Raw genomic sequence first — 144,179 nt, 5'->3', positions numbered from 1 at the left:
CAGTTCAGCTGGAATTTCCAGGCCACTTGATGTCAGTGTGGAAAGGAAAACTTCACAGTAAATAGTTGAGTGTTTGGCTGATATTTTTTAATCCTCCAAATCATGAAGTACACATGTATGTCTTACAAACCCATGAACTATAGTATGTCTTTTTTTATCCTTCAAAATCATGAAAAACAACATATTATAGTAAGTCTTCCGAAACTATATACAGTTTTTGGTAACTCATTTCAACTGCCGAAACACAGGATTGAACTAGGGACATTTAGATCTTCAGTCTAATGCTCTTCCAACTGAGCTATTTCGGCTTGTAAGTGACACATCCAGAATGTATTTTTCAATGCATTGTTAGTTCTTAAACATAAACAAATACAGTTCATCCCGCAGTGAGATCAGCTTGAGAGTCATACGGTTGTCTGTACCTGATTTCTACTGCCGACTCACCATCTCCCGATCATGTGGCAGCGTTCTAACACACTGAGCCACTGGCTCCAGACAATGCACACTGCTTTTTTGTTTGTTTTCTTCTTCTGAAATTCGTCTTGAAAATAAAGATTTATTTGGGGTTTGAACTCACCATCTCCCAAACATGTGGACAGTGTTCTAACACACTGAGCCACTGGCTCCAGACAATTCACACTGCTTTTTTGTTTGTTTGCTTGTAAGTGACACATCCAGAATGTATTTTTCAATGTATTGTTAGTTCTTAAACAAAAATCCATACAGTTCATCCCACAGTGAGATCAGCTTGAGAGTCATACAGTTGTCTGTACCTCATTTCAACTGCCGAATCACAGGTTTGAACCAGGAACCTTCAGATCTACAGTCTAACTCTCTCCCAACTGAGCTATTAAAGCTTGCAAGTAACACATCCAGTATTTATTTTTACATTGACTGTTACTTGTTACTTCTTAAACAAAAAAACTCATAAAGTTTTTCACCCAGTGAGATCAGCCTAAGAGTGGTAGGATTTTCTGTACCTCATTTCAACTGCCGAAAGCCTGGATTGAACCAGGGACCTTTAGATCTTCAGTCTAATGCTCTACCAAATGCGCTAATTTGGCTTGTAAGTGTCACATCCAGAATATATTTTTCAATTGATTGTTAGTTCTTAAACAAATAAACTCATACAGTTTTCCCCCAGTGAGATCAGCCTGGGAGTCATATGGTTTTCTGTACCTCATTTGACCTGCTGAAAACCGCTTCCATTTGTACACTGTCAAAGTAAATAACTTAATACTATCAACATCTATAGTCCCTCTACAACAGTGGTTCCCAAACCTTTTCTTGTCAAGGACCCCCACATTTACACTTTATTAACCTGTGGAACCGGAACCGGAACCGGAACCGGAACCTGAACCTGAACCTGAACCTGAACCTGAACCTAACCCTAACCCTAACCCTAACCCTAACCCTAACCCTAACCCTAACCCTAACCCCATAAGAGAAGATTGTTACAGATCTAGCAGTGATCTAGAATGATCAATTATATTAATAAAACGTCAAAAACTGTGAAAATGAAGAAAGTTAAGTTGAAGAATCACTATAAATCTAAAACAGGTCAGAGTATTTCATCCAGTTATAAACAAGGAAGTGGTCCGGGTCTGCGACCATTTGATTGGACGAGACAATGTAAGGAGCCCTAGGATTGGCTGAAGGCAGACCGATCTGATTGGCCAAGGAATCTGTCAATCAGAATGATTGGCACGTCAAAAACCAGCACCTTCCTACTGAGTGTGTTGGGTTTGAACTAGCACAATTATACAAGGTACTCTACAGATAACTTGTGATTTATCCGCTGGGCCACTTAGCGGCACACAGTTCAGCTGGAATTTCCAGGCCACTTGATGTCAGTGTGGAAAGGAAAACTTCACAGTAAATAGTTGAGTGTTTGGCTGATATTTTTTAATCCTCCAAATCATGAAGTACACATGTATGTCTTACAAACCCATGAACTATAGTATGTCTTTTTTTATCCTTCAAAATCATGAAAAACAACATATTATAGTAAGTCTTCCGAAACTATATACAGTTTTTGGTAACTCATTTCAACTGCCGAAACACAGGATTGAACTAGGGACATTTAGATCTTCAGTCTAATGCTCTTCCAACTGAGCTATTTCGGCTTGTAAGTGACACATCCAGAATGTATTTTTCAATGCATTGTTAGTTCTTAAACATAAACAAATACAGTTCATCCCGCAGTGAGATCAGCTTGAGAGTCATACGGTTGTCTGTACCTGATTTCTACTGCCGACTCACCATCTCCCGATCATGTGGCAGCGTTCTAACACACTGAGCCACTGGCTCCAGACAATGCACACTGCTTTTTTGTTTGTTTTCTTCTTCTGAAATTCGTCTTGAAAATAAAGATTTATTTGGGGTTTGAACTCACCATCTCCCAAACATGTGGACAGTGTTCTAACACACTGAGCCACTGGCTCCAGACAATTCACACTGCTTTTTTGTTTGTTTGCTTGTAAGTGACACATCCAGAATGTATTTTTCAATGTATTGTTAGTTCTTAAACAAAAATCCATACAGTTCATCCCACAGTGAGATCAGCTTGAGAGTCATACGGTTGTCTGTACCTCATTTCAACTGCCGAATCACAGGTTTGAACCAGGAACCTTCAGATCTACAGTCTAACTCTCTCCCAACTGAGCTATTAAAGCTTGCAAGTAACACATCCAGTATTTATTTTTACATTGACTGTTACTTGTTACTTCTTAAACAAAAAAACTCATAAAGTTTTTCACCCAGTGAGATCAGCCTAAGAGTGGTAGGATTTTCTGTACCTCATTTCAACTGCCGAAAGCCTGGATTGAACCAGGGACCTTTAGATCTTCAGTCTAATGCTCTACCAAATGCGCTAATTTGGCTTGTAAGTGTCACATCCAGAATATATTTTTCAATTGATTGTTAGTTCTTAAACAAATAAACTCATACAGTTTTCCCCCAGTGAGATCAGCCTGGGAGTCATATGGTTTTCTGTACCTCATTTGACCTGCTGAAAACCGCTTCCATTTGTACACTGTCAAAGTAACTAACTTAATACTATCAACATCTATAGTCCCTCTACAACAGTGGTTCCCAAACCTTTTCTTGTCAAGGACCCCCACATTTACACTTTATTAACCTGTGGAACCGGAACCTGAACCTGAACCTGAACCTGAACCTGAACCTAACCCTAACCCTAACCCTAACCCTAACCCTAACCCTAACCCTAACCCTAACCCTAACCCTAACCCTAACCCTAACCCTAACCCTAACCCCATAAGAGAAGATTGTTACAGATCTAGCAGTGATCTAGAATGATCAATTATATTAATAAAACGTCAAAAACTGTGAAAATGAAGAAAATGAAGTTGAAGAATCACTATAAATCTAAAACAGGTCAGAGTATTTCATCCAGTTATAAACAAGGAAGTGGTCCGGGTCTGCGACCATTTGATTGGAGGAGACAATGTAAGGAGCCCTAGGATTGGCTGAAGGCAGACCGATCTGATTGGCCAAGGAATCTGTCAATCAGAATGATTGGCACGTCAAAAACCAGCACCTTCCTACTGAGTGTGTTGGGTTTGAACTAGCACAATTCTACAAGGTACTCTACAGATAACTTGTGATTTATCCGCTGGGCCACTTAGCGGCACACAGTTCAGCTGGAATTTCCAGGCCACTTGATGTTAGTGTGGAAAGGAAAACTTCACAGTAAATAGTTGAGTGGGGTTTGAACCTTCAATCTCCAGACAATGACGATAGCACCCTAACTCAGTTACCTATTGCTATCTGCAACAACAGTCTTCCTTTGCCTGTGAGTTAGAGTTTGGAGTTGGATTGTGGCTGATATTTTTTGATCCTCCAAATCATGAAGTACACATGTATGTCTTCCAAACCTATGAACTATAGTATGTCTTTTTTTTTATCCTTCAAAATCATAAAAAACAACATATTATAGTAAGTCTTCCAAAACTATATACAGTTTTCTGTAACTCATTTCAACTGCAGAAACCCAGGATTGAACTAGGGACGTTTAGATCTTCAGTCTAATGCTCTTCATACTGAGCTATTTCGGCAGGCACACAAACATGGTGAATTTCTGGGCTGCTTTAAAGCTGTCCTTCTGGAAATCAGTGTGCAAAGAAAAGTGTCACAGTTATGACTAATGTGGGATTTGAACCTGGACCTGTGGCTCCCAAGGACAGCCTCTCATCACACTGAGCTAACTGCTGGATACTACTACACAGCTTTTTTGTGCTATTTGATGTAAGTGTGGAAAGCAAAGTGTCACAGTAAAGAAAGACCGCTGGGACACGCCTAGTCTAGGTGTTGGTGATTTGAACACCGCATGTCGTATGTCGGGTTTGAACCGGCACACTTCTACTAGGTATACTACGGATATCATCTGACTTATCCATTGGGCCACTGAGGTACACAAACATGGTGAATTTCTTGGCTGCTTTAAAGTTGTCCTTCTGGAAATCAGTGTGCAAAGCAAAGTGTGACAGTTATGACTAATGTGGGATTTGAACCCTGGACCTGTGGCTCCCAAGGACAGCGTCTCATCACACTGAGCTAACTGCTGGATACTGCTACAAAGCTTTTTTGTGCTATTTGATGTAAGTGTGGAAAGCAAAGTGTCACAGTAAAGAAAGACCGCTGGGACACGCCTAGTCTAGGTGTTGGTGATTTGACCACCGCATGTCGTATGTCGGTTTTGAACCGGCACACTTCTACTAGGTATACTAAGGATATCATCTGACTTATCCGTTGGGCCACTGAGGTACACAAACATGGTGAATTTCTGGGCTGCTTTAAAGTTGTCCTTCTGGAAATCAGTGTGCAAAGCAAAGTGTCACAGTTATGACTAATGTGGGATTTGAACCCTGGACCTGTGGCTCCCAAGGACAGCCTCTCATCACACTGAGCTAACTGCTGGATACTACTACACAGCTTTTTTGTGCTATTTGATGTAAGTGTGGAAAGCAAAGTGTCACAGTAAAGAAAGACCGCTGTGACACCCCTAGTCTAGGTGTTGGTGATTTGAACACTGCATGTCGTATGTCGGGTTTGAACCGGCACACTTCTACTAGGTATACTACGGATATCATCTGACTTATCCGTTGGGCCACTGAGGCACACAAACATGGTGAATTTCTGGGCTGCTTTAAAGTTGTCCTTCTGGAAATCAGTGTGCAAAGCAAAGTGTCACAGTTATGACTAATGTGGGATTTGAACCCTGGACCTGTGGCTCCCAATGACAGCCTCTCATCACACTGAGCTAACTGCTGGATACTACTACACAGCTTTTTTGTGCTATTTGATGTAAGTGTGGAAAGCAAAGTGCTTTTTTGTTTGCTTGTAAGTGACAAATCCAGAATGTATTTTTCAATGTATTGTTAGTTCTTAAACATAAACTCATACAGTTCATCCCACAGTGAGATCAGCTTGAGAGTCATACGGTTGTCTGTACCTCATTTCAACTGCCGAATCTCAGGTCTGAACCAGGAACCTTCAGATCTAGTGCCTAACGCTCTCCCAGCTGAGCTATTACGGCTTGCAAGTAACACATCCAGTATTTATTTTTACATTGACTGTTACTTGTTACTTCTTAAACAAAAAAACTCATAAAGTTTTTCACCCAGTGAGATCAGCCTAAGAGTCATAGGATTTTCTGTACCTCATTTCAACTGCCGAAAGCCTGGATTGAACCAGGGACCTTTAGATCTTCTGTCTAATGCTCTACCAACTGCGCTAATTCGGCTTGTAAGTGTCACATCCAGAATATATTTTTCAATTGATTGTTAGTTCTTAAACAAATAAACTCATACAGTTTTCCCCCAGTGAGATCAGCCTGGGAGTCATACGGTTTTCTGTACCTCATTTGACCTGCTGAAAACCGGTTCCATTTGTACACTGTCAAAGTAACTAACTTAATACTATCAACATCTATCTATTCTATAGTCCCTCTACAACAGTGGTTCCCAAACAGTTTCTTGTCAAGGACCCCCACATTTACACTTTATTAACCCGTGGACCCTGAACCTAACCCTAACCCTAACCCTAACCCTAACCCCATAAGAGAAGATTGTTGCAGATCTAGCAGTGATCTAGAATGATCAATTATATTAATAAAACGTCAAAAACTGTGAAAATGAAGAAAATGAAGTTGAAGAATCACTATAAATCTAAAACAGGTCAGAGTATTTCATCCAGTTATAAACAAGGAAGTGGTCCGGGTCTGCGACCATTTGATTGGAGGAGACAATGTAAGGAGCCCTAGGATTGGCTGAAGGCAGACCGATCTGATTGGCCAAGGAATCTGTCAATCAGAATGATTGGCACGTCAAAAAACAGCACCTTCCTACTGAGTGTGTTGGGTTTGAACTAGCACAATTCTACAAGGTACTCTACAGATAACTTGTGATTTATCCGCTGGGCCACTTAGCGGCACACAGTTCAGCTGGAATTTCCAGGCCACTTGATGTCAGTGTGGAAAGGAAAACTTCACATTAAATAGTTGAGTGGGGTTTGAACCTTCAATCTCCAGACAATGACGACAGCACCCTAACTCAGTTACCTATTGCTATCTGCAACAACAGTCTTCCTTTGCCTGTGAGTTAGAGTTTGGAGTTGGATTTTGGCTGATATGTTTTAATCCTCCAAATCATGAAGTACACATGTATGTCTTCCAAACCCATGAACTATATTATGTCTTTTTTTTATCCTTCAAAATCATGAAAAACAACATATTATAGTAAGTATTCCAACTGAGCTATTTCAGCTTGTAAGTGACACATCCAGAATGTATTTTTCAATGCATTGTTAGTTCTTAAACATATACAGTTCATCCCGCAGTGAGATCAGCTTGAGAGTCATACGGTTGTCTGTACCTCATTTCAACTGCCGAATCCCAGGTTTGAACAAGGAACCTTCAGATCTACAGTCTAACGCTCTCCCAACTGAGCTATTACGGCTTGCAAGTAACACATCCAGTATTTATTTTTACATTGACTGTTACTTGTTACTTCTTAAACAAAAAAACTCATAAAGTTTTTCACGCAGTGAGATCAGCCTAAGAGTCATAGGATTTTCTGTACCTCATTTCAACTGCCGAAAGCCTGGCTTGAACCAGGGACCTTTAGATCTTCAGTCTAATGCTCTACCAACTGCGCTAATTCGGCTTGCAAGTGTCACATCCAGAATATATTTTTCAATTGATTGTTAGTTCTTAAACAAATAAACTCATACAGTTTTCCCCCAGTGAGATCAGCCTGGGAGTCATACGGTTTTCTGTACCTCATTTGACCTGCTTAAAACCGGTTCCATTTGTACACTGTCAAAGTCACTAACTTATCATCTAGTATAGACCCTCTACAACAGTGGTTCCCAAACCTTTCCTTGTCAAGGACCCCCGAATTTATTTATTAGCCCGTGGAACCTAACCCTAACCCTAACCCGGCTATAATCCATGGTCAAAAACGATGAAAAACGAGGATTTGAAAAAAAGACAAAATCACTTCTAGACCATGGGCTATAGTCCATGGTGTCGGAGTGATTTTCGTCCTCAAAAATGATGAAAAACGGCATGCTACAGTTCCCTAACCCTAACCCTTGATCGTAGGAGATAGTAATGTAGGACTCTACAGATCGAGTGCTATCCAGTCATAAAGTTTGAACACTTGAAGAAACTACTACAGAAAACTGGAAACACTCCCAATGTGGCGCACTGCATCCTATCCGTAGGAATGAACAATCGACAGCAGGTGACAACAGAAACAGGACGGAAGACAATGAGGGCGGACACAATTGTGGCCTGTTAATTTGCCCAGCTGGTACCCACTTAAGGCCCAATCAGATCCCAGTTCAAACCCATATAGGCAAACACAGGTGGCACACATGGTTCTGAAATAAAATTGCCCATTTGGTTAGAAACCCACATAAGCCCATATGGGCTAACACGGGTGGGCCCTTTGTGAATACTGGGTGCACGGCCCACTTGGAACCCAAGCCCATAGCCCATGTCAAAACCCAATTGGGCCCAGGTGGACATGTTAGCTGGGTGCTATAGTATGCCGTACGATATGGGCTATAGCCCATGGTCCAAAATGATGAAAAACGAGGATTTTCTTTTTCAAAAATTCTAAAAACGATGGGCTATAACCCATCGTTTTTTCAAAATAAAAATTATGAAAAACGGCATGCTATAGTATGCCGTACGATATGGGCTATAGTCCATGGTCCAAAATGATGAAAAACGAGGATATATATATATTTTTTAATTTAAAAAACGATGGGCTATAACCCATCGTTTTTTTCATTTTTTCATTTTTTTCAAATCCTCAAAAATGATGAAAAACGGCATGCTATAGTATGCCGTACGATATGGGCTATAGCCCATGGTCCAAAATGATGAAAAACGAGGATAATTTAATTTTTCAAAAATTAAAAAAAACGATGGGCTATAACCCATCGTTTTTTTTCAATTTTTCATTTTTTTTAAATCCTCAAAAATGATGAAAAACGGCGTGCTATAGTATGCCGTACGATATGGGCTATAGCCCATGGTCAAAAATGACCATGAAAAAAAAAATATATATATATATTTTTAACGATGGGCTATAACCCATCGTTTTTTTTTTTTCAAAATCAAAAATGATGAAAAACGGCGTGCTATAGTAGGCTATGCCGTACGATATGGGCTACAAAATGATGAAAAACAAGGATTAAAAAAAAAAATCAAAAAACGATGGGCTATAACCCATCGTTTTTTTCATTTTTTATTTTTTTCAAATCCTCAAAGATGATGAAAAACAGCGTGCTATAGTATGCCGTACGATATGGGCTATAGCCCATGGTCCAAAATGATGAAAAACAAGGATAAAAAAATCGAAAACGATGGGCTATAACCCATCGTTTTTTTTTCTTCATTTTTTCATTTTTTTCAAATCCTCAAAAATGATGAAAAACGGCATGCTATAGTATGCCGTACGATATGGGCTATCCCATGGTCCAAAATGATGAAAAACGAGGATAACATTTTTTATTAATAAAAAAAACGATGGGCTATAACCCATCGTTTTTTTTATTTTAATTTTTTTTTCAAAATATAAAATTATGAAAAACGGCGTGCTATAGTATGCCGTACGATATGGGCTATAGTCCATGGTCCAAAATGATGAAAAACGAGGATATATATATATTTTTTAAATTTAAAAAACGATGGGCTATAACCCATCGTTTTTTTTCATTTTTTCATTTTTTTCAAATCCTCAAAAATGATGAAAAACGGCGTGCTATAGTATGCCGTACGATATGGGCTATAGCCCATGGTCCAAAATGATGAAAAACGAGGATAATTTTATTTTTCAAAAATTTTAAAAACGATGGGCTATAACCCATCGTTTTTTTCAATTTTTCATTTTTTTTAAATCCTCAAAAATGATGAAAAACGGCGTGCTATAGTAGGCTATGCCGTACGATATGGGCTACAAAATGATGAAAAACGAGGATTAAAAAAAAAATCAAAAATTCAAAAAACGATGGGCTATAACCCATCGTTTTTTAATTTTTTAATTTTTTAAAATCCTCAAAGATGATGAAAAACAGCGTGCTATAGTATGCCGTACGATATGGGCTATAGCTCATGGTCCAAAATGATGAAAAACAAGGATAAAAAAAATCGAAAAACGATGGGCTATAACCCATCGTTTTTTTTTTTCATTTTTTCATTTTTTTTAAATCCTCAAAAATGATGAAAAACGGCATGCTATAGTATGCCGTACGATATGGGCTATCCCATGGTCCAAAATGATGAAAAACGAGGATAACATTTTTTTTTTAATAAAAAAAACGATGGGCTATAACCCATCGTTTTTTTCAATTTTTCATTTTTTTTAAATCCTCAAAAATGATGAAAAACGGCGTGCTATAGTATGCCGTACGATATGGGCTATAGCCCATGGTCAAAAATGACCATGAAAAAATATATATATATATATATTTTTAACGATGGGCTATAACCCATCATTTTCTTTTTTTCAAAATCAAAAATGATGAAAAACGGCGTGCTATAGTAGGCTATGCCGTACGATATGGGCTACAAAATGATGAAAAACGAGGATTAAAAAAAAATTCAAAAATTCAAAAAACGATGGGCTATAACCCATCGTTTTTTTCATTTTTTCATTTTTTTCAAATCCTCAAAAATGATGAAAAACGGCGTGCTATAGTATGCCGTACGATATGGGCTATAGCCCATGGTCCAAAATGATGAAAAACGAGGATAATTTTTTTTTTAAACGATGGGCTATAACCCATCGTTTTTTTTTCTTCATTTTTTCATTTTTTTCAAATCCTCAAAAATGATGAAAAACGGCGTGCTATATAGTATGCCGTACGATATGGGCTATAGCCCATGGTCCAAAATGATCACGTTCTCTCTACCGCAACATAGGACTACTATAGCGGTGTATGAGAATGGGTGTTGCCCCAAATATTCCTCAACAGCCTTTTATAGCGCCACCATGAGGCCGATTTAGGCAAAACACAATTCTGTTGATCTCCATAGTCATGTGATCAACACGGAGTGGCACCATTTCCCATCTTCCATCCTGATTGGCTAAGATTGGCTTCCAAAGCTCACACGATTGGTCCGTTTCGAAGAAATGCCACAAATCACAAACACAGTGTGCAATTTCCGTGAAATTATACACACACATTTCCACTAGGCCGAGTACGACATGCCACAATTCTTTCCCCAAATCAGCCTCACGGTGGCGCTATAACAGGCCAATTCCTGTTTTTAGCTATAACTGCATCGATCTGTATACAACTTATGTATGCGCACTCCCTAGAGGCCATGGAAAAACATTGTCCCTGCATCCCTCCACATCTGCCAGTTATAGCGCCACCATGAGGCCGATTTCTGAAAAACAACTTTTTGGAACAAAATGCCTCAAAACATCCAATTGCCATCCAAGGCGTAAGAAGATATTATAGCGCCACCAGGAGGCCACGACCTGACCTGGTGGAGACCTGTGCCCCGAGGGCACTTTTTCTAGTTCTAATGTAAAATCCCCTGAGGTCATCTCCAGAGATGCATGGCTAGCAGCAGCATGGAAGCAGGAGTGGGAGTCAGCCGGGCCCTCCCGCATGCATCGGTTCATCTGGGATCCAGGAGATGGCGCCATAGGAGGAGATGATCTTACTCGCAAGCAATGGACCACACTGAACCGCCTAAGAAATGGGGTTGGGTGCTTCAATGCATCATTGCAGAAGTGGGGATTGGCAGACAGTGCGGCATGTGAGTGCGGTGCCCCTGAGCAGACCGCTGACCATATCATCATCACCTACCCCTTACACAGACCACCCTCAGAAGCCAGCCTCTTTGACCTGGGACCAGAGATGCGGGCGTGGCTCCGCGACACCGAGTTGGACCTCTAACGTTACACGAAAGAAGAAGGTGGTGGATGCTCGGTGGATGAGCTCTAACTGGGCGGTAAGAGACAATTATTTTTCTTTTTTACAACAATATAATACTGAGTTCAAACCAAAGAAGGATTCATGGTGAAATTACATTGAACAGTATTCATTCAGAATGTAGTTTTCAAACAGTACACCATAAAAAAAGTGACTCTCATAAAATAGTTCAAAGTTTTAAAGCATATGGTTGACAAAATGATATTGCCTTTCTAGATACTGTAGTATTTTAGTGATCTTTAATAATGATTCAATTATTAGACTGTATACAAATTGAAAAATGTGAGACTCAGGTCATAACTACTCTTTAGTAAACATAGTTTATTAGAAAAAGTTACAGGTCAATCTGGCTTGCTGTTACACGATGCAAGGGACAGGGGTTACATGGCAAATCTCTTTGTTCGACAACAGTACTCTACTTATACAGGTAGGTGGAATTAACATGAGTATTTATGTACAGTACTGTATGTGTGTTGGGCATGCACATAGTTAGGTGTGTGTGCTGCAGTATATCTCGAGTGGGCTTAATGAAATCCAGATGTGATCTGTGCGTGTGCGTGTGTGCGTGTATGTGTATACAGTATGTGGGACATCATCACACATGACCTTTCGTCTCCGTGACTGTTTGCGAGTGTCTGGACCTAAATATGTGTGTGTATGTGTGTGTGCAATAATATAATAATGTGTAATAAGATACAACACAATAAGTTTCCATTGCTTCACAGCTCAACTAATAGTAACCACAGTTCTGCAGTTCTCATTCTGCTGTTATACTGTACTGTTATCTAGCAGCTTTTATAGGTCCAGGTTGTTGGTGGCTGTCATCCTCATTGGAATCAACCATGTCACTATTGATTAAATTATGTAGTGTTCAGGTGGGAGTAGTCCCAGTCCTATCGAAGTGAGGATACCTCAGTCCCCAGAACAGCAGCAAGAGGAATGACAGGAGGAAGATTGGCAGCAGATAGGACTTCCAGGATACCATGGGGCTCTGTTGATCTGATAATTCCACCATACTGTGGGAGGAAACACAAGATGGCGAGAAGGCTGTACAAAATGTAAACCATAAGCACTTTTCACTTAGACCTTAAAAAAGGTTTTGTGTCATGCACTGTATCACCTTACATAAATAAACTTTAACCAAACTTTTTTTTTTTTTTTTTTGCAATCTATCCATCATTTTAATCTATGGCTTAAAATATATTTAAAAAAATAAGCCAGAGAGGGGTTGGGGGGGGGGGGGGGGGGTATTAAACAACAATAAATATTTAACATTATTTGAGAATAATATTTGCATATCATGAACATTTTTTGACATAAACCCTCAGGCCAAATTCCAATACCCCAAATCTCTGCCACTCTGACCTGCCGAAATATGTGACCATCTTGTGGACTTCACACAACTTACATGGAGGTCTTTAAATACGAGGCCTAAATACCATTAGGTTGAAATCTGCTAATAAACAAACGTAATGATGTAATGATTTACATTCGGACACTGACATTAATTATGTGATGGTCAACACGATTGTCACATATTTCAGCAGCTCAGCTCACCTCACCAATTTCACCGTAACACCACCATGCTGGAGTGACGAGTGTGAGTGAGCGAGTGGCCGAGATTTGGGGTATTGGAATTTGGCTTCAGTGAACATGGAGAGGACTCACTGTTCAGATATGATGGAGTCTGCTGTACTAAGTTCAGAGGGTGTTTCCATGGACTCCCCTGACTCTGGCCCCAAGTCTTCAGCTTTCTTTGAATTGTTGTCACCTTCCAAAATGGCTGACCGATGTCTGTGACGCAGTGACACCTGTTGAGGACTGGGACACACAAACACATTCAATACAAAGACACTGAGACACACTGTGCCACTCAGAGATGCTTACTGTACACCTGCCTGCATTTGACTGCTGTATAAACATGAAACCTGAGTAACAATGATGGACAAATGAGGTACAAAGAGACCTGTATTTTGAATGTAGGAGGGAGCTGCCACTGAAATAGCTCAATGAGTTTTACACTGTTTAACTGTTGTATACAAGCGTTTGAGAAACAAATGTATAGGAAAGGGAGTCGGCAAACATTTTGACATAAAGTGCTGTGTTTTTATATTCTTGTTAGTCAGTGTGCCATATGAACATGAAGAATTATGACACCACACACAAATAATATATTTCAGATTTTGATGTACATATATACATTTGCCTCAGCCAGCCTCCATCTGCCTTTGCAAAGCATATTGCGTGCAGCGCAGTGGAATATTACTATCGCAACGTGAGGCTACATATATACATAGCAACCTTTTCTTCTAATAAAATGACAAACTAAATCAACCTAATGAGATGCTTGTGAGAGCGTTTGTAACCTGGGAAAGCAGATGGCTTCACCCTCATCATTGTTGCTCTGGCAGCTCTGGGTGGAACTCTGTCTGAAGAGAAGGTTGAGGTCTGGGCTGCTCAGGTTCTGACCCTGAAACCTTTCACTGGAGCTCTGCCTTAGGAGCGAGCTGGCCACTGTCCCGCCTGCTAAGATGGGACAGGGGCTGACAGCAGGAGACACACAAGATCAGATCAAATGCAACCACTGAGTGGAAATGGAGTCATTAGGTCCATTGGAAGGAGAAAAGAATAAAGCAACAGAAAATGAGTACACAAGTTCTAAACAAAAATAAAAACAATATGTACAACTATAGCAAGTATGTGTTGTATTATGTCATGAACAAAGCAAACAAATACCCTGCCTAGAGGTGACCTTCATTGTGTAAATACTGTAAATGTAAATAGTTTCCTACACAGTATATGATATTGGTTACATAATGATTTAAGAATATTTCAATGCTCATTCCTATAAAGGCAAGTTAAACTGCAATTGTTGTATGATAAATATCATAGTGTAGTTCCCCAGACAAGACCCGGGCACAACAACTCTGCCAAATAATTTGCCTATTTAAATTTAGGATGTAATGAGTTTTATCCTTTTAGCATTGCATTTATATTAAACAGTACTCTTCTGTGCTTTCTTTGCAAACTGTTAATGAAGTATTCAATCAATCAATCAATCAATCAATCAATCAATAAAGATTTACAGTTTAAAGGACCACTTCACTACTTTTCAACCTATCTTCATATAACTAATAATCATGATAAAATGGCACGATTTTTTCCTACTCAGTCTCTCATAGGAGGGTTGTGGGCAGTTTAGAAACCTCATCATTAGGCAGATTATTTTTTAAACAAGATTATTTTACAAAAAAAAAATGATTTTCATTATCGTATTGCAACTTTTCAGGACTAGAAAGCCTGCAGTTTTTATTAGCTTGTATTCCCCATCGATGATGTCACTGGAAGACGGTTTCTGAACTGCCCAATGCTATCTCTCCTATGAGACACAGACCGAGTAGAAAAAGATTGCGCCATTTTTTCAAGATTATTAGTGAGGACCTATTAAATGAAGATAGGTTGAAAAGTGGTGAAGTGGTATTAGAGAAGAAACAGTGGGTATCACATGGAAAATGAAACCAAGGACACAAGGATTATGTGCAATCTCTGGTTTTACCTGGAGTCCTGTGAGAAACTGCCATCATCTGGTGCCTGGCTGGCAGACTCAGAGACAGAACTATCCTGAAACCCCTCTTGAAACCTGGCTTCCATGTCACTCATCTGTGTGAATTGTTAATGAGTGTTTGGAAACTATATATTTTCTTAGACCATTATGCATTAAAATTATTTATTTGACATTTTACATGATTTATTTCATTTTATCGTGACAATTTATTTTGTGTATTAAGAGCAGCTGACCTGTGCCTGTGAACTTGGGATCAGTGTGATGCTGACTCTTCTTCTTAGATGCTGAGATAAAAAAGGACAAATGGAATATTAGAGCCTATTTACAGTTACACTGGATAGATATGCTGTAGTTAGGAGATATACACAAGATGTGCAACAAAAGATACAGACAGCAAGAAGAGTCAACAATATTAAAAATCCTTATGCATTATTAATGCATAGGGAGGAATTAACATGCCCCACACACACACACACACACACACACACACACACACACACACACACACACACACACACACACACACACACACACACACACACACACACACACACACACACACACACACAAAAGTATTACAGTTCTAGGCAGCTCACCTGTTGAGATGCTTGTCTGAAAAACTGGTGTCTCAAGTCAATGTCTTCTGCAAAGACACATGCAAGAAATGTAAAAATGTATGATTTAAGTTTACTATCTTTTAGCTAATACAGTGGCGTAACAGGTCAACACTAAGCCCCAACACACGGTGGTCACCACAGGTCAACACTGAGCCCCAACACACGGTGGTCACCACAGGTCAACACTGAGCCCCAACACACAGTGGTCACCACAGGTCAACACTGAGCCCCAACACACGGTGGTCACTACAGGTCAACACTGAGCCCCAACACACGGTGGTCACCACAGGTCAACACTGAGCCCCAACACACGGTGGTCACCACAGGTCAACACTGAGCCCCAACACACAGTGGTCACCACAGGTCAACACTGAGCCCCAACACACGGTGGTCACCACAGGTCAACACTGAGCCCCAACGCACGGTGGTCACCACAGGTCAACACTGAGCCCCAACGCACAGTGGTCACCACAGGTCAACACTGAGCCCCAACGCACGGTGGTCACCACAGGTCAACACTGAGCCCCAACGCACGGTGGTCACCACAGGTCAACACTGAGCCCCAACGCGCGGTGGTCACTACAGGTCAACACTGAGCCCCAACGCGCGGTGGTCACCACAGGTCAACACTGAGCCCCAACGCACGGTGGTCACCACAGGTCAACACTGAGCCCCAACGCGCGGTGGTCACTACAGGTCAACACTGAGCCCCAACGCGCGGTGGTCACTACAGGTCAACACTGAGCCCCAACGCACAGTGGTCACCACAGGTCAACACTGAGCCCCAACGCACGGTGGTCACCACAGGTCAACACTGAGCCCCAACGCACGGTGGTCACCACAGGTCAACACTGAGCCCCAACGCGCGGTGGTCACTACAGGTCAACACTGAGCCCCAACGCACAGTGGTCACCACAGGTCAACACTGAGCCCCAACGCACGGTGGTCACCACAGGTCAACACTGAGCCCCAACACACGGTGGTCACCACAGGTCAACACTGAGCCCCAACGCACGGTGGTCACCACAGGTCAACACTGAGCCCCAACGCACGGTGGTCACCACAGGTCAACACTGAGCCCCAACGCGCGGTGGTCACTACAGGTCAACACTGAGCCCCAACGCACAGTGGTCACCACAGGTCAACACTGAGCCCCAACGCACGGTGGTCACTACAGGTCAACACTGAGCCCCAACGCGCGGTGGTCACTACAGGTCAACACTGAGCCCCAACGCGCGGTGGTCACTACAGGTCAACACTGAGCCCCAACGCACGGTGGTCACTACAGGTCAACACTGAGCCCCAACGCACGGTGGTCACCACAGGTCAACACTGAGCCCCAAAACGCGGGGTGGTCACCACAGGTCAACACTGAGCCCCAACGCGCGGTGGTCACCACAGGTCAACACTGAGCCCCAACGCGGGGTGGTCACCACAGGCCCTCCATGACAAACCTCCCCCTCTCTACGCCCTGAGCTAATAATATTCACACAAAGCCAGTGGAAAGGTTCTCGTGTTAAATGTGTTATAAGCAATAAAGGCAAGGCAAGTTTATTTGTATAGCACATTTCAACAACAAGACAATTCAAAGTGCTCTACTCAAAACATTAAGAGCATTGAAGGGCGTGAGGCCATGTCTGTTTGGAGGTTTTCCATTTATTTTGTTGCGCAAAATCATAACTTTTATTCATCCACTGTCTGCTTCTGCTTGCTTCTATGTTCTCAGGCTTGTAGAGTAGGCCCCTCTATGTGTTTTTGTAAGTTAGGCCCCTCCAACAAACCTTGAAGCCAATTATAGCAAATTGACCTATCGTACAAGAGTTGAAGAGAGCTGGTATACAGTAGCACCACCATGAGGCCGATTTGAAACATTTGAGTGTACTTCAACCATGCTCCTATTGATTCTCTCTCACGTACTGCACCCCTCTGATAGGGGGTGCTGTACTTGCCTGAGTAGGAGTCACTGTGTAGTCTACCTCTGTGTTGGTGGAGTAGCTTCCTAGTCTCCAGTAGCTCCGTGCTGTTTGTGGTGTGACGGTGCTTCAGGTGGTTCACATGGAGCTCCATCAGCTCTGCTGCGCAGATGACACGAGCCTCCTGCAAGAGAGGATCATCACAAACAATAATGGCCTATCATCAGTTGTTTGTCCACAGGCTGCCAGGCGGCCACATGGAAAGGACTGTGTGGGTGTGTGTGTGTGTGTGTGTGTGTGTGTGTGTGTGTGTGTGTGTGTGTGTGTGTGTGTGTGTGTGTGTGAGAGTGTGCGTGCGTGCGTGCGTGCGTGCGTGCGTGCGTGCGTGCGTGCGTGCGTGCGTATGACAACCCTGTATGCAAACATTATTTGTATAGGACAGGGAAACTCTACTCTGTAGGACAGTATTATATGTAATTTATAGTTTAATATGACATGTCAAAGGAGAGCCTGTCTTCTCTGCCTCTGTGTTTTTATAGTGAGGGTTTTTTTACTGTTGAAAAAGTATGAATCTGGCTTGACCTGGTGTGCTGCTCCCAGCGCCTGGGCCTGTCTGGTGATGTCTTCCATACTGGCCAACACTGTCTCCAAACAGCCCTCCATCTGATGCAGCAAGGTTGACTGCTCACTGTCAGCAGAATACCTCCCTCTCAGAATCTGAGGACAGAATGAATAGCATTTTTAATGAATTGCATTTTTATAGCGCTTTTCCAAGTTCTCAAAGCGTTTTACAATGGTTCATTCATTCATACATTGGACAGGAAGGAGCATGTGGGTGTGTGTGTGTGTGTGTGTGTGTGTGTGTGTGTGTGTGTGTGTGTGTGTGTGTGTGTGTGTGTGTGTGTGTGTGTGTGTGTGTGTGTGTGTGTGTGTGTGTGTGTGTGTGTGTGTGTGTGCGTGTGTGTGCGTGCGTGTGTGTGTGTGTGTGTGTCTGGCCAAGCCAGAGACACTGTTTCTCGTAATTGAACCTGAATCTCTGTGTGCTGTGGATGAGTCTTTTATCACTATGCCATCACATGCATTTTCTTTTTCTATATTATTGCGACAGCAAGTCGCATTTACTATGGAATCGTGCATTTCCCGTCAGTGTGTTGTTTGGTTGGTTGGTCACCCCAGTATGACCATATATGGTCATGCCTTGTGACATCACATGACATCATCAGGGATGGAGATCCCTGATGTGTGGAGATCCCTGATGTCATCAATATAGAGCGTCGCAGTCCCTCCCCCTTTCAGAACGACGAGTGGCCCAGGAAATGAATCCCAATGCATTTTTCCCATAGGCTTTTCTTAAAGTATTTATTTAAAGACGGTTACGCCGCGGACAAAGCCAACTCGGATCGTGACAAATCATGACAATGATCAAATCATTAGAAAGAAGAAAATAAAGGCAGGAGACAACACTATTTGTTTTGTTTTTCTTCTTATAAATTATTTGATCGGCCCAAAACATAGTGTTCATTGTCATGATTTGTCACGATCCGAGTTGGCTTTGTCCGCGGCATAACCGTCTTTAAATAAATACTTTAAGAAAAGCCTATGGGCAAAATGCATTGGGATTCATTTCCTGGGCCACTCGTCGTTCTGAAAGGGGGTGGGACTGCGACGCTCTATTAAGCCCATATGGAGATCACTGATGTCACCAATATCGGCTATGTTGATCCTCCCCATCCATCCTTCCACTTTGGTGTCTGTGTTTTGACTGATACCTATTCATTTAAACTCTAGACGGGCCTTCCCCAAATTATTAGTGCACCGAAAACTAGAGGTCTTAAGGTCCCTACCTGGGCCCTCATCAACCCTGTACACTCAAGACACTGCCCCCGCTGCCACCCTTAGATCTCCATATATGGAGCTGACCTGTTCTGACATTCCATATGTTGATCTGACCTCATCAAACCCTGTACACTCAAGACACGCTCCATATATGACCAGTACAGAATTCATTCCATATGTTCATTCATTCATTCCATCTGACCCCCCATGCCAAAGTGCCAGCGCTCGCCCAGCAAGTCTGCTATCACCCAGGCGGACAAGGGGCGAGGTCGCTTCTCGCCCACAGGCGTCTGTACTAGTGCTCTTCTGTTTATGTAACTGCCTCTTTTTGTCCTATGTTGCCAGTTCAGTGTCCCACATGGTGATTAATAACGTGCATTCATTGTATTGTGTAGTACAGTCCCTCTAGTGCTCACCTGCAGTGTGTCTCGGGTGTGATCCACCTCTCGTTGCATGTTGTCCTGAGCCACTGTGAGCTCATGTTCTCCAGCCTGTTGTCTCTGACTCAGTGTGTACCGGTCACAACAAAAGGCTAATGCCAGCTGGGTGAATTTGTTCTGTGAGAGGCAGAGCAGAGAGTATTTTAGATTTAGAACACCTGCTAGTATATATTCCAGTTTTTCTTTTCTTTTTCAATGTGTTAATTCTGCTGCTGAATCTCTATTCCTTCTGTTATTAGTTTGATACTGACTGCTCACGCAATTTTGGGTCATGAAACTTATATTATCACAAGTTTATCTCTATTTCATGCATTGACTTCATGAATTTCATGCATGGACTAATGGGACTCCTTGACTACATTACAGAAAATATTAACATAATGAAATAACGTATATAAAAATCAGACCTGTACTGTACTGTACTGTACTGTACTGTACTGTACTGTACTGTACTGTACTGTACTGTACTGTACTGTACTGTACTGTACTGTACTGTACTGTACTGTACTGTACTGTACTGTACGTGTGTTAGGCTGCACTATTAGGCTAACACTATTTCTGTGCTCGGACGGACCCGGCTGCACCACTCAAAAAAGAATAAAATGAAGACCTCCCGACCCCATCAGTCATCATGAACCACGGACGGACATGTGTTTTCAATGAGTCTAACAGGGAGTTTATGGGGGTTATGGCGTGTCCAATCAAATTAATATCAAATTATTAATTAAATATATTTATTATATAATATCATGCCATTTAGTAACACACAAAAGCATGAGTAGGAGTGAAAATCATCCCATAATTGGCAAAGACCCAAAACAAAACAAGCCTGTTTGATATGTTTAGAAATAGTTTAGCTCACCTCCACTTCTTCCTCTGTCATCTCTGCACCACTGGCAGGAGGGAAGGACATGGAAATAAGCAATTTGATAAAATGCACACTGACTGACACACAGATAAGGCTAATTTACACTCTTTACAATGATTTTCAACTGAAAAAATGTTTCTCAGCTGAGAATCAGTTTTATTTGCTGATCCAGTGACATGGTCATTTGATGAAATATAAATTAGCTCATAGACAGACAGACAGACAGACAGACAGACAGACAGACAGACAGACAGACAGACAGACAGACAGACAGACAGACAGACAGACAGACAGACAGACAGAAACTTGCCTAGTGAGGCCGAGTCTTTCCAATATTGGAAGAGCTTCCCAGAACACTGGCTGCTCTGCACTGGGATCTTAATAGAGAGAATAAAGAAATACTAAAAGAAGAAATTATTCAGCGAAACCGTTTCTAAATATTTGGTATTCAGAGTCTGAAGAGGTGAGTCTTCAGATTACGGTACTATACTCTTATCAGGTGAGACACCGGGACATTCCAAAGTGAGGCTGTTTTAAATAGGAATGATTTTACTCTACCATGAACTATCTGAGATTTTGAAAACAAAATGTATCTCTTGTATTCTGTATTCGCTTAATGTTTATCCAGTCACTTCTTGCTGCACGTTATGTTGTGGTGTTAAAGTTACCTCCAATGACATGGTCTGTATTCAGGGACATGGTAATAGTAACAGTTACAGTACATTAATAACAGCAAGATAAGAAAGCAGTTATTTGCTGTGTAGTCCATCCTAATCACAATACATACCATCGTCACTGTCTTCGCTGTCCCCTAGTATGCCAGCATATTCACTGGAAGTCTGTACTGGTTCAGTGGGCTTAAGAGAACAAAAAGCAATAAGGCTAAGTGATATTCTTCCTAAAATTCAATCAGACTATTGGGAACTAAGCCATTTCATTACCTGTGTGGTCATGGTTGGTCTCCTCTCCAAACAAAGTTGACTGGAGATTAACAAAGGCCAGAGGTTCTTACATTGCAGCACGATTTTAGCTTCACCGTCATACTGCAGAATATAAATTAGGTATAATGCTGATGGTCCATGTGAGTGATATTGGAAAAACAAGACTTTTGAAGGCACCAACAGCTGTTGTTTTACATAGAGAAAATCTAGGGGAATATAAAATTCTTAGACAACATAAATATTATCATAAATATTTTTGCATCCATGTAAAGCATAAAGCAGACAGACAGACAGACAGACAGACAGACAGACAGACAGACAGACAGACAGACAGACAGACAGACAGACAGGGCCACTTTGCAATGGCTCAAATAACTATCCTAAAACTAGAAATCATAAACAAACACAACTATGCTCTCGATGCACATTTAGTTGATGTTTATAATAGGCCTATTATAAACTTTATTTGCTTTGTAATATTTACAAAGCAATATTGACAGAGAACATTGGGCAATGATGCATTTGCAGGAAGGCATCAGCCTGGCACACCACCAATGGCAACAGCTGAAAACAGGACATACAAGTTGTTTCCACATTCATGGAGTTGACCCAAGTAATATCACTTGTTGCAGCACAACCATGTCCTCATCAATGTTTCAGAGACAGTGAAGACTGAAGAGTGTTATGGCTGCTATTATGGAAGCCTTAAAACAAAACAGTAATATCACCATTTGGGGAAATTATACTTTAAGGAGGATACATCTGTCCTCTGCATTTGACCATCGTAACCATTACGCGGCACTGTGCCTCTCCCTGCAGGGACCAGCTCCACCTTTACGGTTGCTGCCTTGCTCAAGGCACTGCCAGGATTAAACACAACAATTTATGTAATAAACTAATTGCTCCAATAAAGGTGTCATGGTGATTTCTACACTACTCCATTACTTGATTTAATCTCCCTACTGATCGAATATTGAATACTTTATTAGTCAGGAATGTAAACAGCATGAGGTACAGTCAGACATTTAGGCTAAAAGGATAACACAACACTCAGAATCTCATGTTAACAGAGTCCATATAAACATATTATTGAATAATCAGTGCCAATACCAGTAACACTCCATGTTTAGCCATACAGTAGTTCACAGAATAGCCATATATATTATACTGTAGATTGGCAAACAGCTTGCAACTAATATATTAGTACAATAACATGAAACGTTATCGATAACTCTATATTCAGTAAAAATGAATCTAATGATATATGAGTACAGTAAAATCCTTGGTATTACATTTTTACAATACTGAGGATTTGACTGTGTATGGCTCACTGTGCAGTCTACATGGAGAAGAAAGAATAGCTTTAAATGTGTCATAATATAATGGTATGAATGTACAAAAACATAAAAATAAAGATGAATTCAAATAAATGACAATTTCTTACCTGAAATGGTAAAGAGAGTATTATTGCTACTGTATGGATTAGAGTGTATTTAAGTCTTCGTCAACCGGCAAGAGACAGCTGGCTGTGTTCCCACGCCACCTGGCAGCTTCACACACACACACACACACACACACACACACACACACACACACACACACACACACACACACACACACACACACACACACAGTGGTGGTGGTGGTGACTGGCAATTTATGGCTTTAAATCTATAAAAGATATGGAATTAAACTGACTATCATTTCATTGAAAACTAAAACATATGTTTTATTTCATGCTTTACAACAAACCTCAGTGCTGGGCCTTACCTGCTGTAGGCACCACCTGGGCATTCCTTCTCTCCACTCTCAATTACATCAAAGTGTTGTCTGTCTGACTGACTTTCTTTTCCTTCTCTGTCCCGGTATGGCTGCACCAAAGCACAAGAGTTAATCTAATTAAGTGTCATGGTTGCCTCCTATGGGACATGGCGAGAGGTCACCACAAGAGGACACACAAACCACAAGATCTAGAAGGTGTCATTTCTGTACATTACTTAATTCTAAATGCAAAAGTCTCTTATGCAGACGTCTCTTATGCAACATCAGAGGGTAAAAATACATCCACTTTGACCATTCTGTGTAGGCCTAATAATTACACACAATCATTTTCAGCCTAATAAAAGTATTACAGGTGGTGCTGGTGTGCATACACACAGCAGAGAGATGCAAAAGATGTTAGTTAGAATAAAAGTTATTGGATGAAATTACTTCAGTAGAGTGGAATTCCAAACTATTGAGAAATGAATCAGCTTCACCTGCATACTGGTAATAATGCTGTATGAAAGTGTATTAGGCCTATGGAGTATAGTAGCTAGTGGAATTTCTGGTGGGTAAGATTTACAGTCAGAACCCAATGTCCGGTTCAATATAATAAAAGTAGGCAACCACATCTGTTGTCATTTGTTTTTGTTATAGTGCCACATAACCGAGAAATAACACGTACTGTAGTGTTGAATGATAATTTACCTAAAAGTGATGCTTGTGCAACTTCAGTGTAATCGAGATCCAAGTTCGCAAAGATAATGCTCTTCCCATTTTCTTTTTCTAATATGATATATTTTTTAAATCAACAAATCAAAAACTAAACAAAGTTGTTGTTAATAATAAACGTGTTCGTCTCTAAAAGGATTAACTCCCCGCTGCACAGTGTGTAAACATAGTCGATGTTAGTCGATGAATAACAACATGAGTTTAGTTCTCAACAGTCTGCCTGGCACACAGAAAAAGATTCAGGAAAAAACTAGTGCATTCATGTCAGACAATTATTTCATAGCAATTAAAATCAATCTAGTGAGACATATGAATGACGTTGAATGATAAATGTAATTTAATTGATCAGTTCTCTTTAAAATATTCATTGCATGTACTGTACTGTAGCCCGGCCTAGATCAGGGGTTCTCAACCCGTGGGGCTCGACCCCTCGTGGGGGTCCCCAAATTATTTTGGAGGTGTCCCCAAATTATTATTATAATTTTTTAACTGAATGGCTGGAAAATGGAAATTAAGAGTTTACATAGCATGTGGTGCATGCATAAAGTTTCATTAATGATTATATCTGGTTTCAGTATTCATTTATGATATATTTTCTCTATTATCATGGTTATTTTTGCAGTCAGTTTGTATTGGTGGTGGGGAGGGGGGCGGGGCGGGGGTCGTGAGCATTTCCGGGGGTCCCCAGCCAAAAACATTGAGAACCCCTGGCCTAGATGGAATAGGACATTCATTGTTCATTCCTGGTGGGGTCAGACATGGCTTCCACCACCGCATAATGCGGTGTGCATTGCATTTGTGCACCGCATTGCACAAAAGCCGAGGTCATACTCCTACGTCAAAACACGCCTCTGTGAGTGAAATTCCCTTGTTGTGGCAAGATCAAATGTGACGGCCCAAAGAGCTTTCTGCACGATTAGACAAAATGGGGGGCCCTGGAATCATACTGTACCACTCTGGAATCCTTCCAGAAATACCATGGCTACTGTCATATGGACATCGGCACTACATAATCGAAACAAAACGGAGAAGATGAGAACTTCTGGGACAGTTCTAGCACGAGTTGTGGATGGACACTCATAGATTATTACCACCAGTTAGACAAGAACAGAGAGTAAATTACAAAATTAGTACAATTCCAACAGATTTTTCACATCCTGTTTTCACTTTCCATCTCCACCTTGTAGTAAATTCCCCAGACCTTCCCCGTCTCTTTCATCTTCTTGTCTTCACAATACAAAGCCACAGTGCTCTCCCTGGAGTATGAAGTGAAACCAACTACTTGCAGACAAAAAAAAACAACACCTGCTCATTTGTGCTGGCCAGGTCACACATGGATGCCTGTGGTTCACTTCTCCTATCCCGTAGTACGCAGTGCTTGGTAGCATCTCTTTTGAGATGACAGGAGAGGTGTCTGTGTGTCCATGTCTCTGGAAAAAATGTTTCTACTGGCCGAGCGAAAGTGTTTGTGTGTCCATCCATAGACCAGACAGTTAAGGAAGCCCTGGGAGCCGGAGGTGATGGCCTAACAAAAAGCAGACACAATCAGAATGTTATGATTGTATTCATAACATATCAAGTCACATACTGTACAGTAGAAGATAATGTAACCCTAACTATTAAATGTTCTATATGTGTGCATGTGTGTGTATATGTATATGTGTATATGTGTGTGTGTGTGTGTGTGTGTGTGTGTGTGTGTGTGTGTGTGTGTGTGTGTGTGTGTGTGTGTGTGTGTGTGTGTGTGTGTGTGTGTGTGTATTTGAGAATAAACACATTTCACATGGTGACCATTTTCTCTCACGTCCTAAGAGGCGGAGAGACTATCCTCATTACCTGGTCTATGTAAAGAATGACTGCAAACCTGAGTTATGTAGAGAATCGCTCCAGCCAGACCCTGTACAGCAGTAGGGTTGATCATCCTCCTGGCTGCTAGATAGGCAGCTATGGAGAACAAGTAGAAAGGCTGCAATTCAATGTCATACAGAATCTGCAAAGCAATTTGCACAGTAAAATCTTTAGGGTTCATTTAACTCTGAGGATGGAAGAATTTATTTAGTTAAATTAGCACATTACTGTGTGTCCCACAATCAACATTTTGCATTTTCTGTTATATAACAGCATATAACATTATGTAACATATATATTTATGTTATTCACTGACCACCATTTCTGTGACAAGCTGAAAATCAACAGTTTTCCAGAACCATTCCATCAAAGAAGTTATGGTGGGTACTGTAGGTAATTACATTATTTTGAGAGAAAAGATAAATAAAAATAAAATACCGACCTGGGCCCCAGCAGCAAATAAAGACAGAGGGATAGAGGAACATCTGTCTATCAACCACACGAAAGGAGGCCCGCTGCCGGTCACCTAGGTAACCACTTGAAATCACCACACGCCTGTGAATATGGCGGGCCTTTCCCATGAGCACCTGGTGCAGAGCAGACAATAGAAGACGTTCCATTAGGCTTTATGGTATAGGAGTGTTCTTTCTGTAATGTATAGTGTTTGTTTTTAATTGGCCACTGCGTCTACACAAATAAGAAGTGATTGCAATTGATTGATTACACACCACTATGCCTGTAAAAGTGAAGACGAATGTAGTGAGGAAGACAGCAACGCAATAGTAATGATTCAGACTGCAGCCCCAGTTCTCCTCCATGGCCTCTGATGTTTGGTAGAGGGCATCTGTGTGCATCAGAAGACACCTGGATAAAGTTCAGTAGAGCGCAGAGGTCATATTAAAATTAAACATTATAAAAGATTTGTCAATGAATATGATTATGGATTACTGTGATTATGGTAATCTCACACTTTTTTTCCAGTTGAATACCCCTGCGTTTGTCCGATTACATGGCCGGTTAAAACTCACCCGTGGCTTCCACATGCAAGACAGGGTTTGGGATATTGTTAGTATGGGGCTCTATGGTCGGAATATTGGGTAGTCGGATTTATGGATTAGATTATTGGGATATCGGAGCTCAGTGGTTGTGATCGTACAGGTTGGTTTACATATCAAATACAATCCTATGTGCTGAAAAAGAGCATGTGTCTTCAGGTACAATGGAGTGCAAGACTGAACATGTACAGTAACAATGTCTTTGGATGATTTCTACTTACTTGTAGGGTTGGCTGAAGTTAGCATAACAGTGGCCTATGTTCCCTTGTATAAATGCTGGCATCATCAGCAGCACTGGTAGAATACTGCAAGGAGAGGAAAATAAGATGAAGAGAGATTTTTCTTATCGTTTTAGGTGTTGTTGTAGCCTGGTAAACCATCCCGGTCAATTTTAAACATACTCAAATTCCATCCTAAACATTTAATCCTGAAGTAACTTTATAAACTATGCTTACCCTGAAACAAATGCTGTTATTTTGCTGGCAGTACTGACTGTGGTGGGGCACTTGAAAAAAATAAAAATAACAAAGGCAAAGGATACAAATGAGAAGCAACACAGGACACAGAACAAAGACAAAAATGTATAAAAGTGCTATAAAACTCGTTGCCATATAAAAGAGCAGTAAACATAAAAAAGGGATTTATCTGGTAGTAGTGTACTAACCTCTACTGTGTATTCATTCATATGGCAGTAGAACCTTCTCTTGATCCCTGTGTAGAGGGCCCACACATAGTTTAATGTGTAGAAAAAGGAAGCCATGTACAGAATCTGGTAGACAGGAAAGAAGAACATTTTAGTTTCATTTGGGTTTTGGTCAAGCTTCATTAGAATACAGAGTTCATGCGTAATCACTAAAAGTGGTGTGTGTCTACTACATGAACCACAACCACATCCACTGTACATCATATATTTCCATTAAGCTAATTTTCTTGAGCAAGGAAAAAAAAGGAAATTCCAACACCAGCACTTCTTGAAATAATAAAATAATTAAACTTGTTCTGTGTCCTCAGCCGTTGAACAAGAACAATGAAATGAGGTCAGAAACATTCAGTAGTATTTGTCCTGCATCAGTTCATGAAATATCTAGACCAGTCATTTTCTGCTAATCAACTCTTTTTTATATAGTTATAATATTTTATTTAAACTAAGTAGAACAAAAGCAGTAGAGAGTACAGCCTACACTAGCTGTACTTGGTTTAGTGCAGTGTCTGTGTTGTCATGACATGTGCCATACATGTATTGATGGCTTCCAGGCCCTCTCTTTCAGTTACCATCATGGTAGCAAACCAGGCAGAAGGGAATGCCATTAGTTGAAAGTTGAAACCCTCGGCTAGGCTGCACAAGTTGAGTGACCTGACCACAGCTTGATGTGTGATGGAAAGATAAAGCAACAAGTGTGGCCCAGATGTGTTTGAGTTACAGGGTGAGTCTCTTCAAATCACTTAGCAATATCTTTAGTTACGTCCTTGTTATTTGGATTATTTGTATACATTCAAGATAATATTCACACACCTCTGTGAAACAAATATGTACTTTCGACAGATACAGTATATAATCAGGATAAAAAGCGGAAACATGGGCATGTCTTCGGTCAGGATTATTATTGATATTATTGAATTATGTTCATTGTTAATGTCAAAAGGTGACAGTTCAGGGAGACTTGATGACGGTTATTGCTATGGATACCATACAATTGTCTAGTCAACACAACTTAGTATATCGATGAACAGAAATGTCACAGAGGCCCTAGCAGATTGATTACTTCCTCTTCTGTGTAAGAAAGCCCAGCATTGCTAAGGGAAGGCCCACTCTATACTTTTCCATCTCTATAGCCAAAAAGAAGGTGTAAAAAGCACTGACCACTTGACCAGGCATCTGCAGTGATACATAGTGTGGCCAAACTAACCTGAGATAAATGGAAGATGTCAGTCCTATCTGTTCGTATGTATATGTATGTATGTATATATGTAGATGGTAACAACAGTCTCCTACCTGTTCTAAAGTATGTAATAGATGGTAACAGTCTCCTACCTGTTCTACAGTGTGTAGATGGTAACAGTTAGTATAACTGTCACAATTTGCAGTGAAGAGAGCTGCTCCTATCAGCCAACTGAGGGCCAACAGTAGGTCAGTCAGACTGAGCAGAAACAGGGGCTGGAGCTGGAAAACAAATAGTTCTACTTGTCACCATGTTAAGACAAACGTACTACACTACAGGTGCATCTCAAAACATTTTAATATTGTGGAAAAGTTCATTTTCTTCCATAATATAATTCAAAAGGTGAAACCTTCATAATATACTGTATTGTAGATGCATTGCGCATAAAGTGAAATATTTAAAATATTTTGTTTTAATCTTGATGATTCTGGCATACAGAAAATATTAGAATATTTTATGAAACCACAAAAAAACCATATTTATAATACAAAAAAGGTTATATATTTCACTTTATGCGCAATGAATCTAGAATATAAGTTTTACTTTTTTAATTATAATACAGAAGAAAACGAACCTTTCCACGATATATATGCAACTGTATATCAAGGGTGGGGCAGGCAGAAACCTCTTATCTCCATATTTGAACGTAAATGAATGCCCTACTTTGACTTTGACTTTGTAATACTAGTCATTAAACTACTCATATAGACTGAAGTAATTTAAAGCGGGTCATGTTTGCATGTTTGGAATTGGAACAGATGAATACAGCTGGAATTTCAATAGCTGCGGGCCGCATTAAGTGAAATCACAACTTGTGGTGATTTGACATTATAACAAATTGAAAACTGTTGAGGACTGGGTCCCACCAATAAAACGTCTAACATATGCATTCAATTGCAAATTCACATCACATCTTGGAAGTAACTTAAGCACAAAGCTCATTTAGATGAGTCTCAGGTCAGTGTTTCTTGTTTACTGCATGATGACCCAGCAAAGAGACAGTCAAACAGAGAGCAGAGACCTTCCCAATCACTAACCTCAGGTGTCCAGAGCATGCTCTGTGAAGTAGCATATATGATGATGGAGGCTGAACCAAGAATGCTGCAAGCAATGCATAATCATACATCAATCATGAATTCTGTGAAAATGGTTTGTTTGTTTGACTTTTCGGTTTTTTCTGCAATTGAGCAAATGAGGCAAATGTTTCATCTATATATAAACCACATGTGTATACCCAAGCCCTTCCACTGTGCAAACGCATCTTGTTGAACCTTTTCTATTAGGTGTTTTGCACTCAAGGTGAGCCATCTGGACCCCAGATCCAGAAATTAAGAGACCAAGTAGAAATTCAAACTCATCATAGGCCTACTAACCTCAGTACCGCCATGACCAACTGAATCCATCTCACTGCATCATACACCTTCAAATGAGATACATCATTATCAATACTGTCTTCAGAACAAGCAGTCAAACCATTGTAGGCCTACAAAATATCATTTGTTACTCAAGGACCTTATGACTGCAGTAGAAAACTAGACATCAGTCTACATTCATTTGAAATTAACCAATACTATTACTATTACACAAGTGCCTAAATTGAGGTCCAAAGTCATAGACAAGTATTCTTTTATTTTTATAATCATTATGCATGACTCAGAAGCAGGAGGTAGAAACAGATATTAATTGCAGTAATTGCAGTTTGTTAAAACTCTTAACTGTTAATAACTCACATGTGTCCAGTCCTCAGCTCCAGTGGTGTTCTGCTCTGTACTGTTGTGGATCATCACCTCTAAACTTCCCACAGTTGACATGGTGGCTATCCCTGGACTTCAACACCTTCAACAACACAAACAAGGGCTACTGTATATTCAGAACTAGTATAAATAGCTGTTGGTCTGCATCAGACGTGGTAGCTAATATTTTAATATCTCATCAGTTAATATCCCTGTTATATGCACTAAACTCCTCCCATGTTTTCATTTACTACTCTGGCCACTCCTCTTAGGATGTCTTACAGAGGATGGTACCAGGTGGATAATGCAGTAATGTACAGTTTGTCCACTAGTGACATCTGCTGACCAAAATGTGAAAGAAACAGCATATTGTTGCTGTCATATAATAGCACATAAACCCAAGTAAATGCTTCCTGGACAGATATACTGTATAACTGTCTATAAGTATCTTTAATGTCAACTCATAATGCTATGGTTTTAGGTTTGTGCAATGACATCCCATTTTCACTGATTCTTCAGTCATATAATGATATTCACCTTAGTATCCTGCATATACAGACAATACAGTAATTAAGTTGTCTGTGTTTTATGCACACCAACAGGTCAGAGTGGGCTGACAATTTTTTATACATTTTGAACATTTCACTTGAATTTTACTAAAGCAGTACTGATCAATCGCATGTATGTACAGTTGTACACCACTTCCAACTACTGCAAATGTGCTACTCTAACATACAGATTGGTTAAAATAGTAAATAACATTTATTCCTAAAAATAAGTATTTGGATTGTAGCTTTAATAAGTTAACAATGATAACCAAACAGCAAGATGATGGCTCCCCAGAGTCCTGGATATATTATCCAACTAAACTCTGCCTAGTACCTACATTTAGATTTGAGTGATTTAGTCATATAATTTGATAGTATATCCATTGGCATTATTGAACAATGTGCACATTTACAGTCATTGAATAAGTACAAAAGTGGCTGGTCCACAAGTTTATTGAAACCGGCAGCAGTTTTGCATGCAAAATCTTCAGCTAACAGTTAAGATAATTCATACGCAGATAATTAGTGAATGAGGTCTAATAAAATGTGTTAGGAGACCAGGAGTTCATGCACTGGCATAGCCTATCAGGATGCCACATAGTGGGGTGTGAATATGGAATAGCAGCATTGCAAGTTGCAATACATTACAGTTCCAGCGTACAGAGGAATCAAAGTTCACAGTGAGCGTCTGTCCACCATTTACTGTAAGCTATAAAACACTGCTTGTATTCAGGGACAACTCTCTAGTTGTGTTATTGGTTGCAGTGCAATCTCTTGCCTTTGTCAAGCATTAGGCCTTGTAAGTGTTTCATTTACTAGTTAAATCATCTGAGAGTAACACCACCTCCTGGGGTTCAGAAGATGACTTGTGTTTCTTCATGTGATTTCGAAAGATCCTGGCACCACTTAAGTTCTTCTTACAGATATTACAGAAGTACGGTCTGCCCTCCGAGTGCGTGCCTACATGGTAGGTTAGCTCCATCGCCCTGCTGAAACTCTTATCGCAGAATGAGCAGTAGTGCCGTACCCCCGAGTGGATGAGCTCATGGCTTTTCATTGAGCTCAGCTGCTTGAAACTCTTCTGACAAATGGAACACTGGTAGGGTCTGTCGTCGTTGTGGAGGCGCTGGTGTCGCCGCAAAGCACTGGAAAAGCTGAAGCTCTTCTCACAGAGCATGCAGGTGTAGGGCTTCTCCCCTGTGTGTATCCTCTGGTGCTCAGTCATGTGGACCTGCTGAGTGAAGTTTTTCCCACAGGTAGGACATTGGTACGGACGTTCTCCTGAGTGGATCCTCAGGTGTTTCACCAGTGCTGAGGCCTTCCGACAGTCTCTGCCACACACTGGACAGCATTGCTTTGGTTTGCCATTGTTGCCTTCTTGGCTCTCCGGGCAGCCATTTTGGTCTGATGGTGGTAGCAAGATGGTGGTTTGTTATGAAGATGTGTCATGATGGACGACAAATACTAATAAATTATTTGAATGATCATCATCACTGCACATTTTCTGCCACTTACCGATTATAACAGGCTTCCAGTTCTCTTCTTCACCATCTGAATTAATCAAACCGCTGACAGAACACTCCTCGTTCTCCATTTTGATATCCTCATCCAAAACTGAACCTTTTTCCTTGTTGTTTGAGTCACCATGGTTACCAAATTTGGGTGCTGAAGTGAAGGAATCGGACGTGTTGAATTGGCCATCTGCATCCTAGAAAAAAAAACAAGACAATGCAACATTTATTATTTTATATCTGCATCCTGGAAAAAAGAAGTATTGGGCTTTAGCAACACAGTGCTGCCTTCAAGTATGTAAATACCGTATTGTACCGAATATAAGACGACTCTGATTATAAGACGACCACCATTTATCAAGATTCATTTATGGAAAAAGAGCCCTTATTTTAGGATATTTCCATTGGAAAAACATTTACTGTAGTCTTATATTCAGACCAATAGGGTAATAGTAATACTGTTGACTAGTATATGCTTGCACATTGGCACAACCAAAGCTCTGTGCACAGCCATGTTTTTAACCTAGTGAGAGTCCTGAACTGGTTAAATGCCTTTCTACTCTCACCTCGTCTTTCTCATCCTCTTCTTCGTCTACGTCCAACCAGAATTCCTAAAGCAGAGTGATTTCATGGGGCAGAATTAGGAAGGTTACTTTTAAATTTAAGGATATTACTTAAAATGTACAGTATGAATTAAAAGAACAATGAGTACCAAAGGTTGAAGAGTAATAAACAGTCTGTCAGTAGATCACAGTGCTCATTTCTTAACTACCTGTTTATTATACATTTTTGAATGCATGTATTGTACATACTGTTCCTGTCTCATCCAGCCAAAACCCTGCCTCCTATGTTAAGAGCTCATTTAAGCCTATGCTCGATTGGTCGGGCACTGTTAACGCCACAAACGGAGATAAATTTGAATTCATGCTTCTTAAAAACATGACTTGACCTTTCTTTAAACCTTTCCATAAGTCTACATTTCCAAAAAGTACTTAGCTTTTACAAAAATCGGAAGACTACCTTTGTCAATGATGGGCCATGCTAACACGATCAAAATAGTAGCCAGTCAAGTAGCCAATTCTTATGTTTAACCAAAACCTTTTTTTCCCCACTTTTTTAAAGGTGGTGTAAGGGATGTCTTTTTGTTAAAATAAGGGTTAAATAGGCTATTTAACCATGTCACTACCATGCACCTGATACCCTGATTTTATATAACAGCTACATTTTAACCATCTGGTAAATGGTAATGTTTTCCACCTGCACTCGTGCCATACAGTATCTATAATTTTTAAGCATGCACCTTATGTACAGTGTAATTGGACTGTGCCTTCCTGTTATTTTTACTAACTCTTCCTGTAACCGAAATGTTGAGAGCTTGCACATAAATAAAAGTATTATTTAAAAGAAAAAAAGAAATACATTAACCTCTTTACCCAATTTTCAGATAACTCATGTGTCTCCTACATCTACAGTATATCTATGAATGAATATTAAAGTATTAAATAGTAGATTGTTGTAAATGCACATTGTACAACTGAGCAATGAAACACAATAGGCTATATAACAAAAAGACAATGCCTTCATTAGACTTTGTAATGTCTAAACAGCAGACAAGCAAAAAATAATCATTATTTTGTCTTTCACCTTGTTGCTTGTCGTAGGTTCCGCTATGAGCCCGTCTCGCACATGTATCTGCAAGTGTTTCTTCAGCAGGCTTGGGCGCAGAAAGCGCTTTGGACAGACAGAACAGGGGTGTGGTTTATCAGCCACATGGGATTTCTCATGGGCTCTTAAATTCGTTGATGTTGAGAAAGCCTTATTGCACACAGAGCAAATGTAAAGCTTTTCCTCTATGTGGATTTTCACATGTTCCTTAAGCCTTGATGGTCTTGTGTAGCTCTTATTGCATATGGGGCAGACGTGGATTTTCTTTCTTGTGGTTGGACTGCCCTCTGTAACAAGGAGTAGGCTTTTGTCACCAGAATGTAAAAGACGAACCCATTTCATTTCATTTGACAAAACAAGAGTACCACAGTATGCAATGTCTTGTTTCACCTCCCTCTTAATAGTGATTAATCTCTAATATGTATTACAGTGTGTGTACAGGGCTAATCTTGCAAATAGCGTCTTCTTTTATGCATTTTCTTGAGTAGGCTACCGTATGTTCAGCTAGAGTTTATAAATGCTCAGCTCTCATTATTACTAGTACCACCCCCCTCCATTACACTGCCATTTTCCAATACACAGAAACACACAGATCCGTGAATGTGAATACAATGCGTTAAAAATACTGTTTGTTGCACTATGTTCACTGTTGCCTTAATATTAATTTGTGTTGCACATAGCAGAGTAACTTCACAAGCCTGGCTATCTGGCAGTAAAATAAACTTGAATTATACTTTCATAATCCATGCTTACCAGGTTGACATGATTGCATTTCCTCTCCATCAGACATGATTACTGCACTGGCAACCCTGTTATCCTCTGTGTTTTAGCCATCAAATCCTGGAGCCCGTTATTACTGTCAGAAGCCTAGTCATGGTGTAGGACCTCAGGTGATAGTCGTTAGGTTTCTAATTGAATTGGAGGAAGCAAGAACAGTGATGAGAATCATTCTATACGATTTTTGACATTTTGAGAATAGTTTGGTATGACATCAAATCACGGAAGAAAATAGTCTGCAACACTGATAAAGAAACTGGTTTATTATAAATTCATTGAAACATGAATAGATTAATTTTCTTCCTGTATTGGAAGTGTATTGGGAGTGGATGTACACCATCACCTATGTCCTATGACATGAAATCACCACACCAGAAAATTACAATTGTGGTTTTAGTGCATCCTGTGAGATTATATACATGATTGCATTTATTATAGATGAAAAGCACAACAGAGCAAAAAATTGGAGCTGATCATGCGTTATACATACTTTAACAAGAACCTATAGCTGGTCACTGGTGGTAAGTGTAACTGCAACTGCAAGAATACATCATACGCGTTTTGCAACGCATTAGAGCTATATGGACCAGCTGCTATCATACGCCTAACGCCTATATAGTACCTTAGATCAGCACCAGGACATGATATCCTGATGGTGATGTGAATAATAATGTCGCTGGAGTTCAACTGTGCATGTTTGTTTGACAATGACAATTCCTAAATCCCTGGCCTATACGTTCAACAGTGATTCATCAATCCATTCCTCGTCTACATTAGCCAGACATTACTTAGTACTCCAAAGCATTATAAATCTAATGACCTATATAATCAGAAGTATCAACAGAAACGTAGGAAGACCGACCTGATTGAAACAGTCCGCTATTATTGTTGTAGTAGAGCAAAATGGACAGAAGGCATTTGCCAGCTCATCACTTAAGATGTTAAGAGCTCGACAAAGATACACGCCATGTCAGTGAGTTTTTACTACAATGAACATTATCCTTGCGAGCATGGCTGCAAAACTTTGTATCTTTTTTTAACGTCACATTTTCTACTGTCTACTAACTTGCATAACATTCGCACATATATAGATTTAGCCTTATAAGACATATAGTTATTTTTTACAAAGATTAAAATACATTTAATGAGGGAGCAAATCCCCGAGCTGTCTGTTTTGAGATCCTCGCAGAGTTGTGCGACACCTAAATGTGTCGTACGGAAAATACACTTACAGCTTCGGTTCCCGGTCTTCAAAACAAAACGGACTCATATGAAATTTTAAATATTAAACTATTTCCCCGCAAACATTTCACTTAAGTTAATTTGCCTTTGTGCTGTATCAAGAGATTTCCATCATCACATGAATCATCACATCAAATGAAAGGACAAACGGCATTATAGGCTAAAGGCCTAGGATATATGTCATATCCTCTGTTTCCTGGCTTCACTAGGGTGACTAGGCTACTGTGCTGTCAAAAAACTAGGCTATACGTTTGGTAGAATTGGCACACAATGTAAAAATGTCATAAATAATATTAATAATAATAAATAAATAAATAAATAAATAAACGTTCTGCATATTTTCTATTAGGCTGTTCTCAGGGCTGCACATTTTTTATGGCAAACAAACAAAAACATTCTCAAACTGAAACAAGGTCAGACAGAGATGTGGAATAAAAAAACAAAATATGATATTATCAATGGAATTCCCCATGTTCTGTCCTCCTATTGGCAGTGAGCCATTCATGGATATTGACTCTGGAACATGATGTGTTCCTACAGGCTAGCTAGATTGTCTGGTGAAACCATGGCTCTGCCATGGATCTCACACAATCACACATACTGCAGCCCCCCCCTGGTGATGAGAAATATTTGTTGCACAGGATGCAACAATGTGGTGTTACCTTTCAAAAGATGAAATGGAATTCATTTGTGGCAGAATTGGGCTGAAACCTTCTTGTCACATTGTTGTGAGAGCAGGAGTGGGGTTTCCTCTACAGTAGGCCTATGTCACATTTTGGTGCTCTTTCAACCCTGCCGTTGAAGCAAAGCGTGTGGTACATACATGCAGGGCAGTGGTAGGGTCTTTCTCCTGTGTGTCCTTTTTGTTGTATTCAATACTGTTTTGGAAGATGCCTCTGCTGCACATAGAGCAGTGGTAAGGTCCCCTTGAAGCATTACATGTCTCAGCAGCTGGTGCCTCTTCAGACAGCCTACTGTAGCTGTGCAAAAGTCACTCCACACTTCAATCACTCGACAATTACGCTTACTTTCTTTGTGAATTGCTTGTCGCCGACAGGACACCTGTATGCTCTGTCCCCCGAGTGTGTTGCCATGGGCCTAGTCTTGCGTAGCCAGACAACTATTCCACAATCTCCAAATGCTATATAGAAGCATTTGAAAATTGTTGGAAGCAAATGTCTGGCCACACGTGACGAGACTACCATGTGCCTTGTGAATATTTAGTGAAAGCAAACGCAATAGAGGGTATGTGCGTGACATCGTCGTACCTGGAAGTTATGCGGGAATGCCCACTGATGGGCAAAAATATACTTTCTGGCCTTGGCAGCCCATTTTCAACAGAAAAGTCCTGTCTGATTGCATTAAACAATGTTAAACTGACCAACATTGCAGCTGTACGAAAAGCTTCAATTATCCTCTTTCTATCTGCAAAGTTTTTGTTTAATACAAATCCACCATAGACCACCACATTATGCACTACTTTCTGTCAAGAAATGCCCTGCATTTCATTATTTAGAGTCAGAGTTTGGAAGTGCTTGTTTTCAATAACACAACATTTTGCTGCCTCCTGCATGATGTGACATTTAGAAACAGGTGGTACGCAGGACGGTTGAGTGATTTCCAATAAGCGCTTCCAAACTCCAACACTCCATGCTGCTCAATGTTTTGCCACTCAGTCTAGATGAGGGGGGCGTGTCCTGATGGGAAAATCATGTATGTGCATACTCTCTATACCCCAAAATCGTAACAAGGACATTGAATTTTGTTGATTTCACCAATCGCGCACGCACGCACGCACGCACGCACGCACGCACGCACGCACACACGCACACACACACACACACACACACACACACACACACACACACACACACACACACACACACTATATAATACAGTAGTTACTGTTCTTTTGAAAATAAACTTAAAACAGGATACAATAATTTCAACCAAAGCAGGATTATGCCACATACTTGATTGCAATGAGGGACATTTTATGTATTCATCTACACCCTTAAAGAGTCTCAGTTGACAGCAGACGACAATAGTATTGTTTATACAGAAAGAAAACATGATAAAACCACGAATTGGCATACCAATGCCAGAAAATGTGCATCATCAATGCACATAGATGCACATAGCAATGATGCAATGTGAATCACAATAGTTCCAATGATACATCATATACCCACCAAAATAGTATGTAACTAGCTAACTATGGTTCTAGGAATTCTGGATGACTGCATGATATCCGTCTCGTGCACGTGCAGGTCGAGTAATTAATATCAACTAAGTCACAGCTGTGACATGACGGTGGGCGTGGAACGCAGTAGCCAGCATACATGAGCCCGTGCCGTCATAAATGACTTCCCTACGGAATCTTCTCACAAGGTTCCGAGTGACAGCGGACTCTGGCAGCCATCAAGAGTTAATAGAACTGTAGTTACATATTATGTAACTCTCATTCTATTTCATTCTTCCTGACTGGCAGAGGCAGTGCTTAACACTGGATGTCTAGTATTAACAAAGTCACGAGGAATCCTACCTTGCCGGGAATGGCCTAAACCAAGGGACCCATAGAACAGCAGTCGCAACTGCCGTGGTTCCAGCAACATAACGCTGTAGAACCGGGCAAAAGTACAGGGTGCAACCCACGTGGGCGTAACACACATTTCCTCCGCTGTGTCATAACTCTTGGACAGTAGCTCATCTGTAATACAATACTGGGGCCTGGGGCAACGGGAAACTGGTCATAGCATTTCATTGGGCGAACAAATCAGAGAGGCAATAGATGGCTCCACAGATGGCACGCTGGCCAGCCCGTAAGTGGCAGAATCCTGCCCTAGAGGCCAAGGCCCTAGCATCAGAGACACAGTGGGTCTGGGACTTGCGGTCTTCCCAGCATTTGTGGCACTCTGCAATGTATTGCTCGGAGTTGGGAACAGAGAAAGCAGCCTGAGGTGGAGCAAATCTAAAGAAGACACTTTTAGGCCACTTTTAGGCCTCATTCAGGCCCAGCCACACTAGTGGCATACGAACAACAGGCTTAATCTAAGCCATGGCAGCCCCCGAGCCCACTCTGGATTCACTTCCCAACCAAAGAGAGCTGGTGTCTGAAATACAGGTGGCCACTTCTGCCTGCTCTGGTCCAATCTCATCACTGAAGTCGGTGCAGCAAGCCGTTGTAGACAATTAATCGTCCTCATCCCATCCTACTGTGGCAGGATCGATAGCAGTCAACTTGGGGAACAGGTCTATCCGGCTGGAGGTTAGGGAGCAACTCCTTTATCTCCACAAATTAGGATGCCAAGGTGTCAATGTCAACCGTAGCAACCAAATGGTCTGTGTTCCTGGACTTCAGTGATAACAGTGGTACCATTCAGACACGGCAAGCATGTGCCATAGTGAAGTAGTTACTAGAGCAAAGGAAGCAATACAATAAAACAAATCACCTATCAAGTATAAGTGGAAGCACTTTTATTGTGAAACAGTTATAACACTATACACTTAAATAAGCTCTGTAATGAGCGAAAACACTCAACAGGCAATCACGATAATAATAATAATAATAATCCGCAACTTAAGTTGTTCAGGCACTGAAATGAGCGCGAACATCCGCTTCTAGACAATCAAACTGAAAATGTATACAACTGAAGAACAACTATCAACTATGACAGAAAGACTCTTCTATATACCATACAAACCTGTGGCGTCTTTCTCAGTGTCCAGCACAAACAGTGGTCTGCTGGGAGCTATAGTTATATTGTAGGTGGTTTTCAATAACACAATAAAGTCTTAATCGCAGCTCTTGGAGCATGCAATACGAGGCTCCAGCCCATATATGGTTAACTCATAGGGCTCCCTGCGAAAATACAGCTTTGGTTTTTTCTAACCTCAAACCTGCTAGCCTGCCTGCGAGATGATCAAAGGGAAGTCATTAATGACAACGTGGGCTTATATAAACTGGCTACTGCCACCATCATCATATAATCACAGCTGTGACTTTGTTGATATCAATTACTCAACCTGTACATGCGTTAGACGGATATCATTCAGTGTTAAAAACTGTCTCTGGCAGTCAGGAAGAATGAAATAGAACAGTCATATTTGCCTCTGACCAGTCACTTTACCCCCGGAAGATCCTGTGTCCTGCCCATCTCCACCAGTACCATGTTGGGCCTATCCCCAGGAAAGAAGACTGTTGAGGATGACCAAATGTAGCTCTGCCAGGTTTAGGTAGTGATTTGGGTTTCCCTTAACGGTGAATTTGGTTCATTGTCACCATGGTCCTGAAAAGGTCTGGTCCTGTCCATGTGGAGGAAGACTGGGACACTGGAAATTAGAAAATGGTATAGCTTTTTCACCCACAACATAACAGTCTACAAGTCCTCTAAGCCAAAAGGATATGCAAGAATCATACAGACACGAACTGAAGAAAGGATAAACTAGTAAATACGACAGAATGTTTATACCGGTACTTATTTTAATCTATTAACCTATATAAGTATTATTACCAGTAAGACACCCTGAGGGCGAGAAGCGACCTGAAACAACAGACGTTTTCGGGCAGGGTAGGGCGTAAGATGTGTGATAATTAGTAAGGCCAGGCAGGGCATTGGGCCAGCTAAGTTAGGGCCCAGGTAGGGCCTTAATTTTCGGGCCTGTTGAGAACTTTAGTTTTTGCCGGCTGCCGCGTGTATAGTTTGAATGGACAGGTATCAGTCAAAAGAGGAAGGACGGCTGGGGAAGGATCAATATATGGAATGTCAGAACAGGTCAGCTCCATATATGGAGATCTAAGGTTTTATCAGCCTGTATATACCCGTAATATATTATTGATTGATTTTCACAACACATACTGTATATTGTGAAAGTCAATCTCAGCAAGGCTAATTTAATTTAAAGCATTTAAACAGTTTGTTCTGTGAGCACACAGGAGTAATAGGAGCTGGACACCTTTGTTACAAAACTTGCCTTGCAAAAGTGATGTCATCATTTGTCTAAAACGCCACGACATCGTCCCTGCAAAATGAACAAAACAAAAACGAATTATTTTGAAGCTTAAATCTCTCCCGCACGCACCCACGTACGCGCGCACACACACACACACACACACACACACACACACACACACACACACACACACACACACACACACACACACACACACACACACACACACACACACACACACACACACACACACACACACACACACACACACACACACACACACACACACACACCCCCTAATAAGCCTAGCCTCGGTACCCAGGCTTTTATTTATTTATTTATTTTTATTTATGTTCGGCTCAAAAAATGAAAGCCTTGGGGAACGAGAGACATTTCCTGGTCTAGGAGAGTAGGAGTGGGAGTGAACTACAGTGCAGAGGGGACGTCGCTTTGGGTGAACCAATATTCTCCAGCGGTTGATCCTTGCGTGCCCATGCCCACCCCTCTAGACCAGAAAGCAGGCTGACTAGGCCAGGCTATAATAAGCCTAATGGCGCCCCTAAAGCCCTTACAAGGCGCTGGTGTCGCCGCATGGCGCTGGAAAAGCTGAAGCTCTTCTCACAGCCCATGCAGGTGTAGGGCTTCTCCCCTGTGTGGATCCTCTGGTGCTCAGTCATGTGGACCTGCTGGGTGAAGTTTTTCCCACAGGTAGGACATTGGTAGGGACGCTCTCCTGAGTGGATCCTCAGGTGTTTCACCAGCGCCGATGCCTTCTGACAGTCTCTGCCACACACTGGACAGCAGTGCTTTGGTTTGCCATTGTTGCCTTCCTGGCTCTCCAGGCTGCCATTTTTGTCTGATGGTGGTAACAAGATGGTGGTTGTTATAAAGAAGTTTCATGATGGATAACAAATACTACTACTAATAATAATTTGAATAATGTTATGATCACTCCTAATTTGCTGCCACTTACGGATTATAATAGGCTTCCAATTCTCTTCCTCACCATCTGAATTAATCAAACCGCTGGCAGACACCTCCTCGTTCTCTGTTTTGTCACCTCCATTATCTAAAATAGAACCTTTGTCACAGTTCGGGTCACCATGGTTATCTGCACCCTGGGAAAAATACATTAAAAAAGACATGACAATACTGAATATTGTACCATTTATGTGGTTACACATAGTGTATACACAGAGAAAATTAAAACGTATTAATCAGTTCAGACTCAGAGAGCCCAGTATTCCCCAAATAGTGTCCAGTCTTCTGCCAAAACATCCACCTCAAGTGCCTCGTCTTCTCCCCAAATGGTGCCCCGTCTTCCCCCCCATTAAGTACACAGTCCAAAAAATCCATGTGCCCACTCTTCAAAAAAATAAGACAAAAAAAGGTGCCCACTCTTCTAGATAGCGCTGCAACTCCCTATATCCGTTCTAAAATACACAGTAAACCACAGCCTTTTGTGGCTTATTGCTTTAATTAATATATAACAGCAAAATCACCAAAACATGATGCATTGGTAATACATTAGCCTCGCCCTCGCGTAGCGATACTAATATCACTGCGTGGATATTAGTTGCAAAAGGGTCAAATCAGCCCTCAACGTCTTCTGACAGAAATATCGGGATATTCTTAGTTTTTACATGAGCTGGGCGTTGAATCCCTTCTGCCAGCTGCCTCGCATAGTGGTCTAGTGACTCGACTTTCAATCCACACCTCTCTCCCGGGTTCGAATCCTGCTTGCGCTACTATTTTTGTGCCAACAGCAAACAACTTTTTTTAAATAAAGTAAAGTTTTAGACCGCGACAGAGTTAGTGTTACGGGTAGGGGTAGGGTTACAGTTAGTGTTCAGAAATACATTTATCGGGGCACGGTGGCACAGTTGGTAGTGCTGTCACTGGGTGCTGGCGGCGTGTTTCCTCCTCCGCGTCATCAGTGCCCATATTGGCGAAAGGGCTTTTCTGTGTGGAGTTTGCATGTTCTCCCCGTGTCCCCTAGGGTAGGTACCCTCACAAAAAACATGCAGTAATCCTGGTCTCTAAACTGCCTCCCCCTGGCCAGCCGGGCGCCTGATGGAGGGGAAAGGAACAGGTTGGAATAACGTGTTCCATCCACACGCTACGTCCAACCAGGGAAACTCCCCTCTGTCAGGTGTAAAGGAGCAACTTGGACCCTCAGGCATGAAGGAAGCATGAGTTCAAGTCTGTTGCTCTCCCCATGTCCCCCATATATGGGGATTAGGTTGGCGGAGGGTGTGTAGAGCCCAGAATCACATTAGATAATTGACACATGGGTGAAAAATGGGTTACAAAATTGTGGGATAAAAAAAAAGAAATACATTTATCACACTGTATTTCTATCAGAAATGCGTTAATCTGATGGGGCCCGGGGCAATATGCATTGCAAAGGCAGATGAAGGCTGGCTACACGAGGCTACCTTGTTTAGGTCTGAACAGCAGATATTCAATTCAAAATACAGTACAATATAATTTTTGTTTCTCACCTTGCTGGTGCCGTTCAGAGGATCTAATGTGAGCCCATCTCGCATATGTATCCGCAAGTGTTTCTTCAGTAGACTTGGACGCAGAAAGCTCTTTGGACAGATGGAACAGTGGAGTTTCTCATTTTCCTCAATGTGGATTTTCATGTGTTCCTTAAGCCTGGATGGTCTTGTGTAGCTCTTGTTGCAGACGGTGCAGATGTGGATTTTCCTCCTGGTTTTTGGTCTGGCCACTTTAACTAGGAACAGGTTTTGTCATCAGAATACAAAATAAGAAGTTCAGACAGTATAAGGTAGCTACAGCCTTTTCGGCAATTGGCCTTCCTCAGATCAGATAAAAGGGGAGGGGGGACTTTTATCTGCTCTGAGGAGGCTAATGGCCGAAACATTTAAACCAGATTAAAAAGTCTGCATCTGAGCCATGGGTGTTTAATGATCTGTTTGCAGTTTACGCAGAATGCAAAGTACTTCCATAACTGTGTTAGGTTTTCATTTATACAATTAACTTTTTAATGCATTGTCAAATGTGTCGTTTGTCTTGCCTATCTATTAAAATGGACAATCTATGAGTACCTGAAGGCTCAGAGAGGGGTTTGAATCGGACCTCTGTCTTGTCTTGCATGTCATGTCTCCCTCTGTCTCACTACATTAACCTATCTGAAATAGAGCATAAATATCCCAAACATAATAAAGTCTAATTCCTTGTATGTACAAGGAAAAAAGATGAATCAGCGCTATGGATTGGGAGGAAAAGACACAACCTTCTAACCATCGCCTCTGTAAAAATTGGTCACTCATTACTAGTGGCTTCTACATCCGCCTCAACTACACTGCCCTTTTCCATTATTTGTGTCTTGAATGAACACATACATACACACCTACGTATGATCCTGTGTCCTGTGAATCTGAATGCATTGTAGTGTTTATGGTAAATGGTGCATTTATATAGCGCCTTTATTCAAGGCGCTTTACATAGATTGTGCATTACATTCACAAACCGATGCTGGAGGAAAGAATTCAAGGCACCAACCTGCACATCGGGAGCAATTAGGGGTTCAGAGTCTTGCTCAAGGACATTTTGACACTAGCTCTGGGGCTGGGGGAGTTTCGAACTGGGAACCTTGCGGTTTCCATCCAGTCACTCTACCCCTGAGCCACTCCCCCCCCCCCCCCTGTTTATGTTCAATGTTACCTTTATTTTTTTAATACCATGTCAATATCAGTGTAACTTTATTATCTATTCTGTCCAGAAAAGGTTTTTGTTTTTTGTTTTACAAATCCATGCTTACCAGGTTGAAAAGATTGTATTATTTCCTCTCCATCAGACATGATTACTGCACTGGCAACCGGATCATCCTCTCCGTTTTTAACCAGAACATCCTGGAGCCCATTATTACCATCAGGAGATAATGATTGGTTAGACACCAGGTGGTCATCAGGTTTCTAGTGGAATGGGAGGAAGCAAGAACAGTGATGAGAATCTCCAAACTGAACTGGTCATTTCTAGACCACTTGTGAGATTTGATTTCACCCTCTTGCCCATGGTTGTGCCCCTCTTCGCACCCATTGGTTACCGTTTCGTGGTTGGACAAAAATCCTCTCTCTCCATCCACTACCATTGAAATAACATTCAGTTGCTTCATATTGATATTCTGTGCTTTCAATTCTTATTTTAAACTTGGTGTCAGTAAAAAGGAACATCACAGATGCAGCATGATGACTGGGCATCATGTTTGTTTTTATCTTTTTCCAAAAAATATGTTTTAGCAAATTCAACATAAACAAGGTGGAACGAGGGCGGGACAAGGCAGAAAGAGCCTGCTGGTCAGTCAGTCAGGGACCAATCAGAAGGCTGACAAAGGGTGAGAGAAAATGGCCATTAGACAATTGGCCCTCCTCCACATCTCTATTTACATTGATGTGTACATTGTGTGATATTGACTAGATTGTGATAAAAACATGAGCTTTGACACTACACTTCTCCACCCAACTTCCATTGAGTTCAAGACATTCCATCAAACGTTCAGCTTCAGTTTGACTCACAGTTCTGAGTTCTGACTTGCAGAGACATTGTGTGACAGCTAAAGTCCTACACATTTCTGTTCCCCGTTCCAAAGTTCTAAACAAAAACTTTTTTGTTTCAAATATTACATGAAAGAGGATTTTAAGTGAAAGGACACTCGGCAGAGCTTACTGATGACTGGTTTGAGTCACAGCTCATGACCCTCTCTCCAAGAAATTCCCTCTCTTTCCTTTCTCCCTTCACTGTGGTGTCAAAAACATCTATTATAAACATAATAATTTATGAAAGGCACCTGGCAGGCAATTCATTAGTTTAACACTAACACTAACTTTTACACAAGTACATTCTGTACAGAAAGTGCTTGCTAGCTGTTCATTCAGCTTATTTTTCAACACAATGTACATACCGTAATATAATTCTACAAATTGTGCAAAAATGATGTCAACATTACATTTTCTTTGCATAAACAATGGGGTGTGTGAGGTGTCACGTCTTGTCTCTTTTCACTGCATTAATAAAGCAAACATCAACTCAGTGTTTTTACCTGTTTGAGGCCATGAATTTAGATTAATTAATGACATAATAGAAACCCTTCTATTGGTACTACAGCCAAACTTGTGCAAGGCTGGATAACTATTGCAAGCTCATACAGCAGTGGAATCAAAACCAAAATACTCCCAACTGCTACTATGACTGGGGGCGGGGGATACAATAAAAAAGCCCTAAGCAATTAATTCAAGGTGTTTGTCAGACAATATTATTGTTATTCACCTGATCCTGTCCTCCTAATGGCAATGAACCATTTACAGAGAGTGATTCTGTTGTTGATCCTCCCCTAGTGTGGATTTGTTGGTGCTTTTTGAAAACTCTCTTGATGGAGAATCTTTTCTTACACACATCACACTGGTAGGGCCTCTCTCCAGTATGGGACATCACATGTTCTTCCAGTCTGGATTTTCTGGAGAAACTTCTGCCACAAATCTCACACACATATGGCAGACCCCTCTGGTGGAGGAGATTGTGTTGCTCCAGTTTCTCTGGGGTGAAATATGCGTCACATAGGTCGCAACGATGGAGTGTTACCTTTCAAAAGATGAAAACAACGTATTGTTATTCATTTTGACAACCAATATAAACTGTAAACTGTAAACAGTGTTTTGTACATGGTAGACTACACGTGCATGGTGCAATACTACACAAAACAATGAGAATACTCCTACTTTGTCAGTGACATTATTTAAAATTGTAGCCTGGCAGAAGGCAAGGCCTGGTCGAGAACCACTACTATTATTCCGACAGCACGTTGTTCCGACTTGGCCCAACACTAACCCTGTCCCTAACCCTAACCTCAAGCGAAGTTGTAGGACTAATGCGCCATCGGATTTACGAGCAGATCCTGCCTACAACAACGAACAACCACCCCATTGTGTCTTTAAGCCCAGGAGGACGAGCACCAGGATTGATTGATGAATGATCCATGTCTCACCTTGCTAGTGTTGTCTTCAGGATTCAATGTGTCTCCATCCCCTGTGTGTATAGACATGTGTTTCTTCAGCAAGCCAGGACGATTGAAGCTCTTCCAGCATAGAGGGCAAGGGTGGGGTCCTGGCTGTCCTGTGTGCTTTCTCACATGATCTTTCAAAGATGATGATGAGGTGAAAACCTTGTCACAGAGAGAGCAGGGGTGGAGGTTGTCCTCTGTGTGAGATTTTTGGTGCTCCTTCAGCCCTGTTGTTGAAGCAAAGCGTTTGGGACATGCAGGGCAGTGGTAGGGTCTTTCTCCTGTGTGTGTCCTTTCATGTTGTATTAAATATCGTTTTTGGATGAAGCCTCTCCTACATACAGAGCAGTGGTAAGGTCTCTCTGAGGCATGCCTCAGCTGGTGCCTCCTCAAACAGGCAATCTGTGCATAACTCACTCCACACTCAGAGCACGAGTAAGGTCTCTCCCCGGTGTGCACTCTTTGGTGGACAACCAGGGTGGCTTTCCGCGTGAAATGCTTTCCGCAGATGGGACAGTCATGCGGTCTGTCCCCTGAGTGTGTTTTCATGTGGCGAGTCACATGGTAAGATCTAGTAAATGCTTTCCCACAAACTGGACAATGGTGAGGACCCTCCTGCTTCAAATCACCTTCTGCTGATGTACGAGGATTCTCAGTGCTAATACTCCCTTCTGTAAGAAACAAACTGATGTTAAGACACTGAAGAAGATATAAGACATTTATTCTTTTATGAGTAATAAGTAACTAAATCTAAATACAGCAGACTCATATTACCCTAACAGTAATATGAATGTTGTTTGTTTTATACAAATGTATATTTCTTCACCTTTTCCAATATGTTGCTGTCTGTCTTCTGTACTCTCATCTGTATCTACCTCCTCTCTGAATGTGTCTTCATGATCCGTTTCTCCTTCCTCCATTAACTCAACTGGGTCTCTCAGATGACAATCAGTACCAGGACTCCCAGCATGGAGCAATCCTCGGTTGATGTATCACCACAGGCTTCATGAAATAAAGGAGAATGGAATACCAGGCATCATTACAGTGATCTTTAATTCAGATCTCCCTTAGTTTGCACTATGCCTAAAAATACATTTCAGTCACTAAGTAGTCTACATTACAGTGCAGACAATGGCCTCCTAGAGGCAGTGGGTCGCGACCCACATGGACACATTTTTATGGTTAGTGACTTGTGGGTAAATGTCACTTTCTTTTTTTGTTTCCTACACTTTGTTTTTGATTATAAAAAGCAAAAAATAAATTTCAAAAATAATTTCATGAATGGAAAAAATAAATCCATGAATTGGAAAGAAAATAAAAACTTTAATAATAGTGAAAATATCTGATCTAAAAGCTCACAACGTGGTGCAAAGCGTGTATATCTGCTATTTTCACTAGTTTGGGCAAACGTCTAATTTCTCTTTGGGATCTTGAGCTAAAAAGTATGCATTTCCATCCCTCCCATAATAATACAGCATCCTTTATAAACCAGGATCTTGTTAAGTGCTGTATATTCAAATTGAATGTTAGTGGCGCTGGTGCTTGACTATTGGTACGACTGTCATAGGCGGCCTCAAGGAGGCTGACATGCTTTATGCACGTCATTCGACCCTATGCATTCGACTCATTTCATAGGGTTTTTTTTTTCAGACGATATTTAGCTGCTACCAGTTACCTACATATTGAACCTGCTCAATAGCGACACCTGCATGCACCTGGAATAAAGTGCGACCGGATGCTAACATTCGTGGTTTTTTCTTTCTTATGCTAGCTAGCAAACGGCAAACTTGATCAAAATGATGCTCAGGCATGCTTTCAGTGCCACCACGTACCGTGCTTTCCTATGCCGGGAGAGCAAACCATGAAGAGATTAAAAAGACATCAATTGCAGCTCATCAGCCTTTCAAGATTCCTTGGACTTTGGCTAATGCTAATGTTAGCTATAGACCTTGTTAGATGGTATTTAATTGTAGGAATTGCAAAGCATCTACTTTAACCTATGACTTTAACTCCAGTGCGGAGTCCGGATTGTGTTAAATTCAGATTAATTAGGCGTAACGTCGTGCATCCGTAGATGTACTGCACTCAATGCGACAGTGAAAACATTCCCAGAAGCAGAAACTGTTTTGCTGAAATTATGACGTGTAAACAAACTGCATATTTCTTCTAGACTGTGCAGGAGGAGCTAGCAGGATCGGGTGCGCTCGATTTTCAGTCCGGCGACGAGTCGGTGATGTAATCGATAAGTGGATAACTTGCACCATGGAATGATACTTTGGATTAATTGCAATCAGGCAATCGTTAATTGTATTTGTATTTATATATGCGCACAGTATGCACGTACAGTACATATGCCTACAAGTTAGTACAGTAGGTTTAGGCTAAAAAAATATACCTAGTAGACTAGTATGCTATAGTCACAGACAATACTAGCTGTATAGGCCTACTATAGATCATAGATCTATAGAGCATAGGCTACTTGATCAGAATAAAGATTTGCACATTTTTAATTATAATGGTCACTATCCTCTGGTTATCTTAAAACCGGTTTTATATATTTAATAAGCAATACCAACCAAACCAACTTAAACCAAAAAATATTTAATTTCAATAAAGTTCTGGATTACTCCACTTCAAAGAGACAGCGATATAATTCAACCTCACTCAGAAAAAAAAGTATGAGTAGCCTATATCGACTATAATTATATTAATCTATTTCAATCCTGCGGCTGAAAGCAAGCAATAGATTTTTGACTTTATATGTCATGACATACACCAATTCCATTACAAATCATAAATGTATTAAATAATACTTCCAATGATACAGTAGATCAAACAGGGAAAACAAACAAATCCTTCACTACATGACCAAAGGTCCTGTCCTGCCACCTTCCACCAGCACCACGTTGTCCCTGGCCCTCCCCAGGAATGAAAAACACTGCTTCCTTTCCGTTTAGACGAAATGTAGCACCGACAGGTTTAGGTGATTTGGTTCAGCGTTGCCAACTTGCCATGGTCGTGATGGGGTCCGGTCCAGCCCATGTGGAGGAAGACTGGGACACTGCAGATACTGTATGCACAACACTGCACAGATTGTCAAATTGTTAAAAGAAACTCTTAACCTTTTTAAACAAACCAGAAATATGAAGACTTTGTTAATCCAAAAAGATATGCAACAAATGAGAATTCCATCTATAGCTACATCTGTAAAGTGTATGATTTCTATTTTGCAGGCCTATGTTTTAAACAGGCTATGCCTATTTTAAAACATTTTCAAACATTACACTTTTAAAACAATGCATTTCTTTCCCCAGAACACAGTACTCTTAGATGCATAGATTTCTCTGCATAGGCTACCATCTTTTTTGTTTTTCCCGTGCATTTGGAAATTAAAATGTAAAGTTACTGATTTACATCAATGACTTACATGGAGCCTAATACTGTACCTAATTAGGTTTACCAAACATCCTTAAACTCTTTGTCATTGACCCCCTTCTGTGCTTAAGGCCAACTCCAGGGAACCCCCTTCATAATCATAACAGTTCAATTGAGACTCCTATATCATCAAATGATTGGCTCAGGAATGCGCCAAAAACAAAAGAATGTCCATGAATTCAAGACTTCATGGGGTGTGTAATTGATAGGAAATTAGAAAAAGTGCTCCTCTGAGCACAGGTCTCCACCAGGCCAGGTAGGTTATAAATCGTGGCTTCCTAGTGACGCTATAATAGGCCAATATGAAAAGGGTGCAATTTCTTCTTACGCCTTTAATGGCAATTTGACATTCAAAGTCATGATTCGAGGCATTTTGTTCACTTGCTGGTGGCGCTATAGACCGATTCCGTACCGGTTTCATGGTCGCAGCCTACGTATTTCCTGTAGGCGGACTCGACGTAGCTGCGGGGGTAAAACCCTCACCAGGCGCACATCTTCCACTACAGTGAACGGCAGAGTGACTGATGTTAGTTTGCCTCAAACTTTACTCCTTTACCTGCTTTTTTACTAACACTAACATTACAAAGATGCCCAGAACATCGAGATGAACCTGTGTAGTTTATGGCTGCTCCAACAGTAGTGGCAACATAACAAATAAAATAAAACGGAATGTCTAATATCCACCGCGATGGCTGAGACCAGAGCCATTGAGTAATGGTTGAGACAAAGCAGTGAAGAATCCTGCAAGATACATAATTTCAGTCTTACCCAATACCCAATCTTTCTGTTTTATGAACACAAGGCTGCTGTATTTTATACCTCATACTAAGCATTTAAAGTATGAGGTATAAAGTACAGCAGCCTTGTGTTAATAAAACAGAAATATTTGGTATTGGGTAAGACTGGCGTTATGTATCTTTCACTGCTTTGTCTCAACCATTGCTCAATGGCTCTGGTCTCAGCCATCGCGGTGGATATAGACATTCCGTTTTATTTTATTTGTTATGTTGCCACTACTGTTGGAGCAGCCATAAACTACACAGGTTCATCTCGATGTTCTGGGCATCTTTGTAATGTTAGTGTTAGTAAAAAAGCAGGTAAAGGAGTAAAGTTTGAGGCAAACTAACATCAGTCACTCTGCCGTTCACTGTAGTGGAAGATGTGCGCCTGGTGAGGGTTTTACCCCCGCAGCTACGTCGAGTCCGCCTACAGGAAATACGTAGGCTGCGACCATGAAACCGGTACGGAATCGGTCTATAACAGGCCAATGTGAAAAAGGTGGAATTTATTCCTAGGCCTAGTAGGAATGTGCACATAAACATTCCCTCAAATTATTTTGTTCAAAACGGATAAATAGGCAGGAGAAGGTCGCACACCAATATTAATGAGGTGTTAAAGGCCTATGGCGATGAACAATGAAAAAGAAGAAAAGGGCTGCACACTCATAGCCACGATGCTGGAAGTTTATTAACAGAAACCAAAGTTTTCGAAATGTAAGGTCTTCTTCAGGAAATGTTCGAAACGGGCCAATCTTGCAAACTTTGGAAGCCTTAGGGCGGACACTCTAACCACCAGGCCACTGAGCTGATCTTGATCACATGACTATAGATACTGGGCCTCCTAGTGGCGTTTCACACAGACAGCCTGGGCACACTTGAACTTCCATGCGTGGACAGAAGAAGCTGTGTTTTGCGTCTTTCCCGTTTTTTTAGACAGCTGGTGGATGGAAAAGAAGCTCCACCCACACGTCAGAATGCCGCGGGGGCAAGCTTTTCCGGGAATCTGGCTGACGCAGCAATCTGCCGCGTGGGTGGAGCTTCGAGCATCGACCGGGCCAACGGTGCCGGAGATTAGCTGTACACAGATCGACGACACACACACACTGAGGGATGGACGGAGACTACAAAACATAATCTCCCCATGCCTTCGCCTGGTGGAGACAATATTCTTTGGGGTGAACTACTCCTTTAAGCTAAAAAGAATACTTCTTGTAACAACTGTTCTGCAATACATACAGAAATTGTACGCTAATATGATAATCAACCTACTTCAAAACTCAATCACACCAATCATAATTTCATTTAAAGCAGTTCTGTGAGATTTGCAGAAGCAACCAACCAGACTGAGCTGCTGGGCACTTCTTGATTCATCATTTCTCCTTCAATCTCATACGTATAACCGTAGCCTAGGAGTCAATTCATTGTACTTAAACTGAAAACTCACCTTGAAAAACTGACGTCAACATTTGTCTAAAATCCCATGACATCGTCCCTGCAAAAACAAAAAAAACAAATGAAGCTCAAACTGCTTAGCAGTCGTTACAATTTGACAAATTCATTCTACAGTATTTCATTTATTATCGATCTTCGTTAGTTGTCGTCAACACAATAGCTTAACTTGTTTGAATCACCAACTGTCCTTGCAGGCAACTAATTAGTTAAAATGACTTGAAATGAGTTATGTGGCTGTCAGTAAACATGTAATAACATAGGTAACATTGTTTCTATACAACCCATACGGTTTATGGTCTTCACATGGCACACAAGAATTCAAGACAATGGTTAGCATTATCTTTGTGATTTAATTTTAAGTCAATAGGATGAATCTCAACGTTTAACCTATTAAAATACACGGCTGCCCCCTAGTGGTAAGGTATTTTTAAAGGTATTTTAAGCACTGCCATGGAGATTTCACTGTAATAGCAAAAATAATGCATTGCATGTTACAGTACATTCACCTGCATAAGTTGAGGAAGTGTGTGTGTCGTCACACACTGCAATCAATAATAACATATGAATGGACCATTGTAAAGCGCTTTGAGTAGTGCATAGAAAAGCGCTATAAAAATGCAATCCATTATTATTGTCACTAAAGACAGGGACATGCATTGGGTCTTTTATTGATCCTGAACAGATATTATTTGGTTTCTGCAGTCATTCTTTACCATTTCCATTTTTTTCCTAGTACAAATATGCATGTACTAGAAAATAATTCTTAATGTAAGGGTTTATAAAAACCATCCTGTAAAGTTAAAAACTGAGAACTATTATGGAAACAATGGAAATAATAAATAAAACAGTTACAAGGCGCTGATGTCGTCGCAACGCGCTGAAAAAGGTGAAGCTCTTCTCACAGCCCATGCAGGTGTAGGGCTTCTCCCCTGTGTGGATCCTCTGGTGCTCAGTCATGTGGACCTGTTGGGTGAAGTTTTTCCCACAGGTAGGACATTGGTAGGGACGCTCTCCTGAGTGGATCCTCAGGTGTTTCACCAGCGCTGAGGCCTTCCGACAGTCTCTGCCACACACTGGACAGCAGTGCTTTGGTTTTCCATTGTTGCCTTCCTGGCTCTCCGGGCAGCCATTTTGGTCTAACGAAGGTAGCAAGACGGTAAAGTAGTTAATGGATGACAAATACTACTACCAATAATGCGATCATCACTCACTAGTCCTAATTTGCTGCCACTTACCGATTATAACAGGGTTCCAGTTCTCTTCCTCACCATCTGAATTAATCAAACCGCTGACAGAACACTCCTCGTTCTCCATTTTTATATCCTCATCCAAAACTGAACCTTTTTCCCCGTTTGAGTCACATTTAGGTGCTGAGGTAAAGGACTCAGAGGTGTTGAATTGGCCATCTGCATCCTGGGGAAAAAAGACAATTAATTCACCATTTCTGTATGAAATGTATATTACTAGAGATACCTACATGGTACTGCCGGGCAAGACCTCGACCTCTCGCGTGCGGACTCGGCCCCCAGCCAAAATATGGCCCTTGAGGAAAATTAATTGGGGAACCCTGGTTTAGTCTGAGTCATTCACTCAACCATATTTAAAGCTGAAAGATTATCCTCAGTCTGTATTTTAGAAGAAGCCTGATTGACTGATTAAGACGGATTAAACTGTTACTCATGTCATGAGTACATCCTCACAATAAAAGTGATCACAGCGAAAAGCCATCAACCTGTATGAATGAGGCATCGCCAAATTAATAGTTTAATGTAAAATATTCACCAATGCATTTTTGGATCGTTTATACACTGTGCTCTGTGAGCGAGTGTATACCTTAAAGTGCAAAGAGGTTGATATTGTGTAGTTTCCATTTCGTGTTGTAACTCCAAATATCCGTGAGATATCTTGCTACAGTATGTGGATTTGAAATTGATCTAAAATAGTCAAAACACGTCACAAAGTCACTCTTTTAGCACATAAACAAACGCAAACAAAGCAGATACCCCATACCGCTAGTTGGTACTACAGCCAAATGTGTTGGTATGTGACAATATTAACTTGTACAAGAGCTGGGTACTTATTGTAAGCTTGAACAGATGTGGAACTAAAGTTTAAAAATGACCCAAATTTGCTATTAAATGTGGAAAAGGGAAATACAACCAAAAGCTCCTAAGCAATTTAGTCATAGTCAATCATGCATTGGTCAGACAAATATTATTCATGGCAGAAATGTGCAAATTCACCTGGTCCTGTCCACCTAATGGCAGTGAACCATTTTTGTGGAGTGTTTGGTGCTTTCTGAAAGCTTTCTTGTTGGGGAATCTGTCCTTACACACATCACACTGGTATGGTCCAGTATGGGACATCATCACATGTTGCTGCAGGCTGGATTTTGTGGTGAAACCACTGTCACAGATCTCACACACATGCTGCAGCCCACTCTGGTGGAGGAGATTGTGCTGCTCCAGTTTCTCAGAGGTGGAGAAATATTCATCACACTGGACAAAACAATTTAAAAAGAAGATACCACATTTTTCATTTGAACAGACAACTCATACCGAAACCAAATATTTCTCCAAAAGGCAACTACTGTATACATACTACAATAGACAATGAAAAGTCTGATCCTTTGTTGCTGATGTCTAGACAAATATCGGTAAACTCTACAGAAATGGCAACAATGAAACAATCTTCCCATTGTTTCAGTGTTTAAACCCATGAAGAGCACAAGAGCATACTGATGAATGATCCATGTCTCACCTTGCTAGTGTTGTCTTCAGGATTCAACGTATCTACATCTCCTGTGTGTATACGCATGTGTTTCTTCAATCTGCCCGGACGATTAAAACTCTTCAAGCACAGAGGGCATGGGTGGGACTTCTGTCCGGTGTGCAGACGCAAATGATCATTCAAAGATGACAATTCTGTGAAATATTTGACACAGATAGAACAGGAGTGAAGGCTTACACTATCTCCTGTATGCATACTCATGTGTTTCTTCAGCTTGCCCGGACGATTGAAGGTCTTCAAGCACAGAGGGCATGGGTGGGGCTTCTGTCCGCTGTGCACGCGCAAATGATCATTCAAAGATGACGATGCTGTGAAAACTTTGTCACACAGAGAGCAGGAGAGGAGGTTTTCTTTTGTGTGAGATTTTTTGTGATCACTCAGCCCTGTCCTTGTAGCAAAGCTTTTGGGACATCCAGGGCAGTGGTACGGTTTTTCTCCTGTGTGTGTCCTTTCATGTTCTAATAAATGCCGTCTTCGGGTGAAGCCTCTACTGCATACAGAGCATGAGTGAGGTTTCTCCCCGGTGTGCACTCTTTGGTGGACTACTAGATGTTCTTTCTTCCGATATTGCTTGCTACAGTATGGACAGCTATGGTACAGTCCGACCCCTTTGTGTGCTGCCCGAATGTGGCGCTGCAAATGTTCAGGTCTGGAATATGATTTCTCACAAATTGAACAATGGTGACGACCTTTCATTTTGCAGTTTTCTTGCTTCAAATCGCCTTCTGATGATGAACAAGGATTCTCAGTGTCAGAAACAATCCCACCTCCTGTAAGAAAATGTCTGTTATTAGACACTTTTAAACAATGAGCAAAAGGTAACCAATGCGGATAGAGGCTTCTGACAGACTCAGGACAAAACAGTAATGAATGTTTTTTGGACTTAATATATTTCTTCACCTTCATCAATAAGTTGCTGACTGTCTTCCATACTCTCATCTGTATCTTCCTCCTCTCTGAATGTGTCTTCATGATCTGTTTCTCCTTCCTCCATTTACTCAGCTGGGTGTTATACAATTTGTGATCTGCAGTTGATTTATCAGCACTGGCCTTCATGAAAAACAGGAGAGAATGGAATACCAGGCATCATTTTACACAGATTTCTGCTGCAGATTGATGCATCTTTTTAAGTGTCCACATTGTCCATCAGTCTGTAGTCATTGAGTGACAAATTAATGTATTCCATTAATAGTTGGCTTACGGCAATAGTATCTATAACAACCCAGGCTGCGAAGCCCCGACACCAAACTCCAGGGTTCTCACCTTCCTCATTTACTCACAAAAAATAATTATTCAACAATACAGAGATTCTTTTTTTATATATAATCACAAGACAAAAACAGATTATGTATGAAGATACAATCTCAACCTTCTCGTGCTTATTAAAAAAACCTCAAAATGCTCATTTTCTGACACCATGTACAGGTGTTAAAACTATCCATTTTCTCATAGTTGTTAGTCATAGTTGTTAATGTATCAGTGCAAAATACCTCCTAACCGATAGGGGCGTGTAGTTGAAAGCATATAGCGAAAAAACGGAGAAAATTGCCACCAATCGGATTTAAATTGATTTTTATTTAACAATACGGAAGATACAGGTGCTTATACCCGCCCGAGCAGAATTGTAACATCCGTGGCCCTGGGTTGAGCACTTTACATTTGAAATCTGAAAGTGTATGTAGACGTTAACGTTGTAAATTGCGAAAGTGCGTAAAACAGGGTGAAGTTGCGTCATGACTGTCATGTTTCAGAGCTAGTATCATCAGAAAACATGAAGTACGAGGCTAGGAGCGTCATGTGAACCAACCATGGCTAGCATTAGGCCTACCATACCATCTTGCCAATATTTGGAGTTAATAATGTCAAGGTAACAAATACACAACGGACCCAAACCTAGTGACATGGTGCAGTACATCATGGCTTCTACACTAGTAGTGCAGATGAATATAGCTATGCTAATTAGCTATGAGAAATGTGCTCAACGCTCGTTCAGGTTGATTTAGTAACTGAACTGTAGTATGGGACTAGACTGAGCTCGTCGTGAAGCGCGCCTGGGCGCACAACTAGGCGTGCGAGCTTCAGACTCAACTGTTCAGCATGAAAATTAAACAAACAAATATACATATGTATATTTACATATTTTATTGAGTCTGTTCGAAACTCACCTCGCTCCAACTGCACTCTTCTTCTGTTTCCGGCGAATTATAACCAAAACCAAACCATTGACGTACGCGTACTGCCCAACTCTATGGTACTAGTGCCTCCCACTGTTGGGGTTATGGTACTGCGACTACTGCCAGGCTGTACGCACTGCACTGTATGCCAAATCGCCAACTATAAATGCACCACCAGGCTGCCCCACCGACTTCAAATTTGACACATTTTTTGACACAATTTGACTTGAGTGATTCGGTGGTTGTCCAGAAACACCACAAAAGGCTCTGGTTTGATTGATTGATTGATTGAAGTAGGCTATTTATTAACAGTTTACAGTACAGTATATTTCAAGCACAACTCAATACAAAAACAACAGTGAGTGGACGACCCAATAAAGCACTACACTTGTTTACAAGAGAGTCCACCTTGTTCAATTCATCATAACATGAGACGTACAAATATACACTTCTATATAGACAAAGAACAGGAAATCATCATAAAGGAGGTAAACAGGGAAAATAAATATACAGTGAAGGGGAAAAGGGGTGGGTGGGGATTCAGATTTTACAGGGGCCAGTTTCGAATTGCAGCTGTCCGTAGGTGCCCTTTTGAAGGAGTCAAGGGTTTAGCATGTCTTAATGACTGTTGGTAGGGCGTTCCACATTTTGGTGGCATAGGAGCGAAAATAATTTAGTCCCACCCCAGGTGTTGTGGGTGTGGACTTCGTTGACATTAAGGAAGTATTTAGACAGGTACATGGGTATCTTGGTGGTGTATCGAATCTTGTGGACCAGACCCATAGCAAGATGTTGTACTTTGTCGACAACCCTAAGCCATTCCAGCTTGTCAAAGTGGGCAGGGAGCCTTGTTTTAAGGGCCTTTGAGGTGCTGTGGTACCAAGAGGTGCATGCACCTCTTGGTATCCTTTACTCCCATTCAAATCTGCTGCCAAGCCAATCAAACGAAGGTATGGGACACTGACCTGGAATACACTGTAAATCACTCCACTGATCACTCCCTATCCTGCTCCCTCCCAGTGAGCTGCGACGTTCCTCGAGGAAGCATACTAAAGGGCCTTTACTGTTCCTAGTGTACGTAAACGACATGTCATCAGCATGTGACTGCAATCTGTTCTTGTTTGCAGATGACTCAGCACTCCTGGTCTCAGGCAAGGACAGATTGCAGGTTCAAGAGACCCTTACCTCTGAACTCGGTTGAATCAGCACCTGGCTCATTGATAACAAACTATGGCAACAACTAGGCAAAACTGAATCCATTCTTCTTGGGTCCAGATTAAACAAGGTCAAATTAGACTTCACACAAGTTCACGGTCAAAGTGGGTGACAATGCCATCACAAGGAAAGATGAAATTATCTTCCTGGGTTCTCGATTCATTGAATACACAGGATATTAATGGAAAAAGTCCTGGGCTTATTTGGGTTATTCTTTCGCATTCTTTTGTATAAATCTGTTCCATGTGCTTTTTTGGGTTTTTTTTGTATGTATTCAACCCTTAAAATAAATAGTTAGCGTTTTAAGCAGACATAATAGTTTTGTTTATACAGAAGGGAATTATCAACATTTTTGGCAAACACCAATGCCATAAAATAGTCCCATGATATACTTCAGTATTAGGAGACTTTTTTAGGAGTTTTTTCTTCACTACATGACCATAGTCATGACATCAATGACCACAGTCAGTTTGACACCTGGAAGGTCCTGTGTCCTGCCACCCTCCACCAGCACCATGTTGTGCTCCTGTAGGTTGAGTGCGGGGACTGCCCCTAAAGGTGTTTGCACACTGGTGCGTTTCTTTGTCCGAATATCAGAGCGAATTTCAGAGGGCGTAAAAAAACCCAACAACCTCACTTTATGCCAATCACGTTTGCACACTGCCGCCGAATATTTAGTCTGTATAAAGTTTTTTCGGACCGGGGTCTATTTTAGCAGGGTTCCGCATCTGTCTAGTAGGGTCTAGTGGGGTGTTGGTGACAGGCAGACAGCCAGTGATAGCCTATAGTAATAGTAAGCCTACTACTTTCAGATCCGCAAAACGCAGTGAAAAAACGAGCCATCCCATTACTCAGACAACATGGCTTTGCGTGCAGTTATGGTTAGTAATGCGGGGTCGGACCAACGCGCCGTCGGAAAAATGACACGGCACCGTTCTGTCCGTCCCCAGGAATGAAGACCACTGCTTCCTTCCCGGAAAATTTCCGATATTGCTGACATGAAGTCTTCATTTGAGGACAACCGAATGTAGTACCGACAGCCAGGTTTAGGTGGTGATTTGGGTTTCCCTTGACGGTGCATTTGGTTCAGAGTCGCCATTGTTCTGATAAGGCATGGTCCTGTCCATGTGGAGGACGACTGGGACACTGCAGAGAATGTACAACACAAGTATCACATTAGAAAGTGGTATAGCTTTTGTAAATTGCTTTTTATAGCTGCTCAGGTGGTTTTGATGAGCCCTGAAGGGGTTCGGTGTCTTGCTCAGGAGGTGGAAGATTCCGGTACCCAGACAACCTAGTCTCTATACCCACCCACATTTAGTTTTAGCAAGATATGCAAGAAACAAGGAACCTACAAGGAACTTTACTGAGGGCTAAGATGGACACAAGAGAGGAAGAATAATTGTATTCCCTTGCTCTAAAACCGGGATCGAATTGGCAACATTTTCCTCCGGAAGAAGATACAGTGGAGAGAGAAATCACGCTTCCCAGCCCCCACCCTCCCCCTTCTTCACAGACACCTGTTGTGTGATTCCGGACTGGTGCCACGATCAAGCAACTTCAAGCAACACCCTCAAGGAACTTGGAAGATTCAAACACTGTGCACCAGATAGACTTAAAATAAATCACATCTGTGTGAAGTGAGGTGCGCTCTTATCATTGTATCATCAAGACGTAACATGTCCATTTGCTCAGACACTATTACGTAAAATTGTCCATTCATTGTCAATGGGAATTTATTTGTGTAGGACAAAAATAAGCTGATTTGGCCATGAGCTGATTTTTGACCATATAAACTTATTTAAACAACATAAACTGATTATATCTGCTGCAACCACTTAATGTGATTGAATTTCACAAGATGATACATTTTTCACAAGGCTATTGAAAAGCAGAGTTTGGCAATCAAACAGAACCACAGAGAGGTAATCATCAACAATTTGAAAACTTGCCTTGTAAAAGTGATTTCAACATTGGTCCAAAAGTAAGACTCCATAACGACATCGTCCCTGCAAAACATAAATTATTATAAAGCTCAGACTTTGTAGTATTTGATAAATAACGGTATATTATATTATATGCCAATACAATCTTAGCTTGACGTTTCAAGCTCATTACCAACTGTCCTTGCAGGGAACTAATTAGTTCCCATGACTGAAGTTATGTAGCATTTTGTGAGTCTTGTATAAACTCACTAATCATGCTTATCATGACTAGATAATTAATTTTTAACATGTATGGAATTGTATGGGTATGGAATTGTTGCTCTATATACAAACAACCATTAACACCATGTATTTTGGTCTTCACATGCCACACAAGAATTCAATACAATGGTTGAAATTTAATTTCATCTAAAAAAAGAAAACTGTGGAAAGGTATTTTGCACTCTGCCATGGAGGAGCTCTGCGGTTATAGCAAAGATAATGCAATGCATGTTACAGACAACTTATACATTTACTTGTACTAGAAAATAATTCTTAATGTAAGGGTTTATATAAACAGTACCATCCTTTGTTAAGTTTAAAACTGAGAGTAATAAACTATTACAAAAACCAATAATAATTCAAACCGTTACAAGGCGCTGGTGTCGCCGCATGGCGCTGGAAAAGCTGAAGCTCCTCCCACAGACCATGCAGGTGTAGGGCTTCTCCCCTGTGTGGATCCTCTGGTGCTCAGTCATGTGGACCTGCTGAGTGAAGTTTTTCCCACAGGTAGGACATTGGTAGGGACGCTCTCCTGAGTGGATCCTCAGGTGTTTAACCAGCGCCGATGCCTTCTGACAGTCTCTGCCACACACTGGACAGCAGTGCTTTGGTTTGCCATTGTTGCCTTCCTGGCTCTCCAGGCAGCCATTTTGTTCTGATGAAAGGTGGCAAGACAGTAAAGAAGTGTTATGATGCATGACAAATGATAATACTGATAATTTGAATGTGATCATCATCACTGCTAGTCCTAATTTGCTGCCACTTACCGATTATAACAGGCTTCCAATTTTCTTCCTCACCATCTGAATTAATCAAACCACTGACATCACCCTCCTCGTTCTCGGTTTTGATATCCTCCAAAACTGAACCTTTTTCCCTGTGTGAGTCACCATGGTTACCAAATGTGGGTGCTGAGGTGAAGCACTCCTGGGGGGAAAAAGCAGAAATGAGTATATTACCCTCATTTGCTATTAAAAAGCGGAAAAGGAAAATACAATCAAAAGCTCCTAAGCAATCTAGTCAATCATGCATTTGTCAGACAAATATTATTCAATATTCATGGTAAAAATGTGGAAATTCACCTGATCCTGTCCACCCAATGGCAGTGAACAACCATTCATATCTGTGGTGAATGCTTCCTTTTTGTGGAGTGTTTGGTGCTTTCTGAAAGCTTTCTTGGTGGAGAATCTTTCCTTACACACATCACACTGGTACGGTCCAGTATGGGACATCATCACATGTTGCTGCAGGCTGGATTTTGTGGTGAAACCACTGTCACAGATCTCACAAATGTGCTGCAGCCCACTCTGGTGGAGGAGATTGTGCTGCTCCAGTTTCTCAGGGGTGGAGAAATATTTGTCACACTGGACACATTGATTGGATGTTTCCTTTAAAAGATTAAGATACCACATTGTCTTTCATTTGGACAACCAATATAGACAACTCATACCACATTCATCTGTAAAAGGCAACTACTGTAGACAGACATATACTACAACACTAGACAACAAAGTCAGATCCCTTGTCGCAGATGTTTTTTAACTCTAAAGTAATGGCAACACAGAAACAATCTTCCCATTGCTTCAGTGTTTAAACCCATGGTCAAGAGAACCAGGATTGACTGATGATTTATGAATGATCCATGTCTCACCATGCTAGAGTTGTCTTCAGGTTTGAATGTGTCTTCACCTCCTGTGTGCATACACATGTGTTTCTTCAGCAAGCCCGGACGATTGAAGCTCTTCCAGCACAGAGGGCAAGGATTGGACTTCTGTCCTGTGTGCAGACGCAAATGATCATTCAAAGATGACAATGATGTGAAAACTTTGTCATAGAGAGAGCATGAGTGCAGGTTTTCATCTGTGTGAGATTTTTGGTGATCCCTCAGCCCTGTCCTTGAAGCAAAGCATTAGGGACATGAAGGGCAGTGGTTGGGTTTTTCTCCTGTGTGCGCCCTTTCATGTTGCCTTAAATTTCGTTTATCGATGAAACCTCTCCCACATATTCTCCCCGGGGTGCACTCTTTGGTGGACTACCACATGTTATTCTGCTAGAATCGCTTGACGCAGAATGGACAGCTGTACGGTCTGTCCCCTGAGTGTGCTGCCCGAATGTGGCGCTGCACATGGTAAGCTCTAGTAAATGATGTCCCACAAACTGAACGATGGTGAGGACTTTTCATCTTGCAGTTTTCCTGCTTCAAATTACCTTCTGCTGATGGACCAGGATTCTCAGTGTCAGAAACAATCCCCCCTCCTGTAAGACACACAAACTCTTACTGTTAATATAATAAGACACTTATCGTTCTTTAAAAGAATTAGCAACAGCAACCAATATGGAAGATGGGTTTATGGAAGACTCAGCCCAAAATCTTAACAGTAATATGAATGTTTTTGATTGATCCTAATTTTCTGCCAATTAAAGTTTATAATTCCAGTTCTCTTCCTCACCATCTGAAATAATCAAACCGCTGACAGAACTCTCCTCGTTCTCCATTTTGATATCCTCATCCAAAACGGAAGCTTTTTCCTTGTTTGAGTCACCATGGTTACCAAATGTGGATTCTGAGGTGAAGGAATCAGAAGTGTTGAATTGGCCATCTGCATCCTAGAAGAAAAATGACAATGCACCATTTATCTATCTACAGTATATACACATATACTGTGTGTCTATCTTTCCGTCCATCCATCCATATATATTATACACACACACACACACACACACACACACACACACACACACACACACACACACAGTATATAAATTGTACTCATTATTAATGACCTATGGATACCCCTACTGCTATTGGTATTACAGCCATATGTGTTGGTATGTAGATTACCCTCATCTGCTAATGCTACTATCATTAGGGAAAAGGAAATACAATCAAAAGCTCTTGAACAATTGAGTCAATCATACATTTGTCAGACAAATATTATTCATGGGACGAATACGGAAATTCACCTGGTCCTGTCCACCCAATGGCAGTGAATCATTCATAGCGAGTGACTCTGTGGTGAATGCTTCCTTTTTGTGGATTGTTTGGTGCTTTCTGAAAGCTTTCTTGGTGGAAAATCTTTCCTTACACACATCACACTGGTACCGTCCAGTATGGGACATCATCACATGTTGCTGCAGGCTGGATTTTGTGGTGAAACCACTGTCACAGATCTCACACACATGCTGCAGCCCACTCTGGTGGAGGAGATTGTGCTGCCCCAGTTTATCAGCGGTGGAGAAATATTTGTCACACAGGAGACATCGATTTGGTGTTTCCTTTAAAAAACAATGAAGATATCACATTGTCTTTCATTTGAACAGCCAATATAGACAACTCACACCAGTAATGGCAACAATGAAACAATCTTCCCATAGTTTCAGTGTTTAAACCCATGATGAAGAGCACAAGGACTGACATATCACAGATGAATGATTCATGTCTCACCTTGCTAGTGTTGTCTTCAGGATTCAACATATCTCCATCTCCTGTGTGTATACGCATGTGTTTCTTCAACAAGCCCGGACGATTGAAGCTCTTCAGGCATAGATGGCACGGGTGGGGTCCTGGCTGTCCTGTGTGCTTTCTCAAATGATCTTTCAAAGTTGTTGATGAGGTGAAAACCTTGTCACACAGTGAGCAGGACTGGAGGTTTTCCTCTGTATGAGATTTTTGATGCTCCTTCAGCCCTGTCATTGAAGCAAAGCGTTTTGGACATGAAGGGCAGTGGTAGGGTCTTTCTCCTGTGTGTGTCCTTTCATGTTGTATTAAATAGCATCTTCGGGTGAAGCCTCTCCTGCATACAGAGCAGTGGTAGACCTTACCACCCTCTGAGGTATGTCTCAGCAGCTGGTGCCTCTTCAGACAGCCTAGTTGTGCATAACTCATTCCACACTCAGAGCACGAGTAAGGTTTCTCCCCGGTGTGCAATCTTTGGTGGACTACCAGGCTTGCTTTCTGTATGAATCGCTTGCTACAGTACGGACAGCTGTATGGTTTGACCCCCGAATGTGTTGCCATGTGGCGCTTAATATTCGAAAGTTTCGTGAATTCTTTTCCACAAACGGAACAATGGTGAGGATCTTTTATTTTGCCGTCTTCCTGCTTTAAATCAACTTCTGCTGGTGGACAAGGATTCTCAGTGTCAGAAACAATACCCCCTCCTGTAAGAAACAAACTGACATTGTTAATAAGACAGGAAAAGTAACCAATGCAGAAGACTGCAGTCCAGCAGACTCGACCCAAAACATTATTATTAATGTTTTGATCAATCCTAATTTGCTGCCACTTAATGATTATAACAGGCTTCCAGTTCTCTTCCTCACCATCTGAATTAATCAAACCGCTGACAGAACACTCCTCGTTCTCCATTTTGATATCCTCATCCAAAACTGAACCTTTTCCCCAGTTTGAGTCACCATGGTTACCAAATGTGGGTTCGGTGAAGGTATTAGAGGTGTTAAATTGGCCATCTGCATCCTAGGAAAAAAATAAGACAATGCAATCTTAATATATTCTACCAATAAACACAATTAGCCATGTTTTGTAGGAGGGAAACCAACTGGGAGGAAAATTTCTGTCTCTGCACTAGACATCAGGGTGCCTGATAATTAGGAAGCAGAACTAGAAAAGAATAGTGTGTGGCTGACGTGTGCATCATCATGCTTGGTGATACTCCATTGTCTGGTGAGAAGAAGCTGACTGGTGGGGTCTCGCATTTTGTATTTCAAACGTGGTCGCCTACAACCTCACTAACACACACCAGTAACAGGATAGGTGTGCACCATAGAAGAGTGGCATTCTTTTGGGGCAAAATATAAAAATATATTATATTTGGAAAATGTTTTTTAGTAAAGTGTACATGATTCAAGCATCCTTAAACATTTGACAATATTAAGGTCTAATATTTCTACAATTGCTACAAAACATGTATACTGTATCAATGTATACTGTGTCATTTTGGGGCATAAACAAGAAGTTGAAGGATAAAAATAAGTCTGATAATGAATCGATGCTCCATGCATGTTCACATCATGTATACTTGAGACCATTTTTCAAATATTTTATTTTTTAACATTTGGGGGGGGGGGGATTTTCATATCTAAATATCTATCACTCGCAGACTGCCCTGCGTCTGCGAGTGTAAACCTTAAAGAAGTGCAAAGACACTTTACTAGAGGTTCATGTTGTGTAGTTTCCTTGCCGACCGTGTTGTAATAGCTGGGTCCCAATTCGTCCAAATTCAACAAGATTGTGCACTTCGTGAAAGGGTTTTAGATTTTTGCCCTGGTGTTAGGTATGGTTATAAGGTTTTCAAAAACCATCGCAAACGAGTTGGGCTCGTCCCCTAGTGCCAGTGGTCTGTTTGCAATGAATATAAAATTAAAGTATATGGTTAAAAACCAATATAATTGATAAAAAGAGATTTTCCAATGGATTCTATTAGTATTGGGTATGCTAAATAACATACAAAGAAATTGGGGGGAAATAACTTCTGGAAAGGCATCATTTTCAAGATGGCGTCCACGATGGCTGCCCAAATCATAACAATTATGCACTTGGTGACAAGTTAGTGATTTTTGGCATGGTGTTAGGTATGGGCATAAGGTTTTCAAAAACCATCACAAACGAGTTGGGCTTGCCTCGCCTCTAGTGGTTCGTTTGCAATTAATCCTATTTTAAATAGGCTAGCATTGGATTTATTGCAAACAGACCACTAGGGGGTGAGCCCAACTTGTGTGCATAATTGAGTGCATAATTGATATGATTTTTTACATATTAAATTCCAGCTTTATAGGCATTTTAAGCAGCTCGTGGAAACAATCTGGAAAATGATGCCTTTTCAGAAGTTGTTATTTCCTACATTTTAGTATGTTATTATTTAGCATATCCAAAACTAATAGAATCCATTGGAAAATCTCTTTTATCAATTATTTTGATTTGTAACCATATACTGACCCATTTAATATTAGATTAATTGCAAACGGACCACTAGGGGGCGAGTCAAACTTGTTTGTGATGGTTTTTGAAAACCTTATGCCCATACCTAACACCATGCCAAAAATCTAAAACTTGTCACCAAGTGCATGATTTTAACGAATTGGGACCCAGCGATAACTCCAAATATTTGTGAGACATATTCCTCTGTGGATTAGAAATTGATAATCTAAAATAGTCTCCTCATCAATTTACATTGCACAATGAAACCCATCTCTATGTCACTCTTTTAACTGATAAACAAATGTAAACAGAGTAAATTCTTTATTACTAATTAATGACCAACTAATTAATGAACCCTGCTGGCTGCTGATACTATACAAACAAATGTGTACCCCTATCTGCTACTAAAATTAGGAAAAAGGAAATACAATCAAACGTTCCTAAGCACTTTAGTCAATGCATTTGTCAGAAAAATATTATTTATGACAAAATGTGGAAATTCACCTGGTCCTGTCCACCTAGTGGCAGTGAACCATTCATAGAGAGAGTGACTCTGTGGTCAATCCTTCCTTTTTGCAGATTGTTTGGTGCTTTTTGAAAGCTTTCTTAGTGGAGAATCTTTCCTTACACACATCACACTGGTACCGTGTAGGTAGGACAACCAAGAAAACGTCTTACCACATCTTTCTGTATGAGGGCAACTACAGTATACTACAAAAGACAATGAAAAGTCTGATCCTTCTATATATCTGAAAAAGAGAAAGAGAGAAGAGAACCCGCACACTCATCTGCTCCAAAGGTTTTTGGGAGCAGATGAGTGTGTGGGTTCTTTTTCTGATGCCACTTTTGAACTCAGCACCTCCACTAAGTGATGTGCGTATTTTACTAGTTTCTGTAGACAAATATCTGTAAACTCGACACTAATTGCAGCAAAGAAACAATCCTCCCATTGTTTCAGTGTTATTAAACCCATGATGAAAAGCACCAGGATTGATTGATGAATGATCCATGTCTCACCTTGCTAGTGTTGTCTTCAGGATTCAATGTGTCTCCATCCCCTGTGTGTATAGACATGTGTTTCTTCAGCAAGCCAGGACGATTGAAGCTCTTCCAGCATAGAGGGCAAGGGTGGGGTCCTGGCTGACCTGTGTGCTTTCTCACATGATCTTTCAAAGATGATGATGAGGTGAAAACCTTGTCACAAAGAGAGCAGGAGTGGAGGTTTTCCTTAGTGTGAGATTTTTGGTGATCGCTCAGTCCTGTCCTTGTAGCAAAGCATTTGAGACATGAAGGGCAGTGGTAGGGTCTTTCTCCTGTGTGTGTCCTTTCGTGTTCTAATAAAAGCCGTCTTCGGACGAAGCCTCTACTGCATACAGAGCAGTGGTACGGTCTCTCAGAGGTATGTCTCAGCATCTGGTGCGTCTTCAGAGAGCCTAGCTGTGAATAACTCACTCCACACTCAGTGCACGAGTAAGGTTTCTCCCCGGTGTGCACTCTTTGGTGGACAACCACAGCTTCTTTCTGCTTGAATCGCTTGCCACAGAATGGACAGCTGTGTGGTCTGTCCCCTGAGTGTACTGCCCGAATGTGGCGCTCCACATGGTTAGCTGTAGTAAAAGATTTCCCACAAACTGAACAATGGTGAGGACCTTTCGTCTTGCGATTTTCCTGCTTCAAATCACCTTCTGCTGATGGACAAGGATTCTCAGTGTCAGAAGAAATACCCAAACCTGTAAGAAACAAACTCACATTGTTATTAAGATAAACCACAACAAATACACAATGTGAAAGAGAGGTTTCTGGCAGACAGAGTCCAGAATCTTAACAGTAATGAATGTTTTTTGGACTTAATATTTCTTCACCTTTATCAATAAGATGCTGACTCAGACTGTCTTCCATACTCTCGTCTGTATCTTCCTCCTCTCTGAAAGTGTCTTCATGATCTGTTTCTCCTTCCTCCATTTACTCAGCTGGGTTTCTCAGATGACAGAACAAGGATCTCCGGCACAGACGGATCTGGAGTTGATTTATCAGCACTAGACTTCATGAAAAACAAGATAATGGAATACCAGGCATCATTTTACACATCTGACCTAAATACATGACAATGATCTTGAATTCAAAATCAAATCTATCTTGAGCTGGGCTCACACTAGGACAATTGGGCCGATTGATGTCTGAAGTCATCCCTCCCAATAATCAGGTTGGTTCCAGATTCGAGGCTGGATGGAACTGATTAATTAATGTTAGGGGTTTACAGATCCAAAATGTAAACCTCCGGATGTGCTTGACTTTTAGGATTTTAAATACTTTTTTGAACGGAAGAGACATTGCATTTTGTTCAAATATACAGTAACATTTAAGCAGAAACAAACAGATCACACAAATTTCCACTGCAGATTAAAGGGCTGCATCTTTTTCAGTGTCCAAATTGTCTGTCAGAGTCTGTGGACATTGAGTGACAAATTAACGGATTCCATAGTTTGTTTACAGCAATAGTATCTATATTGTTCTATTACCCAGCGCCAGCGATCCTGTGGTTGCAACCCAGGCCACTTCTTCTAATATAAGCCCGACACCAAACTCCAGTTCTCACATTCCTCATTTACTCTCAAAATACATACATATATGCAACAATACTACAGAGATTTTATTTTTTTATAATCAGATCACAAGACTAAAACAGATCATATAGGCCTATTGTGGAATAACCTCTGAAGTCTGAACCTTCTCATGCTTATTGAAAAACTATTAAATTAAAAAGTGTAAATGCTCATTATCTGACACCAATGATTCTAACTCCTTGTGCTCGCTAGATAGAGATCAGGTGGTTTCCATCTCATACTATTCTTTGCTGCCGTTAAACCAGCCAACAGAACTCTTGTCACTTATGCAGTGTTCTGATGAATTGAAAATGGTGGTCCCTGTTGTAAACAAGTATAATGCTTCAGTGTGTTGTCCACAGTAACAGTCTTTGTATTGAGTTGTGCTTTCATGTGAAATGTACCCATTCTGAAAACTGTTAATAAATACTTCAATCAATCAATCAAGCTTAGAGATTAATCATCACTTATTAATATAATGTGTGGCATACTAGACAGGGTGTTCAATTCCATTTCCATCAGAGTAGAGATTAGAGAAATGCAAAACATGACTCTCTCTCTCCCTCTCACGCACGCACACGCACTCGCACACACACACACACACACACACACACACACACACACACACACACAAGCTGATGAACAGTGTCGCGTTAATCATTATCAGACCTCAACTTATTGTTTATGAGCATGATACTAGTACTACTATCCCACAGGCTTTGTAACAATTTGTAGAAAATGAAATAATAGGTCTTAAGTGTTCATTATTTCATACCATGTTAAAAAAACATGCATTTTGAATCTTTATTGCCTTATTTTTGAAAAGAATACAGCCAATTTAATAGAGGTTCCCACTCGTTTACTCTGCCCACTGCCCACAATGTTAGGTGCCCACTCTTCCGGTTATCATCTTGCCAATATTTGGAGTTAATGTCAAGGCAAAATCAAAGTATAACACAACCCAAACCTAGTGGCATTGTGCATTACATCCATGGCTTCTACACTAGTAGGGAATGTAGCTAATATGCTAATTTGCTAAGAGGAATGTACTCTGCTCAGCGCTCGTTCAGAACGGCCCTGTCTGACTGAGGCGGCTCGCCGTGAAGCGCCCCCGCGCGAGCAACAAGGCGTGCGAGTGTCCACTGTCCATGCCGACGTTTGAACAAATATGTTTTTATTTTTATTTTAGAGTCTGTTCGAAACTCACCTCGCTCCAACTGTACTTTTCTTGTTTCCGGCAAATAATATCTAGCAAACCATTGGCATATTGCCTCCCACTGTTGGGGTTAAGGTACTGCGGCTGCCCATCAGAGCCTTCTATGTTGATTATACAACAGTAACAACAGTGGTTTGGATGACAGAGGACATGCGGGATTGCGGGCCCGGGGTAGCCTGGTTTCCAGCCCATAGACCCCGCCCACTCCACTGAGCGCACTGGAGGTCAGAGTCTGACAACCAGGCTAGGCCGCCCGGGGGTCCTTGAGGGTGTCAGGCCCGCCCAGAGCCCTAGCTGCCGTACAAAGCCAATAAGTCTACTTGCCAGCCCATTGTGAACCCGGACATTTTGAGTACCCTAAAGTTTTATGTTAGAAATGTTGAGTATGGGTCCGCCCGGCATTTAGAAACTTCCGGATGCTAATTTGCATATGTTGGGCAATTTTCAAAATTAGCATAAAATGGGGGTACCACTGTCAAGGCAACATTTTCACAATTCCATTATGCTTTAAAGTGGCATGTGACATGTCAAACTAGGGGGGTTTCATGATTCTGAATCCATTGCAAGCGTTAGTTTTGCACGAAAAACACTCCTTTGGCTAGTAAAAACGGCCATAGCTGTCATCACAAATGTGAGTGCCATGGCCGGAGTGTTTTTCGTGCAAAATGAATGGTTGCAATGGATTAAGAATTATGAAAACCCCCTAATTTGACACATCACATGCTACTTAAAGCATTAAGACATTTTGAAAATGTTGCCTTATATAGGTTGTCAGTGGTACCCCAGTTTATTATGCTAAGTATGAAAATTGAGCATTCGAACAAGAACCTAGAATCAGTCTACTAGTACTAGTACACTTAACTAGTATATACACTATCAAAATAATAATCATCTGGTTCGGCATAAAACAGATTGGCCACATAAGTAACATTTTCACTCCACAACAGGTATTTTATTTTATTTTTTATTCCACTTAATTTTAAAATGGTAGTCAACCTTGCCCACAATTGGAGTCATATCAGACGACTGACATCACAGGCTGGCCACATCGAGCCCATGTGGACAGTGTGTGAGGCCATGTGATCTTGTGTTTTTAGTTCAACCAAGTTGTGGACAGTGGATTACTCCACGATAGAGTGCAATAAGGGGGGGAAAGTAACATAGTTATTCACCTCAACCCTTACAATAAATCATCAGCATTGTAAGCAGACATAATAGTTTTGTTTATGCAGAAAGAAATGATCAACCTTTTTTGGCAAACACCAATGCCATAAAATGTGCATCATCAAGGTATTAAATAATAGTCCCATCATACACCCACCACATTCAATATTAGGAGACTATTGTTTTTTCTTCACTACATGACCACAGTCATATTTGCCTCTGACCACAGTCAGTTTGACACCTGGAAGGTCCTGTGTCCTGCCACCCTCCACCAGCACCACGTTGTGCTCCTGTAGGTTGTGTCCCTCGCCAGGAATGAAGACAACTGCTTCCTTCCCGTTAGACAGACGAACTCGGGCACATTTACGATTGGCTGAGTTTGGTTTCTTGGGTTTCCGGATCATGGTCTTCAAAACCACTGCCTTTAGTTGAGGACGACCGAATGTAGCACCGACTTTTTTAGGTGGTGATTTGGGTTTCCCTTGACGGTGCATTTGGTTCAGAGTCGCCATTGTTCTGATAAGGCATGGTCCTGTCCATGTGGAGGACGACTGGGACACTGCAGAGATGTACAACACATAAGTATCAAATTAGAAAGTGGTATAGCTTTTGTAAACTGCTTTTATAGCTGCTCAGAGTCAGGTGACTTTGAGGGCTAAGGAAGTGTCTTGCTCAGGAGGTGGAAGTAACGCCGTTCCGATTCCCAGACAACCTCTCTAACCACCCACATTTAGTTTGTAAATTTAGCAAAAACTAAAGGATATGCAAGAAACATACTAGACTTTTTTAAGACAGGATGATACGTAATATAAAACTAGTAAATGCAACAGCTTGTTTTAGATCTACAGTATCTGTTGGTTTAAGCACCAGACAGGGTGCAACACATATTGATTGAATTTCACTATTGTAAATTGGACTAGATATCCAATTGTGTCCCAAACATCCTATAACGTTAATCTCACTTAAGACCTATTCTATTGTATCGTTTTTCCACAAATTTCATTGTGCGTTAATGCAGCAAAAACAGCCCATAGTGCAAGCTCACATGCAATGCGTGGTGAGCTTTATTTTCTCTACCTAGCAGCCTAGGGAACTCCTTTGTAATATTTTGTCCTTGACACTTGCCCTTTGAGTGTCACAAATTGGAAGATTCAAACACTGTGCACCAGGCACGTTTAAATACTTAATGTTTTGATGAATTGAACAAGGTGGACCCTGTTGTAGCCGCAATTTGCAACTCTAGATTTTTTTATAATGGGATGAATCTAGAGTTGCAACAAGCTCCATCCACTTCCTATTCATCATTTTTGGTTTGTGATCTGCTTGTCTTAAATGACGTTAAACTCACCAACATTGCAGCTGTAGTCCAAGCTTGAATTATCCTCTTTCGATCTGCCGAACTTGTTTTTCATAAAAATCCACCGTAGAGATGTTATGAGCTACTTTCTGTCAAGACATCCTCTGCAAGTGATTATTTTTTTAAGTGTTGCAGTTTGGAAGCTCTCGTTTCTGTTAACGGGTCGCGCTGCTGCCTCCTGCATTATGTGCAAATTTGAAACAGGTTGAACGCAGGGCCGTTCATAGCCCCTTTCGGGACCCTACATAAAGCTTTTCTGAACTTTTGATGAGTTTTATGTTGGGTCCCTGGTCATAACTATATTTTCGTATGGGAATTCCGGAACGCGGAAGTAAAAATGCTCTCTAAGATTGAATCTGCGCCGTGTGACGGTCTTTTTTTGCTTGAGTTATTCTGAATTCGGGAACTTTAACTACCTATACATCCCGCTGCGAATATCTCCTGTGGCGCGGAAGCCGTTAAATATCGTCACAGAGCGCGGACAGGCGCTAAACATGTTGTTTATGTTTAAGAATGGCTGCGTACCAGGTGGCATGGTAGTGGTGCAACAGGACCCCATGGACTGGGTCGAACAAAATGTCAGAAACTTCAGTACCATTGGGTTCTGCTTGGAGGGCTAGGCCGTTCAGTGACATACGACGAGTGCTTCCAAACTCCAGCACTTGCTAATCACTTGCAGAAGATGTCTTGACAGAAAGTAGCTCATAACATCTCTACGGTGGATTTTTATGAAAAACAAGCTTGGCAGATTGAAAGAGGATAATTCAACCTTGTACTACAGCTGCAATGTTGGTGAGTTTAACGTCGTTTAAGACAATCAGATCGCAAACCAAAAATGATGAATAGGAAGTGGATGGAGCTTGTTGCAACTCTAGATTCAACCCATTGTAAAAAAATCTAGAGTTGCAAATTGCGGCTAACCCTGTTGTAAACAAGTGTAATGCTTAATTGGGTCGTCCACTCACAGTTAACAGTCTTTGTATTGAGTCTGTGCTTGAAATGTACTGTAATTCTGCAAACTGTTAATAAATATTTCAATCAATCAATCATGACCTGATACTGTCTTGCTGCAACAATATTGTTCTGCAATGCATAACTAAATCAATTGTGATTGAATTTCACGAGTGATACATTTGTACAAGAATATTGAATTTTAAAGCAGTTTGTTCCTCGACTTATGCCAATCAAACATAACCACAGATCCTTACATCCAACAATCTACTATAGTACCATCTAATACTTGCCTTGTAAAAGTGATGCCAACATTGGTCTAAAATTAAAACTCCACAAAGACATCGTCCCTGCAACACAAAAACAAATTATGAAGTGCAGACTTTGTAATATTGCCATATTGGATAAATAACAGTTATATAACGTCATTTAACGTATATGAATTGTCGATGCTGATTGCTGATTAGCTTGGTGTTTGAAGCAATCAAAGCTAACTGTCCTTGCAAGGTAACATAAACTTGACTTAAGTTATATGCTATGGTGGTTTGTCAGTTATCCTACCTGCTTGTATAATCCTCTGTATAATGCTGCGGTTGTACACTAATTACGGTATGCGTATAGCTAATTGGCTATAACAATAAAGGATTTTCTTATCAACATTGAGCTATTCTTCACATGCTAGTGGGGTTAGCTAGAGCTCAGACTGGCCTGGAAATATTTAAACTGCTTCCGGATTGAAACGCACATTTTTCACCTATTCATTCAAATACACTGCTGCCCCCTAGAGGAAAAATCTTAAAGCCGAATGAAGATGACCACATAAGATGACACCCCCCTGACACGCACTTTTTCCTCCGAGGTGGAAAGCCACTAGCCAGCCTGGTGAGGCGAGGTTACACACGCTCGCACTCCATGGATGAGCTCTCTATCCACGCGTATGCAGTAACGCCTACATTGAGACACACACACACACACACACACACACACACACACACACACACACACACACACACACACACACACACACACACACACGTTTCATTGCAATACCGATAACTAGGAACTGAAAGTAAGTAAGTATATAGTACGGCAGATAACCAAACCTATTGTGCATTTTATGACTAAAGCATGAAACTTTCAGCATATCATCTACACACCTAAAGGTTTGATTTCAGACGTGGAACCACTTTCTGACTGACCTCTGGTGACCTTGAGGGGTCATTGACCTCAGCATAGCAGATATTCACTTTTCAAATGCACATGGCCCACCCATCTGACCACTTAATCACGTAACGTTTTATAACATGTCAGCTAACAATTCAGTCACATGCACATGCTTTAAGCCAAGGTTCTCATTGAATTTATGCACACTGCTGCCATCTTGCCAGCAAGGTGGTAACTATAGGTGCAATTTCCCACGGCCCATATTCATCCAAATAGAAAAGTCCTATCAAATTGTATTAAACAATGTCACATTGCAGCTGTACGAAAAGCTTGAATTATCTCTTTCTATCTGCAAATTTATCTATTTGCAGGTGATTTTTTTTGAGCGGTCCAACCACTCCATTACTTTCCATGAATTGGGATCCTTCATATTCAATTAATGTGAACATTTAATGACATATAAATATACAGTAGGCCTATATGCAAAAACATCATATAAACGATTAGAAATGAAAAATATGTACAGTAAAGTCAAGGGGGAGGGGACTTTGACTTTTTACAGTCTGTGGCCAGTTTCCATGAAGTGCTCTTTGGTTTCACATCATGTAGGCCTACTGTCTGCACTCTGCAATCATTAATTGCCAGATCGCCAACACAAGGTGAGTTTATAATTTACATAACATTATTGACCTTGAACATCAAGGTTCTTTGGTTTCTGCACAGTCATGTACTCCCCCCCCCCCCCCCCCCCAGCATTTTCATATTACCATGTTAATACAAGTGTAAGCTGTTCTTGTTTCCTGTTTTTTTCTCTAGTCTAGTCACCATGCACAAGTGTGTGTGTGTGTGTGTGTGTGTGTGTGTGTGTGTGTGTGTGTGTGTGTGTGTGTGTGTGTGTGTGTGTGTGTGTGCGTGCGCGCGCGCGCATGCGTGCATGCTTGCGTGCGTGCGTGTAGGGGCCACTGCGAAAGCCCTGTCACCCCAAGTTTGCTTATTGGCCCTGTGGGGTTCCAGTTGGTTGGCAGTGCTTGAGGGCTTGATCAGAGAGGTAGCAGGGGGCCTGATTGTTGAGTGCTAAGTATGTGATGGTGAGTATTTTGAAGTCAATTCTGTACTTGACTGAGAGCCAGTGGAGTTGACGGAGGACAGGTGTGATGTGGTCCCTGGATCGGGTTCTGGTGAGCAGGCGGCCATCAGGATCCCACTCTAACCGGCCTCTGCTACAGTGGGATCCTGATCAATGGACCCTCCAGGTACCCATGTGCCCCCAGTTGCTCATAGGTACCTGGGGCACCTGGGGTAGGAATTTCAAAAGTATAGAGTCAATACACTGTCACATAAGATGCCCATTTTTCATGGGCACCACCAACGTCCCAATGGTGGGTAGCACCATTTGTGTGTGTGTGTGTGTGTGTGTGTGTGTGTGTGTGTGTGTGTGTGTGTGTGTGTGTGTGTGTGTGTGTGTGTCATGATCGTGTTCAAAATCTGTGTTTTATTTTAACATCAGATGACATTTTTAAACCAAAAGAAATTGGCTGAAAAAGGGTCTGACAATACATTGTCAAAACTCTAAATAATGTAATAATGAGTTAATAATCATACATTTCGCAAACTAAATGTAATATATGAGACCTTGAGCGATATGTTCAAGCAACTAGATTTATTTGACATAATAAAAGATCACTACCACATACAGTATCTGATAAGAATTGATATGACTGTATGTTAGCCATGCACCCGTGTCCAAAGTCTTGTCCTTGAAAAATCTTATCTTCCTGAGAACTAGAAGACTATAAGTATAGCAGATAACAAGCTTCAAGTGTGCATGCATACACATCTAAGGATTGTCAAGCACTGATTGACTTAGAGACTTCAAGATGCAGTTTGAGTTGTGCATGGTGATCATCACAGCAGCACTTTGTGTAACTAGTAAACCTGTACCTGTGAACAGGATTCATAACAAGTTACTCTTGATCTCCTTTGATGGTTTCAGATGGAATTATGACCAGGATGTGGATACACCACACTTTGACCAACTTGTCAGGGATGGAGTGAAGGCAAAATATATCACACCTCCGATGCTCACCATGACCTCGCCATCGCATTTCACCACCATAACCGGTAAGGATTGCTGCATTAGGTTTCTATTCAGAAGGTTCAAATGCAACTGGGACATCAGGAATTCTGAACCTGAACCCTGTTTCCCCAATTCCATAAAAACTTTGACTGCTTGCTTGTGATAGGTATAGTTACCGTTGGGATAAATTGTGATTTAGATAGCATGTTATTTTAGTCCGGCAGATGGATGAGGTGGACGGGTGGGAAATTTGGTATATAGTCTTTTTTATTGGCCTAAAATATTGTCTATATAGTATATATACATTAATGAATCCACTTGTTGACCAGCTGTCGGTATTGGGCAATCTTTTTATAGGGGGTTCTTGTGACCCTACCATTAACATCCTATGGCAGGCAAACATGTCAAACTTTCCTTATGCTTTAAGTAGCATGTGACATGTCAAACTAGGGGGTTTTCATGATTCTGAATCAAGCATTAGTTTTGTACAAAAAACACTCCTTGGGCTAAAAACGGCCATAGACTAATGTGATGAGATGAGAAGTGGCTAGGCTGTTTTTAGTCCAAGGAATGTATTTTGTGCAAAACTAATGCTTGGAATGCATTCAGAATCATGAAAACCCCCAGTTTGACATGTCACATGCATAAGGGAAGTTTGACATTTTTGCCTGCCATAGGATGTTAATGGTAGGGTCACAAGAAACCCCTATAACCCCTATATAACCCCAATGTTTTTTCTCGGCTTGATTACTGCAATGCAGGACTGCCTAAGAAAACAAGTTAACAACTGACAGATTACAACTTGTCCAAAATGCAGCAGCCAGAGTTTTAACTAGAACTAAGATGAGAGAACATATTACTCCAGTTTTGGCATCACTGCACTGGCTTCCGGTTGTTTTTAGGATTGATTTTAAAATTATTTTACTTGTCTATAAAGCTCTCAATGGTCTCGCACCTTCCTACCTACATGACTGCCTGCCTAAATATGTCCCAAACCGCCCCCTAAGGTCTTCCACTGCTGGCCTGCTCGCTTTGCCTAAAAAAATGGCAACTAAAAAATATGGGGAAGCTGCTTTTTGCTTCTACGGGCCGTCGGCATGGAACAAGCTCCCACTGTACCTTCGTCAGGCAGCCTCTGTAGACATTTTTAAAGCTCAGCTCAAGACCCACTTCTACAACATTGCTTTTCATTGATCTTTTTTTTTTTTTTTTTTGTCATTCATGTCCTCACTGTATTGCATTACTGCTTGTTTTTTGTCGTTGCCTTGCTTTTCTTTTATTCTCCATTAAGCACTTTGAGCTGCATTTCATGTCATGAAAGTTTTATTATTATTATTATTATTATTATTATAAAAATGGCCCAATACCGACAGCAAGTGGATTCATGAATGTATGTATATAGACAATATATATACCAAATGTCCCACTTTAAACAAAAGAAGCCTGCTGGACTGATGATCCTAGATTACTATTTCTATGCATTTGATGTGCATCCTCATGTTTTCCTTGCTTACTGTAAATCGCTCTGGATAAAGAGCGTCTGCTAAATGCCTAAATTGTAAATTGATCATATGTTGAAATAACATAGTTAGTTATTGAGAGTTTGGGCCATTGTTGTTTAATGACAGTCTAATTAATGAAGCCTGTCACTGAGGAACAATGGAATCCACCCTGAATTTATGCAGACAAAGTAGCGCTTTGAAACAAACCATGACCATCCTGAATGACTGTAGTCGATGGGCCCCATTTACACTGGCAGCCGAATCTGGCCTGAATCAGATCTGTGTCACATCATGATTAAAATCGGATTTGTTTAAATAAGTCTAAATGCAGACAGGTCACATACAAGTCACATTATTTAAACAAATCAGATTCCAATCTGGATGTGGCACAGATCTGATTCTACTATAGTTGGCTGCCAGTGTAAATGTGACAGATCCGATCTAGTCACTTGCAAATGCAGTGTGAATGGTCGGGCCAAAAGAACAGATTTGAGGAAAGAAATCAGATTTGACTGGATGTGTGGGTGGCTCGATTTAGGCTGCAGTCTAAATCGAGACACCCTAAATGGGGCCCAAGATAGTAAGGTTAAGGACAAACCTCTCCATGTGTAAACCTAGGAGTCTAATCAGTAATGGTGAACAGATAATTGATTTCCTCATGCGTTTGTGTCTGTCTATCATGTTGTTCCACCGTCTCAGGCATGCTGGCTTACTCAGTCAATCTGTTTTGCCTTCTACCTCCCTAAATTCACAGGAAGATGGGTTGAGGACCATGGCGTTGTTCACAATATGATGTATAATGTCACAACTAATCTCAAGGTCCCCCACAAGGCCACTCTAAAAAGGTCTGAGTGGTGGGACAATGGAGTTCAGCCATTATGGATCACAGCCCAAAACCAAGTGAGTCATTAACAATTTAACAATTGCAGTCATATAATGAACTAAATGAGGAGAGCAGTGCTTCTCAGACAGAAACATTTGTTATCAGTGGTGCTGCTAGGAATTCGTTTGAGGCAAGTGGCCAAAAATGTAATCCCACCCCAACTGGTAGTGCTGTAGTCAAGAGAGCAGGGGTATCATTGGGGTTTTAGGGACATATTTGTGCAGATTAATCAGATTTCAGGCATGCGTTATTCAATCTCAATCATTCCTTTTAGAAAAAAATGGCAGATAGCCGAAAATGGCATGATCTACAACAGATCTAGAACAGCTATTTTGCACTATTTTTTAAATCAATTTTTTTATGAAATGATATGGCTCTGCAAAAGAGCCATATCATGATAGACCCAACATGATGGCGGTTATAGTCATAGCCCAAATCCTAGCTTGACACGTGGACAACTTCCTTCTTTGTACTTTTATGCAAGAAGAATGATTCCAATTCAAATGGTTCACTTTTCTTCTCAGGGTCTGAAGACTGCATCGTTCTTCTTCCCAGGAGGAGGGGCCAACTACAGTGGCCAGTCAGTCAACAGATCTCTGGTGGAAGAACAGGGACACCCAGATGACAATGAGACAGAGTGGAGAGAAAACATAGACACTGTCATGAACTGGTTCTCACAAGAGGAATTTGATTTTGTGACTCTGTACTTTGGAGAACCTGACAATGTGGGCCATGCTAAAGGACCAGACCACCCTGACAGAAAAACGATCATCAGTCAAATTGATCGTACCATTGGCTATCTGAGGGAGGCCATCAATCACCATAATTTGTCCAGCAGTCTGAATGTGATCATTTCGTCTGACCATGGCATGACCACTGTTAAAAAGAGACCACTGGTAGATGAGATCATTCTCAATAAATACGTAGATTTAATCAGGCTCAATAGTTTTGAGATCCTTGACTATGGTGGCTTTGGAATTCTAACACCAAGACGAGGAAAAGAGCAAGAGGTATTTGATGCTTTATCCAAAGCACCCAACCTGACTGTTTACAAGAAAGAAGAACTTCCTGAGAGTTTCCATCTTGCCAAAAATGTTCGAATTCAGCCAATTATGATCATCGCTGATCTGGGGTTCAACTTAAACTCTGTAAGTATTTGTGTGTACATGTTTCATTATGAAATGTATTTTGTTCAATTTTTGCCATTTATCAGGAAATGGTCTCATTGTGTACGAATACTAGCAAAAGTTGTGAATAGACATGTATGGTACAGTATTGACAGTATTTTAAAATGTTTGACTGTAAAACATTAAACAAATAACTGACTTTTAAGAAGAAGTAGGCCTATAACCTAAGTTTAAAAAGACATGACAAAGTATTTATGACATTCATTCACCCAAGCTGATATGTATCATTTTGTTTTTTACAATAAATCTGAACAGAGATTTCTGGTGTATGTAAATAAAGGAGATCATGGCTACCATAATGGAGAGATGGACATGAAGACCATCTTCAGAGCTTTTGGACCCGATTTCAAGAAGAACTATCTGTCAGAGCCATTTGACAGTATCCACATCTACCCTCTGATGTGCAAGCTCCTGAAGATAAACCCAGCTCCTAACAATGGTTCCCTTGACTTCACAGAGGCGATGCTGGCTGGTTTTAACGGTACCCCCCTCCTACACCTAAATCTACTGCAAATGTATGAGACACAACTCTCATGGATTAATGTGCACAATTTGTTATTCAAGCCACAGTCAAGTGGAGACAATTGCACATAAACCCGGGTTTCCACGGCCATGTCATTAGTAAAGAATACAATAATTTGAACCATGTACTGCAGTGCTCTCTCCTCTAGGATAGGAGTGTAACAAAACTGCTTACACACAAAAGTATACAGATATTGTATGCTTCATTTTGTTCTACAGGAACTACACCGTCACCACCCACAGTGGCTCCAACAACTGCAGTGTCTACAACAGCTACATCAGGTAAACTGACTGACAAAAGAACAGCGAATAGAATACAGTATAGCGTTCCAACTCACTCATGAAAATGTATTTTCTGTTTATTAAAGACTAGAGCTGGAGAGATGGAAGTTAATGCCATATTTAACAATATCAGTGAAATGTTTTATATGATAGTTTGCTTATCTCACCCCAGGTGCAAATGTCAGAAGAGGCCAGATATCCCTTGGACTGCTGACATCAGCCGTTTACTACATTCTAAGTTTCTAACACTCATATAATTCAGCCATGTAAAAGATATAGACAACTAATATATATATATATATATACACAACACAACCATGTATATATATATAAAAGCTGGTTGTTGTGTAAGCCTTGCCGAGCCATACGACTCATAGGGCAGGACTGGGAGCCTATCTCCTGTTTCTGTAGTGTGAGGCAGCTTGATGTGCATGTACACCCCTTGGACATGACGCTTGTATGTTGCAGGGACTTACCCCAATCCAACCCTTGATGAAGAACTTGTGTCATTTTGTGCAAAGCGGACAAAAACGCCTTACAGAGTTCAACGACAACAAAATAAGTTCCAGTGATCCCTTTATGTGTACAAAGCACACAAAACCAGAAAAGTGCACCCCATGACTGTCAGTCATGGCATGCATACGTTTTATCTCAAGCCTTCTGAAGTCTGACCTGGTGGAGATAATAAAAAACAGAAATATGCTGTTAGCATCTTTCTACATATATTTAGCAGACATATTTTGCTGCAGTAACGGCTTCAAGTATATTAGCAATGTACTTTATGTTTGTGAGTGATAATGTGGTTAATGGTTGCTTTAGACTGTGTAATGGTTTCTTTCTTGCCACCCACCCGTACAGCCCGTTTTATGCAGAGCTCTTGATATTGACACCTTCTTGCACAGACACTGGACTTTGAAGGACGGCCCTTTAGTCAGTCCCAGCCTGGGTGGTGTGATCTGTGATGCAGCTTCCACTTCTTAATTATTGATCCAACAATACACACTGTGTTATCCAAACACTTTATTTTACACATTTTGTACCCCTTTCTTTATACATTTGCATTACTTTATTACTAACATCTATAGAATGGTGTTTAGACTTCATTTACACACCCTTTGATATGCACAGTCTGAGCAATAATTGAATAATTAAACAGTGGCTTCATAAAAAAAAAAAAAAAAGGGTACACACTACACAGGTTACAGGTTGCAAATGGTAAGGCAATTGTATGCTGTGTATGTAAAGAATTGTATTTCATTTGTGCAATCATGGAGGTTCCAGAGTACTGTATGTTCTGCATAGTTATTATGCAAACTACAAATATTTTCAAACTTAAAACCATGTAATCTCAAAATGTAGAGATTCTGGCCCAGGCCAGCCTAGCGGTCCGGGCACCTGACCCCCACGACCTTTGCTGCGTGTGACAGTCAAGTGGAGACAATTGCACATAAACCCGGGTTTCCACGGCCATGTCATTAGTAAAGAATACAATAATTTGAACCATGTACTGCAGTGCGCTCTGCCCTAGGATAGGAGTGTAACAAAACTGCTTACACACAAAAGTATACAGATATTGTATGCTTCATTTTTTCTACAGGAACTACACCGTCACCACCCACAGTGGCTCCAACAACTGCAGTGTCTACAACAGCTACATCAGGTAAACTGACTGACAAAAGAACAGCGAATAGAATACAGTATAGCGTTCCAACTCACTCATGAAAATGTATTTTCTGTTTATTAAAGACTAGAGCTGGAGAGATGGAAGTTAATGCCATATTTAACAATATCAGTGAAATGTTTTATATGATAGTTTGCTTATCTCACCCCAGGTGCAAATGGCAGAAGAGGCCAGATATCCCTTGGACTGCTGACATCAGCCGTTTACTACATTCTAAGTTTCTAACACTCATATAATTCAGCCATGTAAAAGATATAGACAACTAATATATATATATATATATACACAACACAACCATGTATATATATATAAAAGCTGGTTGTTGTGTAAGCCTTGCCGAGCCATACGACTCATAGGGCAGGACTGGGAGCCTATCTCCTGTTTCTGTAGTGTGAGGCAGCTTGATGTGCATGTACACCCCTTGGACATGACGCTTGTATGTTGCAGGGACTTACCCCAATCCAACCCTTGATGAAGAACTTGTGTCATTTTGTGCAAAGCGGACAAAAACGCCTTACAGAGTTCAACGACAACAAAATAAGTTCCAGTGATCCCTTTATGTGTACAAAGCACACAAAACCAGAAAAGTGCACCCCATGACTGTCAGTCATGGCATGCATACGTTTTATCTCAAGCCTTCTGAAGTCTGACCTGGTGGAGATAATAAAAAACAGAAATATGCTGTTAGCATCTTTCTACATATATTTAGCAGACATATTTTGCTGCAGTAACGGTTTCAAGTATATTAGCAATGTACTTTATGTTTGTGAGTGATAATGTGGTTAATGGTTGCTTTAGACTGTGTAATGGTTTCTTTCTTGCCACCCACCCGTACAGCCCGTTTTATGCAGAGCTCTTGATATTGACACCTTCTTGCACAGACACTGGACTTTGAAGGACGGCCCTTTAGTCAGTCCCAGCCTGGGTGTTGTGATCTGTGATGCAGCTTCCACTTCTTAATTATTGATCCAACAATACACACTGTGTTATCCAAACACTTTATTTTACACATTTTGTACCCCTTTCTTTATACATTTGCATTACTTTATTACTAACATCTATAGAATGGTGTTTAGACTTCATTTACACACCCTTTGATATGCACAGTCTGAGCAATAATTGAATAATTAAACAGTGGCTTCATAAAAATAGGTACACACTACACAGGTTACAGGTTGCAAATGGTAAGGCAATTGTATGCTGTGTGTGTAAAGAATTGTATTTCATTTGTGCAATCATGGAGGTTCCAGAGTACTGTATGTTCTGCATAGTTATTATGCAAACTACAAATATTTTCAAACTTAAAACCATGTAATCTCAAAATGTAGAGATTCTGGCCCAGGCCAGCCTAGCGGTCCGGGCACCTGACCCCCACGACCTTTGCTGCGTGTCCCCCCCCCCCCCCCCCCCATCATCTCTCTTCCCGTTTCCTGTCAACTTACTGTACACCTATCAATAAAGGAAAAAATGTTTTTAAATACAATGTCACAGAACACAAATTCAATAGTAATTCAGAAATTTGGAGAATAGGTCAAGGCTCTTAAGACATTGGCACTGAAGGAATTACAAACAAATACGTACCTAGTTGACTGTCAATCTAGCAGTGGAAGACTGAATGATCATTATGGAAAAACAAAATAAAAATAAAAATAAATAAAGATCATTCTGACAGCTCTGGTGAACACAAAGTCAGATGAAACTGGAATACATGGTTTGGTTATCTGCAAATTGACATACTAAAGTTAGTAAAGCACTATTGTAGACAAAATATTCAACCATCTTCAACGCAATGTTTTTTTGTCAGGCAACAGATTTTTTGTTACGTTTTCTTCAATTACTTTAATAGCAGAACATAATTTCTACTGCTGGCTTCAAGTAGTCTGTAGTAAGGGGTAGACATCCATTTTTGGATTACCTCATTTATCACTACTGTACATAACCTCAATGTGCACAGTGGAAAAAAACAAACCACGAAAACAAAAACAATGACTTTATGCAAACTAATACAGATATATATATATATATATATATATATACACACACTTAAGCCTATGGCATGTGGTGAATGTAAAATGTATATACCGTAGGCCTGCAAAAACACACAGTATTTAATGTTCATTCTTACCATTCACAAGCTCAGTTATACTGCTTCTATTTGCTAAATAAATTAGAATGCTTTACATACTAGACACAGACTATTGTAAACATCATTAATCAAGTAGCATAAAAATCAATTATGCAGAATAAATACAGTATTTCACCGGAAACCATCAATAGAAGTACAGGTTGCTACTTCACAGAGCCAACTAGACATGGGTGATAGTACTCTACCCGTGACCCAAAACAGAAATTTGATGTTTCACCATACTAGTGAAAATAGCAGATTTCTTAGATTTTTCTTGTATTTCTTCATGAAATTACTGACATAATTCATCTGCATAATTCATGAAAATGTTTGCTTTTCTGGGAATGTTTTTTTTTAAATGTTTTGGAATAATAATAAACTAAATGTAGGAAACAAAAAAACATGTTCACACAAATGGGTGGAGACCCACTGTTTGGGAAATAGTGCTCTACACCAAATAGAAGCAGTGGGTCCTAAAGTCTAGAGTCTAGACAATGGCTTTAAATTGATTACATAAGCCACAGAATTGTACATGAATTAATTTCTCGTATTTCTTTTTATTTTTTACCATTATACAGTATTACATTTGTTTAAAAAAACTTTACTAAGATAACTATTCATGGGTTTGAACTCTACTACATAAAATTAGGCCATTAGTAATTATAACTATTTATTTTATCACCTGGCTTTGAATCAATATCACTGTATGTATTATGTTAACATTATTGATTGTGCATAATTTTAGATGCTGGGAAATGTAATAACGTGATACAGGCACCATCAACATATCCTACAGTCAAGGCCAACTGGTGACAATCGAAACTAAGGCAAATACTCAGAGTTCTGGGCAAGTTTTACAGTTTAACCTTACGTTTTATTTTAGATCACAAACACAGTGACATTTGCTTTATCCAGCACAATATACTATAACAAATGTCCCCACTGAGTATTTCTTAGCTTGGAGGCACTTAAGAGACTAGAGACTAGACACTAGACACCATTTTCAGTTGCACCATAAACTGTAATACAACTGCGTGAAACCGATGTTGTCATAATGTAAAGCTGAGCAACAGTGTGTCCCTTACTTCAAATATGATCCACACGTTGTGAGAACTGTCAGACAGCGTTTATTGATGCTGTAGGAAGTAACTATGGTGACAGTGGCTTTGACATTTCAGTTGGCCACTATAGGCAATAAAGTGAAGTACAGCAGCACAAGAATGAACATCTGCTCACTCGCGCACACACACACACACACACACACACACACACACACACACACACACACACACACACACACACACACACACACACACGCACACACGCGCGCGCGCACACACACACACATCACAAAACATACACACATGAATTCATCACAAAACATTAAATCAGCATAACGGATTAAATAAAAACACAGCCTAACATGTGTTTGGACCATTTGGAGAGGCCTTATTTTTTTTTATATAAAATATAAAACAAATTCAATTAAAATAACTTCAGGTGCATTACAAAACATCATCAAAAGTCTGTCAGGTACTTATAAGATCAGGTACTGGAAGAGAGATATGGGGATTGTTGGACTCCTCTTTGAGCCTATTTAGGTACCTTTGACTAGAGGGCAGGCACAGCAATGGTTCAGCACTTAGTGGAAAATCAGCACATTAATACAGCACTTCTGATGAAGCGAATGACTCTGTTGATTTCTATAGGTAGATAATTAGAGTCAGCCTGTAAAAATAGTCATTGCCAGGACCATGATGCTAAAAAATGACACCTCCATCTGAATGACCTGGAGCGATCTCTTCTAAAAGTGACCTCCATCTTTACTCCCAAGATGCTCTCACAGAGTTGTCAGCATGTTTCACCATAAAACGATGAGAAAATAAAAGTATCACCTTTCTCAAGACTAACAATAGGACAGGTACCGTGGAGAGACCAAAGCTGTGGGGGTCCGACCTCCACCATTCACCCAGCGACACCTGTCACCTCCGTTTTCAAAGTGCCAGTGACAGTGCTTCTCGGTGTTAGGGGAGAGACAGTGGCTCATAAGGAGGTCTCTGCATCCACGACTTTCTGTGCCTCTTCGTCTTCTACAATTATCCGGACACTCGACACCTTCTCCTGGCTGGGGAAACAAAATGGTGTTTTTGTTGTTATCGCAATGCATTAACCCCCACTATCAAATATATCGTCTCTATAGGGTGGAAGCCCCATATGTCCAAAACTTTTACTTTTGAGGATTCAAATTAAAAAACAGGACAAATAGCAGATCGACAAGCTCAAAGCGTGTCACTTTGCGTTGCCTTTCGAGCTTGTAGATCTGCCCGACAAGCTTTCAAATAACCGTTGTAGTAGAAGGTAATGGTGCTCTCACTATGCTAAATGTCATGAAACAATAGAAGCACCATTGATTAGCAGTAGAATCTCACTAAATGTGAGCACACACACACACACACACACACAAAAAAGGAGAGCCAGTGGGAATCGTGGGAGGGGAGGTTGTCATAGCTACCTTGGACAAGGTTTCAGAGCTTTGGCACATTCAGAGTTCATGGCGCCAGCTTTCCACATTCCCATTTTAGCCATTTCGTCTGAAATGTTTACTACAGAAGGGTCAGCACTGCAGGGAAGAAATACACAACGTATTATTTCCGATTCACACACACACACACACACACACACACACACACACACACACACACACACACACACACACACACACACACACACACACACACACACACACACACACACACACACACACACACACACACACACACACACACACACACACACACACACAGAGCAAGGATGGGCTGATTTGAAAACACTGGTGTGCAATTCTACATTATTATTATTATATCATGGATGATGGATCCCGACAACAGGGTTGACCTCAACTAGGTGAAAGAGAACTTAGTGAAGCTCAAAGCAAATGAATATAAGAAAGTTAAATGCACGCACGCTGAGGAGACGAATAGAGACGAGTCTCCCCTGTTGCCCCTCTGGCTCTGTGCAGGTATTGAAATCTCAACTTTGATGCAGCGCATTTGACTGTTTAGAATGGAAGAATGCTGAGACGCTCGTCTCCATAGACTTTGAAACTCAACACACGCTGCTGGTGTGAATAATTGGATGTTACTCAGTGATCTGCAGTGTAGCCCCAAGCTAGCTTTTAAGAAAGATACCACAGTGCCAACTGGGCAGTGGGCACACTCCACCTCCAACTGGGCAGTGGGCACACTCCACCTCCAACTGGGCAGTGGGCACACTCCACCTCCAACTGGGCAGTGGGCACACTCCACCTCCAACTGGGCAGTGGGCACACTCCACCTCCACTGGGCAGTGGGCACACTCCACCTCCAACTGGGCAGTGGGCACACTCCACCTCCAACTGGGCAGTGGGCACACTCCACCTCCAACTGGGCAGTGGGCACACTCCACCTCCAACTGGGCAGTGGGCACACTCCACCTCCAACTGGGCAGTGGGCACACTCCACCTCCAACTGGGCAGTGGGCACACTCCACCTCCAACTGGGCAGTGGGCACACTCCACCTCCAACTGGGCAGTGGGCACACTCCACCTCCAACTGGGCAGTGGGCACACTCCACCTCCAACTGGGCAGTGGGCACACTCCACCTCCAACTGGGCAGTGGGCACACTCCACCTCCAACTGGGCAGTGGGCACACTCCACCTCCAACTGGGCAGTGGGCACACTCCACCTCCAACTGGGCAGTGGGCACACTCCACCTCCAACTGGGCAGTGGGCACACTCCACCTCCAACTGGGCAGTGGGCACACTCCACCTCCAACTGGGCAGTGGGCACACTCCACCTCCAACTGGGCAGTGGGCACACTCCACCTCCAACTGGGCAGTGGGCACACTCCACCTCCAACTGGGCAGTGGGCACACTCCACCTCCAACTGGGCAGTGGGCACACTCCACCTCCAACTGGGCAGTGGGCACACTCCACCTCCAACTGGGCAGTGGGCACACTCCACCTCCAACTGGGCAGTGGGCACACTCCACCTCCAACTTACCATTTAAAGATACCACAGTGCCAACTGGGCAGTGGGCACACTCCACCTCCAACTGGGCAGTGGGCACACTCCACCTCCAACTGGGCAGTGGGCACACTCCACCTCCAACTTAAAGATACCACAGTGCCAACTGGGCAGTGGGCACACTCCACCTCCAACTTACCATTTAAAGATACCACAGAGCCAACTGGGCAGTGGGCACACTCCACCTCCAACTTACCATTTTTTGTAAGGGTGGTCAACTACATCCACCTCATCCAGCATGTGCTGCACCTCCTGAGCACACACACACACACACACACACACACACACACACACACACACACACACACACACACACACACACACACACACACACACACACACACACACACACACACACACACACACACACACACACACACACACACACACACACACACACACACGAAATGTAATTGTCTGTGTGTCACTCTGTCCACCAGAGGGTGCTGCAACTCAACTATGCACAACTTTATGCCATAAATGTGTCCATAATATTGGGCATTGGGCAATAAAGGAGAAAGATAAAAAAAAACAATAGCAGAGTCTGTAGATCAGGTAGCTCTATTCACTACAACACTATACAAGTATATAGGGTTACTGAATTTGTCACCATCAGTCACAACTTTCCTGGAGTGCAAACAAATCACAATGTATTTTCAGCAACACCCAACTGATTATAGTGGAGCATTTATGTAAGAGCAGTGTATCCTGTAGGGGTAACTGCATCAAAAAATCTATTTTAATTTCAAGAATTGAAGTATCTCGAAATGAAAACGGCAACATATCGTATCGTTTGACTTTGTAGCATATCGTTTTGCAATGTAAATAATCGTTATCGAATCGTATTCTTGTGAGTTGTATTTAGCAATTTGAAGAGAAACAATTAAGAGAGGGTAATTACTTTTTCATTCAATATCGCTACACTCAGCCTATTGATAAATGTGTGTTCATGTCAAGGTACGGGTCCCTATGTGTTCAATTATAATGCATTTGCCAGAGAATCACTATGTTTACTTATTTATATCCATATTCATGAATTTTCCCTTTAAAAAACCTGCCCTATCCACATGTTTCACACAGATTTAATTTCATTGCTAAATAGCTACTGTATCGATTTTAAAACATTGTATCGTATCGCCAGGAATGAACTGATATTGACCATGTATTGTATCGTCAACCATATATCACGATGCGTATCATATCGCTGTTAAAATGTATTGTTACACCCCTAGTATCCTGATATAATGATGAGATTCATGAGCTTGGAACCATTCAATATAACTATATTCAATGTGTGTGGGTGGTGATATGGAACATGCCTCCTTCTCTTTCTTCTTCTTGTCAAGCTCCTTCTTCTTCTTGCTCTCAGGCATCAAGTCGTCCAGCCAGCTCAGCTCTCTCTTGGTGAAGAAGAAATCCAAAAGTTTCCGGATAAACACCAGAGCCAGTACCTACACGCAACCAAGGAGATGTGCACTGTCAGAGCAAAGTCTAGATAAACACCAGAGCCAGTACCTACACTCAACCAAGGAGATGTGCACTGTCTGTCAGAGCCAAGTCTAGATAAACACCAGAGCCAGTACTGCCATACCCAACTTTAGCCACTCATCATCATGTTATGAACTCAATGGATGGGTGAACCAACTATAAGGCAAACTAAAGGACCTGGAACCTCCTTGAGGGGGTTTCAGGGGTATCAGGGCTACATGATTGACAGTTATTCTGTAACTCAGAGAGTGTACAAATGGAAGCAAATGGTTCTACAAAAGCTCCATTTGATTCCATTGGTACACACCGTTATGGGGGTTCGTGGCCTACTACTGCAAACCAAAACGGGGCTTCTTGAAATGAAAAGGTTTGAGAATCAATGCCTTAAGGTACGTTCAGATTTGAATGGTTAGAGCGGCGCGATTACATACAAAGTCAATGCAAAGACTAGAATTGCACGAACGGGCGCGACGCGAACTGGCGCGGTACAAATGGTACCAACCCGAACCCGAGCTTTAGGCCATGGATGAAGGTGTGTGTGTGTGTGCATGCATGCATGCATGCTGTACCATCATGGGGAAGATGACGGCTGCAGCTGAGGCCTTGGTGACCCACAGCAGGATAAGACAGGTCAGCTGGACTACTGTGAAGACGTGGACCTTCCATAGAGGGACGTAGCGGAGGTAGATCAAGTCTGTCTGGTGTTTGGCTGGCATAGCAAACAGCTTGATACGGTCAAACAGCTAAAAGGGCAGACAAAACAGCAAAAAATAATACAAACTGTAAGACACAACACACACAGTATACTGTACAGTGAATGTAGACGATTTCACAAAAAAAGACACACACACACACACACACACACACACGCACCTGGATTCCTTTGAGTGAGGAGGCTCCCATGTACAGGAACACACCGTAGAGTACCGGCATAGGGATAAACTAGACAGAGAAGGAAATATAATTATTGTTTGATATGGAAGCCAGCGACATGAAGATGCAAAGATGCATCCAACGTTTGTAGCTGCTGCAAAAGCTACAACAGCTACAAATGCACTGTGTAGCTTTGCATCTTTGTATCTTTTGCATCTGCTCGTATGAACGCAGCATTAGACAGGAGTGTCGGTCACCTTCAAGACAGAGGTCATGAACACAGAGCAGCCCATCAGGATGAAGATGAGGAGGCCGGTGACTCTCTGCTCTCTGATGCCCAGGAATTTGGGCTGCTCGCCCGGCGCCGCACACTCCGACTCCAGCTTCAAACTGTTGACGTGGGAGATGGAGAGCACGGTGGCCGCTACGAACCATGGCAGACCCATGATGGAGCACACACCCAGCATCAAGGCCACCACCAGGAGGTCCAGATGGTAGCCACAGCCTTTCTATTGGGAGTGGATGGAACAGGGTTACCCATCAACGTTCATTTTTGAGTGGTGCACTTTGCTCCAATGACTGGCTTCGTATGTCCCTATGTGTCCATGTGCCCATGTATGTCTGTTTGGGGTATGAACAGCAATACTGGCACTGGGTGACCTAAAGTGGCACTGTTGAGCAGCCCACAGGCCCATTCACACTGAGCACTATAACTATAACAATAAAAGTTAAGTATAACTAACAATAAAATTGTACCCTACAGTACAGTATAGTTGCATGGTTTGCACTGCAGTGCTCAGTTCATATTAAATATGAAACCATTTTTGTGGTACATAAAATGGCAAAGTTAAACATACATTTGCATACTTATCTTACATCATCTACAGCAGGAAAGTTAATGGGAAGTGAAATTACATTATTTTTAATTCAACGCAATCATCAGTGAATGAATAGTTCAGTGGTTATGTACGACGATGTTCATTAGTAATTGATCTTCTTAAAGGGATTGTGACATTAAAAAAAAGGTTTTGGAATTGTTCTTATTTTCTTTAGATTTTCTAATCTCAATTGCACCCAAAAAACATGAACTTTTAACATTCAGCAGATCTTCTGTGATCTGGGGTTTTCTGGCTCAAACAGGTGCTCTGATTTGCCGGCAGTAAGTGATGTAAGACCCTGCAAATCCCATATATGTCAATAGGATTTGCCAGCAGATGTCACTGTTTTCACTGTGTTGCCTGTTTTCATTGTAGCTCAAAAGGCTTCCAAACCCCAAAGAAAACTTCAGACCACATAAAATCCACTGAATGTTCAAAGTTCAGGTTTTTTGGGTGTAATTGAGGTCATAAAACCTAAAAGAAAAAAGAAAAATAAATGAAAATGAATGTCATAAAACCTTTAACTTTGAACAAAAAAAATGCACTATAGGCCTACATCATATTGAGTTAGAGATATAATATAGCATTTCATTTTGATACAGTGTATAGTCATTGCAGACAGAGAGAGAGAGACACACACAGACAGACACAGAGAGAGAGAGAGAGAGAGAGAGAGAGTAGAGCAGCCACTTGGGAATGGGCTCTATGCACACAAAATAACTCTTCCTACTTCTGGGCCGCTTCCCTACTTGTTGTTACCAATGATACTAATTAAGATTCTGTTCCATTTAGTGTACTGTGGCCCTCAAACCTTTAAATTGCAAGGACTCTGAAAGTGTACATATGGAACCAAATAGAACAACAACAAAAAACAGGACAGTGCCTTACGCGTTTTCCTCCACTGTTGGTTGTGTGAATGTGTGAACTGTGAATGGGAGAATGGAAAGTACACTGCACACTGGATAGTTACCATTTAACTATTTGCCATAGTGAATCCAGGCATTATAAGCATACCCAGTAATATCCACAGTGTTCACTATGTTGCTGAGATTGTTCAACTGGATTTAACAGTGTAGTACTCTATCTCTATCATTAGCAGCTTCATGTACGTACAAGTGAGCACTGCTCTGACCTTGAGTTTGTTCTCCTTCCTGTTGATGATGACAGCGGTGATCTGCTGGTCCATGAAGATGAGGATGGTGCAGAGCAGGGCAGGGATGGCCGCTGCCAGCAGGGTCCACCAGGGGTTGGGACCCAGCGGGGAGATCAGCCAGCCACGGTTCTTTGACGTGGGCTAGAAGGAATGTATAATAAAGATTAGACTGAGGGCATCACCTCATAATATACATGAATGTTTTCACGAGGGGGTTTCCAGGAATGGAAACCTTATGAACTGGGAGCCAGTAACCTGCTTTGTCAATATTATGAGGGCTACCTTGAACCATGAGCAAAGGTTATCTGGCGCGCACACGCACGCACACAATAAGGTGAATGGAGTACAGTCGCTTTGACTCTTTCAAACATTTTGTGAAACTTGTCCACTAATACCTCAAAGCGGGCTGGTACGTTGAGTTTGGGAGAGGGAATGCCCACCAGGTAGTCCAGCACAACCATGATGAGGATGGTCAGAAACACGGCAAAGTCACTGATGGCAGAGCGGACCTGGAGGCACAGACAGCAAACATTGGGAATGGATATATTCTAGCTACCTCTCAGATTTTTCAACCCCCTCAGCACATTTGCCATTTAGCGTTTATTCGTTCATACAGAAAGAGGCATGTTCCCTTCATCGCCTTCTGATTGCTGCTCACACCAATTAAAAAAATTGTGTTGGCCTACAAGACAACCAGTCACCTTGAATGGTTACCCCCAGGACATGGACTGTGCCACAGATTGAATGGTTACCCCCAGGACATGGACTGTGCCACAGATTGAATGGTTACCCCCAGGACATCGACTGTGCCACAGACTTCTAGTATTTTCTGGTCATGTTGGCAGGGCCGGTTTATGTGTGTCCATTTACTCTGTTGTTTGGTGAAGAGCGCTTGCGCTCACGCTTACACGGCTTACTGCGATCTCATACTTTTTGAAGTCACTCATGAACATCAGCTAAATAACTAGAAAATGTTAAACAAATAATGAATTTAATTATGTTTTTTAAATAAGCCAGGACACTGCTTTGACCTCCATATCACACTTATCTAATAACAGCTAAAACATTCAAACATTGAACAAAAACACAGACCTTGGTGGGGAAGTAGCGTTTGGTCTTAAACTGCTTGAGGAAGGAGGAGAGGAAGAAGGTGGTGAAGAAGAGGATAACAGACCAAAAGAGAACATCAGGGATGTAAGGACCTTCAGGGCCACAAGCTGGTCCCAAAAACTCTCCATGTAGACTTTTACACTCCTACAATACACAGGGAGAAAGGCAGGGAGTTTTGAGACCGAGAGAGATCAATCATTCAATTTGTGGTGGTTATTATGATAGGAAAGCAAATAAATAAATATAAATTACATATCACCATACATAGCGTAGAATATAGCTCAACATGCTTTACAAGCAGCACATGGACAGATACACACATACAAAGATGACCGAATAATATATAAAAATCACTAAATTTATGGCTCCATATTTATTTCCCCCATGGCCTCTATCCATAGGAGGGTGCCAAACACAGGGGAAAACATATGTAGTCACGTTCAATTCAAAACATATCCGTATTCTGCAGAGAGTTCATGTTATACCTCAACACCCAACTGATTCCAGGATATATCATCAGTGTTGTTCCCGATCTGGTGGGCCGCAGCCGTAGCATTGGCTGGCGCAGAACACACGCACCTGGGACAAAGTACAGACAAGTTCCTTTCAGTGTGGGGACGAGTACCATAGTGTCATACAGTCATACTACCACTACCCCCATGTTTCCTCTACCAGTGAATAGTACAACATGGGACACCTTCTTCTGGAGTACTAGTCAGTAGCCACCCAGCACCACAGAATTCTCTCCTTACGTGTAGGAAGTGAGGTTGTCCAGACGGTTGTTCATGTTAATGGGGTAGTCATGTCCCAAGTGGACAAGTTTCTCCAGCGCTTCATAGATGAAGATGATGCAGATGAGGCAGGCAAAAGCCTCTTCGGTGAAGCGGGTGATATAGCAGACCAGGGAGCTGGCATCTGTAGCAACCAGTATGAGGCAGAGGAAGGCAGTCCACAGACCAATACTGGTCCTCAGAGACAGGTAGGACAAGCCGTAGTCACTGTTGGAGAGCACAGAAGGATGGATCAGGTTAGATAGTAGAACAGTAGAACTATGTTTGTAGAATTAATTTCAGAAAGAAAGACTACTTGGCCAGCATGATATTGATTAACTAAGGTCACCTTCACACCAGAAAGCTTTACTGAGATTAAAACAAATCCTGCTGCACATTGTTGGAAAGTGCGCCTCGTTTGGATTCATTCAAATCCTAATGCGCATCAAAGAACCGCATTCTACTCCGCCAAAAAACGGGGGTTTCGCTTCGCTTCCAATCGCGCTTGATTTCGATTCGGTGCAGGTGGGAATACAATCCGCAGTAAATAAAGGAAATGAAGCAAACCATGTGGCGGGTGAGGAGCTAAACACAGTTGGAGACGGAGAAGGTATATTTTACACGCCGCAAAGATGTCCCGTTACCATGGATAGATGTGGTCGAATGAGGAGACCGAAGCCCTGATCGAAATATGAGGACGAGAACATTAATCAATTGCTTAAGGAAAGAGGAAACACATAAAAACACTGCAGTGTAGCCTACAGAATATTCTGTCTGTCTGTCTGTGCGTAAACATGGAGTGCTGTCACTGTGTGGGGAGTAGGGACTTTCTTCATCTCAAACCCACCCCCCCCCCCCCCTTCCCCCGAGCCTGGAGCCATCACTACCTCTCTGTCCAATTGTGAACTATCGTATATAGTTCTACACACAGTTTGTTAATATAGCCACACAGGTTGTTGATGTTGTGTGAATGTCCTATGCAGTTCCTCCCGTAAAGTGTACCTTGCAGAAACCATAGTTTAGGAGGTGGTCTAGAACAGCTTTCCTTCTAATAAAAACGTTGAATAGTGTAAAATGTAAACATGCTTTAGATAAAGTCCCAGTCCTAATCATAATACTCTCAAATTATTAAAGGTCATTACATATTTATATAAAATATAAGATTTATTAACAGAGTGTGTTGTGAAACCCTTCTCACAAAGGCAAAGAGACCACACATTCTGCATTGAAATTAAGTAATCATGAACACATAGCACTATCAGATAACTATCTGCATTGAAATTAAGTAATCATGAACACATAGCACTATCAGATAACTATCTGCATTGAAATTAAGTAATCATGAACACATAGCACTATCAGATAACTATCTGCATTGAAATTAAGTAATCATGAACACATAGCACTATCAGATAACTATGTTTATGGATAGAAAAACACAGACTTCAGCAAACAGTAAAAGAGTAAAGTTCAAGAGTGGACATGGATTAAGAGACTAATGTTGACTTTGGAACATGAACAGAGGTTAAGTAACATCAGGCCACTGGCTGTGCATAGACCACTATAAAAAGTGGGCCATGGCCAACATTAGCTCGCTGCATCTCTCCCCGACTACCCCACCAGTTTAGAGTCCCAGAGCACTGACAGAGACCATGGCAGTGCGTCTCCCCCTCTGGCCATTGTTGGCCCTGGCCAGCCTAGTGCTGTACACCTCAGCCAAGCCCACTGAAGGAGAAATGGAGAAAGAGTTAATGAAGATTCAGACAGACATGAAGGAACTGAGAATGGAGAGGCTGGGTGAGCATAAATTAGATCTATTTGATCCTGCAGCGGAAATTCAGTTTTCAGCTTCACCCAGCAGATTTCTGCTCAGATGGTCAGACTTGAACACAGGCGGGGAGCAGTTAGGGGTTAAGTGTCTTGCTCAGGGACACCTCACATTGCGGGGGCCAGGAATCGAACCTGGAACCTTCCATTTCCCAGCCGGCATCTAACCTTTCAGTTATGGTCACCCACAAGCAAACTGTTATGGACAGGTTTCTTGCCTATAAGGGAAAGCATCCGTTTTCAGTCAATGTGGACTACACTACAGTATGTACCATTGTCAACTTATTAGCAGGTGAAGAAGTCTAGAGACTTCAGGCTGAACAAGGGTTTGTTAATTACCAGAATGGTGAAACTAAAATTTGGTTGGTAGCTGGTAATACATATAGCCCTGTTGTGTTTTTGAGGGGTGCTAGCCCCTCCTACAGTATATACTGGTTTAATGTTTAAAAACACCATTGACAAGGTTTGTTTTGTCACTAACACAAACATTAAATGCCATTAACAATGAACAGAGTTTAATGTTTGTTTTGTCTGTCACTGAGCAAATCGGCATAAGCATGTCAGAGGAAAACCTCTGCCAATAAGGGACCACGATTCTTATAAACTACTATTTTGTGATGATAAGGGTTGGTAAAGCGCCCTTCACTTCACACGAGTGTGACTTTTAAAAAGCACTTGCAGTACAGTTTGTGCTTTTTCATTGCCGCATTAGTTATTTGGGCACTGTCGCTTTGAACCTTGTACTCATTGCTATTGAATGCCTTGCCTTCAAAGATGGTGTTCTATCTAGGAATTCAATGTTCTATAGATTTGTCATTCTACAGCTGCTGTTACTCTATTCACTGTAAATCCAGTCTGGAAAATACTGTCAGCTGAAAATACAAACGTCCAAATTAGTAGTTAGTAGTTAAGTTACTGTGTCTGGGATCCATTTTCAGTCTGATTGAAAACTAAACTAAACTAAATTCTCATTGGTTTCACTGGGTAAGAGTACCGTAGTCATTCTACTCTGGTGGGAACTGTAATATACTACAGTACAGACATATGATGTTTTTTCAATTTCCCTCAGAAAAACATGAATTCTCTTTCCATGTTTACAGCCATGAAAGAGCGCTTGGAGTTTGCAGAGAAGGAATTGACTGCTATGAAAGGTGAGAGCTTTAATTCACCACCAGACTCCTGGATTGAGGTGTACTGTACTGTGTAATGAATGAATTCAAGTTTTATACTGGTTTGTGGTTACTGTAGGAGATTATTGATTCATATGGCATCCATTTTAATCATTCTTATTAAGCGCAAAATTCACAAATCATCAGTCCAGATTCAGTAAGGCACTGTTCTGTTCCCACAGAGAATAAGGTGGCATTTGCAGTCTCACTGGGAGGAGATGGACTACAGAAGACCACAACTGGCAACAAAGATCTCATCTACAGAGATGTTCTGACCAATGTGGGCAATGCATACAATTCTGAGACAGGTGGGGTGAATATGTTAACTTTCTACACAAGTAGAAATTCAATAAATGCAAGTATAGATGTTGGTGACAGATTGGAAAGTCTATTAGACAACAATTACGATCCTATCTTTAACACAGAAGATGTTTAAACACTGCTGTAATGCAGAGATGTAGATGTACTGTACTTATGTCTCACACACACACACACACACACACACACACACACACACACACACACACACACACACACACACACGAGAGAGAAATTATTCCCTCCACTTCCTTAAAAACACAACCAACCCTCTCCACTCAGGCGTGTTCACAGCTCCGGTTCGTGGGGTCTACTACGTCCGTTTCACTGTTAACGGCCCCGCTAACTTCACCATAAGCGGCGTACTCTACAAAAATGGCTGGAAGATCAAACTGATCGTCCACGAGCAGCCGTCTGGTGAGGGCAGCGACACAGGCTCCAACGGTGCTACCCTTCTGCTGGAGAAGGGAGACCGCCTGAAGATGGTTCTCTGGCACAACACCCAGATCTGGGACAACAGCAACCACCACAGCACCTTCAGTGGCTTCCTGCTCTTCTCCATGTAAGGACCTTGACTTCCTTCTTTTACATGTCTAATTTTGCCATTTAGGCACAAACTTGTAGGATGCAAAGTTGGACACGAATGGCATGACCTGGACGCCCAAAACCGCATCAGATGGAATACATTAGACATGTATGCTCCATAGCTTAGACCAAAGGGCTAAATCAAATAAGTTTTAGTTTCCTTGTGGCTAGGTTAGTAGCTGTACCCTACATTGTAGGATAGGGTACGGCAATGTAATGCCACCAAGTACCTACAGTATAGTAGATGGGTTACATGGGGTCAGTAGGATACCCCATCCACTATGCACAGATCATGGAAGAATAAGACAATCCTAAATTAGTAGCCTGCATACAACCAAACAAGTACTAGTACTTCAAATCAATCAAATCCCTTGTATTCTTCTCAAATCCCTTTTGTATTCTTCTCATTCTGACAAAGGCCAGTGGATGAGTCTAACCCAGGTGAGATGACCGACGCCATGACAGAGCTGAAGAAGCTTCAGAGCACCATGGCCGAGCTAAAGACCGACAACCTGCGTAAGTTGACCACAATTAAATGTTCTGTGATGATCATTTCTAGAGCTCTAAGCGGAACATCATACTAAAGGACTATGGTTTATCAATTGTGTGCAGAAATGAAACAGAGAATGGAGGCTACAGAGAACACACTGAAGGCTCACAAAGGTCAGTTACCTCCACACACACCGTGTGTGTGTGTGTATATAAATAACCAATTCTAGAAATGCCTTCCAAAATTGCAGTTCAAAAATCTGCTATTTTTTTGTAGCCTGGGTTCCAGCCTGATTTGCTGCGTTCCGCGGGTCTGAAACGTCACTTTGCACAGTGACATTTTCAGATCCGCGGAACGCAGCGAATCAGGCTGGAACACAGGCAAATTTTTAACACAGGCGCTTTCTCGGTTGTAATGGGTTGTACTCACAGCAGTATATAAATACATTTCATGTGTAAATATACAGTGACAGTGACCTTTAACTCCGAGTCCCAGAGTTAAAGGAAGTAACCGGATTTTGCAGTGCATCAGTTGTTTGTTCTTAAATTGGGATAACATTCAATTTCACAGATTTGACAGACGTGAAGGTAGCATTTTCAGCATCACTTGGAGGTAACGGGCTCCAAAAGACGACAACTGGCAACAAACTACTCATCTACCGTGATGTAATGACCAATGTTGGCAATGCATACAATGCCGAGACAGGTAAGCAGGACATAACACTCACACATTCACAAAGTGAATGGTATGGACGCAGGCGCTCACTTTGCAATTCAGTACTATTTTTGGGGGATCACATCTTGCATTTCAGCCTATCACTTTTACAATTGGCCGTTAACTACTATTTACACACATAGATCAGCCTGCCTCTTGTAAAAAAAACACTCTGTCGTCTCCTCTCCTCCACTCAGGCGTGTTCACAGCTCCGGTCCGTGGGGTGTACTACGTCCGTTTCACAGTAAACGGCCCTACAGACTACACCATCAGCAGCGTGCTCTACAAAAACGACGTGGAGGTCCAGCTGATCGTCCACGAGCAGCCGTCTGGTGAGGGCAGTGACACGGGCTCCAATGGCGCCGCCCTGCTGCTGGAGGAGGGAGACAGGCTGAGCATAACGCTCTGGCACAACACCCAGATCTGGGACAACAGCAACCACCACAGCACCTTCAGCGCCTTCCTAGTCTTCCCCTTGGCGGTGGGCGAGGAGCGAGATTTGGCGGAGCGGTAAAAATGCTGAAAACGGAACATAACGTGGAAAGGATACCTGGCTCATACATGCCCAAAGACTGATGCTTGCTCAAGCTGGCCCTGGATGCAGAGTGTTCATTTAACTCTTAGGAGTGTGTAAAAAAGTCACAATGGATACATTAACACTGAGGGTTTTACTGTGTAGGCTCAATGACACAATTTCCACCACTTACAACCAGCTGTTACTGTGTGTTATGTAAGGATCCACCAATACAACAAATACATAAACGCAGCGTTCCGAGTCATCTGTGTTATACTGCATATAATTAAAGTAAAGTGCTGCAGAAGTTGTGGGTTTGAATCCACTGTGGTGAATCTGACTTTGTCGAGCGTCTATATACGAAAACAATTGACCCGGGCTGGGTCGTTTGGCGGGAGGAGTAGGACGAAGGCTCTACGTAGCATCCTCTCGGTGGGGGCTCCTCACTGGCAGGTGAGTCAGTAGAATACAACAGTAGCGACAAGTGTGTGGGGAGGAATCAAATTAGCATACAGACTAAATGGGGAGGGTGGAGGGGGGGGGAGCACACAAAAAAATTACCTGTGATCTCAACACAAAAAGCTGAGCACAAATAATAATCAGGTGAACAATCACATCAAATTTAGTTAATATTCGTCAGGTATATTACCAGTAATTACCGGTAATTACAGACTAAAGGGCGAGGTCGCATGCACTTGCCATGTATGGAGCGTGTCTTGAGTGTACAGGGTTTGATGAGGTCAGATCAACATATGGAGATCTAAGGGTGGCAGTGTCTTGAGTGTACAGGGGCCAGGTAGGGCCGGGCCTTAATTTTAGGGCCCGTTGAGAACTCTAGTTTTCAGCCGGCTACGGCTGCACTAATAACTTTGGGGCAGGCCCGTCTAGAGTTTAAATGGACAGGTATCAGTCAAAAGGCCCGTCTAGAGTTTAAATGGACAGGTATCAGTCAAAAGGGAGACATCGAAGAGGAAGGATGGATGGGGAAGGATCAACATTGAATGTCAGAACAGGTTCTGACATATATCCATATACTAATATTGATGACATCAGGGATCTCCATATATGGGCTTAATTGCGACAGCAGATCGCATTTACTATGATCTCTGATTTACTATCTTCCCTGATGATGTCAAAGTGATGTCACGAGACCTGGGCACATTATATGGGAGCTTTCCCAATGTATGAGGATTTTGAGTGACGGCCAAAAAACTCACGATTCCATAGTTAACTGAGACCTTCGGTCGCAATTATGTTATTGGTCTGCACTCTTACCCCCTCAACAGTGCATCTTCTCAATTACACAGTTTTGAGAGCACGTCAATGAAAAAAACCTTGATTCACAGTCATTGATTTACACATACCAATAAATATTACTATAATAACCTGTAGCCCATCTGTCTCAAACTGCATAGTTGGTATAGGGCTATATACAGACCTATAAGCTTACAGACAGACATGTTTTGGAAGAAGTAATCATTGCACATCATGAAATGACATCATAGGCTATCAATAACTGTGTATATATTGTACACACAACACATGCAAACAAGGAGGTTATCCAGTTGACTTGGCGATGAGATATGCTAATTATCACCAGCAGGGGGCAGTATAACACTACTAGTACATTAAGAGGATTCAGTTCTTCAAAAACATTTTGAATTCAAATCAATTGAATTAATTAAAACCTTTTTACTTGAATCATTTGTATATCCTTCTGCATTATAACATTATTGGACAAAGATGGTTGTGATTTTCATCCACTACGGGTAATAAAGCACATTCCCAGCAGCCTCTCTATACAAATTGATCGATCGTACAATAATCCACATCCATGATGGCTACCATGTACAGGTACAGCCACCGCCAGCCAGTCTGCTACCATTTAGCCACAACATAGCTTCACTAGAGGAGTAACAGTGAAACTGCACTGATAGGAGGCAGCCCTAGACAGTGGACTGGACTCACCTGCAGAACTTGAAGAGGATCTTCTCAAACACCAACACTGGGCCGGTGCTTCCGAGGATGGTGAGTGGCTGGCCAGCAAACATGGAGTACGCTACACCCGTCATAGACGCCCCGAACAGGGACTCTATAGCACTCTGAGTGAGAGGAGGAGTGGAAGTTTTTGGGTGAAAAACCTTAAAGCTGGTTTCCTGCATAAGAGCTGACATTTCTACCACTGAGCTAACAGAACGGTAGAACCCGCCTGCCTGCCTTGAGTCAGATCCTGTGTGTAGGTAAGACATGACCTTTGACACAATCTAAATGTCTCAATAGAAGAGCAGGCAGACAAAATACAACCACCTCAAAACATGTTAAAACCTAAGGCCCAAACCACACCAATGCAACTAGTCGCAACTCCTTGCAACAAAACAGTATTAAAGACATGCCACATGAATGCAACTCCTTGCAACTGCCATTGGGGATAATGGTTGCATGCAACTACTGGTTGCAAGGAGTTGCACGGCGAATCATTGATGTGGTTTGGGCCTTAGAGCAGTGGTAAAGTGTATAGATTTTTTGTGTTCTTCAGTCAATTTAAAATACCAGATAAACATGTAGTAGGAATCTGTTTTGTTGGCATTCATTCACAGGACATAATGGAGTAATATTAGTTAATTGTATGTCAATCAGTGCAGACAGCAGATGAGGTCTTACTATATCTCCTTTTGTGGCCTCCCCCAACAGCCCTCCAAAGGTGATGACGGGAGACATGCAGGCGCAGTACAGGAAGAGGACAGATGCCAGACACTGAAGACTGAGTGCATCTTTTATGTCACTCAGCAGGAAAGGGACCTTCCTCTTTATATCATTCACCAAACCACCAAATATCCTGAGAGAGATTGAGGTAAACAGAGAGATAAGACAATGGCAACATCCAATTGGTTATTATTTATTTGCGCTTGTATTTTCGCAACACTCTTGTAGAGAATTAATTTACGAGAAAAACATAAAAATATGGAAATACAAATGAGAAACAAGCAGGTGCACTTCCTATGGATGCAGTTTATTAGGCAGTGGGTGCTCAGCTATAGAAACAACTAGTTCAATACCAACAACGAGCAAGAAAGGCTCAGATGCACACATTCTTTTATTCAGAACATTGACGTGTTTCGGAATTACAAGGTTTTTATGCGACGATATGCAATACTTTATTTGTGTGCAGGTTTTATGCGTACGTGTGTGTGTGTGTGTGTGTGTGTGTGCATGCGTGTGTGTATGTGTGTGTGTGTGTAATGTCCCACCTCCCAGTCCTCTGCAGCTCTGGTCCTGCATGGTCCTCAAACTCCTTGATGCTGTCAGATGTGCAGGCGGAGCCGTTGGGGAGGGCCGGTAACTTCCTTTTCTCCTGCACGAAGCAGAAGGCAATCAAAATGAGGAGATTACAGACACCCAGTTTCTTTTTTGTATTCTTTTTGAACATGCCTAAAGAATTCACACCTGCGAGGGGACACTTTTGGGGGGTTCGATGCGGATGGTGGGGTCCCACTCCCCCGGGGGCAGCACAGTCACCTGGTCCAGGAACTCATCGATGCCAGACAGAAGGTCAATCCGGTCCTTGGCCTTGTAGGCCACATCGTGGAAGATCTACCACCGGACAGATGCACAAAGAATATACTGTACTATCACCAGCTATCACAAACGTTCATTCATACTGGAACAACCAGTGACACATTATACAGTTTAGGTCTGATTGCTTCAACTTTAATTCTAAACAATAGGTGTCCTGTAAAATGCTAGGTTATGATGTGATTAATAAGAAAAGGAGTAGCTAGCCAACAATCTCTCAGTCATGTTTAGAGGTGAGATTTCAAATCGAGATCGTAATCAAATCATGTAATCAAATTACTGTACTATTAAAATCATATTGTTTATTTGTTTTCCTTTCATTATACACTAAAATAAATTGTTAGTTTATCCATAAGTAACTGATAGGTTACAACCACTCAGAGCATTCAACCAAATGGATCCTTGTGGTTACATTTGTACACTCAGGGTTTTACATTGTAGACAGAACAATAACACACTACAGCCTGTCCTTTGAGGCTGTGGTCAAACTAACCTCATCTGTCATGAGAGTAGAGATGGAGCGGCCAATCTCGTGGTACTGGGGCCCCTTCCCAAAGGGTCCCAGCAACAGGAACAGAAACCTGGGGCCACACAGAAGGTCCAATGAAACAACATACCATATAAACCGTATATTCCAGCATACCATGTACACAGTAAAATCCTCAGTGAGAGTCTACAAATGTATCTTTGTGTGTATGTATCTGTATATATGAGCATTTGTACACACTGATTATCACTGAAGAATTTACTGTTTATAGCCTATACAGGTTCAAAACATACAAGTCCAGTATCATGGTCTGTCATAACAATGGATAAAAGGGAAAAGAAATGATGTGACATGAGGTGCTACCTGGTGGGAACAGGGACCTCAGTGAGGCCGGTGAGGAGCACAGCGGGAGCCAGTCTAACGAAGGCTATTATTGGTCGATCCAGGAAGTCCACCTCCCCTACCAGGACGTTGGAAGCCTCAGCTCCTGGAGGGATCTTCTTCATGAAGTTCATGTCCACCTGCAGCGGACAAACCATTACAGACGATACCAACTCGTCTTTACATTACAAAGACCGCAAGAGAAACGATTTGTTTCCAAAGTCAGTTGTTCTCAAACGAGCCCAGTATCTATCTATAAGAGTGTACAAATGGAACCAAATCCGGGTCTATTTGATTCCATTTGTACACTCTCAGAGTTACAGACCTGTAACTCTGAAAAAACTGGTCCTTTTTGCTGTGCAGTCATAATATATGTCTAGAAAAAGCTTATAAGGTGAAGAGAAGTACAGAATGGAATATCTAGTTTCCCACGGCCTCTACTGACCAAATCATTTCACGGGGGACCAAATAAAGATTTAATCCATCTAAATGGTAAATGGTAAATGGTGCATTTATATAGCGCCTTTATCCAAGGCGCTTTACATAGATTGTGCATTACATTCACCCATTCATACACCGATTGCGGCGGAACTTAAGCCATGCAAGGTACCAACCAGCACATCGGGAGCAATTTGGGGTTCAGTGTCTTGCCCAAGGACACTTCGACATGTAGACAGGAGGAGCCGGGATTCGAACCGCCGACCCATGGATCATTGGACGACCTGCTCTACCTCCTGAGCCACAGTCGCCCCAAAAGTTCTCTAAAGTTGTCAGTTCACATGATTAAGGGACAAAGATGTGTTACAGAGAAGTTGTAGAATCACGACAACGCTAGGTCTGGTGATGCAATTGCCAAGGCGCTGGTCGGCTCTGTGGGGGATCGAGACTACATATATGCCCATATTTGGAGATCCCTGATGATGTCACGAGGCATGACCATAATGTATGTAGGCATGGGTGACGCATCGAACGAACGAACGAACGAACGAACGAACGAACGTACGTTTTCATAGTAAATGTGACCTATGGTCGCAATAACACAGCATTTCTAAAAACAGCAGCCTGACAAGAGCAAGCTCTTAGAAATTACTAAAACGATGACATATGTATGTGCAGGATTTCAATTTCTTGGGGAGGCTGCATGGTAAGATTGTATACCCACTACCCGGTCAGCCATTTTGGCAGTTGGCAGGTAGGCAATCGTTTGGGCATGTTAGCCTATATTAAATAAGTAAAGGATGTGTTGTCCTGGTATCACCTCTGATCAACACTGCCATTGAGAGGTCCATGGGGAAAGCTGTGTGGGGAGAGACACCTGCCGAGTGCCGATTTGACACTGGCTTGATGACAGTAGACTTTGTGAGCAGGCATTAGTGTACAACTACAAAGCATACAGGCCATATCAATGACACTAATCTCTTTAAGTAGCTTGCTTCAGTATAAATCAGGTTTTACGGCCAGGCTGCTGTTACTACAGACTATTTTAAACCACACATACTACTGTACCTGGAAGTACAAATTTTACTTTTTGAACTGAGATTAACCGAGAAGTAATAATAGCATAACATGTATGAACAATAACACCCATGGGATCATGTTTCCACATTGCATAAAACCACAGCTTTGTACAGTAGCAAAACAGCAATTACAACACAGTACAGCTTCCTATTATGGTACACGATGGGATCAGCAGCTTAATGCAGTAATCACACCATCTGCCCAGCTGTCGTGGAGTCCACTTTCGCATTTCAAATATGCAATTTCCTTGAGTCAAAGTTGGTACTGTATGTATGCTGAGAGGAAGGTGCACATTCCTCTCGCTCATTTGATCACATTCATCTGAGCCGTGAACTTGTGATGTATAAGAAATTATTTTTCTAGACGTTTCAGTCTATTTGCTCACACAGGATTTCCGTAGGGGGACTTTAAATTACCTGACCTGCTGCGCCAGACCCTTTAAAAAGCAGGAGTGCACCATCCTTCCCTCCCACTCACACCATCAACCATCCTCAAGTATAACGCAAGCAAGGAAACAAAATCAATATCATCACTAAATAATATCCACATCAAAGTCACATGTTCACTCAAAAACAAATCCAGTCAGTGACTGACAGACAGGGGAACAGATTTACAGCAGGCCTTTTGGTGGCCACTCCCAAGGAACCACAACTACAGTGGCAGTCCTGCCGAGAAACAGAACTAGACTTCATCTCCTCTCAACCAGCACAGCCAAAGCTGTTCATTTTACAGCTGTTCAGCATATGTCATACTTTTGTTCAGGCAAAATCTGGGCAGAGAAAGTGAATGAGAAATGGTATTTTCTCTCCCAACAATTTCTACAATAATAATTACTAGTAATACTGCTCTTGAGCAGTGAATGCCCCGACCAGCCCCTTCCTCTGTGTCTGTTCAACAGAGGACTTTGGTTACTTTGGGAAGTTCCCAGGTGTGAACATGAGAATGAGATTGTGTAACCCTTCCTCCACCTACACAGGCTGTACACAGGTGTTCAACTTGTGTTTATGTGAAATTCCACAGTAAACTCTTTTGGAATCAAGTCTCTGTCTGTTTCACCGCCTGAGGCATGCGTCAGTAAATTTTGTTCATTGTTCTAGTCAGTGACATTATGATACAAACAAATATGTCTTCCTGTAATATTCATGACACTCGACCCTTTACAGTGGATTGTGTATCATTTAGCACAGCTACATCTATATTGTCATCACATCTTCATTAGCCAGCAGGTATGCTGACCTCGTAGCCTGATACTCGGCCTTAATCTGCATTTCGTTTCATTCCATTATTCAGTCTGAAAGCCCTCCGAGCGCAGCAGTTTTCTGAGATGGGGGCGTGGCCAAAGTGGGATTCTTTGTCGATTGGTTCATATTCTGTCAGATTCTGCCGGCCCCGATTGTGCCAGTTAGATTTTCAACCGAGAAAACCTTGCCTCACCAGACCCTGAATGTGAGGCTATCGATTCTTTTTCAGAAAAAATGGCTAATACATACTTTGTACAACCGTGTGGCTTGCTGAATATTAAAGTGAATAACTTCAACAAGCAACACAATCAGCTTTCTAACTATGTAATTTAGGGACGTGTGTACAGTAAACAATAGTAAGTCTCTTGAAAGTATTATAATCTATTTTCAATCCACATTCAAAATATTGTATAATATACTTTGTCACTCAACTGTGTTGCTCACCTAAATAACTGGAAATCTAACAACACATGCAAAGAAGTACAGTGGAGGCTAAGAAGATGAAGCTGAAAATGCTTTTACCTTGCTGAAGTCTACAGTGCTGTTTTCCGTGCTACCACCATTGCCTCCATTGATGCGGTTTTCGCTGGGTTTGCTGTTCTCCAGGTTCCCAGGGGCCGACTGAGGAGACGCCAACAGACCTGGGAATGCGGGTCATTGTGTTAATGGTAGGATCAAAAACCTGTGCCGTGATCATCAAGCATGACTTATTGACAACTGATAACATGGTTTTCAGATTCAAAATCACAGAAAGAACAGAGGCAAGTCATCATTCTGGTGTGTTATTGTGAAAAATATATTTGCAATAACATTTGTTTAATTGAAAAGGTTACACAGTATGGCTTTAACACACACATTTACATGTATACAGAAACACATGATATGAGTGCAACATTCCTTGCACTACATTTTTTTTCTTTTTTTTTTATATATATTTTTTGTCCCACGATTTTGTAACCCAATTTTCACCCCTGTGTCAATCATCCTGTGATGTGATCCACACCCTCCGCCAACCTAGGGAGAGCAACGGACTTAACCCATGCTTCCTTCATGCTTGAGTGTCCAAGTTGCTCCTTTACACCTGACAGGGGGGAGTTTCCCTGGTTGGACGTAGCGCGTGGAAGGAACACGTTATTCCAACCAGTTCCTTTCCCCTCCATCAGGCGTCCCGGCTGGCCAGGGGGAGGCAGTTTAGAGACCAGGATTACTGCATGTTTTTGTGTCCTTGCACTACAAAAAATAAGCCTGTGTTAGTTCATCATAGCATTGCAAGCTAAAGTTAGCATTTAACACTATTACTGTTATATTTTAGGCACTTCCTATGTCATTAAATTGGGTATCAAAGCCAGAACTTCTCCAAGATGTGAGCCATGCATCCTATACCCTCTATATAATTAGCGGACTGTTGATTTTAAGATTTCTGGCTTGGGCTGACTGGAGCATTGTTAGATTATGAAGTGTGAGGCTAAAATAAGATTGGTGGTCTGAAGGACCTGAAGGGTGTTCCTTTAAACCTGCTTTTTAAGCTGAATGGTCCCAGCGATTAACCTCGAGAAACTACAGACCCAGTCCAGACCCAAAGGAGCACTCTCACTCACATGTTACCCCAGTGTTCACGTGACCACACAGACAGACAGAACCCTACACCACCCACATCACTAATGCTGATTACGTTGTTCTCATGTTACTGTCTATAAGAGCAAAGGGGGGGACTCTTAAAAGTCACACTGCACGCTTACCAATGTCTCAGGAGGAGTGTTCTCTTCATCAGCACATCAGATAATGACCATAACTGGATAGTTAATATTTACTCAGAACATATCGCCATCCCTGGCAAAACCTTGGTAAACCAAAGTAACTTAGTACTTGTGAGTCATGAGACAAGTCAAAGTCAACACCTTTGGTTAGGCACCTCTAAAAATCAATAATAAATAGAAGGGAATGACCATGCAGAAAATGTAGAGTTAAATTTACTCTCCGGACTTTACTGTGCAGAGATCAGTGTGGGTCAAATGAAACGTCTGCTGATGCTACGAAAACGTGGGCCTAACTCAGAATAGAAGAGAACAGAATAGAATAGAAGCGTCAGCAAAAGATTAGATTAGAGAAAGGGGCTTGTGACCACACTCCACAGGAGAGGGAGTTGAGGGACAATCGGAACATGGAGTTGAGGCCGGGTGAGGATTTAATGTTCAAGGTTGCCCTTGGGCAAGGCACATAACCCCAGTTGACCCGGTGGAGCTGCTCAGTGGCCATCAGTGGTTGAAACGTGACTGTGCCAGAAAGCTCCCACGTGTGAAAGTGTCTAAGTGCATGAATGAGAATGCGTCTGCACATACTTGAAACTGGATCTGTGTTATTATAGTAGTGGTGTTCACTTCAGGGGCTTATAAAGCCTTTCTAAACTCTATGTAAACTGTGACGAGATTAGTTAGTAGATGGGAAATGGGAAAGGTTGCAACTGGATCTGGTGATGGTGACCTGATCAGATCAGATCATGTCCCTTTACCAGAAACCCAACAGCTGTGCATTTGTGAAACAAGCTTCTAAATCATGTGAAGCCGTTTATTTGTACTTTGTGTGCAAAAAGCGCTCAAACGTTCTTCTTTCCTGCCTTGATCTCCTTAACCACCCCCCCTCTTCTTACCTTCTTGTATTTCTTGGGAAAAATGACACGATGGGAACTATGCAAAAAAACGAGCCCACTTTTTTACTTGAAAGTGATGTGACAATAACGTTTATCCTGATACTGAAGTTGCGGAGGGCAAAATACTCTATAGTACTATTGACCACAAAGGGAGTGTTTACACACACACACACACACACACACACACACACACACACACACACACTCAACTTGTACCTAGAGCGCTGCAATAAAAGCAAGAATACCATGCTGTGCTATGTGATGTAGGCAGGATATTTGCCTTGCTGAGAAGAGGGAAGGTGGAGATCTACTCGAGATTTGGCCTGCTGGTCTTCAGACGAGTCGAGCTTTAGCTCTTCCTCCTCCCCGTCCCCCTTGTGGGGGGGAACCACCACGCGGGGGATCCTAGTACCTTCACCTTGCTCCAGCCACTCCTCACCCTCCTCAGACAGATCCTCAAGTATGGAGGAGTGACAGGCACTCAACAGGGGGGAGTCAACAGTGCATCTTGGAGGAGGTCGAACTAACGGGGGTGTATTCTGGGGCGTGCTGAACGGGGAGGTGGATGGGGAGTAGAAGGAGCTGGGAAGGAGGTGAGCGAGGAGGCCAGCTCCCCCGTACACCGTGGTGGCTCGTGGAAACAGTGGGGGGGTGGCGGTTTGGCAGGAATTGACAGGACAGGACAGTTGTCGGGAGAGAGAGGTACGGGAGGACGTGGCGGTGTGGTAGGAAGTGACAGGACAGGACAGTTGTCGGGACAGAGAGGTACGGGAGGACAAGAGAGCTTCCACTGAAGGGGAGACTGAGGAGAGACAAAGGGAGGGAAGAGGGTATTGTACGGAGGACGGAAAAGAGCATCAGAAGAAAAAAGAAATGTGGTTGAACACAAATAAAACTATTGATTGGTGGAATGGTGATCATGCTGTTTTTAAAAAACACATTTCCCTGACAGGACAATAAAGTCTTGAAATGTTAGCTGAGGTGTCAGATGTAAGAGGAAAGGGGACAGTTGGTATTAATGGTATTATTATTGCTGTTATTTTCAGCGAGTGACAGGGTCACATAAAAAGTATAAATAAGGAGTGCAGATGGTGGGTTAGCTAGAAAACAAATTAACACCAAGGCTCACCATGCAACCAGGTCAGTAAGAACATGGCAATTAGGGATTTAGGAATATAGAGCATTCTATTAACACATTATGTAACAAGATTATCTTTTCCTTCCACATACTGTCCTGGGACACACATGCGTGTACACACTATGCACAGACAATTGCGGTTTGACTACTAGAGAACTAAGCGAATATCATGTCATGCCACGTTTCACACGTTCGGGATTTGCATACGCTACAGCTCGTTTTCAGTTTCTCAGAACATAATTTGGGCCCTGCTAGTGCTAGTGCTCAGGATACATACATACACCTTCCGACGACCAAACCTTTCTTCGGAAATAGATATAGAACTACAAATTGACGTCATTCGAGCATTGGAAGGGCAGTACCAGAACTTTTCCTTGGAACCTGTGCACCTCGAGATGTCCTGACTCAGTATGTAATTGCACTTTACTAAACCCGAGTTGTGGAAACCAATGGGAGTCACGCTGAGGTGGTGACACTGGAACCAGATGCAATTAAATCAACTCCACCATTTTTAACCAATTAAGAAGTTTTTTATACTTTCACAAATGATGAATAAATAAATACATATATAGTATACAAACAAACAATAAAATAGCTGATCTGCATGCTCACATTGTGAGCTAGATGATCTGGGCGGGCCTCCTTGCTATCTTCAAAGAAAAACTAAAACAAGTCCAACAAATGTTCAGCATATGGAAGGAGAGCCATAACAGTGCTGAATGCCATAATTCCACAGCTAAATGACAGGTTGCAAGCTGCAAATTCAACAAGTTAGTCAACAAATTAACAAACCGGTTACAAAATCTGTTACAAGGTTGCACAACGTTAGCAGCAGCAAAGACAGACCTATGTCTTCGTTTGCATTACCGTATAAAGGAAGAAAATATAAATTAGTTGTCAATAGACACACAGATGACACTCACTAGTCACAAGACATTAGACAGTTATTTACCAAGCTGACTCCACATATTATCAGGCATGGATTAGTTTAGTCTGTTAGAATAGGTGCTGACCAAAAGCACTTAATAATTAACAGAATGTCAGTGGTTCTCAAAGTGGGGTCCAGCAACCCTTCAGGGAACCTGGCCAGGTTGGGATAGACCCAGCCCACCCTGGGGTCTGAACTCACTGAGTCATATGGTGTTCATCAACATCATGCCAGTGTTTATTTATGCATTCTTTATCAACATCATCACATAATCCAACATCTACCCGCACACCACCTTACGCCTCTCTGAGGGGTAAGGGTAAGGGGTCAGTCAAAGGGTTAGGCATTGGGGATTGAAGGTTAATAATCAAGCAAAGAACTTTAGAGAAACATCTGTCTTCAATCCAAAAACACATTGCAGCCAAAGCGACAAGCGACGCATGTCAACTGAATGGCATGCATCAATCAGAGTCCCGTTTGTCCTGTCCTTTTGTCTTATCACTGTTATCTCAACAATAGGCATGTTGCATTTTTTTTTACTGACCCCACACACAGGAATGACCACAGTTGAAGGAAAACCGGCATCATTCAAGTATAATAGTACACCAAACATCAAATGTCAATTTATCAGTTACCATTTCTAAAGTGCAGCATTTCACACCAATGTCCCTCCTACCAAGTACTGATGAGAATGTATTTACTGTCTATTAGGAACAATAACGACTCACCGTTGCGTTCCAGTAAATGGGGGTCAGAGTGTTTCTTGCCTATGTCGGCGAAGGAGCGCACCAATGGGATCCGGTTACTCAACTTCTTCTCATTCTGGTGGTGGTGGCGCTTCAGCATGACCTCCTTCACCTTCTCCTTCATCCCCTCCTCTAGCTGGCCGGACGCAAGCATGTTGTCAATCAGCATGTCTGAGGGCACAGGGGCGAGAGACACCTGAGTGTAAAAAGCCTAATTTACTACATACATCGCCCACTGAAAAGAACAGATTTACATTTTGTATTGCATTCGAGACTGAATTATATTCAATTGTGCGATTCTCGGGGTCACACATTCACAGATTCACACACACAGATCACACATAATGTGGCCGCGGCGTAATGAAACATGTTGTGATTGTGAGACGTTTGAGAGAGGAAAAAGCAGGGAGGCAGTATAGTGTGTACAATACAGAATATGATATACTGTAGCAGTTATTAATACTGCCGTTTTGTCATCTGTTGCACTGACCCCAGTGTCTGCAGTACTACTGACCTGCTATCTCTTCAATGGTGTTGGCTCTCATGTCCAGCATGACAGTACCATTGAGAATACAGCTGCGAAGTTCAAACAGGCTGTGCAAGGACAGCGTGGCCACATAGGGTTTACTCCAGCGCTCACCACAGTCTTCAACGTCCTCCTCAAATTTTAGCCACCTGAAATGCATGCACACAAGTAGGCCGTTTGAAAAACAAGCTAAACATGCATCAATATTAGAATTTAATCAATGTCAGATCTTCGGGTTCGATGCCAATCTTGATATTGGAGAGTCCCAAGACTCCCAACCCACAATACACCATATTCACATGGCGGCCATTTTGCACTTTTGCAAATCATACCCAACCCGCAAATACGATGTGAGAGCAAAATTACCACTGTGTGTCAATTACTGATGTTTTGGAACATTTTGTAAAACTTTGATTCGATTAAAACCTTTAAATAAATATCGTTAAATATCAGTTACGTAATTGCAGATACCGAATTTACCAATGTTGTTTTAACAAAAAAAGTCAAATAATGGCACGTATATCGGTTGGGCTCTAATCAATAACTAGACACTGATACAAACAGATTCTGGCCTGGTATCAGACTAAAATGTCCCCTACAAATTACTAGGTATTGTATTGATTTGACCAAAAATTTAAGAATATTTTCTTTTTAGCTGGATTGAAATAGCCGCCGACCTAAAGCCAAGAAACAGGTCAGGGAAAAGACCTGTGTCAAGCCATGTTTGTCCATACCGGGCCGTCTCCTTCCACTCCTGCATGCGTCCGTCTCTGAAGGACAGCTCGTCCAGCTCGGTGAACAGGTCATGGGGGATGTGCTCCTCATCATCATCCTCTGTCCCAAGGATGAACTGTACTCTCTGGGAAGGTGTGTCTGAAGAGAGAAGCATAGGAATACTACTGCACATGGAATAGCTGCTGGACAATGTGAATTAAAAGCATCATTTGGACAGATAGACCACATTTTTATTCAATATTTCAGTAGTTACCTCGAAAGTATATCTAGATTACTTTGCTGAATTATATTAAAATATTTTATATTGTGGGGTAAGCTTTTTATTTTTTATGTTAAAACCATTAAAACCAGGAAAGTATCTGTGTCATTTTAGTTACAAATAAGTTAATATAGCATCACAATAATGTTAATCATTATTTTCTACTTTGGCTTGTACCTCTGCTATTTCATTTTATCGTGAAAATTCTTTGAATAGTCTATATAGTTTCAATGCATTTTTTAAACTCAAATATTTACTTCTGGGGTCCCTGCCACAAAATATTTTGAGATGGGGGTCCACGGCCAAATACATAATAATTTTGGGGGTCCTTGACATGAAAGTCTTAAGCATCACTGATTTCAGGAAAACTATAAGATATTTGTCACTCAGCCTCAGGTCTTAATGGGTTAATGAATGCTTCAGATGTTTTTTGTCTTATCAAAGTGTCCTTGAGCAACTGCTTTTATGCTGTGCTCAAATATAGCAGCTACAAAAGATACAAAACTATAAAACACTGCAGGCCCGCAGCATATCTGTGGCGTGTGAGTCAATACTGTATGTGAGATAGCATGAGCATTGAGGTGTTGTGCAACACGCTCCTTGACATCAATCGAGCATGTGTCTGATGAGCAAGACAAATATAAAGGGAAAAGGAGCTTGGGTTTAAAAGAACGGGGAACCAGAACCTTATGGCAATAATGAGTTTCCCCCATTACAAGCAGGAATTGTTTGAGGAGAGAATGTGAGTGGAATTTCAAATGCACATCAATCCTAGTATCCTTTTTCTAGGCATGTCATAATAGGAAAACATTCAGTGAAAATGGGTGAACATTTGGCAACAAACTGTGTATCTACAAGCTCACAACACACCATGTTGCAATGTGTTGTGAGCTTGTAGAGTAGCCATTTTCAGTCAAGCTGTTTGGTGTAGAGAGGGACAAAAGGAGTGTCATGTAGACTCCTGGGAGTGTAGATCTCAACAAAATCTATAGGGTTCAATATTGGTTAATAGCTTGTTTTAATTTATTTCTATAAACATATAGAAAATGTATTGTCACAAATACATTAATAAAAAAGTACAGATAATTGCCATCTTTCATTAATTTGGTGTCTAAAAAAGTACAGATAATTGCTATCTTTCATTAATTTGGTGACCAATGATGAATCTTTTCAAAGCTAAAGTACAGTTTTAAATAAAAATCTAAATGTGAAAGTGGTTCCAAATCACCTGTAGGTATACAACATAAGTTAACCAATCCTGTATTCAGATGAACATGACAATGCAACTTGCCCTTCTTGAGGACAACTATTCCATGAATCAGCATGGGGTCCAGGGACCAGATTGGACCTTTATGTGTCTTTAACAGAGTGTACAAATGGCACAAAATGTACCTGTAAGGGTACATTTTTGGTTCTCTTTTGTGAAAATCACATGCCACAAATTATGTTTTTGGCATTGTGTTTGAATACATGTACTCCAGGAATGAGGAGGTGGGTGGATCAACGTTTGAGTCAAATGTAACTGTAGGTGAAAATACTGAATGTACCGTAGGTCGGGGACTCTCGTCCATCGTCCTTGTCCGATTCGCGCTCCCTTCTCTTCCTGTGGTGCTTGTGTCCGCGGTGGCGATGTCTTCGCTTGCTTTCTCTGCCCAGGGGGACGTGGACACCGACATACACCGCTCTGTGGCCTGGGACAAGAGGAGGCAGAGAGCGACGCTGGATATAACAACTGTTAAATTATATGCAGCTGCCCACAGATTGTGTGCGTGCGGTTCCTTGTTCCCTTGAGATTAGAACAAGTGAGTTTAGAGAACAAAGACAGGGGCCATCTTTCATCCAGAGGACGGAGACAACAGAAGACTTAAAAAGGAGACGATGGGACATGCAGGCTCCTCTATGTAAACATTATATAATTGCTGGTGATGGTATCCCTCACTTTTCCTACTGACGTCAATTGAGATGGTAGAGATAGATTGCAGACAGTGCAGTAGTAAATACCTGTTAATTCATTGCATTGCTTATACTTCAACATTAAAATAGTTATAGTTGCAAAATTTGGAGCCTAAATAGATTCAGTTTTACCAATAATGCAGCCATTTCATTATTCATTTACCTTTACCTATTACTATTATTACTAGCAGCCAAACATGTATTATCAGTATTCTGTACTTTGTTGACTGCTTGACAATTTATTACTTTACATTTATTTATTATCCTCCAGTTCTCACCTAGCTCCTATGGTAGCATAAACACTCCAGTTTCCATTCTCCCACCAGCAGTTCCACCGAGACATGCAACATGTCAACACCTGCTCTCCGCCGACCCAAACATGCAGGTTGTACATGCAGGCTCAAACACATTTAGGCCCCAATAACTTGCATTTCATTAATGAATTCACATATCGCTTACCTTTACTAAGTGCTCCATTCTTCAAATTACACATTTGAAAATTAAGGCAAGTTTACACCATTGCATCAAATAACCAGTATCATGCCAGTCATTTATATTTTCTGAATTGCTGTCACCTTTGTGGATTGGATTTGACAATTTACTTCATTACTAAATTACTTTTACCATAAGCATTGTAGATGAAAAGGTCAAGTTATAATTAAATGTAGACCACACAATAAAATCTCCAGTGTAAGTTTTACTCTGGCAAGTACAATTCTACCCAGAGATTCAACTCTCAGTGGAAAATGATTTGAATGCACACCGATTTCAATAAACTTTAATGTGGTCAATTTAAGTGTGGTCTTATTTGACCTCACTCTGCTTTTTTCAGCTGTTGGGAGGACAATGGAGTGAATGGACTTGGACTATATTAATCTTTATCCAATTAAACTGAGAGACCCTGGCAAAGAAAAGATACAACAGCAGTAATAAACATTGAATTTATCAAGGAGAGTGAGGTTTCCTGTCCTGCCCAATGATTGATTGGACAGCATCATGTAAAGGCCTGAATACAGTGTGCGCGTGTGTAAGTTGGTTCCTTTTAATGAGCCAGACCAGAGTGTGGGTGAAATCCAGAGTTCCAGACCATGTTGTTAAGTGGAAAGTGGAACAGAGCAGTACACTACAGTAACGGTTACTACAACAGACCAACACTGCGTTATCTGCCTCTCCAATCATTGTAGCCAAAATGACACTAGGCCAAACTTTATATATATCAACATGTCAGATTAAACACTGAGAATAAGCAGACATTCTCCACACAGAATGGATGATTCCTACACATTTTTCTTTTTCTTTTTCTTTTACACCTTTGAAAGAAGGCTGGGAACATTATGTGATGCACATCCTGTGCCACTTTAGACATTATCTAGGAATCCCCAGCCAAGCAGGGCAAACGTTGTTAAATCCTCCAGAGTAGTTGATGTGTCAAGCACCAGCTTGTATGTGCTGTAACAGGGTAGAGGGGACGATAACTGAAGGTCTGTGTACATAAAACATACATGCCTGCTACTGTGTGTGTGTGTGTGTGTGTGTGTGTGTGTGTGTGTGTGTGTGTGTGTTGCTACATGGTGTTTTGTGTGTAAACACATTCAACACATACTCTCCAGCTCCTCTTTCTCAAAGTTGGTGTTGAGGTTGGAGCTGGTCTTCCCCAGGTCCACAACAGCCTCCTCGTCATTCCCCTGAGAAGAAACACACTGATTTAGTATAACAACAACACAGTAAAAATACTCTGTCTATATTACAACCTCTCATATTTAATTATAAAAATGAAGTGCTGTACAATAATAATGATGAACACACGTTAAAACAATCAGTTACACACAGTAGGCCTACAATGAAGGGGAGATCTACAGTACACTGGAGAAGTCACATAGCTTCATAGCTTGTTACCGTCCCATGCTCAGCATATTTACAAAACCACAAGCAACTATTTGAATAGAGCCTCTTTTTAACCCATTAAGACCTGAGGCCGATACTACAAATGTCTTCTAAATACTAATAGTTTTTTTTTTGAATAGCCAAAGTATAAACTAGGGATGTGCCGAGACATTTTGGCTGATATCGATATCCGATATAATTAATTGCTGATATGGCCGATAACCGATTTTACAGATGTCGATATGATCTCATTCAAGTGTAAAATTTATAATAATTTTGTCCATTCTGAAAAATACATGTACCATGGTATCTGCACTGCAGGCTTAGGCATGTCAGATTTAACTCTAATAGCTTATATTTAATATTGTGAGCTTGTAGATATGTTCAAGCTGTTACTTTGGGCTTGTTTATCTGTAAAGACAACGGACCGATTAATTAATTGGTCTGATTGAATAATCGGACCGATTGCGATTAATCAAAAAACAACTAGAATCGGCCGATACCAATGTGTTTGCCGATTAATCTCCCATCACTAGTATACACTAATAGCTCATTAGTTGATGCTCTGTAATGCAGAGCATTGTGATTAATATATTCATTAAATGTAGTTGATAAATAAATTTGACTCAACTCCAGGTGGCAGAGCCCGGGAGAGGTTGTACTAGGCAGGACAGACTAGCGAGAAACGGATATAGGCAAGGCCAGGCATTGCTCCAACACCTGCAGCCACGAGGTCAATATTTATATTGGGCAGAAGCCAACAACACCTCAACTTTACAAAGCCAGATTACACAAATACCACGTGTGCACACATTATAGAGCAGATAGCATACGGACCACCACATGTGCATGCTATACATATACAGTACTGTATTACACCAGGGGTTATCAACCTGGGGGTCGTGAGTCGCGACCCCTCTGGGGGTCCCAAAGTTATTTTGGGGGGGGTCCCCAAATTATAAAAAAAGAAAAAAAGAATCACACCTGTGTGAAGTGAGGGGCGCTCTTATCATTATACATCATCTTATGAATAACTCGAGTTATGTGATTTGTTAGCCGATTTGCTCGTCTACATGTGATGTAAATTTTCCCTTCATTGTCAATGGCATTTAATGTTTGTCTTGCCACATTCATGGCCAAAGCATTTCCGGGGGTCCCCAGCAAAAATCGTTGAGAACCCCTGTATATAGTATACCGTGATAATTGCCATCATAATAAATGACTGCTCCAGCATTGCTACATTCCTACAGTCCGTCACACGACTCACACCTAATCACCTATACTGTAGTGACCAAAACTAACCCTCTGATTCTGCTGAGGATCCCATCATTCAGGCAGCACAACATGCCAAAAACCAACAATTACACTACAGCTGCTTCATATAACATAACTTAATAAATACACAACTTAAATACACTCACAACATAACTTGTTTGTCAAGTCTGTGGTTATTGTACTTTATGATGTAACTTAAGGGTGACAAGTGATTGATTAACTATTTATTGTCACACACAGAGTGTAGACAATTGTTCGCTTAATTTGGCCTTGGTGCTCAACCCAAAAAGAAAACAGACTACAGAACAACTATGATACAGTAAGATCATAACAGAAGTGACACTTATATTAAGATCCATGATTCCATGTTATTTCATTGCAACAGATAGTACTATCTGTTGCTCAACTCCACGTGGAGTTGACTCTGGGAACAAGAGGAGAGAGCCACAGTCCCTGACCTAAAATGACCCTCACTCAATTTCCAGGAATTACTGTAGGTGTAGTAGTAGTGTTGATTCTGGATTTTTGAAATGCTGGAGAAGAGCAGGGCAGGAATTTCAGGGAGGCCACGAAGGTCATGGCCGTTGTTGCCCTGAGGCCACAGTGGACTTAATGCCCCAGTTGATACCACTTTCTCTTTCTTGTCAATATGTAGACACCAGTGTCTTAGTTCCCATCTTTAAACCAATCCAGTGACGTTGTTTGGGCAGGGCCTGACCATGGATCAGATGTTTTTATTCCACTGCAGATAGTTTAAAATCACCCTTAACCCTAATTCATTATTTCAATGGACTAAAATATTGTTTAATTTGAAGGCCTTCCTGCCCTGGCATTTGGCCTTTGTGTCCTCAAAAATAGACCACATCAAAGGCCAAGTGGCCTTGCACCTAAAATGACAAAATTCCAGGCCTGATTATCAAAAGTATATTGAACAGTGAGCATTTTAGCTGTCTGCAATTCAAACCACTTTGATCCGATTGGATGTAGAGCAGCAGAGCCTAAAGCTAGATCTGCTACACGCTGGGCAGTGGGCAGTGAAGAGTGTATTGCTGAATTTTGGCGGAAGTAGCGTAGCGGGATTTTGGCGGAAGGGCCACTCAACTTAAGGCAATGACGTTGACATTTTACAAATCTGTTTACATTCTCCGTCACTACAAATCTGTTTACATTCTCCGTCAATACAAATCGGTTTACATTCTCCGTGAATGAAAGTGTTGTGAATGATTGGTCCCAAAAAATCGTATCCGGGGCATATAATGTACATCTGACGGATGTTCCGGACCGACACTTCCGGCTATGCACTCTCTGCCTTATATTGTGACCAGGCTTTTCACTTTGCAGATGAGTAAGCCTGGGACCAAGGCTGCATCTGCTAGGGCAGGGATTCCCAAATTGTCTGGTGCATGCACACCTTGTGGTGCGTGAACGCCCTCAAAAGGTCTTCAAACCAATCAACCGACAATTATTCACTTCATCCTGATATGAGATGAATGGTTACAGCTGCTGTAGGCGCTGCTATACAGATCACAAGCTTCCAGAAAGGCATTAAAGAATGTCCAGAAAATGTTGGAGCATAATTTTACATACAAGACTCGAGAAGAACCAACCTTCGTCTCAATAACGTCTATCCTGAGAGTACACAGCAACTAGCGCAGTCTGATAATGTCTTGAAAGGCTAGATCACTGACCCCGTGCCATGGCTATTTTGGTTGTTTGGACTTTTTCAGAGGACAGCTCTACCTGAAATATAGCAGGGTCTAAATACAGCCTCACTGATAATATCCCTGATACTAAATCATAGTAGCATGAGTGTGACTCAAAACCTCAGTCAATCATGTCAGCTTTCTTTTTTAGTAGTGCTAGTGTATGCTGGGAATGCACAACAGAAAAACATTTCAAACAAAACCAGAAACTGGGATCAAAGAATTATGATGAATGGATGTCAACTTGTCAAGTATTGTCAACAACACTAAGGGTTTGTCAATAATGGAGGGAGGGTAATTCTAGCTTAGAAGCAAGACATGATGCAAAAAACAAAACAGATGGTTCCCATTCCTGAGACTTAAGTGTGTTTGAATGTCAAATATGGATATTGACCAAATAACCATTTGGCTCGTCAAATATGTTGATCAAGTGCCGTCGTTAGTAAAGCCAGACGGCGCTTTGGCTTGATTGTTAGTCTGTTGAAGATTATTTGCATTGATTTTTTTGATTGATTGATCAAAGTATTTAACAGTTTGCAGAATTAGTGATTAAATGAAACACACAGAAAGAGGCAAGTCAGTTAGGCTAGTTAGGTCAATAGTTTTGGACTAGTCACTACAGGAATAAGAGAGCCCAAAGAGCTCAGCATGAGCGTCACCTTTCACATTTATAGTAGTGTTGAAGAGTGCAAGTAAGTTTAACCCTATATTCTGTAGATTCAGAAGGACCACAATGTCCTATACATTAAGTCCATGGGTTAAATAAAATGCATTCTTACATCCATTTTTGTCTGTACAGTCTACTGTGGAGCTGTCAGTTTGATTAGCTTTCATTCCAGCTGTCAGTCTGTTCAGCATTCATTCCAGCATATTCAACTTCCAGTTTACCGTCACATAGCAATTTACAGGTGTAAACTACATATAACTACATGTCGGTAGACTCGGTACATAAACATATTGACTACGGTAGTCAAACTGCCTCACAAAATGGAAGTATAACTGCTGTTTTGAATTTGGATTCACATTTGTACCACTAGTAACAGCATTCTCTTTCCACTAGATGTCATTCCCTTTGGCTCTCTCACTACACAATGTTGACATTCTGGGGATAATAATATTTGTCACATCTTTTGCCAGTGTGTTTTGGCTCCAATCTCTTGCAGTCCACTCCAGTAGTCTTGCTACTGAGAACATTGCCGGTGTAGGGATTTAAGCTCAGTCTACCAATTCAATTCAATTCATTAGAAGTTGCTCTGAAGAAGAACAATGATACAGCAATGTCAACTGTCTGAAATGTGTTATGTAAAATATAAAACAGTGGTACATACCATAGAAGCTGCTCTGACCCTCCTATGATTAACGATATCTCCCCAAAAGTCCCCCATGTCTGGTTGATCCTACCCAGCAGCAGGAAACAGCAGTCTTCTCTAAACACTGCTTTCCAGCAATTTCAACCTTGCTAGTACTGGTACTTCAGAGGTAGAAACACGCAACTAAATGATTCCTACCAAAAAAAAGTAGGAATCCTCGTAGTCCTCAGTAGGAATCCTCTTAGTCCTCAGTACTGGCAAACTGTTTCAAACCTCAGCAAGTTTAGTTCAGAAGGAAAACAGCTCTGAGCTATCTGTTCCGCCCAAGTCAACGCAGCTGCGTAGTTGCATACACGTGGGACCCGTGGGTGCATGCTGGAGTAAATATTTAAGTTATCAGGTGTTACATCCGTTGCCAGAGAGGATCAACTATGATTTATATATTTATAGCTGCGTATGCAATTCTGTGAGGCTGCGAGTGAGCAAATCACTACACAAATAAGGAACAAATAAGGAAAAGGGGGGCAGGACCATGACATGTTGAACATTATGCTCTCTTGTCTCCCTGTATGTTGGAACACATAAACACTCAACATTGTCCATTCATTGTCAATGGCATTTAATGTTTCTTAGGACAAAGTTTGTGTTTCCACACACACTAAAAGCTAGGTCACCCCTCAAAAATAAAGAATATAGCTGCAAGCAGCGATAACAGGGGCCAAGCAATACGGGGGGAAAACAAATCACACCCGTGTGAACTGAGCGTTGCAGGCTGCTCATAGTGCTCAACAACACCACTGGCTGGCTGCAGTTATAGGCCCTCATTTATCAATTGAGTGTTAAATCTGCCCCAAATTCGAGTGTAGGTTTCGTAGTACACCCACGTCGCCACGGCATTTATAAAGTGATCGCAAACAGCTGACAGTTTCCCCCGTGCCTTGTCCCCCTCACCCCCTCACACACACACACACACACACACACACACACACACACACACACACGCAACTTGCAAGCCCAACTAACTGGTGTGTTGTATCTTAAATAAATAAAGAACGAACACCTGTATGAATTAAATAAAGCTGTAGGCCTACCCTGTCTGTTTCCCTCTCACCTTGCTTGCCTTGCTGTCATGTCCACGCACGCACCTCAAGGCTACATGACACATCGCATCGCCATGAATGGAATACGTTTATAGGCTGGCCTATATTAATTTGACCCATTCGTGGATTTCGTGCGCAGTGCACTGCTGTGATAAGTCCTGTGGGTGAGTGATGCCTGCATGAGAGATAGGCTACCATGTCGTCAAGGCAGTCATAATCAACGTTTATGGAGTGATTTGATCATTGTTGAACAAATCATAAACATATGTATGAAGGCTTGCATGTATGCTGGTATGTGTTGGCGACGCACGCCGCGGTCCCTTCCTCCCGACCCCCGAAAATGATCTCGCTTTTATCTGAACTGTCAATGCACTTATTTAAATGGTGAATGATTAAGCCCCTTACGCGTATAGCCTGCTACAATTGCAAATAGGCAAGCTGTATGCTTGTCATTGTCACTTGGAAATAAAGGCGTGCAGTCTTTATGCCCTTTTTTATAATATCACAGTGATTATATAGGCATCTGATGTCTCATCTCATCTCATGAAGCATGCGCTCGCATAACAAGGCCAGTAAAGCACTGTTTGATTAATCCATTGTAAACATGTTATATTGTTTTTAATTGCGCAATTTTAATTATACTTTTTTTACATGTATATACATACAGTTTTATATTAACATTTTAGGAGTGAAAACATATGTTTAGATGCCTGTGACAGCGTGTCAGCAGTTCAGACAATGCTGCTCCGCTTGTGTACGACAGAAAAACAGCCGAGGACAAAGCGTACAAAGCTCCCGACTAGACGTGATCAAATTGCATATTTGTGGTGATAGAAAATACACAGGGGAGTGCAAAAACACCCACAAAATTTTAAAAGTTGAATTTTAGGTTATAGGTCCTTTAATACCGTAGCTAACCTAATATCAGTAAAAAATATTTTAAACCTATCCTTAACCCAAAAAGCCCTGGTCGTTTGTGTCTAAGCAGGGTGACATAGCCCTAGGCCTCTACCTTCCGCATTTTTTTTTTATAATTGATCTAAAAGGTCAAAAGTCAAAGTTTGCATTTTCATTTGAGTGCTATAGCGCCACCCTTTGGCCAATGGTTGTGGGCTTCGCGTCTTCACCGTTTGCCATAGCTAAACCTTTTGCCAAGTTTCATGAAAACCGACTGCACGGTTAAGCCAGAACTGCAATATTTATTGGTACATCATTGTAGTTATAAATCAACCCTTCACTAAAAAACTACAGTTGACAGTCCAACAGTTGAAATTAAAGTTTATTCGATATCAAACATATCTTATACTATTAAATTACTGTCTTTCAAATTATCCTTTAAAAAGCTGGCATTGGCCCAGGCTGTGGCGTAACGGTCTGGGCACCTGACTGGTAATCCAGTCGCAGTGTGCGGCGGGTTCGACTCCCGAGCCCGACACGGCCTTTACTGCATGTCATCCCCCCATCTCCGTTTCCTGTCAGCCTACTGTCTGTCCCTTCAAAAATCAATAAAAGGCGTAAGCCGCAAAAATAATATCTAAAAAAAGAAATTGATCCTTAATTAACGCTCCGGATCAGTCTGTGCAGTCAGTCTGACATTAAACAGTAAAAGTAAAGCCTAGTAGTGCATGCAGTATCAAGAAGAGAATAGTCAGCGGAACACATTTGAACCACAAATGTTACACAAGTTTCTCTTTCAGTTGTGACTTTGCAACAGCAATGATAATATTACAGCATAGAGCCAGTGAGCCCACACACTGAGGATACAGTGTGTGGGTGTGAGACTATCATAACACAATACTGCCTGCTACTTCATACAAGTTTATATTCCATCCAGAAACTGCACTTGTTTTAGGGTTCTTGTAAAGGGAGCAAATTTCAAGACATTTTACATTTTCTAAATAACCAGGACTTAAGGACTATACAGAGATTTTATTAGGATTACTTACAACATGCAGACAGACAACCTCTTCCACAGTACACACCCTCTCACTCTAGTCCGGCAGCTAACAGGTTTCTTTTGTTCAAAGTGGGAAATTTGTTATATAGTTTTTTTATTGGCCTATAATATAGTCTATATTCATGAATTCACTTGCTGACCGGCCGTCTGTATTGAGCAATTCTTTAAAGGAGGATGTGAGACCATAACATTAACATCCTATATATGGCAAGATGTTCACATTTTCATTATGCTCCAGCTTTATGTACATGTCAAACTAGGGTTTTTGTCATGATAAACATATAAACCCCTATAAAAAAATGGCTCAATGCCGACAGCCGGTCAGCAAGTGGAATTACGAATGTATGTATAGAGTCTATAGACAATATTTTAGGCCAATAAAAAAAAAAACTATATACCAAATTTCCCACTCCACACTGGCCGGACTACTCTACCTCTCTCAGGTTTCCTCTCATTTTCAAAAGGTCTGTCTCTCTCCACCTGGTCACATAGCATTCCCCCCTAGATCTACTGTGACTTGAAGTGTGGACAGTGTCAGACCTGCACACACAGTACAGCATTTAATCTGATCTCTTCCAGAAACACTATGAAAGCATCCAGCATTATCAGTGCTACTCTGATCCTGTCATCACCATGTGAAGGGGGCATTGACAAGGGCCCAATCCCAATGCACCCCTAACTAAAATGTCCCCCTTGTGGACCAATAAATAATTACTGACAATTAACCAAACCAACTCTCTTTATTTTCATTATCCACCAGTTTCACTTGAGTAGCTGGTTGCTGCCGGAGTGCAATGATATGAGATTACTTTTACATGGACAGAAACTTTAAAGAACATTAATTAAGTTAATTGTAGGTTGAGTCAGAGTACTGAACATCCACCTTATTTATTTGTGAAATTATGTAACTCCAATATGTTTATTGCATATTGATAGCCTACATATCAGTCCTAGGACATGGAAAAGATTAATTCACATACAGTATTTTAAAGAGACAGTATATAATAAGACAATTACATTATACTAGAGGTTTAGGCTGCTACGTGGCCCTCACACTCAGACATCACACCGCCAATCCAATTTATATGCCCATATATGAAAATCTCTGTCAGTCCTTGTCCCTTTTATGCCCATATGGAGATCTGACTGTCAGTTCTTGTCCCTTTTATGACCATACATGGATATCAGTATTCAGTATATGCCCATCCCTTTGCCCATATATGGAGCTGACACTCCATATTTGTGGCGTGGCTGCATTGGGAATCAAGTCAACCTCATGGTTATGGGCCTTAGAGTATATATGAATAGAGAGGGCACCCGAGTTCTCCTTCCATCCACTTGCATTAAGTTGCTCAAAAGCGCATGAGGCGATTTCACTCCTCCTTCCGGGTAGCAACAGAGAGCATTCTGGGATGGATTGGCCCCAAACACATGAACGCGCTGCCGTTGAACGCGCACGAACGCGAACGAGCGTGCTGCCTTCGTGAACGTGCACAATGATAGTCAACGGACCAGCGCGTTCATGTGTTTGGCTGCAATACCTTCATTCGGCCACTATGTCCATTTCGCCTCAGGGTTTCCTCTGGGTGCCTTCTCTATTCATATATAATTATATACTCTATGTTATGGGCCCCCCTTAAGCCAATTTGAATATATAGGATGGGAACTAGAACAGTACAGTGATTCAAAGATTAGAAAACTGTAACTCCAACAGAATTATTCATGAAGCAACTAAACCATGTGCACACAAACACACTATAAATACTATAGGTTGGTTACCTCAGTCCAGAATGTTACCTCAGTCCAGAATGTAAAAACATTCTTTAAATTTAAACCCAGAGCATAGCTGTGGCTGGTTGGGTCCACTTACTGTAATACAGGCTCTTTGGAAAACATGCTGAAAATTATAATTAGGCTGCAATCAGGCTGCTTGTTTGGCGAATAACGACTTATGTTTAATGTTACATATTTCGTGTAATGTTATACATGTTTTGGAAAACATATTTTATTAACAAAATCAATAGCCAAAAACAATGCATAGCCAACAATTTTTCCATGACCATGGCTTTGATCAATTCCAGGACCCTTGATTCCAAACCTTTTCCAGAACTGGAAAATTCATGCATAAAAATAATCTAGAAATACTGGCCTATGCTTGCAACCAAAATACCAAATGTAGTATCTTTCTTCATACTTAAAGGAGCATTCAGTGATTTGGAAAACCACCCAGTCCACCCCGGTAACAAAATGTGCACATGCACACGCTCTACAGTGGGGGGGAAGTGCAACAGGCCAACAGCATGTGCACCAAGGCCCGCCCCCACTCGATCATGATTGGAGGAAGGCCTCTCTCATCCTGATTGGATGAAAGCTTTGCCACCCGCCACCAAAACTGAAACTAGGGTTTTTTTTACCCCAGGGGCTCACTGGGGACAGGAGGAACTCCTTATATGGTCAGCACACTCTATAGTAGAGAGGATTATAAGTGATATTTGAATGAAGTGAACTAGAAACTAGAAAAAGTGCCCCTTGGGGCACAGGTCTACACCAGGCCAGTTTAGGTTGTGGCCTCCTGGTGGTGCTATAATAGGCCAATGTGAAAAGGTTGCCATTTCTTGGATGGCATTTTTTTCAAAAATGTGTTTTGCCAAAATCCACCTGTTGGTGGCGCTATAACAGGCCAATGTAAAAAGGGTGAGATATATTCCTCAGCCTAGCTAGGACAAATAAAGAGGAATGTGCACGGAGGTGTGGTGTGTGTCTCCTGCGGGAGGTTTGCACATGTGCAGTGTAAACAGGAACTGCGATGGAGTGTTCCAGCAGAGGTGCTAGAGGACCAGGTGCATGAGAGTTGCTGACCCTGAACTGAAATAATAAAAAGGATATAAAAAAAAGAGATTACAATGTTGATTTTGTTTTTATTTTTAAAAAGTAAATCAATTTCATAACTGTGTGGAATAAATGTTGTGTATAACAGACTGAAAGACAAAGATAAGTAAAGTAAATGTACTGTAATGTTAATGTTCTTTTGATGCTCGCTTTGATTGTAGTACATGTGTTAAACTTTTATTTTTGTGAAATGACAAAGTCATTGAGCACATGACATTCAAGTGCTGTGGATGATATAAAACATTTGAAAAGAGAAGGGTGAATGCTGTTTAAATCACAAGTTATGAGCTTTCTATCTAGCACCTCTGCTGGAACACTCCATCATCGCAGTTCCTGTTTACACTGCATATGTGCAAACCTCCCGCAGGAGACCGGGCCACACCTCTGTGCACATTCCTCTTTAATGTTTCAAGCAGCCTAGTAGGAAAGTCTGTGAAAGATTTCACGTAAATTGAACGCTGCGTTCATGAATCTCATGATTTAAGGCTTTTTGTTCAAAACGGGCCAATCCTGCAAACTTTGAAATCCAATGTTAGCCAATTAGGATGGAATATGAAATATCGGACAGATCCGTCTTGAACACAAATTGCAGAATTCTTGGACAGAATCTGGAGGAGTAATATAAAAAAAAATGTTTTTCAAAAGTCGGCCTCCTGGTGACAAAATTTGGCATCGACCGGGTTAACAGTGCCGGAGATTAGCTGTTCACAGACAGACGGACGGACACACGGACGGACGGACAGAGTGCAAAAGATACTCTCTCACTCTCTCTCTCCCCATGCCTTCGGCTTGGTGGAGACAATTATGCTTAACAGCTGAATTGTTAGAACTCATACTGCCTTCTGAGATAGAATAAGATGATGCAGACCAGTGAGACTAGGGAAGGGTGGGAGGGGGGGTGACAGAGAGCATTCCCACCACACATGATACACCACTTCTCCTGTGACTCCTCTTAAACCCTACCCCACCAGCTAGCCGAAGAGATTTAAAAAGATAGTTTCTTAAAGCACATGCATAACAGTATACTCAAGTGGTTGCTTGTACGGTCAAATCCGTGTGAATGTGACACTTTTAATACAAGTCACTAAAATAAAAACTAAATCAGACAATTTCACCACAGTGCTTCAATTGTAAAGCTAAATAAAACAATGAAAAAACCAGGTCGGGTTGTAGACACAGTCACTTTGCAAGGAACAAATAACTTCTTCACCTCATGAAAACCTCCGCCACCATGTGTGAAAGAGAGGGCATGTGTTACGCAGAAATGAATAGCTGTACCACTGTCTGTGCCGTGTGAGTATGTTTAATTGTCTGTATTGAGCACCTCCGCTGCTTTGAGCCCTGCTTTGTCAGGCACAGGCCAGACAGCAGGCTCAGTTGCTGAGTTTCAACCAACGCAATGACATACTTCCTGGATTCTAAAGCTCCTTTTTAAAGTCAGGGTTAGAGCAGAAACCAATCACCTTCCTCCACCCGCTTAACAGTACCCCAACTAAAAATGAACAGATGAAAGCCAAAATGAGAAATTTCAAAAAGGTAATAATTACCCAGAAAAAAATATGAAAATTGGAAAACTGGACCCTCCAACTATACCGAATTCTCAACTTTAGGCAACACTTTCCACTATGTAGCTATACAGTAAGTCCAGACTATACATGAAATGCTAAACACAAAGCAGCCACTGTGAGCTGTCGGAGTCGGACACTTTCAAATTTGGAGTAGCACTGATGTGAAAAAGAATTCTAACAAAAAGGCAAGTCTGGTGTTTTATTGCATGCCAACTGACAAGGAATAGTCTCCGTCTCTGATCATTATACAGAGCCAACTTTGAATTTTGTGCTCACAGGTCAGTTACCAGTAACAAACTAGGCAAACGTGTGGTCAGTCACCAGTTACAATTATGCAAAAGCCATCAATTAAACACAAAGAAAGAAACACAAAGAAACATAAAGGTGCTTGCACACTGCACAATTTTGGACTCCTGGCTTATACAGTATTACATCTCATACCAATTGTCCACCTTGTCAGCCTAGGCAAGTTGAACTGAGTGAGTCTACCTGACACAATGTGCAAAAAAAGTTTTACTCCACAAAGAAATGAAAATTTGGACCAGGTCTTGATTTGGCAGAACAGGAAAGCATGTGTTGGCAATAGCATTGCAATTCTCCCAGAGGGCTCCACCATTTTTTCACAAAACTGCATTCACATAGTAGATAGGGATTTATTTCAGCTTTAAACATAATATGAAACCTGTAAAACCGCTACAGGAGTACATTTTCCAGTAAAGGTAGAATTATCTGGGGCACCAGCCACACTGCATGCCCAAACTTTGTGACACTTTAAGCTACGATGTGAAGATGCAGTATGGGAAGATAGGATACTGAGACGGCCGATATTGTACAGTGTACTGTGCATTGTGCAGTCATCATCATAAGAGTGAACAGCCCGGCCCAGGCGGTGGCGTAACCGTCTGGGCACCCGACTGGTAATCCAGTCGCAGTGTGCCGCGGGTTCGACTCCCGAGCCCGACACGGCCTTTACTGCATGTCTTCCCCCATCTCTCTCCCGTTTCCTGTCAGCCTACTGTCTGTCCCTTCAAAAAAAAAACAATAAAAGGCGTAAGCCGCAAAAAATATCTTAAAAAAAAAGTGAACAGCCCCTACTAGTAGTCACTCTGATCTGCTCTTTGCACCCAAACAAACAGAACTTTTGAGAGAGGAAATGACCATAATGGGGTCACCATAATCAGTAGGGTTCATCTTGCCCATAGGCTGGATCACAAGTCTCTTGAGTCTTGCCCGAGTCTCGTGTATCCTCCCTCTCTATCCTCTGGAAGTTTAACTCAGTCCATCATTATTATGACGCTCATGCCAGCCAGGTCTCTTATTCCTGCTCCAAGGAGTGAGGATTGAGGATTGGGAGGCATCTCTGAGGAATTATAAGCAATGAAACATGAGCGTATCCTTCCAGGAAGACTTCCAAAGCTGAAAAGCATGATGTTAATGACTCTGGCTTTACAACTGGAAATGTAGAGCAACTTAAAATGTGGTTAAAAATATTCTTTCAATGACATCAATGAGTAGGGATATTTATGTGTAAACATAGTCATGGAGGTGGGGGTGCAGCTCAGCTCAGCTGTGTTATTGAAATTAGAAGTGTATCATCAGGCCCAGGCCGTAGCGTAACGGTCTGGGCACCGGACTGGTGATCCAGTCGCAGTGTGCCGCGGGTTCGACTCCCGGACCCGACACGGCCTTTACTGCATGTCATCCCCCCATCTCTCTCCCGTTTCCTGTCAGCCTACTGTCTGTCCCTTCAAAAATCAATAAAAGGCGTAAGCCGCAAAAAAATATCTTAAAAAAAAAAAAAAAAAAATGTATCTTCATCATTCAAGTGTTGTTTTCCATGACAGCATTTCTCTTGCTACTTTATTTTCTGCAGTGTCACTGAGCAGTATGGGTGGGAGAGATTGACAGTTTTTTATTTTTTTGTTCCCCTTTTGTTTTTCATAAAAGGGGATACACGATATGTGTAGTCGTACACGACTACACGTATCGTATAGCGCCATATAAAGTTCCGCGACTGCCCCGCTAGCAGGGCAAAACATCTCAACGTATTTTTTAATGTGGAAATAACACACTGAACAAAGCAGTGAAATGTTTGCAGGACTTCTTTTTCTTAACCAGTTTACATTCTAGCATAAAGCACAGCCTTATATTTCACCAGAGATCATCTGGCCACATGAGTGTAGTTCTGCTGATGTCAGGGAGCATCACTTGGGAGGCCTCTCTAGAATTGGTTTGTACACACGTGTGTGGTACAGGACAAAGGTATATGAACAGAATCGATTTTGTTGAAAAGAACAACTCATCCAAATCCAGAGAACAAGGATTCAAACCTGTGATGTATTTAAGTAGTAATAACATTTAGCACACAAACACACTTTACTTCTGAGTCAAAGCAAGCTCCATGCGGTTTCGTTTATGGAATTTACGTCATCAACAACAACATACTGTACTGTAAGTAGTTATTTGTATACATTTCCAAGCTTTGAGAGATAGTTGTTGATCTTCACAAACATTCATGGGACAGTCTCATACCACAGGAATAACATGAATTCTTTGACAAAGCCATGCCCTGCTTTAAGAACAATACAAGTTTGGCAACACCATTATCCAGGAATTCAGTCCAGTTTGCTTGGCATTAGAACAGCCACATCTGTTAATGATACAGGCGGACCATAAACACAGTAGAATGGATGGAGTGGAGGGCCTGACTAGAAGGAAAAAGCTTGTCCACACAATGTTTGCAGAAGACACAGATTAGATTAGCCAAGATATTAATAGAGAATAGATGGGATAGAATCTTGTGCCGTGCACATCGTCCTTATGTTCAGGGAGATGAAATACCAAATATTAAAATGCAACTTCAACCGTACATACATCTGCAATAAACCTCACAGTTTAAAAATAACACAAAGTAAAGGAGAATTAGCCCAGGTGAATGTACGAGACTGACTGGCGACAGAAAGATGATAAACACTGACTCAAATGGACATTCCTTTGAAGCCATCAACATGAGCCAATATCACAAAGGACAGAGAATAAATCCCAGTGTAATAAGAGTATAATGACAGTTGTATTTGAGAACAATTATGTTGCTAACCTAACAATCTCCATCATCTCGTGTCCTGTCTGCAGTGGAAATTAGACCACCATGGTTAAATGGTCACACTTCTTGACATCTCTACATAACTGGACCAATGATGAGAATGCCACAATAGCCATATGGATTTGAATTTCAAAAACTTTACAAAAGCCACAATACTAAAGATCATGGAAAAACGTACAACAAAATGCGGTGTACATTTCAATAGAGCAAAGCATTAGGCTATATAGAGGACAGGTTTAGCTCTCCAAATGTCGTACCCAAGACAAGTGGAAGAACGAACACAGACAGTGATAAACTTGCCTTGCCCATGTAGATGCTCGTGTAATCTACAAATTGTAATCTACTCTAAATACTATAAAAGCACTCTGTGATTAGTCAGGCACCAGTCAGAGCGGAGCACATGTTCTCTCATTGTCTCTCAAACATCATTTGCCTGTATGAATCACCCTTTCACAGAAACCCGGCGATAACCACTTCCTGGCATAAGCATGGTCCCCAGGCAACAAAGGGCAAAGGCAAAGCTACATTACTCTTCTTTATAACCTCCATCTGCTCGTCCATCCAGTTAATAAGTTAAACTTCACCAGCACTTCAATTTCAACTGGGACTCCCAAGTGAAGACCAGACAAGTCCATAGAAAACAATGCGATCTACTCAACTCATCCCTTTCTTCTTTCTTCCTATTCGTTGATAGATGAGAGGCTACTAAAGGGAAACGCTAGCCATCAGCTAACAGGTAGACCGGAGGAAAAGTAGTGAACCTACTGATGTCAGGAGAGGTCGCATCTGTTCGCTGGTATCTTCCTCCATATATCTTCCCCTTTATTTCTATCCTCTGGAAGAATTAGAAGCTGGGCACTGCCAAATTCCCCCTTTGACGTGTCACCCACCTCCACTACTTTACAACTGCTTGGCAAATATAAGTCCAAACTAAACCCGCCCCGTTTTCTGAGCGACAGCTGTAGTGTCTCCTTACATTGAAGCCGTTGTTTCTCTGTTGCCAAGGGTTGGTTGGGGGAGTAAAAGGGGCGGGTGCTGTGGCCTCGCCCAGGCCAGCCTGCTAACAAAGCATCACATCCTTCATCCTTCATTTCATTCAGTCCGTTGGGTCTTTCTCTTTCCCATGGGTTACTCTACTCAGTCTACTGTCTACTCTGTAGCCCAGGGGGGTAGGGAACATTATACGGGTGTAGTCAACGTTGGCACAGGGGATGGTGATCACTGGCACACTTTTTTTCTTATTGTATCCAAAATAACTTTAGTCAGTTAAATTATGTTGTAAATTGTAATACATGTACAAATTACATCCTGCACATAATTCTACATGTGTTCAAACTGATAATAGCTGAAACTCTGACAACATTATGAATGGGCTGTGAATGGGGTGGTGCACTGGTGTGGCATCTGGTTCACCTTAATATGAATTGTAGAAGTTACCTTTATCAAAAATTGATTGGGGAAGTAATTAAACTACATATTCTGTCAAAGAGACATTCATTCTATTATGCCCACACGGAAAGGACTTATATGAAACTTATATGTTCATATATGTGCATATATGCAACATATATGTCATATTCAGGTACATATATGTGCATATATGTATATAAGCATGACATATATGCAACATATATGGCACTTATATAGTGCATATATGCCACATTTAGGTCCATATATGTGCATATATATCTATAAGTAGGACAACATATACGTCATATTCAAGTACATATGCAACAAATATGGCACTTATATAGTGCATACATGCCACATTCAGGTCCATACATGTAAATAAATATCATAATTATGCATAATATATAGCTCTATTGAAATTCAGGTTCATAATATTGCATAGCCATAATACACCATGTAAAGCTCATAGACATGTCACAAACAGGTTAATAATGCATACATTATGTAAAAATGACAACATGAATAGATTGTGTTTAAAACATTTATTTGCAAGTTAATTCACTCACACAGGCGCGTGTATAATACATGTGACAATCTTGGGACTAACTTTCCCTTTCTTTATTTTGACTGTCTACTAAGCAGTCTTCATCAGGGCAATACTGCAGGGCATTATGTAGCCTACATGCCTGTTTGCAATTCAGATGGACCAAGCACTATGCACTCCACATGAGGAACCACATGTACACCTTGTCTGATATAATTTCAACTTTAAAGGCAGAAAAAAAGAAACAAGCTGCGATGACAAGCGTGGATATAGCCAGGTCAAACTCACATCATTCTATTTTTCTTCTTGTAATATTACCACATGGTTGAGGACAACCTGGAACCCCATCAACGCCTTGTGGCCAATTATGTGTACCATAAATTAACTGCTGCATGACATTAATCTGTTTGGAAGGCATATCTATCTATCTATCTATCTATCTATCTATCTACCGGTAGGCCTATCTATATTTATATAAAGCATTACATTATGAAAGGGGGGGGGGAAATTAAAAAGGTAAAAACAAGACATTTATCTCATCGTATTTTGCCGCACAGTCTAGCTGAATGGTCTAGCAGCTAGCTAGTGGACCAGCATAGCCCAGCATCACCAGCTGGTGAAACTGGCCTATGCTGGTCTATGCTGGTTTAGCTGGTCTCATTACTTTGTACATATTTATGCTGCCAGTACAGTAGTCATTGTATCTTTGGTAGACCCCCCCCCCCCCCCCGTCAATTTATCTATTTGAAATACTTTAACATATCTGCTTACACATGTACAGTAAAAAAGGTCAATTTTAGTTAATTTAAGCATTTTTATATCACAATGACAATGATCCAACTGTCATTGTGTAGGCCTATGTAATGTATTTTGGAGGGTGTTAAACATTGCAATTTATTATTATTAACTTCTACTACACTTACACTACATCTCAGAGACGAATATTGTACTTTAACTCCACTACAATTATTTGAGAACTTTAGTTACTAGTTAATTTGTATTTTTATTACAAAACCTACAGCAATCTGGGAACCCATCTGCAAAAATAAAGGGAAAATGGCACCCCCTTGAGTCAACAGTTTGTCTCAAGAGACTAAACATACAGTAGGGAAACCACCTTAGATATAGGCCATTTGAAAATGGCCAATCTACATGTTCCCAATTGTGAACTTGTAGATCCATTTTCAAAATGTTTTAGACATTTTAAGCATTTCTACATAATGAGTACTTTCTGCTTTTGGTACTTTTAAGTGCATTTTGATACACTTTACATTTTGATACATTTTACCTACACACAATACTCTTACTTAAGTTGATACCAGTAATCTTACCTAAGTAAAGTTTTATTACCATACTTTACAGTATTTCTACATTGCAGTATTCATACTTCAACTTAAGAAATGTTTTCCACTACTGCTCACATAGGTTTAAGCAATGTAAAGACAAAGTAAACTGTTCAAACCGCAGCTCATCAGTTTCAGCTTGCAGCTGGTGCTTGATTACTAAACGTAATTGTGAACTATATGACTGAGATAGGGATGGGAATGATCAATTAATTGATAACCTTATCGATTAACTGGTTAGTATGTCCAACATAAAATATGTTAGACATAATATTTGCTGATATAAATACAAAAGGCATATTATATTCCTCAATCAAGTATTTATTTGACCATTTGAGATACAGGGCCAGTCAATGGCATCTTTGTGAGGAATACAATGAAATGGAAAAGTCACACGCATACATACATATTATACACACACATCCTTAAAACACAGGTACATTGTTTTGGCGAACCCACATTTGGGTGAAATTTCAAAGTTGAAATAAAGCACATTAAAAATAAAGCATATTGAATTGTATAGGTTAGAAAATACATTTACAATGCTGGGATCCCTGATTGTGTCTAACGTACAAAAGTGCAAAAACACAAAGGTGTTTCTGTAGGCTGTCGCCAGAACCTTAAAAAAAAAGAAAAAAAGAGATTCCATTCACATAATATGCCTTTCAAAAATCAGACCTGTCTTTATTGAGTGGTGCTGACGTGCTGTACAGTACTTGTGCTGTACATATGTACAAGCCCTCCTCCCTGGCCTGTGTGTTAGGCTGTGCAACAGTGACACATGGTGGTGAACAAATGCTATAACGCTATTTTCGTGCTCTGACACAAGGACCTGTCTATAGGAGTGATTGCACCACTCAAAACAGCCTAACCAGTAAGACCACTGAGGGCGAGAAACGACCTCGCCACTGGCCATATATGGAGCATGTCTTGGGTGTACAGGGTTTGATGAGGTCAGATCAACATATTTTATGTTAGAACAGGTCAGCTCCATATATGGAGATCTAAGGTTGGCAGCGGGGGAAGTGTCTTGAGTGTACAGGCTTAGGTAGGGCCGGGCCTTAATTTTCAGGCCTGTTGAGAACACAAATAATGAGATGCACAAAACTTTGGGGCAGGCCTATCTAAAGTTTAAATGGACAGGCTATCAGTCAAAAGGGAGACATCAAAGAGGAAGGATAGATGTAGAAGGATCAACCTTAATATGGAACCACAAGGTTCTGACATATATCCATATGCAGTACTAATATTGATCAGGGATCTCTATATATGGACTCAATTGCGACAGCAGGTCGCATTTATGACATCAGGGATCTCCATCCCGGATGTCACGAGACCTGGTCACCATACAGTTAGTATGTGGGGGCTTTTGAGTGATTGACTGAATAAGTACTTGTACTCTGAAAAATAAAATAAAAGGTATCGGGACAACTCTAGAGCAGAACAGCTCGATGTGATTCATTGCAAACTTTGATGAAGAATCTCTTAATGATCGATTAACCCATTTAGGATAGAAAACGTATTCTACAAATGTCTTCTAAATATGACAGTTTTCTGAAGAAACCTATGTTTAAAACAACAAAAGGGGTTCCTGTCCTGAATGGGTTAAAACAATAGACTAGTCTCGCTCATGTGCATTTGGGAAGACACAAATGTACACCTCATCACCGGATTTTAAAACAATGCATTTCTGCTCTATCTGGTCTATGGAAAGTAGACACACAGGCGAAAAAAGGCATTGATTTACACGTCTGATGTGTTCCACAAAACTAGGTACAACGTGAAGCCTTTTCAAAAGTACAGCAATTTATGTACTTCCTGCTGGTGAAGGAAATGATACTATGTCCTGAATTTCTCCATAACCACCACCACCACTCAGCTTTGCGAAAAAGTCTTCACGTCTCTTACTGAGGGTGTACCTTTTGCTGGTATAAATCAGTCCTTTATGTACCATTCTCCTATGCACTACGACTTCATCTGGTGCTGTTCTTTGTGCAGAAATGATGGCACTTTTCTCATAAGCGGTAGTCTCTGTCACCCTGCCATTATCTAGAACAGTTGTATCATATTTGGTAAAACACTTTACTCTTCTGTCGTTTGTCAATTCCAAACAAAACTCCTTAACTTGTTCACTAACTGCATACTTAGTGGTGATGAATGGTACTGCTCTGTGCAACAGGAATTTGTTGACTATCTGAAGAGCTACACACTTAGTTCCATGCAGCCGTTTCAAAAGACCACCATTTGCAGTCTTAAACACAAATGCTGAATGTGCCCAGAGTGGCCCCCACAATTTTAAAGACTTTGCCAGGTGAGTTAGCAGATGTACATTAAATGTCATAGCTGCTTCCCAATACAGCAACTGAACCTTGGTGACAAACTCAAACAGCATGTCATCTGCTTTGTTTACATCTTGGAAGCTGATGTTTTCTTGCAAAAGCAAAAATACTGCAGACACCAGAAGGCTTAGATGCTTCACATAGCATGGTTTAAGTATTCCATTCAGGACTGGCAAGCTGTAATATAGGAGCCATGCCCGCCACTCTGAAGCTTTCCAGTATTTGCGCTCTGCAAGGGGCCTGGGTAGTCGTGTTATCAGGTGTGGAGGCTTAATATCCTTCATCCTGTTCTCAAGCCTCCTCAGTGTTGGGACTTCCAATGTAGTATGGTTGACCACTTCCTGTCAAAAGTAGCTATGTGAATTGTCTAATGACACCAAGTAAAACAGCATGCATATAATCTGGTACGAACCCCCACACTATATCAAAATAAGGCATGTTTATGACACTTTTGTTTTGTGCTACTGCTTGCTCCATGTCTAACAGCATTGCCTTGGCCTCTCTGTCTGCATAGACTGCTGGAGTCACCTGTTTCTCTACTAGAGTACCAGGATGTAAACAGAAGCCACAACCAAAGTAGCCATTAAACTGGTGGTGTTTTGTCTGGATTTTCAAGAAGTGCCTGAATTTGAGGTGCAATTGGTACGTTGATAAAGAAGCTTGCACTGTTCATGGAAGAACAGACTGCACAATGCAAAATGTTTGCATCGGTTATTTATTTTTGCGTGCCAATGTACATTTACAGCTTTTGCAGTAGAAGTGGAACTCCACTATGTCAGAGTTGTTTTTAAAGACCTTGTTGAACTAATATTTTGATCTTGGCAACACCTCTTTGCCAAACAACATATTAATTAGCTTTAACAAGTCCTCAAGTTGTGTTCCAGTTATATTATGCTTTGCTGCATGACTCATTAGCATGAGAAGAGCTTCAGCCTTTGTACCTGCTGACATTAGTACTGAATCCATATTTATGTCAAACCCGATCTGTCCGAATGGATCATCTTCTGGAAGCTCTTCCATTTCTGAATCAACTTCACAAGTACTGCCCTCTGACTCACGACCAGATTCCTGGACCACTTCAGATTCAGCACTGCCCTCTGATGATGACTCACAACCAGATTCCTGGACCATGTCACTTGGTTGCCGCTCAGATGGAAGGAGAAAGAATCCAGATGGATTCATGACCTGCAAAATAAAACACCACATGAGTGCATATGTCTGCATAGGACAGTGAACACAGCTTTTCTCATAGGTTTAATATAAAATGTGGTACCTTTTTCAAAAGGCAGACGGTATAAACATGCAAAAGTAGTTATTTTGCCAATTGCCGTTAACCATCATTATGGTTAATAACACTAGTTAGCCATGTGCATAGCCTTAACTGACACACATCTTTTTTTTTTTTTTTAAGATATTTTTTTTGCGGCCTTTTATTGATTTTTTAAGGGACAGACAGTAGGCTGACAGGAAACAGGAGAGAGATGGGGGGATGACATGCGGTTAAGGCCGTGTCGGGTCCGGGAGTCGAACCCGCGGCACACCGCGACTGGATCACCAGTCCGGTGCCCAGACCGTTACGCTACGGCCTGGGCCACTGACACACATCTTTAATGAAACGCACCTTAGGCGTGGTTGGTAGAAGAACTCACCTGGCCAGTCATATCATCTGGATCAGATGGAAGATCTTGGTCATCAAGGTCAGATGAAGACGTGAGCTATAAATGACAAAACATTCATAAGTGCTCCAATATACAGTATGGGCACAAAAGGTAGACAGACAAACAGTTACTCTGACAACGGGTGGGTATAACGGTTATTGCATAACAGGGTGGGGATGCAGCCTAACTTTCCCCAACCAGCATCACTCTCGAGTAGGCTGGTGCCCGACAGGCACAGGTCTAGTTATTTTTTATATTGAAATCAATATCAATCAAATAAAAATATGTAACCACTTAACGATTTAAGACTAACCACTTAAGCCCCATTTTATACTTTGTCACACAACAGTGCCATACAAGAAATAGTGAAACTATCAGATCTACAAGCTCACAATGCTTCACATCAGACCTTGTAGATTTACACAATTTTTGTTTTGTTTAGTTTAGCCTGTAATGACATGCCCGATTTTTTCTTTCACCGAACCCCTTTGCCAGAAATAGCCTTGCAACGCATCACGCTGTGAGATTTTAAATCTGCTATTTTTACCAAATACACAAAAACAAAATATAGGGACTGCATGAGAATAATGAAGGTGTGGTTGATAGAAAGCCTTACCTGGTCAGTCATGACGTCTGGATCTGGTAGAGAATCTCGGTCGTCACGGTCATCAGATGGCTATAAATGACAAAACACATTGATGCTTTTTTCACTAATATTTTGTTAAGTTTCGCCTGTAATGACATGCCCGATTTTTTTTCCTTCACCAAAACCCCTTGCCGGAAATAGTCTCACCTACAATCACAACACATCATGCTGTGAGATTTTAAATGCTATTTTTGCTAAATATTCAGCAACAAAATATAGGGACTCTAGGGTGCATGAGAATAATGAAACCACCTTCAGGTGTGGTTGATAGAAAAGCTTAGAGATAGGATCCAGAAGGAAGCACACACACATCTCCAGAAACATCTCCAGAAATTATACAGGTGCTGGACAAAAAAATATACGTACAATGAAAAGGAAGGGATGTCCGCACACAAACGTTTCGACCCTTACAGGTCTTCGTCGTATTGAACTGGTAGAGAATCTCGGTCATCAGATGGCTTAGGCTATAAATGACAAAACACATTGATGAGTCCTTGTGCCTACATACATTAACAGTGAAACCACAGCTCGTGTCCTCATGGGTGCGTTCGGAAATGCGCCTTGAACGCACTGGTGTGCTCTCTTGTCGTTCGTTTATTCAGTGCACTCGGTGTGTTGTAGTTCGAAAATCCAGTGTGCTGCACACCGGGTGTGCCGAGTGCTATTTTTCAATAGATAAAGTATAACATAATGCTTAGTTAAAACACCAAAAGGGGTTCAATTTTAACGGGCCATGCCTTCGCATTATTTCATTTTGTTAATACCTGTTGACTTCTATGGAATCCAAATAATTGAACTCAGTCATGGCGAATTTGAATCCATATGTGTCGTGTCATGAACTCACCTCGGCATTTGGACCTGGTCCCACTTCATCTTCCAAGCGGCTGGCAGCAGTAAGAATTACCTGAATGCAAATTACGAAATAATGTATTTAACAAACAGTAGGTTGTTTAATAATAAATACAATTACATTATTATTAATTTTAAACAAATCTATGTTTTCAATAAATACAATTTTAATAAAAACACGTCCAAAAGTTTTGATTATACTATATTATAATAAGTAGTACAACGGTGTCATGCAATGAATAGTGAAAATAGCAGATCTACAAACTCACAATATTAATCTCTCACCTCAGCATCTGCAGTGTGCGAAGAGTCCGAAGATGAACTGATTTTGTCACACTGAAAACATTTTCAAGACAAA

The 144,179-nt window shown here is 41.3% G+C and overlaps 8 protein-coding genes and 1 long non-coding RNA gene across 18 annotated transcripts; 2 read left to right on the top strand and 7 right to left on the bottom strand.

The window, feature by feature from the left end:
* Window positions 1–31,790: 31,790 nt before the first annotated feature.
* Window positions 31,791–36,404, bottom strand: LOC310856493 (uncharacterized protein). 2 transcript variants are annotated; one of them, XM_083761964.1, is made up of 6 exons: window positions 36,094–36,404; window positions 35,208–35,362; window positions 34,434–34,741; window positions 33,356–33,400; window positions 32,794–32,986; window positions 31,791–32,682 (listed from the first exon to the last, which is right to left on the bottom strand). In XM_083761964.1, the coding sequence occupies exons 2-6, from the start codon at window positions 35,242–35,244 to the stop codon at window positions 32,087–32,089; spliced, it is 1,179 nt and encodes a 392-aa protein (XP_083618090.1). In that variant the 5' UTR covers window positions 35,245–35,362; window positions 36,094–36,404; the 3' UTR covers window positions 31,791–32,086. The 2 variants fall into 2 exon arrangements, with proteins under 2 accessions (XP_083618090.1, XP_083618091.1); XM_083761965.1 differs by lacking the exon at window positions 33,356–33,400.
* A 2,029-nt stretch (window positions 36,405–38,433) lies between these two features.
* Window positions 38,434–49,572, bottom strand: LOC310855683 (uncharacterized protein). 2 transcript variants are annotated; one of them, XM_083760787.1, is made up of 10 exons: window positions 49,284–49,572; window positions 48,278–48,453; window positions 47,437–48,122; window positions 46,722–47,033; window positions 45,217–45,370; window positions 43,931–44,166; window positions 42,400–42,544; window positions 41,999–42,282; window positions 41,448–41,495; window positions 38,434–40,805 (listed from the first exon to the last, which is right to left on the bottom strand). In XM_083760787.1, the coding sequence occupies exons 2-9, from the start codon at window positions 48,369–48,371 to the stop codon at window positions 41,466–41,468; spliced, it is 1,941 nt and encodes a 646-aa protein (XP_083616913.1). In that variant the 5' UTR covers window positions 48,372–48,453; window positions 49,284–49,572; the 3' UTR covers window positions 38,434–40,805; window positions 41,448–41,465. The 2 variants fall into 2 exon arrangements, with proteins under 2 accessions (XP_083616913.1, XP_083616912.1); XM_083760786.1 differs by lacking the exons at window positions 38,434–40,805; window positions 41,448–41,495 and having other exon boundaries at window positions 41,751–42,282.
* A 381-nt stretch (window positions 49,573–49,953) lies between these two features.
* On the bottom strand, window positions 49,954–56,909 carry LOC310855334 (uncharacterized protein). Of its 2 annotated transcripts, none has more exons than XM_083760292.1 (7): window positions 56,808–56,909; window positions 55,878–56,677; window positions 55,361–55,615; window positions 54,353–54,530; window positions 54,020–54,253; window positions 53,110–53,157; window positions 49,954–50,521 (listed from the first exon to the last, which is right to left on the bottom strand). In XM_083760292.1, exons 1-7 carry the CDS (start codon window positions 56,899–56,901, stop codon window positions 50,445–50,447), a joined length of 1,686 nt encoding a protein of 561 aa, XP_083616418.1. In that variant the 5' UTR covers window positions 56,902–56,909; the 3' UTR covers window positions 49,954–50,444. The 2 variants fall into 2 exon arrangements, with proteins under 2 accessions (XP_083616418.1, XP_083616419.1); XM_083760293.1 differs by having other exon boundaries at window positions 50,404–50,521; window positions 53,970–54,253.
* A 664-nt stretch (window positions 56,910–57,573) lies between these two features.
* LOC310856392 (uncharacterized protein) lies at window positions 57,574–71,411 on the bottom strand. Of its 4 annotated transcripts, none has more exons than XR_014569088.1 (15): window positions 71,252–71,411; window positions 69,304–69,482; window positions 68,459–69,171; window positions 65,827–65,980; window positions 64,949–65,664; window positions 64,468–64,779; window positions 63,954–64,110; window positions 63,712–63,759; window positions 63,155–63,279; window positions 62,586–62,891; window positions 62,271–62,430; window positions 61,869–62,158; window positions 61,249–61,305; window positions 58,450–60,442; window positions 57,574–58,222 (listed from the first exon to the last, which is right to left on the bottom strand). XR_014569088.1 is itself a non-coding variant. In XM_083761798.1 (14 exons), exons 2-13 carry the CDS (start codon window positions 69,401–69,403, stop codon window positions 61,264–61,266), a joined length of 3,123 nt encoding a protein of 1,040 aa, XP_083617924.1. In that variant the 5' UTR covers window positions 69,404–69,482; window positions 71,252–71,411; the 3' UTR covers window positions 58,365–60,442; window positions 61,249–61,263. The 4 variants fall into 4 exon arrangements, 1 of the variants encoding a protein (XP_083617924.1); XR_014569089.1 differs by having other exon boundaries at window positions 61,875–62,158; XR_014569090.1 differs by having other exon boundaries at window positions 69,304–69,477.
* A 799-nt stretch (window positions 71,412–72,210) lies between these two features.
* LOC310856393 (small ribosomal subunit protein uS12m-like) lies at window positions 72,211–75,434 on the bottom strand. The gene is made up of 3 exons (XM_083761799.1): window positions 75,294–75,434; window positions 75,026–75,082; window positions 72,211–72,983 (listed from the first exon to the last, which is right to left on the bottom strand). Exons 2-3 carry the CDS (start codon window positions 75,075–75,077, stop codon window positions 72,601–72,603), a joined length of 435 nt encoding a protein of 144 aa, XP_083617925.1. The 5' UTR covers window positions 75,078–75,082; window positions 75,294–75,434; the 3' UTR covers window positions 72,211–72,600.
* Window positions 75,435–77,773: 2,339 nt separating this feature from the next.
* LOC310856681 (ectonucleotide pyrophosphatase/phosphodiesterase family member 7) lies at window positions 77,774–84,502 on the top strand (the record flags this gene model as incomplete). Its single annotated transcript, XM_083762152.1, has 7 exons — window positions 77,774–78,017; window positions 80,230–80,375; window positions 80,883–81,506; window positions 81,801–82,060; window positions 82,287–82,349; window positions 83,947–84,009; window positions 84,478–84,502. 7 exons carry the CDS (start codon window positions 77,774–77,776, stop codon window positions 84,500–84,502), a joined length of 1,425 nt encoding a protein of 474 aa, XP_083618278.1.
* Window positions 84,503–85,451: 949 nt separating this feature from the next.
* LOC310856291 (sodium bicarbonate cotransporter 3-like) lies at window positions 85,452–135,933 on the bottom strand. Of its 4 annotated transcripts, none has more exons than XM_083761617.1 (26): window positions 135,798–135,933; window positions 119,847–119,928; window positions 117,838–117,981; window positions 116,031–116,169; window positions 115,285–115,445; window positions 114,753–114,941; window positions 112,239–112,760; window positions 109,834–109,952; window positions 106,535–106,692; window positions 106,178–106,265; window positions 105,556–105,702; window positions 105,360–105,463; window positions 104,773–104,947; window positions 104,080–104,213; window positions 96,477–96,722; window positions 96,210–96,303; window positions 95,707–95,868; window positions 95,010–95,123; window positions 94,594–94,755; window positions 92,841–93,092; window positions 92,584–92,652; window positions 92,280–92,453; window positions 91,542–91,673; window positions 90,419–90,474; window positions 88,668–88,775; window positions 85,452–88,280 (listed from the first exon to the last, which is right to left on the bottom strand). In XM_083761617.1, exons 1-26 carry the CDS (start codon window positions 135,840–135,842, stop codon window positions 88,199–88,201), a joined length of 3,858 nt encoding a protein of 1,285 aa, XP_083617743.1. In that variant the 5' UTR covers window positions 135,843–135,933; the 3' UTR covers window positions 85,452–88,198. The 4 variants fall into 4 exon arrangements, with proteins under 4 accessions (XP_083617743.1, XP_083617742.1, XP_083617745.1 ...); XM_083761616.1 differs by lacking the exon at window positions 135,798–135,933 and adding an exon at window positions 124,434–124,731; XM_083761619.1 differs by lacking the exon at window positions 112,239–112,760.
* On the top strand, window positions 98,147–102,111 carry LOC310855997 (complement C1q tumor necrosis factor-related protein 4-like; the record flags this gene model as incomplete). The annotated part of the gene is made up of 8 exons (XM_083761212.1): window positions 98,147–98,291; window positions 99,422–99,472; window positions 99,673–99,798; window positions 100,091–100,370; window positions 100,812–100,909; window positions 101,006–101,056; window positions 101,454–101,588; window positions 101,795–102,111. 8 exons carry the CDS (start codon window positions 98,147–98,149, stop codon window positions 102,109–102,111), a joined length of 1,203 nt encoding a protein of 400 aa, XP_083617338.1.
* Window positions 135,934–141,282: 5,349 nt separating the features above from the next.
* Window positions 141,283–143,002, bottom strand: LOC310855346. The gene is made up of 3 exons (XR_014568989.1): window positions 142,943–143,002; window positions 142,318–142,383; window positions 141,283–141,853 (listed from the first exon to the last, which is right to left on the bottom strand). It is a non-coding gene; the product is annotated as an uncharacterized lncRNA (long non-coding RNA).
* Between the last annotated feature and the right edge of the window lie 1,177 nt (window positions 143,003–144,179).

The sequence above is a fragment of the Protomyctophum parallelum genome (genome assembly GCF_964188405.1).
Source record: "Protomyctophum parallelum genome assembly, chromosome: 3".
Taxonomy (NCBI): Eukaryota; Metazoa; Chordata; class Actinopteri; order Myctophiformes; family Myctophidae; genus Protomyctophum; species Protomyctophum parallelum.
Note: the sequence above shows the minus strand (reverse complement) of the source record. Positions and strands in the feature narration are given on the sequence as shown.

Excerpts from the sequence above, each read along its gene's own strand:
- LOC310856493 (XM_083761964.1), bottom strand. The coding sequence starts at position 35,244 with ATGTCTGATGGAGAGGAAATGCAATCATGTCAACCTG. Across the intron at positions 33,401-34,433 it reads AACCTACGACAAGCAACAAG|GAATTCTGGTTGGACGTAGA; the intron begins GTGAAAGACAAA and ends ACTCTGCTTTAG. Across the intron at positions 32,987-33,355 it reads AAGAGGATGAGAAAGACGAG|GATGCAGATGGCCAATTCAA; the intron begins GTGAGAGTAGAA and ends TTTTTTTTCTAG.
- LOC310856392 (XM_083761798.1), bottom strand. The coding sequence starts at position 69,403 with ATGGAGGAAGGAGAAACAGATCATGAAGACACTTTCAGAGAGGAGGAA. Across the intron at positions 65,981-68,458 it reads CTGAAGACAACACTAGCAAG|GATGCAGATGGCCAATTTAA; the intron begins GTGAGACATGGA and ends TTTTTTTCCTAG. Across the intron at positions 64,780-64,948 it reads CTGAAGACAACACTAGCAAG|GAAACACCAAATCGATGTCT; the intron begins GTGAGACATGAA and ends TGTTTTTTAAAG.
- LOC310856291 (XM_083761616.1), bottom strand. The coding sequence starts at position 124,490 with ATGGGGGACTTTTGGGGAGATATCGTTAATCATAGGAGGGTCAGAGCA. Across the intron at positions 115,446-116,030 it reads GAGTGGAAGGAGACGGCCCG|GTGGCTAAAATTTGAGGAGG; the intron begins GTATGGACAAAC and ends CATGCATTTCAG. Across the intron at positions 90,475-91,541 it reads AGAAGAAGAAAGAGAAGGAG|GAGGTGCAGCACATGCTGGA; the intron begins GCATGTTCCATA and ends GTGTGTGCTCAG.
- LOC310856393 (XM_083761799.1), bottom strand. The coding sequence starts at position 75,077 with ATGTCTTTGTGGAGTTTTAATTTTAGACCAATGTTGGCATCACTTTTA. Across the intron at positions 72,984-75,025 it reads GTTGGCATCACTTTTACAAG|TGTCCCAGTCGTCCTCCACA; the intron begins GCAAGTATTAGA and ends ACATCTCTGCAG.
- LOC310855334 (XM_083760292.1), bottom strand. The coding sequence starts at position 56,901 with ATGGAGGAAGGAGAAACAGATCATGAAGACACATTCAGAGAGGAGGAA. Across the intron at positions 53,158-54,019 it reads GCCCTACACCTGCATGGGCT|GGACGATGTCATGGGATTTT; the intron begins GTGAGAAGAGCT and ends TTGTTTTTGCAG. Across the intron at positions 50,522-53,109 it reads GTTGACGTCAGTTTTTCAAG|TATCTGCAGTGTCCCAGTCT; the intron begins GTGAGTTTTCAG and ends TTGTGCATACAG.
- LOC310855683 (XM_083760786.1), bottom strand. The coding sequence starts at position 48,371 with ATGGAGGAAGGAGAAACGGATCATGAAGACACATTCAGAGAGGAGGTA. Across the intron at positions 48,123-48,277 it reads ACAGCAACATATTGGAAAAG|AAGGGAGTATTAGCACTGAG; the intron begins GTGAAGAAATAT and ends TGTTTCTTACAG. Across the intron at positions 42,283-42,399 it reads TTGGAAGCCTATTATAATCC|ACAAAAATGGCAGCCTGGAG; the intron begins GTAAGTGGCAGC and ends TACCACCATCAG.